The 143684-nt window shown below is 43.0% G+C and overlaps 2 protein-coding genes and 1 pseudogene across 5 annotated transcripts; 1 reads left to right on the forward strand and 2 right to left on the reverse strand.

The window, feature by feature from the left end:
- Positions 1 to 9160: 9160 nt before the first annotated feature.
- On the forward strand, positions 9161 to 105831 carry SGPL1 (sphingosine-1-phosphate lyase 1). Of its 4 annotated transcripts, XM_007478193.3 has the most exons (17): positions 9161 to 9313; positions 9848 to 9968; positions 17678 to 17742; positions 41360 to 41525; positions 63717 to 63784; positions 83338 to 83445; positions 84441 to 84588; positions 85360 to 85439; positions 86137 to 86265; positions 93524 to 93612; positions 95409 to 95514; positions 96476 to 96574; positions 99215 to 99364; positions 100833 to 101071; positions 102913 to 103059; positions 103802 to 103922; positions 104141 to 105831. In XM_007478193.3, exons 3-17 carry the CDS (start codon positions 17716 to 17718, stop codon positions 104276 to 104278), a joined length of 1815 nt encoding a protein of 604 aa, XP_007478255.1. In that variant the 5' UTR covers positions 9161 to 9313; positions 9848 to 9968; positions 17678 to 17715; the 3' UTR covers positions 104279 to 105831. The 4 variants fall into 4 exon arrangements, with proteins under 4 accessions (XP_007478255.1, XP_056655230.1, XP_007478256.1 ...); XM_056799252.1 differs by lacking the exon at positions 83338 to 83445; XM_007478192.3 differs by lacking the exons at positions 9161 to 9313; positions 9848 to 9968 and adding an exon at positions 16403 to 16548.
- LOC130454559 (60 kDa heat shock protein, mitochondrial-like) lies at positions 37156 to 38973 on the reverse strand (annotated as a pseudogene).
- Positions 105832 to 109398: 3567 nt separating the features above from the next.
- On the reverse strand, positions 109399 to 118540 carry PCBD1 (pterin-4 alpha-carbinolamine dehydratase 1). Its single transcript, XM_007478195.3, has 4 exons — positions 118008 to 118540; positions 112983 to 113114; positions 111680 to 111760; positions 109399 to 109956 (listed from the first exon to the last, which is right to left on the reverse strand). Exons 1-4 carry the CDS (start codon positions 118008 to 118010, stop codon positions 109858 to 109860), a joined length of 315 nt encoding a protein of 104 aa, XP_007478257.1. The 5' UTR covers positions 118011 to 118540; the 3' UTR covers positions 109399 to 109857.
- Between the last annotated feature and the right edge of the window lie 25144 nt (positions 118541 to 143684).

Below are 143684 nucleotides of genomic sequence, written 5' to 3' on the forward strand. Positions count from 1 at the left end.
TATATTACAAAGCAGCAGTCATCAAAACAATTTGGTACTGGCTAAGAGACAGAAAGGAAGATCAGTGGAATAGACTGGGGGAAAGCGACCTCAGCAAGAAAGTATACGATAAACCCAAAGATCCCAGCTTTTGGGACAAAAATCCACTATTTGATAAAAACTGCTGGGAAAACTGGAAGACAGTGTGGGAGAGATTAAGTTTGGATCAACACTTCACACCCTACACCAAGATAAATTCAAAATGGGTGAATGACTTAAACATAAAGAAGGAAACCATAAGTAAATTGGGTAAATACAGAATAGTATACATGTCAGACCTTTGGGAGGGCAAAGACTTTAAAACCAAACAAGACATAGAAAGAATCACAAAATGTAAAATAAATAATTTTGACTACATCAAATTAAAAAGCTTTAGTACAAACAAAACCAATGTAACTAAAATCAGAAGGAAAACAACAAATTGGGAAAAAAATCTTCATAGAAACCTCTGACAAAGGTTTAATTACTCAAATTTATAAAGAGCTAAATCAATTGTACAAAAAATCAAGCCATTCTCCAATTGATAAATGGGCAAGGGACATGGATAGGCAGTTCTCAGATAAAGAAATCAAAACTATTAATAAGCACATGAAGAAGTGTTCTAAATCTCTTATAATCAGAGAGACGCAAATCAAAACAACTCTGAGGTATCACCTCACACCTAGCAGATTGGCCAACATAACAACAAAGGAAAGTAATGAATGCTGGAGGGGATGTGGCAAAGTAGGGACATTGATTCATTGCTGGTGGAGTTGTGAACTGATCCAACCATTCTGGAGGGCAATTTGGAACTATGCCCAAAGGGCACTAGAAGACTGTCTGTCCTTTGATCCAGCCATAGCACTGCTGGGTTTGTACCCCAAAGAGATAATAAGGAAAAAGACTTGTATAAGAATATTCATAGCTGCACTCTTTGTGGTGGCTAAAAATTGGAAAATGAGGGGATGCCCTTCAATTGGGGAATGGCTGAGCAAATTGTGGTATATGTTGGTGATGGAATACTATTGTGCTAAAAGGAATAATAAAGTGGAAGAATTCCATGGAGACTGGAACGACCTCCAGGAAGTGATGCAGAGCGAGAGGAGCAGAACCAGGAGAACATTGTACACAGAAACTAATACACTGTGTTATAATCGAACGTAATGGACGTCTCCATTAATGGCGGTGTAATGTCCCTGAACAATCTGCAGGGATCCAGCAGAAAAAACACCATTCATAAGCAGAGGATAAACTGTGGGAGTAGAAACACTGAGGAAAAGCAACTGCCTGACTACAGTGGTTGAGGGGACACGACAGAGGAGAGACTCTAAAGGAAACCCTAATGCAAATATTAACAACATAGTAATGGGTTCGAATCAAGAACACATGTAATACCCAGTGGAATCACGTGTCGGCTACGGGGGGGTGGGGGGGAGGAAAAGGAAATGATCTTTGTCTTTAATGAATAATACTTGGAAATGATCAAATAAAATATAAAATTAAAAAAAAAGAGCCTTGGCTAGTATTATTAGGGTAGTATAAGACTCTCAACAATCTTTACTTGTTTCTCAGGCAGCCAAGAAGGTGTTTCTGTTTCTAGCAGCATAGATACTCTCAAGAAACTCCATGAGAGAGAAGGAAGGAAAGGAGAAAGATTTCAGCACCTGTGAAGAACCATCACACCCCTGCTGTCTAACAGTCAAAGTCTGGGGAAATGGAGACTGCAAAGCAGCCCCCAGAAAATAAGGCATCCACTGAACTCCCTTCTGTGTGACTTCTCCCTCTAACTTCCCCTACTAATGGAATTGTTATAATTATTGTTCTCTTCCCAATACAGGAAAAATAATCAACACACATATATCCCACCTTAATACCCCCAGATTATTACCCCAAAAGCTTACATTCACAGAATTAAAACCTAAAGATTATTACCCATTACCCCCCCCACCCCACCCCTTTCCCTCTTTACAGATTTACCTTTACTCCCATTATAAGCCAGGCAAGCCAAGAACATCAATCACCTTCAAGCCCAGGTCTACAGGACACACTACTGATTTGTTACATAACAACCAAGTAACCTTGCCAGGTGTCTGAATCAAGCACGAGAAATATCCAACTTGGAAATTGAACAAAATCCCAATTCTGGTCTGTCATTAAATTACCCTCTAACCCTGTACCTGGCTATGAAATATTTTGTTACCCATCTCCTAAGTAATTGTGATTGATTGTGAAAGCTGACCAAAAGTAACAATGATTCTCCTAACTGGTCAACCCCTAAATCAGGAGGGATTAACCACCAGACTACCCTACTCATGTCATTTATCTCAATCTTTGTTGTAGTAACACTGCTTTGTTGACCATCTCCTTAGGCTTTGTGTCTGTTGTTAGGTTCTATGGAAATATGTATGTTGAGAAATGATTATGTGCTAAGAAAGTATGTACTCACTGAACATATAAAATAAACCAACTTCTGTGTCAAGCACTGGGTACTTTTCTTTAATGTTTATTGACTTGAATTGTTGAGTAACCAGTAAAAACAAAAAAAGGGTGGTCTCCACAAATTAAAAAATATGTTGCATAAAATGTTCATAAAATTGATGTTGGGAATGTCCAAGGGGAAATGAGTCTAGGATTTTATTTCCCACAATGTGTTGGGTCAAAAAAAAAAAAGCATGGTTTCCTGGGGGAGATTTTCTGGGCTATGTTCTTGCCTACTACTTAGCATATAATTGTACACACTTCCCAAGGTGGATTGGGGGTCATATATTAATCATGGAATCATAGTATCTTAGAGGCCTTCTAGCTAAGTTATATTTAAGTATAAATTTCTTCTACATATTCCTGTAGGGGGCAGCTAGATGGCTTAATGGATTGAGAACCAGGCATAGAGAAGGAGGTCCTGGGTTCAAATCTAATATCAGACACTTCCTAGCTGTGTGACCCTAGGCAAGTCACTTAACTCTCATTTTCTTCCTTAACTCTCATGTTCCTTCCAAACCTAAAATTCAGAGATCTTGTGTTTCTGAAAAAAGACAGTATAATGAATACAGAGATACATGGGAAGACCCTATGTGAATTAATGCAGAAAGAATTAAAGAGAACCAGGAGAGTAGCATACAATGATTGCAATACAATAAATTAAAAGGGCACCAAAACAAATCCAAACTATGAGTAAATGTAATGATGCCTTTTGATTTCATAAGATAGGTAATAACACATACTCTCCCTCAAGATTCTAAGAATAGACTATTGCATGCACTCTCAGTTGGTGTTGCTTCACCAATGGGTTTTGCTTGATCATCTTTCTTGATTCTAAGAGAGGGTTCCATGGAATTGGTAATATTGGGATGTATAGTGACCCCCCACGGGAGTCCTATATTATCTATCTGTGGGTAACAACCTGAGATGGAGAGAGGAGGCTAAGGAAATGGGAGAATAATAATGACTCAAAGGCAAAAGTTGAAACACATGGGGAATAACGCAAACCCCAAGGAAATAAGAGGAATAAGAGAATAGGTGGGGAGTACCAACCCCATGATACTCCTATAGACAAGAGAGTCTGCTTTGGGGGTGACTGCATCGCTAGAAAAGGGGGGAGTCACAACTCCTTGGTACCTCCTATAGACAAGACAGTCTGAGCATGGTAGGAGGCACTGGAGGCACTCCTATAGCAATAAGAGGCACAGTGGTGACCACATCGCTATGAAAGAGATATAGTGAAGCAAGAGAGTAAGAGGAGAGGAGGGGAAGAGAGAGAGAAAGAGTAAGAGTAAGAGAGCTAGTAAGAGCAAGTTTTGAGTTTTGCGCTAGTTCCCCAGAATTTATTGAAGGTTTTAGGAATGTGGATTGGGAGGAGATCAACCAATATGTAACATGACATAGGTCTTAACATTGGTTGAATTGACAATGGCGAGATCAAAGAGGTGGAGATTAATCCAACCTGTGCTTTGCAAATGAATGCACTCTGCGCCAAGGCAGCGGGACACCAAGGCCCAGCTCATGAATTTGCCCATCCTATGCTAGTGCCTAGGACTGAGCCTTTCCATACAATGAATATCAAGAGGTCTGACCACGGGTCTGGTAATACAATATCAATACATCAATCATACTTCCCAGATGCTAACATGCCTGGTATGCTAGAGGATGGGATTGTGGTGTTGAAAATCAAAAACATGAACCAAACAAAAAATGAAAATAAAGGGATTGGGATAGAGGATTGATTTTAAGGTCCTTTTTGACTTTAAAACCAAGATTGTTTAAATTTGTGAGAAGTCCCTCCTCTCCTTTTAGAGGAACATTGTGAAGGAGAGTCAGCTGACATATTTAAAATATTTTGTGATTTTTTAAAAGAAGGGAGTGCATAGAGGCAGCCAGGTAGCTCAGTGGCCTGGAGTCAGGAAGACCTGATTTCAAATCAGGACTCAGACACTTCCTAGCTTGGTGATCCTGGGCAAGCACTAAACCTCAGTTATTTAGCCCTTACTGTTCTTCTGCTTTGGAACCAATACATAGTAATTGATTCTAAGAAAGGAGGTAAGGATTTAAAAAGCAAAGAATGGGCCACATAAAGGAGTTTCTGTGCATGGGAAAGACATTCTGGTTTCTGAAAAATGTATAAAGGCCAAATGAAAGTCAGAGCCTGTTCCCAGAAAAGTCAAAATTTCTAAGGATTGTAGAAAGAGAGCAGTATTTCTAGTCTGGGAACTTGGGCTGTCTACCTTGCTGTCAGAGAAGCTGACCTACTTGAATCAGCCTGGAAGTTGTTGAGAAACCTGTTTCCTTGTGCCTGGTCAAAATAATCTCTGGGCAAATGTAGTAATTACCAACTTTGTTCACTCAAGCCTCATGTTACCATGGGCCTCCTATGTTTCATCTGAACAAACGAGTATTTGAGAAAAGGGTGAGATTCTGCAAAGACTACAGCAGGTACTCTTCCCCTCCCCTTCTCCTCCCTCACTAATACACAGAGTCCTGCAGAGAGGTCATTGAAATAACATCTGGAAAACCTAGGTCAGTGATCCTCACTGGGACCTGGGAACTAGGACAGGCCATTTGGCTCAACTTCAGAAATCTCTTCTAAGTAAATTCTTTTTAACCAAACAGATACACACCATCTTGTTTCTGGTGGCGGCCATCAAGACCCCCAACCCCTCTCCCCCAGCAATCCCTCTGCCCCCAACAATCAATCAATAATCAATCATTTAATATATCTATAACCCAATGAAATTACTTGTAAGCTCTGGGAGGGTGTAGGGAAGAGGGGAGGGAGACAACAAGAAGCCTATAACCATGGAAAAATTAAAATGTGACAAATAAAAACCAGGTAATTTTTTTGGAGGGAAGTAAAGTAGCAGGGAAGACCAGGAAAGGCTTCCTGTGAAAGATAACTTTTTTTTTAAACCTTTACCTTCCACCTTAGAATCAATACTGTGTATTGGTTCCAAGCCAATAGAGTAGTAAGGGCTAGACAATGGGGGTTAAGTGACTTGCCCAGGGCCACACAGCAATGAAGGGTCTGAGGCCAGATTTGAACCCAGAATCTCTCATCTCTAGGCCTACCTCTCAATCCACTGAGCTACCCAGCTGCTCCCTGGAAGATATTTCTTGAAATGTTTTGAAGGATATAAAGAATTCTAAGAGGCAGAGGTAGGGATGGCCTGAATTCTGGCCATGGGTATACTGAGGTACTGCACATGGGGTATATCTATAAGAACAGGAATTACTCAGGGCCAGTTTGGTTGACCCAAAGGTGTGGAGAGGAAAATAAGGTATAATAAGGCTAGAAAGGTAGGTCAAGGCCCATTTATGAAGGACTTTAATATCAAATGGAATTTATACTTTATCTTAGCTGTTCTAGGGAGCTGCTGGAGTTGATTGAGCAGACAGAAGTTTATGAAATAAAGTTAAACTCTGCAGAACTTGGAGAACAGTGTACATAGTAACAGCAATATTGTAAGGATTATCAACTGTGAATGATTTAGCTACTCTACTCAATTCAGTTATATGTGATGGTTCCAAAGGACTTATGATGAGCATCCTGGACACCTCTAAAGAGAGAACTGATGATGTCTGAGTGTGGATTGAAGCAGACTTTCTTTAACTTAATTTATCTTGCTCCTTCTGGCCCTCCTCCACTTTGACTAATGCGGAAATATGTTTTGCATGGCTTCATATATATATAAGAGGTGTCTTAATTTCTTGCCATCTCAATGGAGGAGGTAGGGGCTCAAGACAGGGAGAGAAGGAGCAGCTGGGTAGTTAATGAATTGAGAGCCAGGCCTAGAGAGGGGAGGTCCTAGATTAAAATCTGACCTCAGACACTTCCCAGCTGTGCATCCCTGGGCAAGTTACTTAACCCCCATTGCCTAGTCCTTACCACTCTTCTGCCTGAGAACCAATACACTGATTCTAAGACAAGGTAAGGGTTTAAAGAAAAAAAAAAGAGAGGGAGAGAATTTTGAATTAAAAATCAAAATTTAGAAAATTAGAAAAATAAAGAAGAGTTAAACTCTGCCTATAGCAGGGTAGAATGGAAATTCTTCTAGTGTAGCATCTGGGCTGTTTTGTTTTGTATTCTAGGCACTTAGGACATAGTGGGTACTTAAAATATACCTGCTGAGCAGAATGGGATAAATTAGGTAGAATAGATTAGGTTAAAATAGCATAGCCTAGCATAACTTGGAACAGAAGGGACTCCCCAGGGTCTCTCATTTAACATAGTCCAGGCCATCAAAGTCTTGAAAAGTTAAAACAAATAGTTGCTCCATTTCTGGTCAAACTGGCAGCCTCCTTCAGGTTGGGTCATTTCTCTTTTTTTTTTGTGGGTAGTGTGGTGCAAAAGAAAATTTCTGAGACATAGTCAAGGGTAATGGATTGTTTTACTTGAAATGTAAGAGAGATGTAGAGAGGGAAAGGGAGAGGTGAAGAGAGAGTAAAGAGAGGGAGAGAGGAAGGGAGAGACATAGAGCTCAGTACAGACTTAATTAGATGTGCTCTAAGGTTTCTTTTATATAGTAAAGCAACAAAAATCAAAGGAAATGCTTTCTCTCTTCTGTTTGGCTATACCAACAAGATTCAGGAAAAACACAGAGTGAGGAAAACCAAACTCCTTTAAGAAACACTTGCTTTAAAAAGATAATACTGTATGTTTTAAAATCTTTCTAGCAACTATTTTTGTGGTGGTAAAGAACTGGAAACTGAAGGGATGCCCATCTGTTGGGGAATGGCTAAACAAGATGTGATAGATGATGGTGATGCAATACTACTGTGCTATAAGAAATGACAAACAAGATGATCACAAAAAACCAAACCAAACTTGGAAAGACCTAGATAAAGTGATAAAGTGAAATGAGCAGAACCAGAGAATGTAAACAATAACAACAGTAATGTATGACGATCAACTGTAAATGGCAACTTTTACCAATAAGGCAAGAATCTAGGGACTCATGACAAAAAAGGCTATCCACTGCCTTGGAAGGAACAGAGAGTCTGAATACAGATTGAAACATACCAGTCTTCACTTTATTTCCTCCAGATATTTTTCTATAGTGTAAGCAATAAGTGTTTTGATTCACAACATGATGATTAGGAAAATAAATATATTATATGATAACAGACTGTATCAGAGAGAGGAGGAGTGAGAGGGAGGTCAAGAAAGAAGAATGAGGTAAGTTTTGGATATGATAAATATGAGAATTTGTTTCTCTTGGATAAGTATAATTTATTACATATTTGTAACAAAGCATATGTATACTATTGTTATGTTACATACTATGATATGTTATCGATATATAAAATAAAAATAAATTGTAACCCCCCCAAAAAGATATGTCCTAGCTGTGTGACCCTAGACAAGTCACTTAACCTCAGTTGCTTAACTACTCTTCTATCTTAGAACTGATATTAAGAGAGAAGGTAAGGGTTTAAAAAAAAGTTACAGTTACATGTAATAAAATATCACGATATGGTACATGTTTCTTCACATTGACATTGTTACAGATTGTGCTCACTGAGTAAACTACAGACATCCAGGCTATTACTTAAAACCAAGATGATTTCTTTTTTTTAAACCCTTACCTTCCCTCCTGGAATCAATACTGTGTATTGGCTCCAAGGCAGAAGAGCGGTAAGGGCCAGGCAATGGAGGTCAAGTGCCTTGCCCTGGTCACACAGCTAGGAAGTGTCTGAGGTCAGATTTGAACGCAGGCCCTCCCATTTCTAGGCCTGGCTCTCAATCCACTGAGCAACCCAGCTACCCAGATACCCAGCTGCCCCCTCCCCCCAGATGACTTCTTTAGGGTCATAGTGAAACTCCATTTAAGCGACCCCAGAAGCAAGGGAGTCCAAGTCATCTATCTATTCAGTTCCAGACTTCACTGAGTACCAGCTATGTGCTTCGGCTCCAAGGACAAAGAGAAACAACTCCCTTCAACTTCCGCTTCAAGGAACTTAGATTTTCTTAGGAGGAAATGCCTGAGTAAATACAACAGATATACAAAGTAATTTTCCAGGAACAGGTGCCGGAGGGGTCGCCCAGGACAGATTGCTTTCAGAGGGAGAAAGCTTCTCAAGGGCAGGATTCTACTTCCTGCTTCTTGCTGGGGGACCTTGAAGATGGGCAAGGATGTAGGTGGGATGAGGCTGGCATGGGCGGGGCGAGGTTGCAGGGTATATGGTTAAGGAAGGGCGTTTTGGGCTAGGTAGCCTGCAAAGCAGTCAGGAACAAGGATCTCCCTTCACGACATACCGCAATTTTTCATAGATTTGCCAAAGGGAATTGAAATAATTAGCAAAGACCCAAGAAGTTCAGTTCTTTCTTTTTAAAAAAAGGTTCTGGTCTGGGAAGACATCCCCTTTCACCCCCCACCCCTCTCTCGCAAGTAAAAAAAAATCTTAAAGCCATCCTGGGACCCTGGGAAATAAGAAGGAGAAATCAGCAAAGCCAGAGCTCAGGCTAGGTGTGGTCCACACCTGTTGCTGGTGTCCTAGCAACGAAACCCCAGCTTCTTGGAAAAAACCCACAGGACAGCAGCGCAGCTTCACAAAGGCTGTGGATTCAGCCAAAAGGGGTGGGTGGGTGGGGGAAGACAAGTAAAAGGCACCAATCAATTCGTTGTGACAGACTGAGTTCTAGTGGGCGTTTCTTCTCGGTTCTAGACCAATAAAGTAAGAGGAGATGGGCTGCGTTCAGCCAATCACACATCTCGTGGATTAGGCGTTTAAATGGAAATAACCCGAGATGAAAAGCTCTTAACTTCAAGGCTTGGGTTCTTGGGGTCGCTGTTTGAACTTCAAGGTGATTGTGTCTTCCTTTCCTCTTCTACCCGACCAGTTTGATGCCTGCCTTGGCTTTGATTTCTCTGTAGCTCCTTCCCCCTGAGCTGTTTGTTTTTGTTTATTATTGAAAAACTCTCTCTTTGTTGGCTCTCTTTTGATGTTTACTAGTGGACCTTTTGAAGCAGGGGAGGGAGGAATGAGGGGACTTCCTCTGGAAAAATTCTGTTCTCTGCGATTTCTGTGGTTGAAGCAGTGAATATCGCTGTGCATCCCCAAGACTCCCTTGCCAAGTCATTAGAATCCCAGGAAGCTTTGGATCCTATTGTAGTGGGGGTGGGGTGGGGTGGGAGGCGGAGGCAGCCTTCTTCCATGCCTACCTCCCCCCATCTCCTTCGTACCTACCATCTCCACCTCCAGAGACAAGTCCTTTCCATTTGCCCCAGGGACAGTAGTGTTGTCATCTTTTCTGTTGGTAGCTTCTACTTTTTTGCTTGCTTTCTGGCTCCCCCAGGGAACAGGAACTTTCTCACCAATTTGTCTCTTTGTGAAATAGTCACTCTAGGGACACATCCTGCGTGGTAACGAGTACCAGAAACAAGCCACAAGTGGGAGAGCTTCAACAGGGACAGCATATCCTTGTTCTCCAACCTTAGATGATCTTCCTGATCCTCCAGGTGAGTTGGCCCTCTCCATCCTTCTGCTGTGTGTGTGTGTGTATGTTGGGAGTGGGGTGGGAAACTTGCCCTCTTTTCTGTATTTTCTGTAGAGATTTTCTTGGGATAGAGCCACAGGAGATTCTCTTCAGTTGGGTCGTTTGCCTTTAAGAATGAAACCAAAGTAAATCTGAATTTTTGAGTCTGAGTAGCAGCTCAGAGAGGTGAGAGATCCTTGGGAAAGGATACATTCCTTATTCTTCCTTATCTCCCAGATTACAAAAAAATAAAAACAAACAAAAATGATTTGAGAAGATACCTAGGAGTAAATAGCCACTGCTATGGCTTTCTCTGAGAGGATTAACTGTAGAGCACAGATACTGTGGAACAGTGGAAAGCACCTTGTACCTTTCCAAGATGAGGAGACCTGGGATTGAATCCCAGCTTTCCTGTAGCGAGCTGGGTCACTGTTGAAGGAGCTATATTAGATCCCAATGGTACCTTCCAATTCTTATTACCCCCCCCCCCACCTAATAGAATTAAAAAAAATACATAGAATTGATAGCGATTTGATTAAAAAATTGATAAGGGCTAGGCAATTGGGGTTAAGTGACGTGCACAGGGTCACACAGCCAGGAAATGTCTGAGGTCAAATTTGAACTCAGGTCCTCCCTACTCCAGGCCTGGTACTCTATCCACTATGCTACCTAGCTACCTCTTACACTATAATTTTTAAAAAGAAAATACAACCCAATAGATATGTAAACTCTTTGAGGGCTGGAACTGTTTCATTTCTTGCCTTTGCATCCACAGTGCCTGGGGAGAATTGATTGAATGAAGTGGATCCCACTTCATGTTGACCACCTTTGTTGGTGATCTATTCCATAGTAACTTTTGAGAAAGATCACTTACCAAACTTGGTACACTAATAAATACAGTTTTTTTAAAAGACCAAAATAGTAGTTTCAGTTAGGACCTTCCCATTGGGGAAATTCCCTATTCCAAAGCAGATATGCAAATTCCAGTCTTAGAATTTCTTGGGGCATCGAGAGGTTAAGTGACTTGCCCTGGGTCACAAAGGCAAGACTTCTTTGGAGGTACTGGAATAAAATATAGAAAGATATCTAAGTTAAAAGCCTTTTCTTATTGGCCAGTCTGTTGTCCTTATTCAACGAGTATCTATTTGTTAGATGCTGGGTGCTAGGGATACCAAGGTAAAAGCAAAACATTTCTGGTCCTCAAGGAGTTATTCTACTGGGGAGAAACATGGTGTTTACAGCTAAGTAAATACAAGGTAATTTGGAGGGGGGAGGAATGATAACGATTGGGGTAGATTAGGTAAACTGGAGGAAACAGCAAGATAGGTAAGGAGAGAGACTGAGATAGAAAGACAGACAGAGAGAGATACAGACAAAGAGGAGAGAGAGACAGACAGACAGACAGAGGAGACAGAGGAGATGGGGAGGGAGAGACAGACAGACAGAGAGAGAGAGAGACACACACACAGACAGACAGACAGAGAGACAGAGATTGAGAAGATGAGGAGGGAGAACATTCTAGCCATGGAGAGGATTAATCTGTTCAAAGCCTTAGAGACTGATCATGGAATACCATGTTTGGAGAACAGCAGCAAAATGGCAGCTGAGATAAAGTTCTATAACTTCTGTCCCAAAGTTCACTGATCTGGGTCTCTTTCCTTGTTGGTGGAGATAAAGATCCTGCCCTACTGGAGAGGCAAGAGAGCTTTTGGGCCATTACCTTGGGTAATTGTCCTTAGAATCATAGATTGGAGGTTGGAAGAGACCTTAGGGATCATCTATTCAAGCTTTTCATTTTTTAAAAAAACATACCTTCTGTCTTAGAATATAGACACTGTTTATTGGTTCTAAGGCATCAGGCTAGTACGGATTAGGCAATGGGGATGAAGTGACTTGCTTAGGATCACACAGGTAGGAAGTGTCTGAGGTCGTATTTTAACCCAATACCCACTCCCTGTCTCTATGCTTCTCTCTCTAGTCACTCAGCCATCTAGCTGCCCCTTAAGCCTTTCATTTTATAGATGAGGAAATTGAAGCCCAGAGTGACTTAAAATAACACAGGTTGTTGAGCCAAGGTTTTAATCCAGATTCTCTTAATTTCCAATACAACTCCCTTTCTACTGTATAACACTGTCTTTCTAGTACTGACCCTGTCCCAGAATTTGTAAGGACGATAGAGCCTTTTGAGTCAGGTAGAATGTAGGTAGATTCTTGCTTTCCCAGGCAAAATTTCTAACCTTTTATCTGCTCCACTTGCTATCAACCAATCATTGTACAGGCATTTGTTAAGTGACTATTATATGCTAGGAATATAAAGGCAGGAAGGAGAAAAAGACAGATAACTATCCAAAGACAGAAATGATTATAGTGTATAGTTTTCAGGGGGGAGGTAATACATATAGTATGTCCAATATATGCATAGTAGTATATAAACAATAAATACAAGGTACTTTCGGGAATGCTATTGAGTTGGAGTTTTTCACCCTTTTTTATGTCCTGGACTCCTTTAGCAGTCTGATGAAACTTGTGGATCCCTTCTCAGAATCCTGCTGCTTAAATGCCTAAAATCAAACACTTAAGATTATGAAGGAAATCATGAGTTAATAAAAATAAAGATGTAATTTTTTGCCCCATTCCAGTTTAAGGATTCTGCCTTAAAATCCGGAGTTGAGGGGCAGCAGCAGGTAGCTCAGTGGATTGAGAGGTAGGCCTAGAGATGGGAAGTCCTGGGTTCAAATTTGGCCTTAGACACCTCCTAGCTGTGTGACTCTGGGCAAGTCACTAAACCACCATTGCCTAGTCTTTACCTGTCTTCTGCCTTGGAGTAAAAACATAGTATTGCTTCTAAGATGGAAAATAAAGGTTAAAAAATAAAATCTGGGATTTGTGATCAGAAAAGGTATCAGATAGGTGAGCTTTGAAGGCTACTATGGCTTCTAAGAGACCCAGTTGAGGAAGGAATAAGAAGAAATGAGAAAAGATAACTATCTTCAAATAAAAGGGATTTCAGAATTCTTGATAGTGGAGGTAGAACACTTATGGGTGGATATGTGGTGGCAAGATCAAGGGTATGATTCTCCTTGTACATGGCTGAAATGGAATGAGTTTGGGGCACAAGAAGAATGGAGAAGTGGTAAGGGTTGGCAATAACAAACATTGATTTTGTGTCCAGCTCTTGAAATAGAAAAAACATTCACCTTATCTTCATGGGGTTCATGATCCAGGGAATCTGTGGCACTTGGTTACTCCTAGGGCTAAGGAACAAGAGTGGGGCTTGCAATAATCCAGAGACATAGCAGGACAGCTGGTTACCTCCTCACTGCCAGAGCTGTGGGATTATCTGTTTTTGGGCAAAGTGAGGCGAGTAAAATTGATTGATTATAGTGCCTTCAGTTGCAAGGACTGGAAACATAGATGATAGCAAACTGGAAGGGCAGAACACCTGGGATAATAAACTAATTTAGGTAAGTAAGATCTGAACTAAGATCTCAAAGGTCTGGGGGAAAGGGAAGATTGATAAGCAGCCAGAGCTAGCTTGTTGAAAGCTGAATAAACAACAATTATAAAAATAATCATCATAAATTAAATTACTGTTCCATAATCTAAAACATTTTTATAATGGAATCCAATTATTTCCTGGGTTCTGTTATTTAAATGCAACTTAACAAGCATATTTTCTATGCAAGGCACTGTCCTAGGTGCTAGGGACACAAAACAAAAAATGAAAAGATGATTGCTGCCCTTAGGGAATTTATAGTCAATTTGAGGAATAAAATGTAGGCCCAGATTTTTCTTGTCCAGTCATTTCAGTCATGTTTGACTCTCCATGACTCTCCATTTTCTTGGCAAAGATACTAGAATGGTTTGACTTTTTTTTTTCTCCAGTTTATTTTACAGATTAGGAAAATGAGGCAAACAAGGGTTAAGTAACTTGCCCAGATTCACACAGCTAGTAAGTGTGTGAGGTCAGATTTGATTTCAGGTATACCTCAATAAATAAATACAATGAGGAGGAGGTGGAAGAGGACAGTCGCACCTGGTTTAGGGTATGTTTGTATTTGTGTCAGGAGTAGGGACCGATTGGGAAAGAGCTGTGTGGATGTCTCATGAGCTGAGCCTTGAAGGAAACTAGGAATCACAACAGGTGGGAAGTAAAAGGGAGTTCATTCCAGGCATGAGGGATTATCTACAGAAAGGCATGAAGTGGGAGTAGGAATGCTGAATTGAGTTTAATAGCAACCGGGCCAGTTTGATTGGAGTGTGAATCTCACAAAGGAGTATGTAACATGCTTAGAAAGATCCACAGGAACTTGTGAAGGGCTTTCGAAGCCAAGATGAAGAATTTGTATTTTATCTCAGAGCCCCGAGGGAGTCACTGTCATGAGTGGACTTGTGTGTGGAGGATGGATTAGAGAAGGAAGATGCTAGAAGAAGGGAGATCAGTTAGGAAGACACAATAATTGTAAGGGGGAGGTCAGATGAGTGGGGAGAAGAGGACAGATAGATGTTGTGGAGTTAGAAGCTACAAAACTTTGCAATTGATGCGAAGTAGGGGAGAGTCATGTCTTGAGTGTTTCTGAGGTGAACCTGGATGTCTGGAAGGATAATGTGCTATTTAAGAAAAATTATTTCCCTGGGAGCTCCATAACAAAAAGCCATTTCCTTAGAAATGTATGATATACAGGTACAATCACGATGTCTTCTGATGTAAGAGTTCTCTTTTTGAACAATTAGAATAATTTTCTTTGTCTTTTCTTTTTTTCTGATTCAATCAAAGCATATGGGGCTGACACTGGCAGTAGGGTAGGCAGGTCAGGAGACTCAAGTATTAGTCTGTTTATAACTAGTTACACTAATGCAATTTATACAATATACAATATAGGATCATAGATTTAGATCTGGAAGGGACCTCAGAGGCCCATCAATCACTATTTGCCAGACACTGGAGCCTGGGACACAAATTTAAAAAACAATCAAACCAACTAACCCATTTTATTATAGGCATTTGAATTCTGTCAGATAACCTTGGCTAAGTTCTTAACCTTCTCTGGCCATCAGTTTCTTCATCTGTCCAATGATTGAACTGAATGGTCATTAAGACCTCTCCCAATTCTCAAGTTTTATATTAAGCAGGAAAATATAACTGCATTTTTAATGTCTTTTCTTTCCCTCCCTCCCTCCTTTTCTCTCTCTCTCCCTCCCTCCTCTCCTCTCTCTCTCCTTCTCTCTCTGTCTCTCTTTCTCCTCTCAGTCTCTCTCTGTCTCATATCCTTTCTCTCTCTCTCTCTCCCTCTCTCTCTCTCTCTCTCTCTCTCTCTCTCTCTCTCTCTCTCTCTCTCTCTCTCTCTCTCTCTCTCTCTCTCTCTCTCTCCCTCTTTCTTTCTCTCTTTTTCCTTTACCTTCCATCTTAGAATCAATACCGTGCATAGGTTCCAAGGCAGAGAAGAGATAATAAGGCTTAGTCAATGGGAGTTAAGTGTCTGGGCCCAGTTATATAGCTAGGAAATGTTTGAGACCAGATTTGAACCCAGGACCTCCCATCTCCAGGCCTGGTTCTCAATGCCTTGAGCCACTTAACTTTCCATATTTATGGAAATTATACAAATTAGTTTGTATGGTTATTAGCCATAGCTTCCCTATCATGACTGTCCCTTCATCTTGGGATCCTCACATTTGGTTCAGTCTCCTGATTGCCCCTGCAGATACGGGCCAAGGATCACTCTGACAAGGGTGGGGTGGTTTAGTCCCTCAGACATTTATTTATGATGTACCCACTCTTATGCAGCCTGGTACAGTAGAAAGGACGCTGGCTTCGTAGCCAGGGGACCTGGATTCGAATCCCACCTGTGATGAGGAGGTTGGCCTGGATGGCTTTTGAGGACGCTTGCATCTCTAGCTGTAGGATACTTTGATTATTATCATTATTATCTTCATGCCCATCAGAGAGCCTGGCACAGAAACGTTTAATAAATGTTTGATGATGGAGCGAATTCGACTTGAATCTTTCCTTTTCCTCTTCCTCAGAGGATGTCCCCAGTAGGCGGAGTGTGCAATTCCTCCTCTTGGTCACGAGATGGAGACCGTCGCGCTTTCTCGATTCTCGGGAAGGTGGTGGGGGCGCTCTGCTTCTGGTCTCCCTGCTCGGTCTTCGGTGTCGCTTACCGAGCATGCGCAGTGATGGTAGCTCTGGGCCTGAGTGATAAGGTTGATGGAGCCACTTCCGGGCGGGGAGCTGCGTGAGCGGCGGAGGGGGAGGGGCTGTAAGGAGTAGGAGAGGGGGAGAAGAAGGGGGAGGGGGAGGGGAGGAGGCGGAGCAGTCTCGGCTTCAATCTCTGCGGGCAGTCCGGGTCCGGGTTGGGCCTTAGACTGAGAGAAGAGGGATCCTGTTGCGGGGTGATAAGAGGGGAGAGGAGGGAGGGAGGGAGGGAGGGAGGGATCGCTTGGGAGGAGGGGTCCTTTGGGCTTAGGGGTTCCTCCTGAAGGTTGAAGGACCCAGCTCTCACGGATTGCGGGGGTCCCTCTGAAGGATCGAGGTCCCTCTGGTTTGGAGGTCCATCTGGGAGGTAAGAGGTTCTAGCTCTCCGGTGTCCCTCTGGTTTGGGGGACCCATCTGAAGGATCAGGAGTTCTGCTTTGGGAATCACTGGCAGATCCGAGGTCCCAGCTCTGATGGGTTGCTGGGGTTCCCCTGAGGGGCCAGAGTCCCTTGGGTTTGGGAGTTCATCTGGGGGTACCAGTCTCAGGATTTGGGGGCCCTTTGTTTTGGGAGTCTCACTGAGGAGTTGGGGGTCTCTAATTTGGGGGTTCCTCCGAGAGCTTTATGGGGGATCCTTTGAGAGATTGGGGAGTCTATCTGGTTTGGAGGTCCTTCTGAGGGTTTGGGGCTCCCTCTGGGAGGTCGGAGGTCCCACCTTTTGAGGAGTTGGGGGGGTCACTGGTTTGGGGTTTTCTCTAAGGTGTCGGTACTGCCCTCAGTGGTATTAAGGGTCCTTGAGTTGGGGATCCCGCCAAGGATTGGGGCTCTTTCTGGATAGGGTCCCTCTGAATGGTTATGGGGAGTGGTCTCTGAGGAAGATTGGTTCCGAATCGTCTCTAGCCTCTTGGTGGGAGAGTCTTGAGGGATCAGGGATACCATCTCCGAAGAGTCGGGAGGAGCTTTGAGGGGGAGGTTCGAAAAGGGGTGAGGTTTCTCTGAGGGTACTGGAGGGTGGTACAGTGGGACCCGGATTCAAGGTCCTCAGCAAGGACCGCGGTGGAGGTGCAGAACCCAGGTGTATGGGGTGTAGGTAGAGTTGTTCAGAGATGGGTTGGAAACGGGTTTGAATCCGAGCACAGTAAAGGTTGGGGTTTTGTGGGAGAAAGTCTAATTGAGGGTGACCTCCCCCCCCCCCCCCCCCCCCCCACCTCGGCGCCTGGGAGAGTCTTGGTAAATAAAGGAAAGAAACTGATCCTTGAAATTGACCTGGGGCAGGTACTGGGATGTTCAGTTTGGGAAGGATCTTCTGGGTGGAGCCTGAGGAAGTCCGCTTCTGATTCGCTCAATCAGATGGAGGGGCGGGACCTGACCCTGAGTCCTAAGAGTGAAACCTGAGCTTTCAAAGAAGGAAGCGAAATCTTTTGGACAACTCGGGTAGAGACCTGCTGCGATGTGAAACCGCCTTGGAATTAAATCTCTGTATTCTTTTTTTTACAGCAAGAAGGCACAGAAGGAAAAACAGGAGGAGGAGGGAGATGTTTGACTGGGATTTCCTAAAAATGGTGAGTCTTTTCCGGAGGCAGTTTTTGTGTGTAGCTGAAATGGAAAAAGTCCAGCACAATTACAGTATGAATCAGGGCACTTGGATGTGTAGATGCCACCCTTTTTTTCAGGGACAGGAGAGTATTTTGTCTACCTTTCCAAATGGCTTAAAGCTGCATCTGGAGAATGGGGGGAGGGAGGGAGGGAGGGAGAGAACATTTTGGCTTTAGATTTTTTTTTCTTTGTCCCTGGCTTAAGTGTAGGGAAGGTTTAGTCTCTTCTACTTTTGGTTTTGCTAAATAATTCTCTTCTTCAATTCTTCTTTATTTGAACCTATGGGTGGTTCCCCCCCCCCCCCCCCTTACTGGCACCATAGAATTGGTTGTCATCCTTGGGAAATAGGCAGGATCTAGTCCAGAAAATTTCCCTCTGGGAATTATATTTCTTCTCAGCATCAAAACAAGTATATGTATAACAAATATGTGTAAAGGTAAAGTGGTATTGAGATCTGGATTGTATTTGGGAATGTGGGTGATTTTAGTAATGTTGTGATTCATGTTTGGACTTGGCCCCTTCACAGAACATATTTACAACTTTGGGCACCAGTGATGGTAAAATTTTGGGTATTTTCAGTATATCTTGTCAATAGTTAAAACCCTTACTGAAATACATGTATGTATATCTATCTACATGTAGATATGTATATATAAATACATGTACATATGTACACATATCTATTTACAAATGTATCTGTACACATACACACATTTATATATACAGATGTGTGTATGTGTGTAGACACCCCTCATATATGTTTGTGGTAGGCTTGGGAAAGTATTTTTTAAAGTATATATTATAGAAACTATTTTTTTCTATTTTGTGACCAAATTCCTAGAGAAGATCTGATTTAACACTGTCTCCTCCCTACTTGATTTCATGCCTCCCCTGACTCCCAAGAGTGTAAGGTATTATTGAGAGCCATGTGCATGAATGATCTTATTACTTCATGGATTCTTAGGTTAATCAGCATGAGCTACTTTGTGAATACTGACTGTTTAGTAGGACTGTTGGCCAGTCCTGGTTTGGAGTTGGTGATTGCCCATATTTCTTCAGCACTTTGATGTGTTTTGGTAGTGGAGATAATTTACTTGTCTTGGTGAGGATTCACAGAGGTGTAGCTAAAAGACAGCACATTCACTATGTACATGGTGATATTGTTAGAAAGAAGCAGCTCTTTTTTTCTTGAATTCTTTGAGGTAGAATCATAGGAAATCTATGGCCAATTGTTGAGGGAGAGAATTCACCCTGAAACTTTCCTTTTCCTGTTCTCTGGAGGATGTCCCCAGCAGGTGGAGATGGAGGGTGTTTTTGGATGGCACAGTTGTCAGAGCTTAGGGCTTAGTTTACTTTAACAGTTTACATTAACCTGGGCAGCTAGGCAGCAACACAATGCATAGAGTGTCAGGCTTGGAGATGGGGGGTCCTGGGTTCAAATACAGCCTCAAACATTTCCTTGCTGTTTGAACTTGGGCAAGTCACTTGACCCCAATTAGCAACTAGCTTTTACTATTCTTCTGTCTTAGAACTGATACTTATTAGTATTAGTAATATTAGTAATTAGTAATATTAGTATTGAAGGTAGAAGGTAAGGTTTCAAAAGAAAAGAATGTGATTACCTACTGAGTATGTAGTCCTGCACACTTAGGAGTTTTGTGGGCGAAAAGAGGTCTGAGACATAATTCTTACCCTCAAGGTATGTATGGCCTACTGTATGTTAGATAATGTTTGTGAAAAAAATAGACTATCAGGCAATATATTATGAATGAGGCAGACAGGTGTTGTGGGCAGTCATGGAGGGCTTCATGGAGATGAAGGCCAGTTTGGGTCCTGAGAACATGGCCTTTGACCTCAGATAACTTAGACTCTGTAGGAGCAGGGAAACTTGTATGCAGATAACACTGCAATTAGGAGAATGCTAAGTGTATGAGAAGAGCGGAGAAAGTGCTATGAGTTCACTAGAGGAGAAACCTCACTCCTTGATGGAGGGGGAGAGGCTTCACGAAGCCTGGAGCACCTGAGAAGACCTTAAAGAAGGGAGGTTTTAAAGGGCTGGTTGTGGTACACCTTTGCTTAGGGCTAGGTCCAGGGATGGGAAAGGAAGGGATGGCTTTAGGGGTGGCATGTGGCGAGGGTCTAGTTTGACTGCAAGGTAAAACTAGTCAGGAAAAGTAGTTTGGAGCCCGATTGCGAAGGTTCTTGATAGCTGAGCCAAAGACATTCCACTTTATGTGGGAGGCCACAAGGAGCCAAGATCTGAGGCAGGGGTACAGTGGAAAGAATTCCTGGCTCTGGAGTCCAACATTATCTGTGTGACCTGGGACAGGGCCCCGACTCCCCCCCCAGGCTGCATGTTCCTCATCCATAAAAGAAGTTTGGGCACGATGGCCTCAGAGAAGGGCCCTTCCACCTTTCTATCTATCTACGTGGGCGTCTCAAGTGCTGTATGCCCATCAATATGATCTCATTTAGTGACAGCTAGCAAGGGTCAGAGGCAGGGTTGAATCTCTGTCTCAGCTGCCTCTGATCTGAACTGTGCACTAGGAAGGTTCTGATGGGATCTGGAGGGGAGCCAAGGGTGGGGGGTGTTTGAGATTCTAGGTGAGGAGAGGAGTTAGGAAGATCGCAGTAGAACGAGGTACATACTTTTGGACACTGACCATAGGAAACATTGTCTTGCTTGAATATGCGTAAGCATTACAAGAGTTTTGTTTATCCTTTTTTCCTCCCTCAGCAGGAGGGGGAAGTAGAAGGGAGAGAAAGAAATGAAAAAGAAGTGTACTTAGCAAAACCATATTTAATAATATTGGAAATCCAATAGCCTCTAGCACTTGCTTGTATCACGTATAATGTACTGCCGTATTATTGCAGCTGCTGTTTTTTTCCCCATAAACTTATGTTTTCTCTCTCCCACTAGACCATAAGCTCCTGTAGGGCAGGAAGCATGTCTTACACTTCTTTGTAGTTCTCAAAGCATCTAGCCCAGGACTGGACCCAGAAAGGTAACTAGGAGGGTGGTGGGAACGGGAGTGATAAGAACAGAAATGATCCAGATGGAACCATTGCTAGTAACGCCTGTAAGAATGTTGCTCTCTTACCCTCGCTTTCATTAGAGGAGGGCAGAGCAATCCATTTTCTAGCATTCTTCCTGTGGATTGGTCATCTTCCTCTTCATTCCCTCATCTACTAACTCTGAAGACCAGAAATGTGCACCGCATTGATGATTGGAAAGCACTTTCAGCATTGAAAGAGAAAGGTGCCTTATAAATATATTCATTTATTGAGATTTCTTTCTTCCCAACCAGCAATCAGAGGAGTCATCAGCTGAATCAGGATGAACAGATTTAGACTGTAGAGGAAAGATTGCCTTAAATGAGGGCAGTAGTTCTTTAAGCAGGGTCCTTAAAGTCAAAACTATTTTCAAAATGATACTACGACATTTGCCTATTACAATTTTCTGACTGTATATTTTTGTGAGGTCAGATTTTTTTTTTCCAATCACAATATTGCAATAAAGAGCCAGCACTTACATTTGAGTGCTTCATAAATTTTATCTTATTTTATTTTCACAACTCGGTGAGGTAGGTGCTATTATCCCATTTTGTAGTTGAGGAAACTGAGACAAGTAGAAGTTAAGTGACTTGCCTAGAGTCACATAGCTTGTAAATGTCTGAGGTCAGTTTTGAATTCAGCTCTTCCTGACGGACTACAGATTGAATTCAAAGGCAGGAATGAGAATCTAGCTATCTTCTGCTAAGGCAGAAGTTAAAGAAATTTGGAAAAATGTGTAAAACAATATCACTGTTCTTGCTAAATTTTTTTGTTTAGGAAAATAGAATTATTTTTCATAAAAATGTGTTATTTCTGTTAACATGTAGTAAGTTAAAAATTTATCAGTTTAAATTTCCAATATGGTAATACTGATAAAACCAGGATTGTGCTGGAGCAAATTCTAACCCAAGCAAAAGCTACAAATCAGGGCTTTGTTGTTTTGCTGATTGATTTAAGAAGGTGATGATAACAAAGCAAATTGAACTCCAAAATGTATTTTCATACATTCTTTTTTTTCCCTGAGAGCCCAATTGTTAACCCATCTTGCTCTATAAACATGCTTGAACTCTGCAGGAAGTTCTGGGAATGAAGTTATCACTAGACTCAGGGGCCTGGGGACCCTAGGCTAATAAGGATAACGATAATAATAATAACAATAATTGACAATGCTTGAAGATTTCCAAAGAGCTTTGCATCTCTTTTTTCTTTTAAATCTCACGATACTCACAGAAACAAAAGAAGAAGAATGGAAAGAGGTTCTGGATTTAAAAGTTTGAGAACTGTCGAACTCAGGATTCCCAACTTTTCTTGGGGAAGGTTATTTTTCTGGGAGTCTTGGGGTCGTGGGTAGTGGTGCTTTGATTAGGACATTTGGAGGAGTCCAGAGGACTATAGGGGCCCTCTGGCAGTGGCTATGTCTTTTGCTGCTAGAAATGGTCTCAAGTCTCAGAGAAAGTGATTCTATCCTCTAATTCCACAGCTCAGACCTGGACATTTGAGATTGGCTGTTTGGGGCCTTCTGCTCTAGACAGAACAATTGTGGACTATAGATGGGAAAAACTCATTTGTTTCTAGAATTGAGATTTATACAGTTAGCCAGATAGAAGATTTGGAAACTCGGGTGACCAGATTTCCAATCATTTTCTGATGGAACCTCTAATAACAACAGTTTCTGACATTATGATGCCGAAGTAGGGCCTGAGGTGAGGAAAGAGGGTGGGGGTGGGGGGGTTTGAATCAAAATTAATGCAATAATGTAATAAATGTAAATGTAATAGGGGAAAAGAGTACCAATTCTTTCGTTCTGATAATTTTCTATATACGAAATGACCCAAGTTATTTGTCCCGTTATACAAGTAACAAATATTAGAGCTAAAATTTTAGCTGAGGTCTCAGACTCCAGATCCAGTGCTTGATTCCCACTGGCTTTATGAAAGAGTTTACTGATCTCATAAGATGAAAGATGGCTATTATTTAGAATTAGATTATCATTAGATTAGACCTTTTAGACTGTGGTTAACATGCTATTCAGGGGATAATGCACTGCAGGGCTTTCTTCAGAAGAATGAGGATGCCTTTCCTGATCTAGAATAATCACTGTATAGGCTTTTCAGATCTTGATTTTTGGGCTCAAAGTTTCTCTTTTAAAGCCCAAGTTTTGTTGATTTTTTAAAAAGGAATCCCCTCTTCCACAGGTCTTCTATGGGGTAGTTAAGCAAAGGTCCCAGACAGCAGGCCCTGGAGTGGTAGGTGACAGGTGGGCAGAGATGTGGATTTAGGTTCTAGGCAAAAAAAAACCACATTTGAATGATGAAGACTAGCCAAGAGTAGAATGAATGGCCCTGCTTTCACTAGTGGGTCTCCCTCGCAGGAGATGACTTCAGGTAAAGACTGGTTAACCACTGCCCTTTGTTTGGTATGTTGTAGTGGGGATTTGTTTTCAGCTATGGGTTAAGCCAGGTGGCCCCTGAGACTCCAGAGTTTCTTTTGTTTTCAATACTGTACACCTAGTCATCTCCCTCTGTTGCCTCTCCTCTTGGCCTGGAAGACCGAAGAGCTGGAAGGTAGAGCAGTAAATTCCTCCTAAGAGGCTCTGAACTTCAGGACTTTCCATATAGCTCTCTGTTCTCCCTTGGCAGCTTAGTTTGGTTTTGACTCCATGGAACAGCATCCTCCTCCCTCCTTCCTTCTGCCCTTTGTGTGTTATCTTACCCCCATTAGATTGTAGGCTCCTTGAGGGCAGAGTGGCTTTCTTTTCTTTTAGCACCATATTTGACACCTAGTAGGTACTTAATAAATAAATGTTTTTTGAATTGAATATATATACACTGAAAAACCAGATTTGTGGTTATTTCATTCTTAAGACTTGTCTCCTTTTTTGGATGAGACTTATTCAAGTTAGTGGGACCGGAAGGTAGAGGGACTCTTAATATTTGAATGTATATTCTAGGCAGAGAACTGTACTCGATATTATTGTTCCAATCTAATGGGACCATCAAGAAGAAAATCAGTCCATTTTCCTAAGAGTTTTGATAATGAATGGAAGCAGTGGTGTATTCCCCAAACAAAATGATCTGTAAATAACATAAATCAGTAGTGTATTCCCAAAACAAAGTATTTTCGGCTTTGTAATATACTGGGAGTTTTCTGTTACATTTCCCTGCCTAATTACGTTTTGTTTAGTCTTATGTTATATATAGTTTGTACTCCCTCAGAATATACTAACTGAAAGTGGGCGGGGCAGGCAGGGATTAAACATTTGCTCCAGGGAGTTAATTTTCATGTATATAAGTCCAAATGCTGAAATATGTAAACATATAAATTAGAATTATAGCAGTATGCATGGAACTTTATGGTGGAGTGGAATAAAGTGATAAAATATGGCAATAAGTGAGAGAGAACAGAAGGTGGATATAACGATAATTTGTTGGAATTAATGTCGCAAATATTTATTAAATCCTCTTCTGTGTGGAAGATACTATGCTGGGCCTAGGGAATCTGTCAGCTTATATTTATGTTCAGGGTAGTGTGCATTTAATTTCAGAGAAGTGACTGGATGGGGGGATTGTTAGTTTGGAAAGCCCATAGGGAGGAGGCCATCTTGGAGGATGATACTGAAGGAGAGAGAGGAAGGTAACACACCAAAGGCAGATGCAAGGGGTGTGGAGGGGGGATTTGGTTCAGAATTAAGCCGAGCTGCTGGTGGAGAATAATTGTTCGGATCAATAAAGGTCACTACAGTCCCGATACTCTACCATGATATGGAAATGGTCCTGGGTTCTTAAAGCCAGTGGAGTGTAAGGGCTCCCAGGTCCTGTGGCTCTGCCTTACAGGTCTGGAAAGCCTGGGTGTCTCATGATGACTATTTTTGGTCCTAGTCACTTGTGAAAAGTGGCTCATTCCTAGGAAATGCCATCCATCATATGCCTTGCCACCAGAATCCTTGAAGTATGGAAGTCATTACCTCAGTCATTGCCCAACCTTAGGTCAGATCCTCTCCCAGGTCACAAAGAGACCGTTCACTGGGAAACTGAGGGTCCAAATTGGGACAGGTATTTAACAAATCTCACCTTCTGTCTTAGTATAAATTCCAAGACAGAAAATTAACAAGGGCTAGGCATTTGATGTTAAGTGACCTATCCAGGTTCCCACAGCTAGGAAGTATTTGGGACCACATTTGAACCTAGGACTTTCCATCTCCAGGCCTGATGCTCTACCCTCTGTACCTATTTGAGCTTGTTTTTTTGCTTCTCTCTCATTACAAATAATTTTGGCAAAGTAACTTAAAAGGAATAGATTCATCACTTTTTGAGAAAGCAGTTAGCTCTTTTGGTAGCACGAGATCTGTGAGAAGGTTAAAGCAAAAGGAACTATTTTACATTTAATTTAGAATATTTTCCCATGGTTACATGATTCATGAGCCCCCACCCCCCACCTCCCCTTACCTCTCTGCTCCCAGAGCAATTCCACTGGGTTATACATGCATTATTGCTCAAAACCCATTTTCATGTTATTCATTTTTCTAATAGAGTGATCTTTTAAAATCAAAACCTCCAATCAAATACCCTTTGGACCACGTGATAAATTCTTTGTTTTTCTTCTGCGTTTTTGCTCCCACAGTTCTTTCTCTGAATGTAAATAGCATCTTTCTCACAAGTCCCTCACAATTGACCTGGGTCATTGCATTGCTACTAGTAGAGAAGTCCATTACTCTGGATCGTTCACTTTCTGTGTACGATGTTTGCTTAGTTCTGCTTGTTTCCCTGCATCAGATTTGGTCCTGAGATTTGTCCCTTTCTTTATCTGTGTGGAGGGGAATGGGAACTCTGGCTCTCTTCTTGTTTATGGTCTGTAAACATTCTGGGCTTGATTCATTACTTTTAACTGCTCTGAAGTAGGGAAGAGGGTACAGTACTTGGAACGTTGATAAAGTCACCACAGTTACAGAAAGCGTAGGCAAGGCTTGTCCTCCGAGGTACAGTTTTCTCAGTGCTTTGCAGAAACGACCTTAAGTAACTCATTGCTTAGAACTAGGATCTGGATAGCTTCAGGACCCCCATCCCCAGCTCCACCATTAGATGGCCTTTTAAGTTGTCAGCCTTCGAAGTCACCTCTCCTTTGTGTCTCTCTGTCTTTTCTTCCTTCTCCATTTCTGTAGGGTAGGACGCAGGAGCAGAGGCAGAATTAAGCTTAACGTAGGGATTCGTTTCTTAACCATCTGAGCGCTCCCAAAGCTGCTTCTGGAGGTTGGTGAGGGATGTTGTCGAGAGGAACAAGTGTTCGAGGACAGCTTTAGCTAGATGACTTCTAATGCCCCTTCCAGCTCTGATGTTCTGTGAAATCCATTGCAGCCCTTTTGTAGAGCCCCACCAGTCTGTGAAAGGTGGACCAGCTCCAAGGAAACATGGTGGACATTTTCTATAGCATCGCTTCAGATCCTTCTCAGAGCAAAGGATTGGGCTTCTTTGGTTTCTGCTCAGTATTTCAGGCCAGTTTAGCCCAATCTCTGAAATGGGGAGGGAGTTCTTGTGCATGGGGGGGGGGGGTTGCCTTGATGACCTCCATCCCAGAGGTTCCTTTCCACTGTGAGGCTGGGATCTCGTTTTTATACTCCACTGGGGAAGCGCCCCTGCTCTGCTCTGAGGGAGCCCAAGTTGAGAAATGGCACGAGCATTCCTGTTCCAGTTCACTCTGAATGACAATGTTAAAGTTATTGGATGGGCTAGGATGCCGTGACTGTGCACCTATTTCCTGATATTTGAGGGCTGCTTATTTAGCTCTACCATGACCTGGTCACCACTTTCTTGTTCTGCACTCACATAGGAGCAGTGGGGAGATTTGTTGGCTCGTCTGTGAAGATAACGGTAAAAATCACTGAGAAAGGCAAAGGGATAGAGCCTTTTTTAGGAATGGCTTCTTTAATCAATAGCTCTTTTTGTAGACTATCAAGGTAGATAATTCCAAATCTCTTGGCAAATTGTCAACCATTGTTTGTGTTTTTTCTCAGAACTTCTTGTATTCTGCCTCATCTTGCAATCTTTGTGTGAGAAGCTTTTATCTCTAAAAGACTTCGAGTCAGCCAGATTTTAGGAGATGTGACTTGACTAAGACCTTTGTTCTTGATACTGCGGAGCTTTATCTGTGGGGTTATAGGTGAAGTAGATCTAAACTAGTGATTGAATTCTTTGCCCTTATTCTTCTCCATTGATCACCACTCGCACCTTTTCCCTAGCAAACGTGAACTTGTTTTGATGCACTTGAAGAGAGAACTAACTCCTACTTTGAAGGCCGTGACAGAATAGCACAGAATAGTAGTGTGGTATTTTTTATCCGAATAGGAACCTGGCATCTACTCAAAGAGAAAGCCTGTTTTTTCATTTAAAGATGACCTATAGATGAGTAGATGATGAATAGAGTTATTTTCTAAAGGTTATAACTTTGGATTTGGAAGTCAAGGTACTTAATTGGAGTCTATCTTCTTTAGGATCAGATTGTTCTCAAACCATGTTTTTTCATTAAAAATCATTGGAAATGGGGGCAGCTGGGTGGTTCAGTGAATTGAGAGCCAGACTTAGAGATGGGAAGTCCTGAGTTCAAATCTGGCCTCAAATACTTCCTAGCTGTGTGATCCTGGGCAAGTCACTGAACCCCCATTGCCTAGCCCTTATCATTCTTCTGCCTTGAAACCAATACACAGTATTGCTTCCAAGATAGAAGGTAAGGGTTTTTAAAAAAATTGGAAATGTGAACGTTATAGCTTTCTTTGGCAACATTTTTTAGGATGTCTTTAATCTTGTCATCTTTAAAAACAGCAAAACTTTTGAGGGAAATTTTGCAAAAGGTTTCAGGGTTTAGAAAAACTAATTCATTTTCAGGGTTAGAAATATCTGCTCCTGTCTAGGATCAGAGCCTGGGGAAAAGAGGAGCCCAGATCATTTCTTCCCCACAAGGGACATGTTGGGGTTCTTTCCACTATTATTTCTTTTCTTTAAGTGGGAGGGGCCTGTGAAACGCAGGTAATTAAAATAATTGCTTTACCCCCGATCTCTTAAAAGGGTTTCAGATAACCCTTATATTTTTTTATAAAATTTATTTCACCTTGATTGATTTTTTTTTTTTGGCCAATTGGTCAAAAATATAAGTACTTGTACCTTTATTAGTTTGCACTATGTCTGCTTTTTAGCTTTGCACTTTTTCATTCAGATAACAAATGTGTTAATTGAGTTTCTTTTTTTACAAAGCCTAGTGGTTTTGGAGGCTTCCTTTCCTGAGGAGTATCTGGGTGTCTACTTCCCAACCTTCATTCTGATCATCCTTTGTTAGTGTTTTCAAAGGAAACACGTTTAATATTCTCTCCTGGTCAATAACTTGGTAATATAGGCAGAATATAGAGTTATAGTTGTGACAATGGGGCTGAAGTGAGAACTGCAGCATTGCTGGGTTAAAGGGATCTGATATCCAGAGAGAAAACAGGGGAGCATTGGAAGGCCACCGGCCTGGTATTACCTCCTGGCTAATGGGGAAATAAATGGCTGAGGACTAGACCAGGACACTTAGAAGCAAACGCCTCCTTCTCCCCCTTTTCCATTATTGCTTCTCCGATTTCTAAACCGCAGCAGGTCCTGAAGATCTCATCCCTAGCCTTGCCTGCCTTCTCTTTCTGAGAGAAAGTGAGGTCCTTTGGGAGAATCTGTTTTTCTGTTTCTTTTTTTGTTCATCTTTGCCAGGAAAATAATCATTTGGCTGTAGGTGCGGTATCCAGGGCCATTAGCTTTTAAGAGCTCAAATGCTTTGATTTTCTTCTGTTTCAAGGGTGTGTGTGTGTGTGTGTGTGTGTGTGTGTGTGTGTGTGTGTGTGTTGGCTTGGGAAAAGAGATCTAATTGTATAATATAGGATGATTTTTATTTTGGGGACTTTTCATATTGCTTTATGAACATGGAAATGGGTTTCTATATTGTCACAATGTTGACACAGTGAAGAGACTTACTTAAATATCATAGTTCTCAGCACACAACAGCCACTTAATAAAGATTCCCCTGGTCATCACTGACAAAAAAAATAAGTCTTCATATTGCCCAAGATTAGTAGCTTGTGATTGAGGAAAGGCACAGATTGACAGATTGGCTCCATTATTTTTTTTAATCCTTACTTTCTATTTTAGAATCAATACTAGGTATTGGGTAGAAGGGAGATGAACAGTAAGGGATAGGTAACTGGAATTAAGTGACTTGCCCAGGGTCACACTGTTAAGAAGTATCTGAGACCAAATTTGAACCCAGGAACCTCCCATCTCTAGAGCTGTCTCTCAATCCACTAAACCACCTACCTGCTCCTCAGACAGGCTCTTCCACACTCCTGTTCGTAAGATTTGGTTCCTCTCCTGGTCATTTTAATCTGGTACTTTTTGAGGTGCCCAAGAAAGTGATTTATTTTCTGACCAGTTTTATATTTTGAAGTTACAAAGTTTTATGATCTGATAAAAAAAAAGATGAAATCTCCTTCTTTTGGTTCCTTTGTCTCTTCTTGTTTGGTTACAGTAGAGAAAGACTGATCCTTAGCTCCCTGACTGTTTTCCTGAGAAATTACTTCCTTATGTAACCTTATTCCTTAGCCTGACATTTAATTCTTATTATTGAGGTTTTCATCAGCCCATCTTGGTCAAAATCTTGCAGTCCATTTGTCAGAGCTGCCCATGAGAAGCCGAATGGAACATGCTTATCTTTCAGGGTATTCTAGGCTTCAGAGCCCTTCTTGAAGAGGGCTGGGACTTGTATTGTGCAATAGCGATAGAGAAGGAAATGAGAAGTGGAGGAGAGCAAACCTATTCCCTGATACTCGATTTCAGGGTGGGAAGTTTTGGTATCAGGTAATATCTTTTTAACATCCGTTAGTGATTGTAGGCTATCAGTGAACTTTTGTGCTGATATGATCAGTGGACTTTTATGCTTTAATGTTGATAAATCAGGATTGATGCTGACTTTTGTATTTCTCAGGAGGGCAGGGATAGTGTTTTTTTTCAATTTCCCCCTATAAAATCAGTAGATTTGGTGCCCCACCTAAATGGCAGGCCAATCCGTGCCTTGCTAGATTCAAAGGGTCACAGAAAAACTGGATTAATCATCTACTGTTGAAGTAAGACAACTCTGATATCTTTGAACCTCATGTCACCGTAGATAACCATCCCCTTTTGGAGCTCAGCAGCAGCACGAGACATGCAGTTAAGTTGGAGTATCATGTTCCCTTTTCAGACAATAGCAAATCAATATAGGACTTGGGCAGGCAGTTCATTTGCAATCAGACACGAAAAGGGTTCAGCCTTCTGGCCATTGTTCGGTTCACCACCTTCCCTAGGTCTGAAAGAAAAGTCCATAGTCTTTTTTTAGGGCACCTGGAATGAATTAAGCAAATGGACCATTTTCTGTTAAGAGCTTCTTGGTGTGAACTTGGCTCTGAGCATATCAGCTCCGTACAAGGGCATGTTCTGACTTCCTCTGTGAGGGGAGGAGAGTGAGGCCATAAGAGAAGTTCACAGTACAATGGATGTGGCGTGTCCCCTCCACCCAGCCTTTATCCAGTCAGTGCTAGTTATTGGACACTTGTTATCTTCAGTGCATCATGGATGATAAAAAGCTGTTTGCTTTCTTTTTATTTCTTTCTTGGCTCCTGCTTCAGAGTGACATTGATGCCATACAGGATCATTTAGAAAAAATGGAGACGTGAGGTAAACCTAGTTTATCGTCACTTTCCAAAGGCTAGAAATCTCTTGTGCTGGTGGGCCGCAGGCTCACCGGCAGGCTTTTTGCAAGACAGAGTAGCATTTTCAAGCTCCTGAATCTGTGGAGTCCGAAGCACTGATCAGGGTCAATTACGCTGGGGTTGTTTTTTCATCCCTTTTGTGGCCAACCACCTAGTCAGGTAAGCAGGCCAAAGGCAGGAGGAGAGGCTGTGGTCAGAAAGCAGAAGGAAGCGGCTGGGAACCTTTGCTCTTGAGCCTGCCATCTTGTCTTCACTGACACCATGCCCAGATCATGGGAGGTAAAGAATTTACTTTGTCAGTGTGTGGAGTTGGAAGAAAGAATGCCGCAGGGGTCCGTCTTGCCAGCAGCCTGTGTCATCTTCGCTTTGCTTTAGAGGCCAGTTGAGTGTGGCGTGACGTGTGCTCAAATTTTTACCAGGAAAGCAAGGTTTGAATCTTAGCTCTGATTTCTGTTGGCTCTGTGACTCTGGGCAAATTACGTCACCTCTCCATCCCTCACCTATTGAGGGAGTTACGTTCCAGAGACCCCCACAGTAGGTGAAAATCCACGAGGCCGTGGCGTTATATTTATATATGTTTTAAGGCTTTATAGGCCTTTCTCACTCCCCGATAAACCTTTTCCACATTCTTATTAACCTACAGTCACTACTGAGCCAATCAGCGCCCAGGATACAGAACACAGCACTGTGGTTGGTCCCCTTTCATTCCATCAGCCAATAGTGTGCTGTGAGAAGTGTAACTCCATGATACAGAATTAGATATATTTAAAAAACCCCACAATACAGTGAACTGCAATATAGTGAGTTACAGCTGCAATATTAGCAGTTTGTAGGATTATTTGAGAGCAAAGTGTTTCATAAACTGTGAAGAGATATAAGTGAGTTATGAGCATAATTATCATAATAAAAACATCATAATAATAGCCTTGGGGTTTTTTCCTTCCTCTTCCCATTTCTAGCCAACCTCCTCCAATGAATTCACCAAATTACAAGTTTTTAATGTTAGAAGGGACCTCCGAGGCCATGTAGTATGACTTGGGCCCAAGTGGGAATCCCCGCTGCACACTTGACCCTGGCAGATTCCAGAGCTGGGAACTCACTGTCGCATGAGGCAGCCCATTCCAAGTTTGGACAGCTCGAGTTAGTGAAAGCTCACCTGAGATCAAGCTGAAATCTGCCACAGCGACTTGTATCCATCCATTCTAGTTCTGCCCTTTGGAGCCGCTCAGAATAAATGTTAGGCTGTGGCCCATCCCTTCAAGGACTTCCAAACAGTCCTCCTGGGATTGTCCTCTTTCCCACCCTCTCCAGCTTTCCTTCTTCAGATGAAGCACTCTCTGTTCATTCACTTGATATGTAGTCTTCCGGGCCTCCCGTCATCTGGTTCACTTTCCTTTGGATATACTCTAGTTTGTTTTACAACTTTTTTTTTTACAACTTTTGGTTGACAAAAGTATTACTACTATCTTTGGCTTTTGATTCACTCACATTTCCCAGTACATCCCTTTTCACTTTTTCTCCCAGAAAATGATCTTTTGAAACAAAGAATAAAAGAGAGGGGGAACAAACCAACCAGTTCCGCAAAATTCACCAACATTCCAAAAAATCTGACCTATTGAATCCAGCAGCAGCAGCAGCATTCCTAGTCCTCCTCCTGACCCAACGAGCAGAGAAGGTGCCTTCTCGGGGCACTTCTTTGGGGCCAACGTTGTTTTGGGGTGGTTTTTCCATCATCGAAGCCCCCGTGTATGTTGTTCTCTTTGGTTGGCTTTCTTCATTATATACCAGTTCATCTGAGTCTTCCTAGTCTTTTCTGCATTGCCTTACACTGTTCCACAGTTTATGTAACTCTTCCCTAACCTAAGGACATTGACTTTGTTTGAGTTCTTCGATGCTAGAGTGCTACAGTAAATCTTTTGTTGCCTTTGAGTCCTTCCTTTCTAACTCGGACTCTCTTCCGGCACATGCCTTGACTGGGTCAAAGAGCACAAACATTTCAGTCATTTTTACAGCGTGATTGCAAATGGCTTTTCAGAATGGTTCATTGATTCTCAGCTCGAGCTCTAGTGTGCGTGTCTTCCTGTGTCTCTTGCAGCATTTTCATCACCCTTAAATTAGGAGCTGAACACGGTACAATGTACTTTGTCAGAGCCCACCATTGTTACATAGCAGAGTGAGCTTCGATTGTTAGCTGTTTGGGCTGGCTTTCCACACTGTTAAATCCTATGAGTTTGTGGTTCACTAAACTCTCAAGGTCTTTGTCACATAAACTCTTGTCCTCATTATTGTGGTCTGGTGGTTACTTTCCTGACGTCCACGACTTTCACACATTTCGCAGTGGAGAAGCAGGAGGAGGGAAATAGACATAAAGAGGCCCTTAGTAAGGGAAAGAGAATTATATTATCCTTTGGATAGCCTCGTGCACTTATGTTCCAAGGGTGGGTTGGGGAAGGTTCACCCAAGACACATGATGTATCTCTTGAAATAGTCATTTTCAAAATGTGGTAATGTTTGCACTTTAGTTTTTGGAATAGATCATTAATTTTAAAGTTTAATTTTTAAAAAGCAAGTCCCTAGTTGATGTTTTGCCAGAAGCAGGTTTATTGCCCCCCGATTATGGTGGCATCTTTTTGGTTGGGAACTGAAATGTCCCTTAACTTTGGCAAGGGCCCTGGTATAGTTAGGCCACCCGGACATTAGTGCCAACTCATGGGGCTGCCTCTAGGTCTCTCTTTTTCCCCACCATCATGGTTCTGACTCTTTACACAGGGAAACTGATGACAAATTTCTCTTGCATCACAGAAGTGCACTTTGTGGATTGTTACCATTTTGCACTCATGCAATTGTATCTATCGTTTTTTTAACCAACTAGAGTACTCAGCTTTGCTACTTTATGTACTTAATTCCATAAACTGGTTAGCTTCTGGCATCTGACAGAATTGTACCATTGTCCACAGTCACTGTTGCTCTCATTTTCTAACAAGAACATCAGCCTTTAATTGTCTTTTCTCTCCCTCAGCTTTGTAGGAAATAGGATGGTGAGGTCAGGCAAAAATCTACTGGTTGGTTGATTTATTGACCAGAATCTTCCCAAAACACTTAACATTTTGAGTATTGTTGTTTTTCTCTTAAAAAATATTTTTTGGTTGTTTTTCTCTGAATATTATTTTCTGTGTTTTTGGGTTGGCAGAGAGAGAGGCTGCAGCGCCATGAAGGCTTAGGACATCCTCAGAGAATATATGATAGTTGGGTGCTGCCTGGAGTCCAGTGCCCCATCTGTATCAGTTGGGGATCTTTGCTCCTGATCACATTGTTGCAAAGTTGCCATTCTAGTACTTTATTTCTCAGCTGAAGAAGATGAAGTCATCTGCAGAAATTGTATACCATGGACAGGTCTTTGAGAAGTTTCTTCTTAGGGTGAAAACCAAGAGAGGGATCCATGTCATATATAGGGAGTGTAGGGACCTGGCTACTGCTGGTGCTGCCATTAGGTGCTGCTGAGATCTGAGGGTCCATCACTGAATTTGGGTCAACACCACTGAGATAATGAAAGTGGAAGAAATTCCTGCTTGTAAACAGAACTAGTCTCAAGTCAAAAAGTTTCATGCCACCCCTCTGCTCCATGGAAAATGGCATTGCCGGCACAAATCATGTTTTACTATCAAGATGCCCAAGATGTTCTTCTAAATGCAGTCAGGGCATATTTTATTTGATGTATTCAAAGAAATTTCTCAGTTGAAAAGTAATGTCATTTCCCTTTCAAATATATCTATGTAACTGTACCTGATCCCGGCAATGACCTCCATTATAGTTCACATTGTGTATGTTTTTTAAAAAAAATTATTTAGAACATTTTTCCATGGTAACATGATTCATGATTTCTTCCCTCCCCCCCCCCTTCCCTCCCCTGCTCCTGGAGCTGACATACAGCTCCACTGGGTTATCCATGTATTATTGTTCAAAACCTATTTCCATGTTGGGCATATTTGCAGTAGAGTGATCTTTTAACATCAAAACCCCAATCATATCCCCATCGAATCATGTGATCAATCATATGTTTTGCTTCTGGGTTTCTGCTCCCACAGTTCTTTTTCTAGATGCACATAGCATCTTTCTCATGAGTCCCTCAGAATTGTCCTGGATCATTACATTGCTGCCATTAGAGAAGTCCGTTACATTTGATTGTATCCACATTGTGTATGTTTTTATACCTCTATCTAATTCACTTGTATAATATTATATATTATGGTTTTCTGAATTTGTGTCTTATCCCATCTGTAAATGCAGAGACTATTTTCTCAACACTTTTTTATCTGGCAACACCTAACAGTGCTTCCCTTGCCCTTCCCTTGCCCCCAACTTCATATTCTTTCCTCTCCTGCCTCCATGCTTTTGTATAGCTCACCCTTGTGCCTGGAACATGCTTTATGGTCTTCATTCTCCCAGTAGCCTTTTAGAATCTAACTTCTTTCAGAGCAAGCTCAGGGTCCCCCCTCTTATTCCAAACTCTTTCTTGCTTTCTCCCTCTTCTAATTATCTCATATGCATTTATCTGTGTTCATGTTGTGTCTGCTTTCTGGCCCTACCCCCTGATAATCCTTGAGGGCAGGGACATTTTTGTTTTTTGTCTTTGTATCCCCTGGGCATAGGGTTTTTTCTTGTTTGTTGGGTTGATTTGGATTGTGGGTTCTGCTTCTGCCCGTTGGCAAGGACTAGTCCTATGTCTCTCATTACCCAGAAGAAAAGGGAGATCCTTAGAAGAGGGATGACTCGTAGTTGCTTGGCCATGGCAGGATAAACATTGAATGTTTACTCTTATGGGGATACTAAGTTGGAGTCACTTTAGGTCATAAAGGTTTGGATGTGTTCATACATAGAATGGATTGCTTTAAGGTAGGAGATAGGACAAAAAAGGTAATTCTTATCAGATGAAGTTCTTTTGTCTCTTGCTCTCATTATCCACATCCCTTTCTGTGTCATTTAAGCTTGTCATAAGAACAGTAAAACCTAGTCCTCAAATTCATTATCACACCAAGTACCCCTTTGTGCATGTATTTTGCTAGTTAAGGTGAAAACATTCAGGAACTTGAAAGTGGAGAGGTGACTCACTCTTGGGGTGCCTGTGGTTTGTAAGGGGTTAAAAGATTCCTTAAGGCTGGGTTACATCAGAACTTTCCCAGGGGGTCATGCACCAAAGAACAGCCTCTTCAGTCTTCCCAAAGAGACTGTCCTACATGGCCCAGAGAGCCCAATAATGTGTAAGGAAGCTGAGCAGTGCTGCAACACTCTTCATCCTCCAAGGACTAAGGCTGTTTGTTTCTGCTAAATTGGCACCAGCAGTGATAGGCACTATCAAAAAGCCCAGGATTTGGGCCGAAGTGTGTGAAAAGGGGGGACGTTGTAGTCACTGACCTGTTGTGTGACCATGGGAAGATCACATCTTTTCAGTCTGAATTCCCTCTGAAAAGTGAGGGGTTTAGCCTGGATGAACTATATAGTTCCCTTAAGAATCTATGGATAAGTGGAATCATGCGTCGGCTATGGGAGAGGGAAGGGGGGAGGGGGGAGGGGAGGAAAAGAAAATGATCTTTGTTTCCAGTGAATAATGTATGAAAACGACCAAATAAAATAATGTTTAAAAAAAAAAGAATCTATGGATAATAGGAGACACAGCCTCTTGGATTAGCTTTTTGCCAAGTTATATTACATTTTGAATTTTTAGAATGAGGGCTGTTAGTTTATTTTCCCATCAAATTTATTTTCTGTCTCTTGTCTTGGACTGTGAGGAGTTAGAGGGTATCTGTAGGATGCAGTAGAAAGAAAATAGGATTTGGATTCCAGAATTGGGTATAAGGACCAGCATTCACTCTGTGACTGGGTTTATCACTTAACTTCTCTCAAGATATTTTATCGATGTCTTCCTGTACCTGTGGGACATTTTTTTTTTAACTTTAAACAATTTTATTACACAAAGGTCATCACATAATTGGATATTTCTCTACTTTGTACACAATTTTAATTATTCTTCATCTGCCCCTAAAGGCTGCTTCTGAACTTTCTTTCTAGTGATGGCAAATACTAAAATTCTGATTTAACAGAATAGTAGTAAAAATGCCTCAGCTGGTTTAAGTTGAAAGCAGAACATTGGTACATGGATCTTGCACCCAATATTAGGAATGTACAAATGTCTTTATTTATTTATTTTTTCCTTTTAAACATTATTTTATTTGGTCATTTTCAAACATTATTCATGAGAAACAAAGATCATTTTCTTTTCCTTCCCCCCCCCCCCATTGGCGATGTGTGATTCCTCTGGGTATCACATGTGTCCTCGATCCGAACTCATTTCCATGTTATTGGTTTTTGCATTAGGGTGTTCATTTAGAGTCTTTCCTCAATCATATCCCCGCCACCCCTGTAGTCAAGCTGTTGCCTTTCGTCGGTGTTTTTATACAAATGTCTTTATTAAAAAAATATACAAACTAAATTATCTGTAGGCATGGCTAATGACAGCAGTAAACATTACATATTTTGTCAACTGAAACCAGTAACTGATGGCTTATAGTGATTTTTTAAAACATCAGCCTTTACTTCAGTCTTCTCTCCAACGGACTTCTCTGAAGTTAGTGAAGAACACTGCCTTGAGTCTTGCTTGCATTACAGATCATAATGATTTTAGAAAGCATTATTCTAGGAAATTAGAACATGCCACCTCCCATGCCTCCACCCATCCCACCCATCCCTCCCATGTCAGGTTCTTTCTCTTCTTTAGGAATTTCAGTAACAACAACTTCTGCTGTAGTTAATAAAGAAGCTACACCAGCAGCATCCAACAGAGCAGTTCTTACAATCTTAGTTGGGTCAATTATTCCTTTTTCAACCATATTCACAAAATCTCCAATCATGGCATCATAACCTATCTCTGAAGAGCTTTGTAAAATCTTCTCAACTATCAATGAGCCCTCCACAGCAGCATTCTTAGCAATGGTCATTGCAGGGATTTTCAATGTCTTCTTACTTATGTCTATTCCAATTTTTGGATCTTTAGTATTTGGAGTTAATGCTTCTAAGGCTGGAATGCATCAAAGCAATGCACAGCCACCTCCCAGAACTATGCCCTCTTCAACGGCAGCACGTGTAGCATTAAGTGTATCAGTAACTCGCTCTTTCTTTTCATTCACTTCTATGTCACTTGTTCCACCAACCTTTATTACAGCAACTCATTTAACTTTTCTTTTTCATAGTCATTAGTAGTAATCTTTAACTGTTCAGTGATTTTCTGAACAAATTTTTCAATTTGGGATCTGTCACCCCTTCCCTTCAAAAGCATCATCTTTTGTCACAATAACCTCCCCGACTTTTCCAAAATCATGAGCCAGAGTCAACCCTTCTTCTCCCAATACTGTACCACCAGTAGCAATAGCCATATCCTTAAGCTGGTTCTTCCTGTTATCACCCAAACCGGAGCTTTCACTGCAACAACCTGCAGTCCAACTTTTAACCTGTTCAAAACAAGAGTATTTAATACTACTCTGTCAACATCCTCAGCAATTATTACCAAAGGCTTACGGTGGGCATTTGCAGTTTCAAGTGCAGTACAATAGACTGGACACTGGGGGTTTTTTTTTCACTTAGGAACATAGGCATCTTGGAATTCACATTTCTGACCTTTAGCTGTATTAATAAAATAAGGAGAGATATAACCTCTGTCAAATTTCATGCCTTCAATAATTTCTAATTCATCATTTGATGTTTTTCCATCCTTTACTGTGATGACACCTTTTCGTCCAACTTTTTTCATTGCGTCAGATATTATGTTGCCAATTTCTCCATCTCCATTTGCAGAAATTGTAGCAACCTGAGCAATTTCTTCAGGGGTTGTGACAGGTTTAGACTGGTTCTTAAGCTCACTAATGATAGGTCAACAGCCAACATCACACCTCTCCTGATCTCCACTGGATTTGCTCCTTTGCTGATCTTCTCAAAACCTTCCTTAGCAATGGAGCGTGAAAGGACTGTCTGTGGCAGTGGTAGTGCCACCCCCAGCCTCTTCATTTGTGTTATTGGCAACATCCTGAACTAGTCGGGCAGCAATATTTTTATATTTGTCCTTCAAGTCAATTGCTTTTGCAACAGACACTCCATCTTTTGTTACATTGGGACTTCCCCAACTCTGTTCAATGATCACAGTTCTCCCCTTTGGCCCCATAGTAACAGCAACAGTGTCAGCTAAAAGACCTACACCTTGAAGCACTGAGGCTCTGGCATCTGCTCCAAATTTGACATCTTTAGCATAAACTCGTGTCAAGTGAGGGGCCAGTGCCCTAGACACTGGCCTTATCTGCTGAAGGACTGTGGATAACCGGAGCATTTCCTCGTGTACCTACGGGGGCAGGCAGACAAGCGCGCAGTGCAGATTGTCAGCAATGAATCTGTGGGACATGTTTTAATGGGAAAAAATGATAAATTTTGGATTTTGAATTCTTTCTATCTTGGGGCACCCAAGCATGTGATTGATTCCTCTCCAGCTGAAAGGCTTATGTTCACAGCTATCTTTCCTGACTGCCAGCAAACTATGGCTGGTGACAAGTTAGAAACTGTTGTCTTTGCAACTGATTCTCTCTGAATGATTTTCTTTCTCTCATCTTGGTCACAAATTTGACTTCTTAGACCTAGACTTTCCCACCAGAAGCCTCCTTTTTTAACTGTTTGAACCTGCCAGCCATTTTCGTGGAGGATGTCCTCTTAGAGCCTCGCAGAGCATGAATCCTGGCAACAGCCACTGCTGGACTTGGTTGGGTTTGTTGGCAGCAATGGTGTGGCCCAGGGGAATGGCCCAGGATAGACATCAGTCCCCAGAGGTGCTGTTTCCGAGATGTCCTCTAGAGAATGCCTCCTTCTTTTTCCTGCTAATTGTGCCATCCTTTGCTAGAGCTCTCAAAAACCCCTTCACAAACCAAAGCTATTGAAAGTGATTCTCAATACTCCAGATCTTCTCCCCTCCCCAGTCCCCTTTTGAGGAAAACTGCTGAGGCTGTCCAGAAATGCTGCCATCGCAGCTGTGGCACCAGCATTTATATGATCTCAATATACTCTTTGCTGTGATGCCTATGGTTGGGGGAGAGGGATTTGACTTGTTCTGCTTGGTCCTGGAGGGAAAACCTCAGGCCTAGGAGAATGCTTACATGTCCTGAGAGTAGGGGATTGCAAAGAGGGAAATTGCAATTGCTTAAAGAAAAGCTTTTAATTTATAGGATCTTAGGTTCTGGAGCTGGAATGGGCTCAGAAGTTATCAGTTCTGACACTCACATATGTAGGATTTAAATTAATGTCCAATACTCCAAGTATTATATTTTACAAAGTTTACTAATAATCACTTGAAGTAAAGGGATAAAACGGAAATAGAAGTAAAAAATAAACCTAATTATCTAATAAAACAAAGACCACATGAGCAATAGTCCCTTGGCTCTCACCTCATGATACCTCTACCAAACCTGATCACAGGAAGAGAGAGTGAGAGATGGGGCCACACCAAATTTATCAGTGTGTAACATGAGAAAGAAAGTGGGATGCTGGGAATTGTAGTTCTGGAGTTCAGATTCCAATTACACAATCCCCCTTGTGATTCTCATGGAAAACTAGCATGTAGAAATCTCCCAGATTTACATGCCTAGTTTTCCCATGGAATCAGTGCACATAACCAACTTATGTCTCTAAAGATCTTCAACCAGAGGTACATACAATATTGCACTTTCTAAGGGGAAATTACAATAATTTGGGGATAAAAGGGAAATAAAAAGAGAAAGAGAACAAACTAATGATAGCTAGGTACATTGACAAAAAGCCAATTGGGGGCAGTCCCCTTTGGCATAAGAGTGTACATTCAAAATAATGCGTTCAAACCCCCCTAGTTCAATTTCACTACATCCCAAAGTTCATTCTGGATCCTTTGGTGCAGTGTGAGATTTCTGCAGGCATCTCCATGGTGCCTTCTCCAAACAGTTCACTTTGTTGATTAGGGGAGGTAGCAAGTTTCTTATCCTAAAATTACTCTCAAATAAGAACAATTTTATAAATGTAGAATTATATTCCAATTATATACATACTGCCTCAAAAGATGGTGCATTTTCCATAAGAAGACTGAATGGAGACCATTTATTGAGTATGTTGTAGAGAAAATTCTCTTTCAAGTTCCAGCTAAATGGCTTTCAGAACTTTTTCCAATTCAGTCATTAAGGAATTATGATTCTGGTCCTTTTCCATCAGTAACTTGTAGGCTGGTTAGGCAACTAAGACAGTCTCATGACATGATAACTGACAGCAGGGCTAAGACTAGTGAGCCTCTAGGCAGCCTCCTTTGAGTCTGAATTGTTCTCCTCCAGCCTCTCTGAAGTTTCCTCTTCCTTTGAGGCTCCACCCAGGGGCTCAGGGGGCCTTCTTTAACTTCTCAACTGTTAGTGTACCTTCTCCCTAAGTTACCTTCTTATTTATTTGCTTACACGTTTAGTTCTCCCTTTTGGGGACATCCATTCTCCAATCTAAAAATGTGAGCAAAAGAGCTAAGAGAGGATGCTAGTCTGTCTAGAATGGTTTTGTTGGAGTGGAAATAATTAAGTATTCTGGGGTAAGAGTGAGGAGTGTTTTAATTGTAAAAGAAAATGGCATTTGGGCAATGAAGTAAACTGATAATATTTCAAGTAAATACTTTGATAAAAGACCAAATTCTTTCTTCCTTTCTCATGACCTTTCTTTTTCTTGTATTTTATTTCTAGAAGTCCTTCGAGCCCTATCAGGAAATCATGGAAGAATATTTGGTCAAAACCAAGAACTATGTAAATGGACATTGCACCAAATACGAGCCCTGGCAGCTGATTGCATGGAGCGTCCTCTGGACCTTGCTGATCGTGTGGCTTTATGGCTTTCTCTTCCAGGCTGAGAGTAAGTGTGTCTCTCTGGGGGCAGATCCAGGAGGTGGAAAGACTGTCCTGCCAGGCAGGAATCTAGCACACACGTGGAGGCTGTCAGGGAGTTTGGTGGCCTGCCTCTTTGGGTGCTGATTTCTTTAACTCTTCAGAAATCAAAGGAAGGTTCAAGAATTTTGGAGATTCGAGTTTGAGGAATAACTTAGGCTGTTAAGAAAGTCCCCCAAATTGCATTTCCTATACAGCCTTAATTAGTCTTCCTTGGAATATGGCTGTTCCTTTAGGTGACAAAGTGCATAGAGTGCTAGCCCCTGCAGTCAGAAGTTCAAATCTGGCCTCAGATACTTAGTTGCTGGATGACCCTGAACAAGCCTTCTAGCCTCTATTTATCTCAGTTTCTTCAGCAGTAGAATGGGAATAATAATAGCACCCATAACCCAAGTTGTTGTGAGGATCAAATGAGATAGTATTTGTAAAGGGATTTGTAAACCTTAAAGAGGGGCAGCTAGGTTGCACAGTGGATAGAGTGCCAGCCTAGAGTCAGGAAGACCTGAGTTCAAATCTGCCTTCAGCCAGTGACTAGCTTTGTGATCCTAGGCATTTGGGCACTTAATTCTGTTGACCTCAGTTTCCTTATCTGTAAAATGAGCTGGAGAAGGCGAAACCAGTCTAGTATCTTTGCCAAGAAAACCCCAAATAGGGTCATGGAGAGTCAGACATGATAGAAAAGACTGAACAACAGCACCAAACCTCAAAGAATGATTTAAATGCTAGTGATTGTCATAATTTCCCTTTTCTGTAGAGGGCTAGTGGTAGGATTTGTGATTTCATTGGTTGACCAATGTCGGTTGGCTTCTCCTCTGCACTCCCACTTCAGGTCTTCTTGGCCTTGAGGCCGGCTTTCTGTCCACCATAGGCCACTCACTGCCTTTTCTTCTGTGAGAATGAGGTGAACTTCGAGCCCTGAGAGTGGTTTAGGTGCCTGATAGTGATTTAGGGAAGCGCAGAAGAGAAGGCGGCGGCAGGCTCCTGTCGTCCCAGGAGTGCCCTGGGAGGACCGGAAGCTCCTCTTCTAGGGCCAGTGTCAGCCTCCCCACCGCTGGCTGGAGAGAGAAGCACATGGACAGGGGAAGGGCTGGCTGGAAGGCCGGCAGAGTGTGTCCTCGGCCTGGGAGGCGTCATCCTAACTCTGCCATGGGTCGCCCCGTCTCCGAGCTGAGGCAGGCGCTGAGCAGCCTGGATTTCTGAGGCTCCCTTTTGCCTAAAATGCTATGCCGCCCTTCCAGTCACAGCCCGTCCCCTGTCCGTGTGCTTCTCTCTTGTATCATGTAGTTCTGGAGGTTGTGTCCTGGGCTCCCTTCTGTCCTGCTCGGTCCTCCTCCCCTCGTCCTGCTTCTTTCCCAGCGGCTGTTCCTTGCCTCAGCGTCGCCCCGCCTTCGCCTTCCACCCATGGTCAGACATCACAGCGGCTCTGGCAGTAGACTCAGAACCTGTTGCCCCCTCTCCACCCTCCCGCCTTCCCCAGTCTTTAGCTCCTTGTTCCTCCGGCTCTGGGGGTGACTTCTTGTGGCCACCCCATGTGAGCTGTCCGGGCCATGCGAGCCCCATTGGACCAGCTTCCTTCCAAGCCCATCCCCCTTCTGAACATAGCCCACCATTCTGTGGGCAGCATTCTGTGCCTCCTGTATAAGCTCCGCCCCCTCTCTCTTCCCATGGTGCCTTCCGGCCCGTACAGCTCCTCCTCCTGGGCCACTTCCTAACTTCCTTCCTCTCCGGTCACATTTGTTGTCCTATTAATCTTCTTCGTTTCCTGACCCGGTGACCTGGCCGTTGAGGAAAGGTGAGGGCTGCCCGGTCACTTCTGGGGTCAAAAAGACAGTCTGGCCCTTGGTTGGGCCTTCAGAGCCCTTCACAAGCCGGTCCCTCCTGTCTTTGGGGTCTTCCTGCACATTATCCCCCACGGAGGCTGTGGCCAGCGGGCGGCCTCTTCGCTGCTCCTCTTGGCTCTGCTGGTCCAGGGGCCTAAAAGCTTCTCCTTCCTTCCTCATCTCACCTCTTGGCTTCCGGGAGAGCACCTTCCCTGCAGTGCTTCTCTCCAGGCTATCCCTTCCCCGGACATAACCGTCTTCAAGCTGACTTTCTTGTAGTCCCAGCACTCCGCTCTGAGTGGCACGTGGTTGGTGCTTCCTAAATGCTGGTTGAGGATTGGAGGAACAGGCAGGACTCCATCTCCCACCTCCATACCTGCCCACAGCCGGCCCCTCTGCCTGGGAAGGCTCCTTATCTCAGCCTCCCAGTCCCTCCCTTGCTTTACTGCCTCTGATTAAGGACTCTGTAGATTACTGGCGTTTCTTCCACTTACTCTGTGCTTGACCTCCCTGAGAATGGCAGCTTCTTGAGAGGCCTGGTTCCATGCTTGTTTTTAGCCCTGGCATCCATCCTGAGACAGAAGCGCAGGGAAGGCGAGGCTGTAGGGCTCAATGACTTGCCCGGGTCACCCCGCTAGAAAGCATTTCATTTTTCTCATTTGTGTATTCAGTGGCTAATGCAGAGACTGGCCTATGTTGTAGGCACTTGTAGTCAGTGCTTGTGGACTGACCAGTTCTCTTCATTTGAATATACTTTCACTTCTGCAGAGACTGGGGCCAGGCCTGAGGGGCCTCTTGTTGTACCCTGCTTCTCCTTTCATGGAAGTGTAAATAGTCACTGAATTCCTTTGGGTAAGAGGCCAGTTAGCCTAACACCAGTCCCTCTTTCCCTTTCCTTGGCTGGGCCATCATCTCCATTTCCTTCCCTTTACCGTGTGCTGTGACTGCTGGTCATCCCTTTGTCTTAGGCCCTGCTTAAGGGCTTCTTGTTCCCTCCTCTCCCCTCCCCTCTCTGTGGTGGCTCACAGACCCAGTGCAACTCCTGAGCTCTGTTCTGTGTGGCTAACTTCCTTCTGGGCCCCTTCACATCTCTGGAGCACCCCAAACACTGCTTGTCTAACATGGAACTCGGTAGCTTTCCCCTGGAGCCCTTCCTTCCCTCCCCAGTCCTCTCTCTGCGCAGCCTCTCTGGAGCCCATCTGGCTTCTTTCCTCCCACACAGATGTCCCCTTGGTGCAGGCCTTTTGGGCCTCTTGCTTGGATTTATTGCCTTCTTCCATTCTCTCTCCTCACCGGGCCCTCTTCTTTCTGGAAGCACAGGTCTGACCCCATGCATGAGGACTTTCCCTAGGATATCAGGTTTTTTTTTTAAAGCACTTACCTTAAATCTCAAAATCAATCCAAGCATAAGATTCCAAGGCAGAAGAGCCATGACGGCCAGGCAATTGAGATGTGACTTGCCCAGGGTCACCTACTAGAAGGTGTCTAAAGTCGATTGGAACCCTGGACCTCCTGCCTCCAGATCTGGCTCTCTTTCCACTGAGCCATGTAGCTACACTTTCCTAGGATCTTTAGGCTAATATGCAGACTCCTCAGCTCGGCGTTTAAAGCCCTTTATAGGCCTCCTCCAGCCTTACTTCTTTGACTTACTGCCCATGACTCAGGCAATCCCCATTTCAGCCACACCTGTCTCTCTTGTGTTCCCTAAACTCTGTGTTCTGGCATCTCCAGGCTATCATCAATGCCATGTTGAATGGATGAGAAAGAGGCCTCATTTTTCTTTTGTTTAAAGCTGTCAACAATAGTCAGCTTCTCGATGGGGGGGGACAAAGAAGGAAGAGAAGACGTTGGCTCATCCTAATGTTGGCTCTGGCATGTGCCTGAGAGCCCTTGGACAGATCCTTCCAAAGATTGTGCTTTTAAGTCCATGAAATCCAAGGCAGTCGAAAGGGACACCAGACCGAGGGAAATGCCATCATCCCAAAGTAACACAGCAGGTTTATGGACCATGGGTGGAAACCTGCTCTATTTTGGGGCTGCGTCAACCTGCCTTTGGGGCAGTCGGGGCTGGTTTCAGTTTCTCTGGCCATGTTTCTTCTGATAAATGAGAAGATCTCAGGTTTAGCATGTCCAGGAGAGAAATCTGCCAAGCCTCTTTTCTATGCCTGTGGCATAAATATACTCCAGAAGGTCAATGACTGTCTGCAAAGTAGCTTCAATTTTTCCCCTTCCCTTCCTTTCAGTGTTTGCCAGCTACTAAGGTCTTCTGTGTCAGCTCCATCTTTGTTTGGGTCCCCCTCGGCTCAGACTTCCCTTCTGGAAATGCTCCCCAAAGGCCCCTCCATGGTGGGTGACCTCTCATTTCAGGCTTTTGTCTGACTGCTGCCTCATGGTCTGAATGACCAGCTGCCCTGTGGCCCCCATTCGAGTGGGTGAGAGCCTTCTTCAGAGTCACCAGCCACACTGGGAGGGCTTTGACATCTGGCAGAGCTTCTCCTAGCTGTGCACCCTTGGACAGAGCAAAATGTCTCATCTCCTTCCAAAGGAGCCAAAGCTCCTCGCTTCCCTGGAGCTGCCTTTCCATGCTAAATATCTCCAGTTTCCTCCTGAGTTGTCAGATGGCCCAAACATATCTTGTTGGTCATTCAGCAGCGGATCTGCCCTCTGGAGTGCAGCAGACTCTCTGACTCCTCTGCTGCCCTGGAGAGCATGGCGATTTGTTTTGTTCCTATAGAGCTCTTTGTTTATGAAAGCCTCCAGAGTTCTTTCATATGGACTTAAAAAATCCAACCCCCAAACCCTTACTTGTCTTAGAATTGATACGGGGTATCGGTTTCAAGGCAGAAGAGCAGTAAAAGCTAGGCTATGGGGGTTAAGTGACTTGTCTAGGGTCACAAGCTAGGAAGTATCTGAGTTCAGATTTGAACTCAGAACTTTCTGTCTCTAGGCCTGGCTCTCAATCCACTGAACCAACCGGCTGCCCCTTCACATAAAATCTTTATCCTTCCCTCTAGTCCTGTACTTTTACATGGAATTATTATAAAAACTCCAATCAAACCTTTATTAAGTTGTATATGATTCGATAAGGTTCATTCTAGTTTTAGCTGCTATCAATCCTTCATGTGCTAGTCGTTCCAAATTTGCTGAGCTTCTGGAATGGGGGATGTGAGAGGGACTTTCAAGGCACCAGGAGGCTATGGATGTGACCTACGACGAACTCTTTAATATTCTAGGATCTTCAACATCTTGCACCCTATATTCCTGTATTCAGATGGATGCATGATGTAGAGAGAAAAGGTGACATCCTGAGCAGATTGGAGGAAGGAATGGACCTTTCAAATCTTTGGATAAGGAAACAGTTTGTTCATAGGAGGTAAAAGGGATAATTTTTGATTACATAAAATTGAAACTTTTTGTATAAGCAGATCTAACCATTGAAGTTTAGTAGAGAAATAGATAATGGGGAGAACAATCTTTGCGGGATATTCTCTGATAAAATGATATAAAAGGAGCTAATTACAGTTTATAAGACTGAAGAGCCATTCCCCCAATACCTCAGTGGTCAAAGGAGATGAGTAGAAGTTCTCAAGGAAAGAAATCCCACCTGTCAACAATGATATTAAAAAGTGCTCCCAATCACTATTAATTAAAGGAAAAGTTAAAAGCAACCCTGAGGTTCTACCTCTCACCTATAAGTTTGACAAAGATGACAAAAGAAGAAAATTATGTTGGAGAGGCTGCAGTAAAATAGCACATTTTGTGTTTCATTGGAGAAACTGTGAATGTGCCTTGCCATCTGGAAAGCTATTTGGAGGTGGGCCCCCCAAAGGGATTAAAACATATCCTGGGGGGCAGCTCAGCGGATGAAGAGCCAGACATAGAGATAGGAGGTCCCGGGTCCAAATGTGACCACAGACATTTCCTAGCTGTGTGTCCCTGGGTAAGTCACTTGACCCCCCAATGCTTAGCTCTTACTGCTCTTCTGCCTTAGAACCAATACTCAGTACTGATTCTAAGATAATATTTTGTTTGTTTTTTCAAAGTACCAGCTTCGTCTTATTTATTAGTTCAATAGTTCTATCACTTTCAATTTTATTAATTTCTCTCTTAATTTTTAGGATTTCTAATTTGTTTTTCTTCTGTGGTTTTTAATTTGTTCGCTTTCAAGTTTTTTTGATTTGCATGTCCAATTCATTGATCTCTGCCCTCCCTAATTTGTTAATATATTCACTCAGGGATATGAATTTTCCTCTGAGTACTGCTTTGGCTGCATCCCATAGGGTTTGAAAGGATGTCTCACCATTGTCATTTTCTTCAATGAAATTATTAATTGTTTCTATGATTTGTTTTCTAACCGATTTTGGAGCATCATATTATTTAATTTCCAATTGATTTTTGATTTTGCTCTCCGTGTACCCTTACTGATCATTATTTTTATTGCCTTATGATCTGAAAAGGTTGCATTAATTATTTCTGCTTTTCTGCATTTGTATGCCATGTTTTTATGATCTAGTGTATGGTCAATCTTTGTGAATGTGCCATGTGCTGCTGAAAAGAAGGTGTATTCCTTTTTGTCCCTATTTATTTTTCTCCATATATCTATCAACTCTAATTTTTCTAAGATTTCATTCACCTCTTTTACCTCTTATTTATTTATTTTTTGATTTGATTTATCCAAATTTGATAGTGGTTGGTTCAGATTTCCCACAAGTATAGTTTTATTATCTATTTCCTCCTTCAATTCTCCTAGTTTCTCCATTAGAAATTTGGGTGCTATACCATTTGGTGCATACATGTTGATTAGTGATATTTCCTCTGTTGTCTATGTTCCTTTTTATCAGGATGTATTTACCTTCCCTATCTCTTTTAATCAGGTCTATTTTTGCTTTGGCTTTGTCATATATCATAATTGCTATCCCTGCCTTCTTTCTGTCATTTGAGACCCAATAGGTCTTACTCCAACCTTTAATTCTGATCTTGTGAGTATCTACCTGCCTCATGTGTGTTTCCTGAAGACAACATATGATAGGGTTTTGGATTCTAATCCATTCTGCTATTTGTCTACATTTTATGGGTGAGTTCATCCCATTCACATTCAATGTTAGGATTGTCATTTGTGAATTCCCCAGCATTTTGATATCCTCCCCTTATTCTGACCTTTCTTCTTTTGTTATAAACTTTTAAACCAGTGGTTTACTTTAAATCAGTCCCCCTAGTTTCCTCCCTTGTTATGCTATCCTTTCTGGCCCCTCCCTTTTTGTTCCCTTCCCCTCCCCCCTTTCCTTCCTTCCCTTTTTGTGTTCCCTCCTTCCCAGCCCCCCTTAGTTTTACCTTCTCCCTTACCCTGTTGGATAAGAGAATTCAAGATTCCAGTGGATCTAGATGCTCTTCCCTCTCAGAGTTGATTTCACTGAGAATAAGGTTTAAGTAATACCAATTAGCACTCTTTTCCTCTCTTTCTTATAAGAAAATTCCTCCCCTCCCCTTCCCTTGTGTATCTTTGTGTGACAAAGATTGTTCTGTTTAATTTATTTCTATTTCTTCAAGTATATCTTAGTACCATCATTGAATCCCCCCTCCCTTTTTCTTTCTTTTTGTTTTTTTCCCCCCCTCTAAATCATGTTAATTCCCCAATCTTTCCCTATGAGTAATTCTCCGGATTACTCTATTAATGCATATAATTTTTGAAGGTTACACATAACATTTCCCCCATATGTTAGTATATATAATTTGATCTAATTGTGGCCCTTATAGAAGAGACTTTGAATAAAAGAAAAAAAACACTTTTCTCTTTTTCCCTTTCTTTCATATTTACCTTTTCATGTTTCTCTTGCTCTTTGTGTTTGGATGTCAAACTTTCCACTGAGTTCTGGTCTTTTCTTTACAAATATTTGGAAATCTTCTATTTTGTTGAATGCCCATACTTTCCCCTGGAAGTATATAGTCAGTTTTGATGGGTAGCTGATTCTTGGTTGAAGACCCAGTTTTCTTGCCTTTCTGAATATCGTGTTCCAGGCTTTGTGGTCTTATAGCGTGGCCTCTGCTAGGTCTTGTGTGATCCTTGTTGGAGCTCCTCTGTATCTGAAGTTTCTCTTCTTAGCTTCTTGTAAGATTTTCTCCTTAGCTTGGAAGCTCTTGAATTTGGTGATTACATTCCTGGGGGTTGTCTTTTGGGGGTTTAGTATAGAGGGTGTTCTATGAACTCTTTTGATTTCTATTTTGCCCCCTTGTTTGAGAATATCAGGGCAATTCTCTTTGATGATTTCTTGTAGTATGGCATCAATATTTTTGTTAATCTCTAGTTTTTCAGGTAGACCAGCGATTCTCAAATTGTCTCTCCCTCCTCTGTTTTCCTGGTCTGTCACCTTGTCAGTGAGATATTTTATGTTTTCTTCTAATTCATTAATTTTTTTACTTTGCTTTATTAATTCTTGCTGTTTTTCAAGATCAATATCTTCCAGTTGCTTAATTCTGGTCTTTAAGGATTGGTTTTGCTTTTCGGTTTGGTCTGCCTTTCTGTTTGAGGCTTCCAGATGTTTCTCCAATTAGGAGTTCTTGTCTGTCAGGCTGTTGACCACTTTCTGAAAATTTTCCCATTTTTCTTGCCAGAGGGTTTCCATCTTTTGGATAAGCTCCATTTTGAGTTCTTCCAGATCTTGTGGATAATTTCCATTTTTGGGGGCATGTTTTGATTTTGTTTGAATTTCATCCTCTTTTTTCCTCTGTAGCCTGGGTTTTCCTGCCATAGAAGTTTTCAATGGTCACTTTTTTCCCTTTCTTCTTGGAGGATTGATCTTGGGCAGTATGAGCCAACCCTTTGGTTGTTTTCCCTTTCCTTTTTAGTCAGAGGTCTGAGTGAGATGGGCGGGTTTTGATACTTTTGCCTCAGGCTGGTTCTTCCCAGCCTCCACAGTTTGTTAGCATACCTGCCCGCCAGCGTGATCTGTGGTCTCTTCTCTCTCCTGTACGCAGGTGTTTCCTGTGAAACCACCCTGAGGGGTAGTTCCCTGGTAGACCTTATCAGTTCCCAAGGACCCTGGTGTGCCCCCCCCCACTGCATCGAGGAGCGGAGCTTTGGCCTCAGGCAGTTTCTATCGTCTCCACAGTGTTCCTAGTTTGCAAGAGCCCCTGCAGTCTGAGCACTCTCCAGTGTGCAGAGATCTCTTGTGAAACTGCTCTGAGGGATATTTCCCTGGCAGTCTTCTTTAGATCCTAAGGTCCCTTGTGTGCCCCCCCGCCCCAGACAGAGACATTCCTCACTCACTCGCTGTCTTCGGTGAGTGCACTGGTCCCTACTCTGGTTCCGTAGGTGAGGTGGGGGAGGGTAGATCAGCTCACGTTTGTGTGTGAGCTTTCTCTCCCTCTTATAGTGTGGAAATGCTCAAACCCCATGTACCTTCATTGCTGTGGCCTACTGGAGAGTCCCTCCATTCTTCCAAAGATGATTTTTATGCTCTTTTGAGGTAGTCTATTTCGTTCAGTGCTGGGTGAGAGGAGGCAGTTTGCGTCTAGATTGCAGCCATGTTTACCCCTGATTGTAAGATAATAGATGAGGGTTTTAAAAAACAAACCAACCCATATATCCTCTTTGAGCCAACTAGAGTCACGAAACTTAGGGGATGGCTTCCTACTGGGTAAAGGCTAAACAAAAGGGGGCAAATGAATGCAGTGGGATATTATTGTGCCATAAGAAGTGATGAAATGGTAGTTTTCAAGGAAACTGGGAAGACCCCAGGGAGCAGAACCAGGAAGTCTGTGTATAATAACCACAATAACATTCTCAAGAAAAACAGTTTAGATTTTGGACTTGTGGGTTAACATGGTTGCAGTGTAGAAGTAGAATTCTTCCTCTCCTCACCACCTACCGATATAGACTACCTCAAAAAGCCCTAAAAAATCAAATTCAGATGAATGAAGGGACTCCACAGTAGGGTGCAGCATTGAAGGTATGTGGGATTTGGGCATTTCCACTCTATAAGGGGGTGAAATAACTCCCACCAAAACACGAAATAACTCCCACCAAAACAATCCTCCCCCATCCCATCTATGGAGCCAGAGTCAAAGATAGCACACTAGAATCAGTGAGCAAGCAAGGGGCAATCTCTAGGGCCTTGGCAGCTGACTAACCACCTGGGACCTACCTAGACTTGAGACCCCAGCGGGTTGAAGAGCATGGACCTTGGACTCGAAGATAGGGCAGAGAGGGTTGGCATACAATAGATGCCATGGAGACTCGAGAGGTGGCCTCAGGCAAAAATCATGCTCCTTAGCTCCATACACAGAGAGTCTGCCCTCCTCACTCAGACTTATAATTGGAAAGGGAAGGAAAAACCAGCATAGTGATACAAGCAGTGCTCAGAAAATACAACTTCTAACCACCAAGAAGAATAATAAGAAGGCATTGACCCTCAATAATTTTTATGGAGGAAAAAAATCCAGACTACAGAGGAAACAGCAGAGGACAACAAACAAGTAAATGCATCCAAACCTTCAAAAAAAATGGAAATTGGCCACAAGTTCTTAAAGAATCAAGAAAAACAGGTTTGAAAGACTTTAGAACTCTGATTAATGCAATAATCAACCACTAATCCAGATGACTAAATTAAGATTAGTTATGCCACAGAGGTGATGGAGTTAATATGCAGAATTAATTATGAATTTTGGCACATGGCCCTAATGTGGAAATTATTTTGCTGCTTTGGACTATGCATAGTATGAGGATGATTTTCTTTCTTATTTGTTTACTGTGCAGGGTTAGTAGGAGGGAAGGATGACTAAATTAATATAAAATCAGAAAAGGAAAAGAAATGAAAGGCATTTCAGGGCCTCTGGGGAGATGGGAAATTGTATTATAATCCTATCACAGTGTCTTCCCACTAGTGGATGGGCCCCGGCCTTGGAATTGGGAAGCCCAGACAATTTACTAGCCTTGTGACCCTCAAACATTACTTCACTGCCCCGTGACTCAGTTTTCTTATCTTTAAAATGAGAGACTTGAGCTTGATGACACCTCTAGAGTCCCTTTTAAGAATAATTCTTTCACCCCCTGATTCTTCTCTGGACCTCACTCACTTCCTCTGTGAAATGAGACAGTTAAACCAAATTAGGGCATCCTAATTTTGAGTAGGGAGGGTAAGTGGTATCCCATGAATATTTGTGTTTTAATTACTATTCATTTTTAGTGATAATTACTAATTGACCCAGGCCTATTCTTATGATGTTTACACAATGGAAGCAGGATCAGTACTACTGGACTCCCCCCTTCATGTGTGCTAGCTAAGGAAAAAACATATTTTGGTTAAAAAATTTCTCTTGGAGTTACACTTGGGAACAGACAGGTATTATTCAGGACTAGAATATTGAAGGGACTTTCCAGCTGACATTCTTTGCTTTTCACAATGTAATCTAACCTGCTCTTTTTCATTCTTACCCTTCCTTTCTTTTCTCATTTTCATCTGTAAACATTATTTGCTCCCATTTCCACCCTCTTTTTATTTCTGTTCTTTTGGGGATACCTAATCCTATATCCCTAGTTTGAAAGTCTCTTCGACTTGTAATGCATTCTGGATAGGCAGTTTGCTTGTCTAGTAAAATTGGAAACTTTGAGTAGATACAGCTTTAATATTCTATGATGCCAATTAATTTCCCCTTTCTCAGATATTCTTGTTTTTAGTGTTTATTGCAACAATATAGCTATATCTAGTACCATAAATTTAAAAAAAAGGGGAAGGTAGCCAGTGAAAAAAGCAACTTTCTGCTCTTATACAGTATAGTAAACAATTTATAGAATTGAATGAATTATGACACCTGGTTAAACAGCAGGTTTTATGCTCCCTAAAGTAAGTAATCAATAAAATATTCCAGAGCACTGATATGTTCTGGAGGTGGTAGTGGGGGGATAGTGCTGGTGGGCAAGTGATCAAAGTCAGTTTGTAGTCATAGGGCATATTCAATAACTAATACCAACAGCAGGAAGTATGTAGTAAGTGCCAGGAACCACAAGTTTGATGAGAATTGAGAAGGAAGAGATCTTTGTGAGTTGAGGTGAACAGGGCAGCTAATAGTTGTTATTAGAATGATTGTCTCCTAAGGATGCAACAGAAAACATCACACTTGGATCATATCCTAAGCTAAACGTGGTTCTGTTCTTCTCCTGTGATCAGCTAACTAGGTTATCACTGTTTGGGAGGTGCCTTATCTTGGGCCAGCCAGAATTTCTTGTTATTCATTAGAGACCATCAAACGCAATGGAAAGAATGCTACTTGAAATCCCAGTGCTGGGACAAGGTGTAGCAGCAGCTTTGGGAGCTCTCAAGTCAGAGGCACTCAGGGGCCCTAGCAACTGGTCAGAAAGAGAGATGGGAGCCCTGAGGAGCAGTATCATTTTTGGTCACCAGCATTCAGGGATCCTAAGGACTCACTTGGGACCCAAGGGCATAGGGACCCCGAGTGGGTGAGGTTCAGAGTGCAGACCAGTAAACAGGGACTCTACTTTTCTCCATATCATACCACCTTGGAAAGTACCAAAAATTTCCAAATCTCCAGAACTAGCTCTGAAAATAGCAGTGTAAAAAACCCTGAAACTTGAGACAGTACTTTCCACCTCTTACCTCCATTTCCCTGCACCCACTCTGGGAATAGAGCCCAACTTTAATATAATTTAAAAATCAAGAAATAGCATGGAAAAATGGGCAAACAACAACAAAAAAACTGGACTACAACTCAGAAGAAAATGAAGTCAAAACATCCACAAGCAAAGTCTCCATGAAGATGTGAATTGGATACAAGTTCAACAAGAATTCCTGAAAGAGGTAACCAGTGATTTAAAAAATCAAATAAGAACAGTAGAGGAAAAATCAGGTAAAGTAATGAGAATAAATGAAGAAGACTAAAAAAACAACTTGGCAAACCAGTCACAAAAAATACTAAAGAAAATAATACTTAAAAAAAACAGAATTGACTGTATGGAAAAAGATGTACAAAACCTCAATGATGAAAATAACTTCTTGAAAAATAGAATTGGCAAGTATAAAAAGAAAAGTTATGAAAGCTTATTGAAGAAAATAATTCCTTAAAAATTAGAATTGTCACGTGAAGGCTAATGACCATGAAACATCAAGAAAAAAAATAAAACAGTGTCAAAAGAATGAAAAAATAGAAGAAAATGTGAAACATGGCACCAGAAAAATAGTTGAGTGGGAAAATAAATGAAAGAGATATAATTTAAGAATTATAGAGCTACCTGAAAGCCTTGATCAAAGAAAGAGTCTAGATACCATATTTCAAGAAATCATCAAGGAAAACTCCCCCCAAATCCCAGTACCAGAGAATAAATTAGAAAATGAAAGAATACATCTATCATAACCTGAAAGAAATCCCTAAATGAAAATGCCCAGGAATATTTTGCCAAATTTCAGAGTTCCCATGTCAGGGAGAGAATATAAGCAGCCAAAAAGAATTCATATATCATGGAGTAAACATAAAATTACAAAACACTTTTCACACAAATAAAGACAGATCTGAACAGTTAAGGAAGTATTTATTGCACATGGGTGGCCTGAGTCAGTGTAATAAAGATGATAATTCTATCCAAATTGATTTGCGTATTCAGTGCCATGCCAACCTAACTACTATAGAGTTATTTTGTAGCACTAAAAAAATAACAAAATTCATTTGGAAAAACAGGAGGTCAGGAATATCAAGGGAATTAATGAATGAAAAAAATATGAATGAGGGCAGCCTGACAATACTAGATTTCAACTATATTGTTGTTCAGTAATTTCATTTGTGATCCTATTTTGGGTTTTCTTGACAAAGATACTCAAGTTGTTTGCCATTTCCCTCTCTAGCAGTTCATTTTACAGGAAACCAAGGCAAACAGGGTTAAGTGACTTGCCCAAGGTCACATAGCTACTAAGTGTCAGAGGCCAGATTTGAATTGAGGAAGATAAATCTGTTATCCTGACTCCAGGCCTAGCACTCTATCCACAAAACCACCTGCTGGTAATCCTAAAAATAATCTGGTACTGACTAAGAAAAAGACAGGTGAACCAGTGGAATAGAATACACAAGACACAATAGTAAATGACTATAGTAATATAATGTTTGATAAATCCAAAGATTCAGACTTTGGAGGTAAGAACTCACTATTTTATAAGAATTGCCGAAAATACTGGAAAGCACTTTGGCAGAAAGTAGGCATAGACTAACATCTCACACTGTATACCAAGAGGTCAAAATGGATAAATGATCTAGACATAAAGAGTGATATCACAGATAAATTAGAGGAGTGTGGAAAAATGAATCTGTCAGATCTATGGATAAGAAAAGAGTTCATGACCAAACAAGAGATGGTGAGGATGAATAATTTAGATTACATGAATTTTTTTTTCAAAAAGCTTTTGCACAAAGAAAACCAAATGCAGCCAAAATTAGAAGTAAAGCTAGAGTCTAGGGAAAATTTTTTCCAACAAATTTCTCAGATCAAGGCCTCATTTCTCAAATATGTAGGGAACTGAGCCAAATTAATAAAAATAAAAGCTATTCCCTAGTTGAGAAATGATGAAAGGATATGAATAGTTTTCAAAAGAGGAAATTAAGACTATGAGTGGTCATATGAAAAAAAACGCTTTAAATCAATACTGATTGGAGAAATGCAAATTGGAAAAACTGAGGAACCACCTCATGCCTATCAGATTGGCAGACATGATAGAAAAGAAAAATGACAAATGTGAAAGGGACATGGGAAAATTAGGGCAATAATACATTGTTGGTGGAGCTGGACAACAACAAGTTTCAGGGTTTTTTACCAACCATTCTGGAGAATAATTTTGAATTATGCTCAGTGGGCTCTAAAATTATATATAACCTTTGACCCAGTAGTGCCATTACTAGGTCTGTATCCCACAGAGGTCAGAAGAGATAGAGAAAGGATCTATATGAGAAAAAATATTCATAGCAGCCCTTTTTTGTGGTGGCAAAGATTTTGAATTTGAGGGGACACCCATCAATTGGGGAATGTTTGAACTAGTTGTGTGGTATATGATTGTGATAGAATACAGTTGTGCTATAGGAAATGACAAGCAGGATGCTTTCAGAAAAATCTGGGAAGACTTATATGAACTCATGCAGAGTGAATTGAACAGAACTAGGAGATCATTGTCCATAGTAATAGCAATATTGTAGGTATAATTAACTGTGAAAGACGTAGTTACTCTGATCAAGGCAATACTCCTAGATAATTCCAAAGGACCAGTGATAAAAAATGTTATCTATCTCCAGAGAGAGAACTGCTGAACTCTGGATTCAGAACAAAGAATACTTTTATTTATTTAATTAAAAAAAAGATAACCCTTTCTCTCAGAAAATAGGCAAGGGCTAGGCAACTGAGTTTAAGTGACTTACCAAAAGTAAAACAGCTAGGAAGTGTCTAAGGCACCCTGGGACTACTGCAGAAAAACAATAAGTCCATTGGCCTGTCTACTAAAATAAAAAAAAGAGCAAGCAAAGGTGAAATAATCTAATTATTGGTATCTATTATGGGAACAGAGAAGATATTGGTTCAAACTCAGAGGACAGTGAGGTAGAAATACCTACTTCAAAATCAGCAAAGAAATATATTAAATTGCCACAGTCTCAAAAAAGGCTTTTGGAAAATCTTTTAAAAGATCTTAAAATGGGGCAGTTGGGTAGCTCAGTGGATTGAGAGTCAGGCCTAGAGATGGGAGGTCCTAGGTTCAAATCTGGCCTCAGACACTTCCCAGTTGTGTGACCCTGGGCAAGTCCCTTGACCCCTATTGCCTAGCCCTTACTACTCTTCTGCCTTGGAACCAATACACAGTATTGATTCCAAGATGGAAGGTAAGGGTTTAAAAAAAATAAAAGACCTCAAAAACTAAATGAGAGATTGAGGAAAAATTAGAAAAAAAAAAAGAACAATGCAAGAAAAATATGAAAGAAAGGTTGCCCAAATGGAAAAGTAGATCCAGAAACTCATAGAATAAAATAACCTATTAAGAACTAGAATTGGACAAAGGGAATTTATTAATTTCATAAGACAACAAGAAATAAAACCAAAAAAATGAAATAACAGAAGAGAATGTGAACCATCTTATCACAAAGACAACTGATGTGGAAAATAGTTCAAGGAGAGACAATTTAAGAATAGTTGGATCCTTGGGATGTTAAGAACAAAAAAAGAGCGTATTCCATATTCCATACATATTCCAAAAAATCATTAAGGAAAGCTGCCCAGAAATTCTAGAATCAGAGAGTAGAATAGAAATGGAAAGAATCCACTGATCACCACTTCAAAGAGACCCAAAGATCAAAATGCACAGGAATATCATTACTAAGTTCTATAGCTCCCAGGTTAAGGAGAAAATACATTAAGTAACAAGAAAAAAGCAATTTAAATACTGTGGAGTTGCAGTCAGAATAACACAATATTTAGCACCTTGGACATTAAAAGAATGCAAAGCATGGAACACAATATTTTGTAAAGCAAAAGAACTGGATGTACAACCAAGAATAAAATCCAATAAAGATGAGTATAATTAAAAAAGGTAAAAAATGGAGGTTTAATGAACTAAAGCAGTTTTAGCTATTCCTAGAGAAAAACCTAATCTATAAGAAGAACACAAAGATAATGATGAAAGACTAATCATAAGCAACCCAGAAGATCAAATTGTTTGATTCCTTTTTGGGGAAATGTCATCTATGGCTCCTGGGAATGAAGGAGTGTGTATGGATGAAAGATTTGAGGTTGAAATGAATGTAATGGAATGAGCTGAAATGGAGCAGACCAGGAGGAGGTAGGTGGAATGGCTATGGAGGAGGAATGAATGGAGGAACTGCCATGGAGAAACCAAATTGAGGGTGGAAGATTGAAAGTACTAGAACCCTATGCTTATTAGATCTGGGATTAAAGAACAACATACACAGATAGAAGAATAAAAGTATTAACATTCAGAGAAATAGGAGGGAAGCGGGGGATAGGATAAGGGAATGGGAATCCCTTGGGGGACTGAGAGACTAAGAGAAGAAGTAGTTTAAGAGAAAGGAGGGCCAAGGCATAAGAAAAGGGAGGGATACCTAAGGGATAGTACATATCAAGGGGTAGGGAGTTAATTAAGATGAGGGGAAAAGGGAAGGGACTCATGATAAGATGAGGAGGAATTTTTAGAGTTGAAGTCATCTCAAGAAATAGGGCACGGTTTGGGAATAAGGGATTTTTGGAAATGTGGATAGAATAAGAATGAAAAGATAAAGGGGAAGGGACAAAGGACAAGGGACAAGGACCTTTGTAAGGTGGGGCAATTTGGAATTAGGAGGACAAGGGGAGAAGATAGGGACTTTTGGTAAGGAATATGAATTGGAGAAGTACTGATCAAAGGAAATTGGACATCTGAGGGAAGGATACCCTATTAAGAAAGAAAAAAAGAGAGGGACAAACAGTGAGGAGAAATGGAGTGGATGGTAATGCCATGGCTAGCAACTATGACATTGAGTGAAAATGGGACAAATTCACCGATGGGAAGAAAACAGCAGAACGAATCAAAAACTGGAACCCAACAATATGTTGTTTAGAAGAAACACAATGAAAAGGAGAGACACATATAGAGTGAAGGCGAGGGGCTGGAGCAAAATATACTATGCCTTAGCTTATCTAGAGAAGGCAGGGCTAGCAGTCATGATCTCTGAGACAGTGGGGCTAAAATGGATAAATCAGAAGGTATGAACAGGATAAATATATTGTTTGGGGGTGGGATACTGTGGATGATGAAGCATCATCAGTATTGGAGCTAGTTTATATAGCACCTAAATTTTTAAAGGAAAAATGAGTTATAGTTGGAAGTAGAGAACAAAATAATAATAATAGTGGAGGACTTTAATTTTCCCTTCTTAAAACTAGATAAATACAACCAAAAAATAAGAAAGAAGTTAAGGAGTAGAATTGAGTAGAATCTTTGATAAGTTACATGTGATAGATATCTAGGGAGTCCCTATATACCTGCTTGAGGCTAGCAGTAGATTTAATTAAGCCTTAGCATGCACATAATCCAAAAATATTGTTTCTGGTGGGAAAGCAATGGTTTAGAGAGGATAAATGTTCTGCAAAATGCCTTACTTTTATCATTTATCATACTATGGAGGCAATCCTGAATTTTTGAAGGGTTGTGACATTGAACAAAAATATCACTAAGAATGGGCAAGCTAAAAAGCCTTGATTTTGGAAAGAATATCTGCTGCCTAAGGACCGATCTAACTAAATATGGTCCTGGTGTAATGTATGTTATCTGAGAACTAGACTGGTTAACTTGATCAAACATGGAGAAACAAGCCTAATAATTGCTAGAGCAATCTTGAATTGTTTTTTAGACAACAAGATGAAAGAGCTATAAAACTTCATGCTCATTAACCTAGGGATCTCATTACTAGGATTAGTCCCTAAGGGGATCACTGAGAGGGTACAAAGCATTGTGTATGAAAATTTTCATGGAAGCTTTATAGTGACAAAATGAGTGGAAATAACACAAATGCAATGATTTGGTGGAAATGGCTGAACAGATTGTGATATTTGAATGCATTGGATTGTACTATGTTATTAGAATGACAAATATTGTAAATATAAAGAAAATAAGGGAAATATGTGAAAGGATGAAAAGAAAATAAGAATAATACACACTATAATCCTATAAAAATAGCCACAAAATCAAGGGAAAAATACTAAAGTATAACAATTCCAAAGGGAACTCAAAAAGCAGAGGATGTTTATATTAGCATATATTATATAATAATTTTGAAACAAATTGTAAACATTGTGGAGTTTGTAGTTTTGCAAGTAATATTTTTTTTGCATCTGTTTGAATGTTTTTTGTTGATGGGTACTAAGTACATAATTTAAAAAAAGGAAAAAAAGGCATAAATGGATAGCCCACAGGGAAATTGCACTCTAATGAGGCAGATTGGATTATAAATTGAGCAGGGTAGTAAGATGATAAAGCCTATATTTTTCATCTGGATTGAAGATGAAGAAGGGGAGAGGGAAGACATTAGAGATATTGCATCTTATTAGGAAGTCATGCAATGGTACTGCCAAAAAGTGATAGATAGCTTGATTAGTGTGGTGGATGGAGAAGTGGAACAAAGTAGAGATGTGGAGATAGAATCAACAAGTTCTGATAATGAATTACATACCTGGAGTATGAACAGTTTATTATTTAAGGGAAAAGAGGCTCATTTTTTTTTTGAGATTGTGCCATTGGAACAAAGAAAAGGGAAGAAGCTCAAGAAGTATAATTTGTTATCTGTTATGTTGCAGCCTGCACAATCAGGCCCAGGTAGGGCTCTTTGACTGGAAGGAACAACTTGACATGGCAAAGAAAGAAAGAAATGGGTTGAAAAGGTGCTTTAGCTTGAGGTATTTATTTATTAGGAAAACCATTACCCATTGATACATGATGGATATCAGTGGCAGAGAGGGGGAAACAATACAGATAGTTACTTCAAAGGAATGTTTTTAAGATACAAAGTCTGGTTTAAATACAGGTTAGCCAAATTCTTTTATTACAGGTAAATCTCATACATTTATGGCTATGTGGCAGAAGAGGGGAGAATGCTGGAGGCCTTTGAATCTGGGCAAAATCCACAGATGTTTGAAATGCTGATTGGGAATGTTAATGTGAATGCCTTAAGAAGAGGCTGAGAGGGTCAATTATTCTTTCAACCTGTAAAATGAAAAATGGACTTTTTAGAAATTTGGAATGCCTGCCAATTCTTTCTTATGTAGAGGGTCAGGATTCCTTAACTCTGGAAGTTTTTGATACTGTCACAACAAGAAAAATGCTTTTGCAGTAATATTTTTTTTACTGAATTCTTTCTTTTGCCATAAGATCGAGTGTGGCAACCACTTTTTTTTATCATGGTATTTTATTCCTTGTAATCCCTTTACTGTTACATCAAAAATAACTGTTTCCTTTTAAAAAAATACATTTTCTGCATCTACACATTGAAAAATTCCCTCCCAAACAATTTCAGTTCTCAAGAGGCTTATATTTTACTGGAAAGATATAACATTTAAACCATTGAGTAAAGAACGTGATTTGAGGGGAGAGAGGGGAGAGAGAGGGTGAGGGAGGGAAGGAGGGTGAGGGAGAGGGAGAGAGAGAAGGAGAAGGAGAGAGAGAGGGAGGGGGAGAGGGAGGGAGAGGGAACTAGCTAACAATGAAAAGATTAGGAAACATCTGAGCTGATTCTTGAAGGAATTTATGAGTTCTAGAAGGTAGAGGTGAGGAAGGAGTATATTCTAGGCAGTGGATAACTTGTGCAAGAGTGTGAGATCAAATGATGAATTTGTGGAACAGCAAATGGACCAGTTTTCCTGGAGTAGATATGAAGGGAAGAAAGTCAAAAGTAATTTGGAAAGGTGGGCTGTTGTGATGGCTTTAAATGTCCAGGCTAATGAATTTGTATTTTCTCCTAAAAACAAGTGAAAATTCTTGGTCTGGGGACAGACAAAGATTCAAATCTATTTTGGTAGATGTGTGGAAGAGAGTTGGGAAAGGGGAGAAATTAGCAGCAGGGAGACTAATGAGAAAAAAAGAAGAGTCAAAGATAACATCAAGGTTTCAGAAGTAGTGAAGTCAAAAGAAGACAAGTTTTGGGAGCATCAAGGTAAATGTGATTAGGCAACATGTGATGATAGTTGGAGCTATAGGAATGAATGAATGAATGAATGAATGAATGAATGAATGAATTTAATAAGGATGAGTATGCAGGGAAGGGAAGCTGCTAAGGAGAGAAATGTGAACACTCATCTAAAAGAGTTAGGAAGGGGATGAGGAGCCAACAAAGAAAAGAAAGAAGTAGTTGGAGTTAGGAAGAGAGAAATAACAGTGGTATTATTGAATCTAAGAAATAGAGATAGAATGGAGGAATTTGGTCAACAGCATTCAGTGCTGCAGAGGGGAGGTCAAGAAGGTTGACCAAAAAAGACCCACATTATTTGGTGATTTGGAGGATGTTGATCTATGAGAAAGCAGATAGACACTTTGGTCTTACACGTTTGTAACATCTTCTATAGGATTTGACCATCCTCTGTGATTATTGAATACTCAGGGCTAGAAAATGCTGCCAACTTTGTTGTTTAAGAAGTTCAGGCATACGCACTCTTTGTGGTGGCAAAAAATTGGAAAATGAGGGGATGCCCTCCGATTGGGGAATGGCTGACCAAATTGTGGTATCTGATGGTGATGGAATACTATTGTGCTGTAAGGACCGATGATCTGGAGGATTTCTATATAAACCGGGAGAACCTCAATGAATGGCTGCAGAGTGAAATGAGCAGAACCAGGAAAACACTGTACACAGAAAGTAAAACACTGTAAACAATCCAATGTAATGGACTTTACCACTAGTAGCAGTGCAACATGCCAGGACACTCCTGAAGGACTTATGGGGAGAGAATGCTGTCTACACTGAGGGAGAGAAGACTATGGGAGTAGAAATGCAAAAGCAAAATATATGACATCACTTATCACATGTATATATGGGTGTATGATTTGGGATTTAGCTTTAAAAGATGGCTTTATAGCAAAAATGAATAATATGGAAATAGGTATCAAGTGGCCACATTGGTACAACCCAGTGGAATTGCTTATCAGCTCTGGGAGGGGGGAGGGAAAGAAAATGAAGCATGTAACCATGGGAAAATATTTAAAAATAAAAAAAAAAGAAGTGCAGGCATAGATTCTGTCCAAAGACATTATGAATCGAAAGTTTCTTCTTGGCCTGGCCAGGGTTGGTGAACTTTTTCCCAGTTTGAGTGCCCAGAGGGCCAATTCAAGGTGTCTGTGAGCCCTTAGATTACCAGAGAGAGTTGAGGGAGAAAGCGCTTGCTTTGGGTGGCTGGACACAGGGGTGGGGCAGTGCTGGGAAGAGGGGGAATGAGCAGCTCCCCAAGTGCTGGCTGTGCATGGCAGCCATGGCTTGGCCACCAAGGGGGTCGGTGGAGAATTATTAGACATTAGGGATACTGGGCAATAAAACTCTGGTAGTATGACTTAAGGACAAGAGAAATCCCAAGAAGCTGCTTGCCATTGGTGTCAAACTATGGGCTGCTTGTGGACCCCAAAAGCCACAAATACATATTATCTAGGCTGTACTGGATCTAAAATATTTTGTTAAAATTTTCCAACTCTATGTTAATCTGGTTCTGCCTCACTTAGGGAGTTGCTAGGGTGTTTTGAGCTATTATGAGTTTTATACCTTGGTTATATACCTGAGTGAAGGAGGTTTGGGAGCTGCTGAATAATAAATTGCCTTTATGCTTCTTTCAGGCTTATTTTCAAGGGTTCAAAAGAAGTTTTTTAGAATCATCAGAAAAGTCCCTATTATTGGTACTAAGGTAAGTGGAATCTTTCACTGTCCTTTTAAAAAAATGAATTCTTATTGCTATCTTTTAAAAAAAGTCACCGTAATTTCCCCTCAGGAGCCTTCCCATGTAATAGATACTATTTTTTAAATACAAAAAAAGAAAAAGAGAGAAAAATCAGCACAACCAATCAATATATTGAAAAAAGTCTGAAAACATGTACACTCTCTTCCTTCCAGCCATATTAATTTTTTTGTTATTTTGAAACACTGAATTTTCCCTTTTTTTTGTAGTTGATCTTTTCATTTACATTGTGGTAGTCACTGTGCATAGTTAATTGTAATTAGTGGGATATACGTGAATTTGTGGTAATAATGTGAAATTGGATTTAGTGCAATTTATAAAATGCCAGTTTGATGTAAAGCAACTCCAAATGCAATTAATGAGATCACATTGAGGGTTCTGATACCCAACTACTGTTAAAATTAAAATTAGTTTCTCTACTAAAAGTATTATATTTTATGAGGTTTATGAAAGATTATTAGAATTAAAAAATAAAGAGAATACAGAATAAGAAAAGCATGTGCAACCTACTCACAACATCCTGCCTGCTAGGTAGAGAGACACGTGTGCTTAGAAGCAGAAACTGAGAGACCAAGTAGGTGGTTGTAAATCTTGAAATTTCTCAGACTTATGAATGTTAAAAATTTCCCCATCGGGGAATTCTCCATTGGAACAATTCCCTACTGGGAACATTCCACATTTGGATGTGAGAACTCTACTTGGATCAGAAATGGGAGGACCTCTGCTCCACCCTTACTTAGAACTGCTTTAGGGGAGAAAACTCCTTGCTAAACAATGAGGGTACTTTGGCCCATACTTATAGTGAGGCAAAAAGTTCTTTAAGCCATGCCTATTTTTAGAAGTAATACCCAGGGGTGCTAAGTACCTATTAAAGGTCAGGCAACTTGTAAACTTGCCAGGAGCAAAGAGGTGAAAACTTATTCAGAAGTTTTTCTGGTTCAAAAGTACTAAAGGGATTAGTCGACCCAGCAGTGAATTCAGAATGCGTTGTCCTTTGGAAAATGTCTACTGTGATTGGTAGATGGAAGAACTTAGGGGAGGTGACATAGGAGAAAACCCCCTATATAAGAAAAAGCAGAATCTCTTCAAGGAGAATCCTTTTGGAAAAAGCCTTTTGAGGAAGATCTCTAAGGAGGCTCTGGAGAAGGGAAGCTCTTGGAGGACATCTCTAAGGAGGTCTCGCTGGAGCTCCTCTGAGGGGACTCTGTCCCTCTGGAGGCTCTTGAGAGAGGCCCTTTGAAACAGTCTCTGGCTGGAAGGCTCTTTGAGGAGGACTCTGGCTGTAACTCTCTCTGAGGAGACTGTCACTAGAATCCTTGCTTAGACAGACCTTGTGGTGAGTGATAAAAGACTGACTGATCTCTCTCTCTCTTAAGGCTCAGGTCTAGGCCATGTTGGCTTAAGGCCCTTCATACTTATTTCCTTTTTCTCTCTTGCTCTCTTTTCTTTAATCCCTCATTGTATTATTAATTAAATTCTCTATAAAACCCAGTTGGCTTGGGTATATTCATAATTGGGAAAATTTCCCTGGCGACCACCTTATATTTGATTTAAAACCAAGACACTGTAGTGAAACATTTTCTGTGGTCACACATTTACTCACCCACTCTTATATCTACTATAATTTATATCTTTCACTATTTTACTCACTACAGTTTACAAACTCAACTATTTTAACTCTTAACTCTTTTAACTGCCACAGTTTATGGCTTCACTATTTTAATTATAACATGGTACAGTCAGTTTAAATACCCATTTTGTTCTTGGCCCAGGTGGGTATCTCCTGTGAGATTATAGGGAATTCTGGGAACTACCAAGGACTTCTAGGAATTGAAGTCTGAGGTTCAAATCTCCTTTTTACATACCCTCATTTGATTCTTATTGGGAAAGGTTTCTCCAAAAAGAATCATTAAAACATAATCAACTTAAAGATTATAATAATTTGAGGATAAGAGGAAAAGAACAAAGCCAATAATTGCTAGACACATTGACAAAAAGCCAGTTAGGGGGCAGTCCCCTTTGGCATAAAAGTATACATACAAATAAATGTTCAATCAACCACAACCAAAGTTCATTCTTGATCTTCTTGTGCAGCTTGTGGTCTGGAGGCATCTTCATGGTGTCTTTTCCAACCAGTTCAGTTTCTGGATTCGGAGAGGTATCATGTTTCTTAACCTAAAATTCTTCTCAAAAGGAATTTAAACTTTGCAATTTAAAATAATAATATTTTAACATTCCCCCCCCCCCCTTGAAGAGGGTGATTGAAAAAACACAGGGATCATTTAGGGATTCATGGCTGAGTTATGAGGTATATGAATCAATTGGCAAGAGAAATTAAAAAGACATCAGAAAAATCCAAATAAAAAAAGATAATTTCTGGATGAAATATATAGACTATCAAAGTCTTATGTGTAAAAATTCTAAGTAAAGGAAAAATAAATCTATAACAGGTCCTTGAATCAGGGCCCAATTAAAATGATCTAAGCAATGATGCATTTACCCAGTCAGTGGCCAGGACTACAGAAAGTTTGCCACATTATGAAAGACAGAAAAGGGACTAGATTATAGAAGCCAAGTAGGAAGCAAGTTAGGGATACTCATCTGTAAGTATTTTCAGAGTGAGTGTGGATACAAGGAAGGCCTACACCTTAAAGTATGTTAAGCGTCGCAACCTTGAGTCTTCACACTAGGTTCAGGTCTTTTGTATTGATTTAGAAGTACATCAATCTATCCTGGATTGGTTTCTTTTGCCCTGTGCAATGGCTCTTTTGTATATCTTGTCCTGGAATCAGACAGAATCATTAAGCAAAGTCCTATAATTTTTTTTAAGCAATTAGTGGCATCATTTTTACAGTCTCAAGCTTTTGGGGCATGCATTGACATTATAGCAAATGTATTTTAAACTTATATTCCTGAAAAGTAAAAAAGTTAAAGAAAATTCTTAATACTGGTGACATGTGCTTCAAATATAAAAAGGAGAGAAAAAAAGCTGAAATATTATATTGCACATGTAAGAAAAACATAATAAAAAGTTTTAAAAATAAAAATATAGCTTATAATCATCGACACACTAAGAAAATATAGAATACAAGGCTTTCTTACCAAAAATGAAATCCATTTCCTCTTCATATCTGGCCATGATCCACTGTGAGTACAAGCAAATGAATTTTACAAGGTAACATTTTTTTTAATAAAGAACAGTATTACAAATATGTAGGTATCAGTATCCCCCAAATTCTCAATAGCCCAGTTAATTACAATAGCAAACAAACACACTATCATTTTTTACACATGAATTGCTGTATGGCATTTTTAAAAGCCTATGAACTGATGGATATTTGTCACAAGTTTTTACAGACGTAGCAAATCTTTCAACCTTGGTAAACATATTTTTAAACAAAGTAAAACTTATTTGGCTCTAGAACATCATCAAGAAATCTAGCTATCATTCTGGTGGAAGTAAAGTGATGAGGTGAAGAGTTATAAATGAGAGGTGCTCCTTTTTTGGGAGTCTTCTAGGGGTACAGTGCCCTGGGATTAACTTCTCAGCTTCCATTCACATTTTTATAAATGTGGGAGTTGGGATTATAATTGTATTTCACTTCAGCTACTAAAATGGGCCTTACCTCCTGTTAGGGGCAGGCAAAATGACCAGAGTTTGTTAAAAAAAAATTCTAAAAAGCATGTCTAAAAAACCCTTAAAATCAATTTGAGATATTTAGCTCATTAAAATTTCCAAAGGTTGTTGTAGCAATTTTCTGATGGAGTCCATCTATCCTCTATATGAAAGTTTGATAGAATTCATTTGTGAATCCATCTGGACCTGGGGATTTTTTCTTAGGGAATTCTTTGATGGCTTGTTCAATTTATTTTTCTGATATGGGGTTGTTTAGGTAATTTATTTCTTCCTCTTCCAATTAATTTTTGATTTACCTCTCCATGTACCCTTACTAATTATTATTTTCATTTGTAACCACGAAAATGTGGGTTTCCAAGACTGTGAATTGCCAAACTGTAAAGGTTTTGGCCAACCTATAAAGATAATTTTTAGTGTCTTGATTTATATTAAAAATAAATGATTGCCATGGAAAAATTCCCAAATATGAAAATGCCTAAGTCAGCTGGGTTTTATGGAGATTTTAATTAATACAAATGAAGGAGAGAGAGAGAGAAAAAAATAGTAGAAAGGGCCATTTGGCCTAGGCCTGAGCCTTAAGGGAGAGAGAGTCAGTCTTTATCACTCACCACAAAATTGTCCCAAGCAAGCTCCAGTCCTTCACTGAAATCCTGAACTACTGAACTGAGTTCAGAGACCCTCCTCTGAACTTCTGAACTCCTGAACTGAGTTCAGAGAGCTCCTTTTAAAGAGAATTTTCTCTTATGTCACCTCCCCTAAATTTTCACATCTACCCATCATAGTAGACGCTTTTTCCCAGGACTGTCCATTCTTAGTTCTCATCACTCTTTAGTTCTCACCTTCTCTGGGCATATTATATCTTCTTAGTATTTCACATCTTTTTTGCTAAGCTTGCCTTTTGTAAGTTGCTTGACCTTTTAATGATTAATTTAACCTTTCTAGGTACTTAGCACCCTTTTGTATTAGATCTAAAAATAGACCACCTAGCTTAGGGTTTTTGCTTCACTATACCTATGAGTTGGAGAGTTTTCATTGTTCAATCAGGAATTTGCAACTTTATCTTCCCCTAAGGCACTGTCTGAGCAGGGTAGAGTAATTTTAAAGTTCTCAATACATTTCTGACCAAGTATCTCCATTGTTACAATAGGGGAATAGCTTAACTAAATCTTCTAAGGTATAGTCTGAGTAGTTTTAAGATTCACACATTGCATTGTGGTCTGAGAAGGTTGCATTTATCATTTCTGCTCTTTTGCACTTGTTTGCAATGTTTTTATGCCCTAATGCATGGTCAATTTTTCTGAATGTGTCATGTGCTGCTGAAAAGGTGTTTCCCTTTTTGTCCCTATTTATTTTTCTCTGCATGTCTACTAACTCTAATTTTTGTAAGAGTTCATTCACTTCTCTTACCTCTTTCTTATTTATTTTTTGGTTTGATTTATCTAGTTGGGATAGAGGAAGGTTTGGGTCTCCCACTAGTATAGTTTTTCTAGGTATTTCATCCTTGAGCTCCTCTAGTGTCTCCTTTAGAAATTTGGATGCTATGCCATTTGGTGCATACATATTGAGTACAGATATTTCCTCATTGTCTATACTGCCTTTTATCAGGATGTAATTACCTTCCCTATCTCTTTTAACTAGATTTATTTTTACTTTGGCTTTGTCAGATATCATGATTGCGACTCCTGCCTTCTTTTTATCAGTTGATGCCCAATAGATTTGGCTCCATCTTCTTACTTTCACCCTATGCGTATCTACCTTACTCATGTGTGTTTCCTGCAGACAGCATATCGTAGGGTTTTAGATTTTAATCCACTCTGCTATTTGCCTGCGTTTTATGGGTGAGTTCATTCCATTCACATTCAGAGTTATGATTACTAGCTGTGTATTTCCCAGCATTTTGATTTCTACTCCTGGTCCTGCCTTTTCTTCTTTCACTATTTCCTTCTACACCAATGTTTGTTTTTAATCAGTCCCCCTAGTTCCCACCCTTATTTTACTTCCCTTTCTACCCCCCTCCCTTCTTATTCCCCCCTTATTTTCCCTGTAGTCTTCCTAAAATTACCCCCCCCCCAAGCTCTCCCTTCCTTGTACTGCTTCCCTTACCACCAGTCCATTTGTTATGCTTCTACTCCCCTATAGGGCGCAAATCTGTTCTCTGCCCCAATGGATTGGCTTGTTCTTCCCTCTTTGGGTAAAGTTCAGAGTTGAATATTTCCTATCTCCAACCTCTTTACCCTCCCAGTGTATTGATGTTCTCCCCCGTCCTACCATGAGCTTCTTTGTGATGTATAAATTTACCCCATTTGTTTCTTTTACCATTTCTTTTAGTATTAACCTCTTTTTTTTCTCTTGTGTATATATATATATATATATAATATATATATTGTGTGTATAATATATATATTGTGTGTATAATATATATATTGTGTGTGTATATATATATGTAATATATATATACACACCCATTTTTGTATGCATACATCTATATACCTATTTATGCCTTATCCTTTCATCCTATACAATTTGTCACTGTTCCCTCTAAGTGTAATTCTTCTAGCTACCTAGGTGATAACAACAGTTTTTTAAAGTTACCAATGACTTTTCTTACAGGGATACATATTTTAACTTATTGAGTCTCTTAAAAATTTTTGTGTGTGTTGTTTTTCCTTTTTCCTTCTTTTAAAATTACCTTTTGATGATTCTCTTGAGTTCTGTGCTTGGAAATCAAATTTTCTTTTCAGGTCTGGTCTTTTCTTTACAAATTCTTGGAATTCTTCTATTTTGTTGAATGATCATACTTTCCCCTGCAAGAATATAGTCAGTTTTGCTGGGTAGTAGATTCTTGGTTGTAGACCTAGTTCCCTTGCTTTCTGGAATATCATATTCCATCTCTTTTGGTCCTTCAGTGTGAATGCAGCCAAATCCTGCGTTATCCTCACTGTGGTTTCATGGTATCTGAATGACTTCTTCTTGGCAGCTTGCAATATCTTTTCTTTGGTCTGATAGTTCTTGAAATTTGGCTATAACATTCCTGGGTGTTGTCAGTTGGGGATTAAGTACAGGAGGTGATCTGTGGACTCTTTCAATCTCCACTTTTCCCTCTTGTTCTAGGATATCGGGGCAATTTTCTTGAATAATTTCCTGTAGTATTATGTCCAGGCTTTTTCTTTTGTCATGGTCTTCTGGTAGACCAATTATTCTTAAATTGTCTCTCCTCGAATGATTTAATAAATCTTCTGTTTTGTGAATGAGATGCTTCATATTTTCCTCAATTTTTCAATTCTTTTGGTTTTGTTTTATAGTGTCCTGCTGCCTTGTGTGGTCACTTAATTCCAGTTGTTGTATTCTGGTTCTTAAAGACTGGGTTCCATCCTTGGCTTTTCGGTCATCCTTTTCATCCTCTTTACCTCGTCTTTCAACTCCTTTATCTCATCTTTCATCTTCTTTGCCTCATCTTTCATCTCCTTTGCCTCATTTTCCATCTGGTTGATTTTGGCTTTCAAGACACTATTTTCTCGTTTTATTTCAAGTGCCTCTATTTCAAGATGACTTATGTTAGTTTTTTAAGTTCTTTTCGCAATTGTCTTCAGCCTCTCTTAATTGTGTTTTGAGTTCTTCCACAGCCTGTATCTAATTTGCTGGGATTTCTGATTTATCGTTCGCTGATCCCTCTGTTCCGGTGGCTATGTATAAGGTGTCTATTGTAATTTCTTTCTTCTTTTTCTGCTGTTTGCTCATATTTGCCCCTTCTTTGCTCCCCATATTTTTCTGTGTTCTTTCTCCCCTCATTTTTTTTTTTGGTTATGGGACTTTCTGCCAGTTTCCCTTCTTGGAGCGTTGTCAGATCTCTCAGTGCAGACTCTGGGGGAGGAGTTTGAGCTTCCCTGTCCTCTGGAGGCTTTTGATGTGATTAAGTTCAGCTGCTTTGGACCCTAAGTGCTCTGAGGCCAAAACCTTCTGGAAGGCTGGAGCCAAATGGAAGGTCTCAGCTACCCAGGCTCTCTCCAGTTCTCTCCAGCTGCTTCCTCACCACCTGTGTTTGATGCTCTGAGCCTGGCACAGCCTTGCCCACACGGTATACTCTCTAGTCCAGTGCCTTTGCCCGCCCAGAGGTTCCTGTCCTTGATGGAGGCCGATCACTCTGGGAGGGGTCCTGGCCTCCCTGAGCTCTGATTACTCCTGATGGGATAAAGTTCAACTGGTTTGGGCTAGATGTTTCCTGAGGCAACAACCTCCGGTATGGCTGGAGCCAAATGGAAGGACCCAGCCACCCAGGCTTCCAGCTCTTCGATCTCTCTCCGGCTGCTTCCCTGCTGCCTGTGTTGGACTCTCTGAGCCTGGCACAGCCCTGCCCACAAGGTACACCCTCTAGACCAGCACCTTTGCCTGCTCAGAGGTTCTTGCTGCCACTGGGGGCTCAGAGCTCTGGGTTGTGGGGGAGGGGTCCTGTGACCTTCCTTCTGCCTTTCCCTTAAACCTGAGTGTTCTCAGATTCCGGCTTTTGCGGGGGCATACCTTTTGGATTGAGTCCATAGGATTGAATTCCTTGCCTCTGTTTTGTTGTTAGGTTTGATTTTCAGTCCCCTAGGAGCATTCAATTTGTGATCGGTAAGGAAGGGTATTCAGAGGTCTGAACTATTGCTGCTCCTAAGCCACCATCTTGATTCTGCCTCTGTAGTAACTTTAAAATAAGTCCTGGAATGCCCGGGTATATGGTATGGAATGTCATCAAGTGCAGTAGCAAAACAAGAGTAAAAGGCCTAGTGGCATCAGCCTTGTGAACAGATGTGTTACACTGATAGAAACAGAGAGTCTTTAGCTGTATTGATTAAAGATTGTAATAAAATGCATTCCTCTTAGCAGAGCAGCCATTTAAACAAAAGCTTAAGCAGTGAAAGAAGATAGAAATGAAGTAGAGAGTGAAGTGACTTTTCTTGTGAGCATTGGTTTGTTTGATGGTTTTAAGAATCAAATTCACTTGGAGAACAGAGACATGATGGCAGAGAAGATACAGAGACCCACCTGATCTTAACCACATGACCCTCCCAAAAGCTATAATAAATTCTGGAGCAGCACAATCCATAAAAGAATGAAGTGAAGTCATTTTCCTGCCTAAAACAACTTAGAAGGCTGGTACGAGGGATGCAGTGCACTTGGGTGGACCTGATCGAGTGCAGTGTGCCAGGACAGGCCCCACCATGCCTACAGGCCAAGGGTGCAGCTGAAGCAGGGAAAGGCTTCCAGAGCTCTGGGCTGCCAATGGTGAGCAGCTTTAGACAACTTCTTAGAAGAAAATTGCAGGGAGAAAGACTCTTGTCACATTGCCCATACACAGAACCAGGTCACTGTCCCATGGCATGATCTCAGGATGAGGAGATGCAGCAGCACACACCAGCACTTGTGTCACAGCGGGGCAGGGGACCCTAGTCACAGTTCCAAGGGTTACCCAAAGACCAGAGCCCAGGCCAGGAGAATATAAAGCACAGCACTCCTTACATGATAGCACCTTGGAAGAACTGAAAGCACATTGATCCCCAGAGCCAGCTCTGAAGCCAGCTGCACAAAGAACTTGAAGTTCATAACAGTGCTCTCTTCACCACAGATCTAGAACCCAACATTAACAGTTATTTTTTTAAGAAAATAAAAAGGCTGGAAAATGAGCAAACAACAAAAAGAAACTCAACATAGGAAGGTATTTTGGTGATAGGGCAGATCAAATTGCGAACTTAGAAGACAACAAATTTAATATTGCTGCATCCAAAGCCTCCAAGAAAAATATGAACTGCTCTTAAGCTCAAAAAAAAATTAATGGAGGAGCTCAAACAAGATTTTAAAGATCAAATAAGAGTGGTAGAAGAAAAATTGGGTAAAGAAATGAAAGTGATACAGGAAAATCACAACATCCTGAAAAAAAGAGTCAACAGGTTGGTAAAAACTATTGAAGAAAATAATACTTTTAAAAAAGAGAATAGGCCATTTGGTAAGAGGGGCACAAAAACTCAATGAAGAAAACTCTTTCAAAAGCAGAACTGGCCAAATGGAAAAAAGATATACAAAAATGCACTTAAGAGAACTTCTTGAGAGACAGAATTGGCCCTCTGGGAAAAGAGATAGAAAAATTCACTGAGGAGGATAACTTTACAAAGTAAAATTGACTACATGAAAAAGGAGGTACCGAAGTCCATTCAAGAAAATCATGTCTTAAAAATCAGAATTGGGCAAGTGTAAGCTAATAACTCCACAAGACATCAAGAAACAAAGTCAAAAGGATGAAAAAATAGAAGAAAATGTGAAATGTTTTGTTGTAAAAACAACTGACTTGGAAAAATAAGTCTTTGAGAAATAATCTAAGAATTATTGGACTACCTGAAAACCATGATCAAAAAAAGAGCTTAGACATTATTTTTCAAGAAATTATCAAGGAAAACTGCCCAGATATTTTAGAACCGGAGAACAGAATAGAAATTGAAAGACTCCATCAATCTCCTCCTGAAAGAGTTCCCAAAAAGGATAACTCCTGGAAATATTATAGCCAAATTTCAAAACTCTCAGGTCAAGGAGAAAATATTGCAAGCAGCCAAAAAGAAACAATTCAAATATTGTGGAGCCATAGTCAGGACAACACAAAATTTAGCAATTTTTACATTAAAGGATCAGAGGACTAGGAATATGATATTCCAGAGGGCAAAGAAGCTAGGGCTTCAACCAAGACTCACTTAACCCAGCAAAACTGAGCATAGTCCTTCAGGGAAAAAATGAATATTCAATGACAGAGCATTTTCAAACATTTCTGATAAAAAGACCAGAGCTGAATGGAAAAATCTGACTCTCAAATACAGGACTATAGAGAATCATAAAACAGAAAACAGAAAAAGAAATCAAACAACATTCAATAAGGTTAAACTGTATACATCCCTACATGAAGAGATGATTCTTGTAACTCCAAAGAGCTTTGTTATTATTAGGGCATTTAGAAGTAGTATATCTACACAGAGGACAAGAGTGTGAGTTGAATATGATGGTATGATATTAAAAAAAAATTAAGGCATGAGAGAGAGGAATGCATTGGGAGGAGGAGGAAGGGAAAAACAGAATGGGTAAATTTTGGAGAGCAATTTGGACCTATGCCCAAAGGGCTATAAAATGGTACATACCCTATGACCCAGCAATGCCATTAATGAATTTGTCCTAAAGAGATAAAAAACCAAAAAGGGGAAGGACTTTATATATACAAAAATATTTAAAGCAGCTCTTAAAGGGCAATGAATTGGATAGTGAAGATACCCATCATCTGGGGGATGACTGAGTAAGTTATAGTATATAATTGTAATAGAATACTATTGTGCTATAAGAAATGACAAGCAGGAGGCACTCAGAATAACCTGGAAAGACTTACTTGAAACAGAGTGAAGTAAGCAGAAATAAGGAAAGAACTTACATGAAGTAGAGCGAAATAATAAAAAACCAAGTGTACATTAATGGATATCCAACACCACAGAAGTCCAAGTGCAAATTGAAACATATCATTCTTTATTTCCTCCATGAATTTTTCTCTAGTGTTAGAAATATGTCTTCTTCCATAACATAACATAACAATGAGCTTGGAAATGCATATTGTATGATAATATAGATACAACCTATATCACATTATCTGCCTTCTTGTACATTATACACAGTGATAGGAATATGGTACAACAAACAATTGTGCATAGCAGCTATTTTCAGCAATACAAAGATCTAAAAAAGACTCATGATAAAGCGTTATTGATTTTTAGATAATGCCCCAAATCATCCAGTTATATTGGGTGCTTAGTGTGAGAATGTGAGCATGCATGCATGCCCATGGGATGAGATGTGATCAAAGAAGATTTAAGAAAAGAGAAGACAGTTTAATCTATGCTGCTAAGATATTCTCAGTGATAATATTGCTTTTGTCATATCAGTGTAGGTCTATCTTTAGATATGATATTTGCTAAGCTTCTAATTTAAAATTTTTTGCTTGCTAAAATTACTCTATTACTATATAATAAACATGAATCTGAAATATATTTTCTTATCCTTTCCTGTTCTCTTTTATTGGGGTGAACAAAATTACCTTATTTTACATATAATTATAACTTAAAACAGTAAAATAAACCTTCTACTGGATTTATTATACACTAATCAGTATGAATATGTATGTGTGTGTGTTATTTTCTTGGCTCTTTCTTGGCTCCTGCGTATTGCCAGGAATGTCAGAATCCCCATATTAACACCTTGATAATAATGCCTCTCACTTTCCTGGGTGGTCACAATCCTCAGGCCCGGAGCTGGCAGTTGGGCAAATCTCACCCAATCAAGGTATGCTCTGAGCTTGGCATAAGAACAGGCCTTGGTGTGTGTACACTGGAGGTCAACTCTGCTGTTTATCACTCCAGTAGTGTCAAAACCACTGACCCAGCTCCAGCCAACCAGCTGGAATCAGCTGCAGGAGCCACATCCAGGTCTTGGAGCCCCGATAAAAATAGACTCCTTCGTGCTGGGCAAACTCTTGTCACTGAGCAAATGTTACCATTACAGCTAAGCCCTCTCTTCTTTTTGGTCTTGTCACGACTTTATATCGAGGTTTTCCCTCATTGCCTTGGGCTTGGTTTGAGCCCAAGTCCTGGAATAGCCGTGCCTAGCTTTCCCTCCTCTAAAGGAATTAAAGAAGTGTTTTGCTTATAACCCTTTGTGAGTTCTCTTTTATTTTCTAGAGTTTAACAGTTGGTGTCAGAGGTGGGATTGGAAAGGAGCCCCTCCTGCCTTTCCCAGAACAGCTTCAGGTTTGGTACTGTGGGGGTGCCCTGCTTGTGCCCTGCTTGCTTCCAGGGTCTGAGATGGGCATTGAGTGATTTCTTCCTTCTCTGACCCCTGAGCTCCCATCCTTTGGTTCTAGCTCTGCCCCCTTGGAGGACTGAAAACTGGTTGTCTTGACTGAAGGGAGGACTTTGCCCCATCCCTTCAGGGTGAAGGCTTTTGACTTCAAGAAATAAGTACCTTTTGGCTATTTTCCCTTTTGATTAAAATATGACAATCTAAGAATGAGTTGCCAAAGAATCTGGCTGCAGAGTATATGCATTGAGTCCATGGACCAGATACTTGCACATTTCCCAACATTTGGCATAATCTAAGTAAGTAAATTTCTGAAATTGTTGGCCAACATGGGGGACTGTGAGAAAATGAACTTCCTAATAAAATCACTAGATCAAGCAGAAAAGAAAATTAAGTTTCCTGTGTGAACAGTTTTAATAAGTGGTGACTTGAAACAGCTAAACTGGGAAAGCAAAAGCAATCTGGCTTTGGTTAAAGAATGCTTACGTAGAATGAAAGTAAAAAGCCTTGAGGCAGAGGATGGCTTTACCCCTTACAGTCAGACTTAATTAAGGAGCTAGTTTAGTTTCCTTTAAGTTTTTTTTCTTTTTACATGTCAATATAATTTTAAAATATTCACTTTCTGACATTTTATAATCCAAGTTCTTTCTCCCTCCCATATCTGCCCTCCACCCCAAGAAGGCAGATAATGTGATATAGGTTGTATATATATTATCATAAAATATGCATTTCCATGTTCTTTATGTTATGGAAGAAGACATATTGCTTACACTAGAGAAAAATTCATGGAGGAAATAAAGTAAAGAATGCTATGTTTCAATTTGCATTTGGACTTCTGTGGTGTTGGATATCCATTTTTTGACACAAGTCTCATAATTGGCCTGGCTCCTTGGCTTGTTGATAATAGTTAAGTTATTCACAGTTGATCATCGTACAATATTGTTACATTATCCAATGTTCTTCTTATTCTGCTCACTTCACTTTGTTTCACGTCATATAAATCTTTCCAGGTTTTTATCTGGTTTGTCATTTTTGATGGCAACAATAATATTCCATTACAAATATAACCATAACTTGTTCAGCCATTCCCCAATTGTTGGACTTCCTTCTACTTCCAGTTCTTTGCCACCATAAAAACAGTTGCTAGAAATATTTTTGTGCAATAGGTTCTTTTGTTAAATCTCTCTGGAATACAGCCCTTGCTGGGTCAAACGGTATGCATAGTTTGATGGTCCTTTGAGTATGGTCTCATATTGCTTTCTAGAATGGTCGTATCAGTTCGCAGTTCTACCAGCAGTGTATAATTGATCCGATTTTTCTACATCCCCTCCAACATATATCATTTTCCTTATTTGTTCTGTTAGCCAGTGCAATGTGTATGAGGTGGTACCTCAGAGTTGTTTTAGTTTGCATTTCCCTAATCAGTAGTGATTCGGAGTATTTTTTCATACTACTAAAGATAGCTTTAATTTCTTCTTCTGAGAATTGTCTGTTCATATCCTTTGATCATTTGTCAATTAGGAAGTGATTGGCATTCCTATGAATTGGACTCATTTCTCTATATATTAGAGAAATAAAGCCTTTGTCAGACTTGCTATGAAGATTGCTGCCCTGGTTTCTTTGTAAAATAGATTTTTATACCTAACTGAGTATGAATGTATGAATGTGCCAATTCTAATGAGAGAGGCATTGTCTGCCCCCTGTTCCCATCATGCTTTTCCTGCAAATGTATTGATTCTTATATGCCTCTTCATGTGAGATTATTTACCATCAATTTTCTCTCTTATTCCATTTTCCCAGACTCTTCCTCTTATCTCTTGATTTTTTTGAATATCATCCTATCATATTCAACTTACTCCTTGTTCTCTGTCTATATATGCTCCTATTTATTGATAAAATTATTGATATATCCACTATCCTAGTTACTTCCAATATCATAGCTATCTTAAGTATCTTGGTTATCACCATCTTTCTAATTATGTAATCAGTTTAATCCCATTATTTCCCCTCAATGTATTTTAATACTTTAATATATTAATATAAAATATTTAAATATATTTATATTTATATATAATATATAAATCTATAACATAATATAATTTCATATGTAAATATATGTATTTATGTATAATATATGTATAATATGTATATTTATGTATAATATATGTATAATAATATGTATAATATAATTTCATATGTAAATATAAAATAAAGTATTCCATTTATTATCTTAAAATATCTCTTGCACCATACATATCTTAAGTATTCTAGTTATTACTTTTTCTCATACAGGGATGTAAGTAGTTTAACCCCATTGGTTCCTTTGAATTTATTCTGTTTACCTTTTTATTATTCTTCCTTTGAGTGTCAAATTTGATCATAATATTTTCTTTTTAGCACCGGTTGTTTTGTCAGGAATGCCTGGAATTTTTCCAGTTTATTAAATATCCATTTCTTCTCCTGCTCGGTTTCCTGGGTAGTTGTTATTTGGAGGTTGGCCTAGATTTGCCTTACAGAATATCATATTCCATGTTTTCCAATCCTTTAATGGAGAAGTTTCTAGGTCCTGTGTAATCTTGATTGTGGTTCCACAGTATTTGAATTTCTGGCTGCTTCTAGTGTTTTCTTTTTGGATTGGGAGTTCTGGAATTTGGGTATAATTGTCTTGGGATTTTTAAATTTGGATTTCTTTCAGGAGGTAATTGTTAAATTCTTTTAATTTCTATTTTCTCCTCTTGTTCAAGAATATTAGGGAAGTTTTCCCTGATCATTTCTTTCAATATGATATCCAGGTTTGTTTTTGATCATGACTTTTAGATGATCCATTACTTCTTAGATGATCTCTCATGGATCTATTTTCCAGGTCATTTGTTTTTCCTCCCATTTGTCTTGAATTTCTTTCCTTGGGTATAAGCTCTTTACTCTTTTGAGTGTCATTTGCCCCCATGAACTCTGCTCCCCTTCTCTTGAGCCAAGATGAGTGGACTCACTCAACACCAAATCTTTTCAGATTATATCCATTGTATAGTCCCTGTCTGATTCCCCTCTCATTTCAGTCCCCCCTTATGCTTCCTTCCCCGGTGTCCTAGAGGCTTTCATCTTTCCGAGAGACTGTATACATTATTTCCCTCCCATTAGACTCAATCAGGTTAGATAGTATATTCCCCTCTGTCCTCCTCCTTTAGATGCCCTCTTTGTTCATGGCATAGCCCCACAAAAGCATTGACTCCCCTTTAAGCAGGCTCTAGTCTAGGCTAGTTCCTGCCTATTTCTCCACTCTAACTTTTGTTTGCGTTCTGCTTTCATCCTTTATCCTGGGATACTTTAAAAAAACTCTTAATGGTCTTTCTGTTGTTATTTCATTGTATTTGTCCTTGTTTATCCTTTTTGTATTTCTACATCTGTGATGTTTGAGAAGTAAATAATTTGTTCAGGTTGGCTTTTATTTTTAGAAATGCTTTGACCATTTTATAATGAAAATCATTTTTAATTGATGTCATCATAGTTACTCATTATATTCACTTATGAGAAGGCCCAGACCTGTCTACATTTCTCTCCATTTTCCATCAGTGGTTCTGCTTGGTTTTCCTTCTAGGGAACATTGTACCTCCCTTAGAAAAAGCTGATCCCATGAAATCTCTCCACTATGCAAGTAAACTCAGCTTTCAATACTCATCACCTTCTCTCCTCTGATTGGAGAGTTAGAGGGTGGAGCAATAAACTCTGCCCAAAGCCTTCAGGGGTGCTAAGTAGTGCAAGGGATAGAGCACTGATCCTGGCGTCAAATCTAGCCTTTAGACACTTAATAGCTTATGACTCTGGACAAGTCACTTAGCCCTATTTTAGTTTCCTCATCTTTAAGTGAGCTAGAGAAAGAAATCATTCTAGCATTTTTTCCAAGAAAACCCTGATAGAATCACGAAGAGTCTGCCATGATTGAATAATAATAAAAATCTTTAATCATTCTCTCTCTCTCTCTTTTTTTTTTTTGGTGAGACTTGACACTGAATTAATATTTTTTTTGTCAATTATTTCCACTCTCTAGGCCATAAATTCTGTTTTCACAGTTCTTATTTCTTTTTTTAATGAATTAGGAACATAATGTTGTGGTTCCATGGAATCCTTTTATTCCTTTGCTATATCTGATACTGATTCATTTTCCTTGTTCTTGCAATATTTATTCATAGATATCTGGACTTTTAGCTCATTTGGAGACCATATTCCCTTTTGGCATTAATCTCTTATCTGTTGGTCTATATGCGTTCACTCAAGGTTTTTTGTCCTCATTTTTCTCTATTGCTCACTTTCTGACTCTTTCCCTTTTCAGTTTGGTTTCTCTGAATCTCAAGGTTCTAATCCTGTACCTTAAATCTGTCTCAAGTTCCTTCTACACTAGACAATTGAGAGTTTCACTGGCCTTAGTCTCTGTCCCAAGGTGACTTCTTGGAGGACAGAAATAGGCCCCACTGGATACTAGGCTCTTTCCCTCAGATTTCCCTCAGCAATATACATGTGTTCTGTTTCAATGCCCTCTGTTCTGTGCTGCTAGCCCAGCCTGAGCAAGCATCTGCTTTTTGGTTTTCTCCAGCCCTGGATGAAGGGAGTAGTAAATTCATGCTCTATTTCAAGCTCATGGATTGGGCTACAGAAGTGCTGGCTAGTGGGGGAAATGTTGCTGAGTGAATTAAGAGCTAGGGATGAGCTTTTTCTGCTTAATATTATTAGTTCATTGACTTGTTACCTCCTTAGTGTTCTTGGCATTTTAGATCATGGAGACAACTGAATTTTCTTTCTCTCTTGTGCATAATTTTTATTTTGAAGAAATTTTAGATATCAAGAGATCAGAGAGAGTATCTAGTTCTTCATCATGTTCACTAGACCTAGAGGTACATGTCCTTTTTTCTAAACCATGTTTCCTTCTCTCCATTTTTTTCTCTTTAGCTTTTGCTCTTAAAAAAAAGTTGGAAAACTTGGTGGGAATTAGATCATGATTTGGCCCCCGTAGTTTTAGCCACTTATATTTGCCCAGTTTGGATATGTCGAAGCTACTTACTTGGATTTCTTTGCAGAAGAGTTGAATGGCCCAGTCAATACTAAAAGCAATAAGATCTTCCCCCCAAGCTATTTAAAGAAAGGCCATGTGGCTTATGTAGACACCTCCAAGGGAGTGTGTGGGGGGCCAAGAGTTTTATAGCTAGTAGGTATCTGAGACTGGATTTAAACTCAGACTTTCCTAACTCCTGACTCTGACCCCCAATTCTAAAGCTCAGTGCTTTATCCACTGCATCACCTAACTACCTCAAAGCTCTCCTGGCAACATGCTTGGCAGTGTCACTTGTTTTCTCTAACCTTGTCTGTTCCACTTTGGAGGTGTCAGTCCGTCCCTCCCTCCCTTCTTCCTTCCTACCTGCTTGCAGGCTTTTCAAGGATTCTGAATAACTCAGGTGTTTAATGGCAGGATGTGGGCAAGATTCTGATCAGAAGGGTCTGAATCATTTCTTCCATTTGAAGTCATAGCAAGAAAGTTCAAGCTGTCTAGGAAACTGGATATTTTTAACTTGGGGAGGTTCCAAACAAAGTAGTAACAGCTATGAAAGGTTCTAGAGAAGAAGCAAGGCAGCAGGTAAGGGGATGTATCCGGAAGAAAGGAGTAGGAATGAAGAAGGGCTAACTAGTGCACAGATTGCTTTTTGGATCCAGAGATCAGTCCTAAAAATGTTTTTCTGATCTGCAATAGGATGCTTACTTGGTTTAGATAGTGAATAAGATAAGAAATGGTGCTCTTTGCACTCTTGTCCACAGTTCTACAGGGGATTTGCCAGTACTTCACGGAGAAGCCTACCTTTGAACCTTTTGTACTCATTTCTTTTTATAGGTAAAGATAAACAGGATCAACCATAGGGAAGAAATGGAAACAGACCAGTTTGTGTTCTGTTTGCAGCCTTCCCCTTTTCTCCTCTCCTCAGAGATATCACTTGACCTGTATACCCAGTGCTCTCTTACCCCCTAACCCCTTCTTCCCCAGTCATTAAAATGGGTCTAGCTTGACAAATTCTGTGGCTTCTTTTAGCTCCAACCTTCTATGATTCCAATTTAAAAATTCACCAGTTGGCCTTAGGAAGACCCCAGTGGACCAAAGAAGTGCATAGTATGGAGGACCCTGAGATCACACAACAGGAATTCCACAGAACTCGTGGATTTGGAGGCAGAGTAGAGACTGTCTCCAGCATGAGAAGTGAATCTTGGGCAAGCCAGGCATGTTAGACTCCATCAAAGAAGATGTAGACTAGTAGGAGCCACTTAGAATTTCCCAAAGATTTGGGTAGAATGCCTTGGCCAGGGGCTGCCAGGCTGCAGCTAGGCCAGATGTGGCTCTGCCCTCTTGCCTCTTCTCTCCTACCATTCTCTGTAACTTCTCCCACCTTTACTGCACTCAGATGGTGCCCACTCCAGTTCAGACCCTCATTGCCTCTTGTGTTAGCTCCCTCATTGGTGCCCCTGTATAGGTCTGTCCCCTTTCCATTCCATTCACCACCCACCTGCAAGTGATATTCCAAAAGTGTGTGCCACTCCCCTGCTCAATAAACTCCACTGGCTCCCTGATATCTTCCGGAAGGAACTCCTTTGCTCGGCATTTCAGTCCCTTTGGGCCTTGATACCACCCTGTCTTTCCGGACTAAATTTCCCTTTGTTTTTGCCCCTGCAGGCCCACACAAGTTTTTCTTGTAGAACCTGACTCCTGACAGCCCCCCTGCCTGGGGGTCTTTGCCTAGGCCGTCTCCTGAGCCAGAATTGGGCTCAGTTCCTCAGTCTTGCCTCTTAGAATCCCTCATTTGCTTCAAATGCCACCTCTTCTGAGAAACCCCAGAATTTCTCCCGCAGCGGGCACCGTTCATCTCACCAAGATTGCCTTCTATTTTGTGCGTGAGCTTCTGGGGCATGTGTCTGCCCTCTTGGTGCCTGGCACCCATCTTGCTGATGGATCGGGCCTCCCTTTCCGCATCTTTAACAGGAGGAAATTGGATTAGGTGATCTCTCGGTTCCCTACTGCCTCCAGGTACACCCACAGCTGTCATACAGGACAGAGAGGAAGGGAAGCTCGAGAAGGGAACCAGGGCTGGTGAGTGGGTGCACAGGGAAGGGGAGGATGGCCAGAGGCCGTGGGGAGAAGGGACTTTCTTGGCAGCTGCTGACTGTGAGTCAGGGACTGAGAAATGGGGTTGTGAGAGCTGTTAGTCCTGTGATAGGAAAGCACCGTCTGACTGGGATTTCCCCTTTAAGCCGTCCTGCATGATGCGGGCCAGTGGGGCAAACACCAGAGAAGAAGCCGTGGGGGGACAGTTCAAGGTCTGGCTTGGCTGCTTACGTGCCGGGTGGCCTTCGACATAGCTCTTGACATCCTGGATCCCTGGAAGGGGTTTGGAGCAGATGCCCTTCGTTCCTGAGGCCGCAGCGAGCTGCGCGTTGGATCCCAGGGAGCCAGAGCTCTCTGGCTTAGTGCGTGCCTTGGGCCCAGGGGTCTTGGGGCCTGACGCCCTGAATGGGCCGCGCTTTGGGCCGGAGCCGTCTCGTCTAGCAAACAGAGGGCCTGATGCCGGCGTGCCTCAGCCTAGCGATGCCTCCTTAAGTGAGAGGAGATTCGGGCTGGGCAGAAGACCCGCAGCCTGGGGCAGCGGAGGTGGGGGTGGGGGTGGGGCAGGAGCCTTCCCTTGTGGGGAAACAACCTCCAGAGTGGCCCCAGGATGGAGCCAAAGGATGCGGATGCTCCCGTGGAAGGCTGTCTCCACGGTCATGGAAGGAAAATCGTTGCCTAAGTGGACACCTTCCCGGCGCCATTTACACCTGTTTCCCGGATGTTCCTCCTCCTTGGCTCCCTGAGGTCGTGGCAGCTCCCCTCTGAGCAGGGCTGACCTCGGCCAGTGAGCGAGCGGAGCTTGAACAAATGCTCGTGCGCCGACAGAGCCCCTTAGTGCCGAGGTTGTTGCCCACACCGGGGGGCGCCCCGGGACGGGCCTCCTCGGGAAGGGGGGCCTGGCGGGGGAGGGTTTGCCTCCTGGCGCGGCAGCGCCCCTCTCGGTCCTGCCAGCCCCTGACCGTGTCCTTCCTTCTTGGCAGATCCAGGAGAGGCTCAACAAGGTGAAGGAAGACATCCTCAAGAACCTGACCTTCCTCAAGGTGGAGCACGAGTACGTGAAGAACCTGCCCAGCGAAGGCTTGAGCACAGCCGACATCCTGGAGCGGCTCCAGGATTACCGGTCCCTGGGTACGTGCGCGCCGCCCCGGTCTGCTCTCCCCCGTCCAGGATGCGCTTCTCTCTGAGTGCATTTGAAGGCAGATCGGAGCTGACAGTCTCGGCCTGAGCGGTCACGGGGGCAGAAGGTAGACTTTCTTAAACTGAACACGTGGAAGGTTCTGAGAGGGCTCGGCAGCCCATCTAGGCTCAGGCATAAAACTAGACGCGGCCCCCTTCGCGTGCTTCACTCGGATCTGACGTGGGCTTTGCTGACCTCAAAAGGAAGGGACTTTCCGGGGAGAATCTGGACATTTCTCCTCACCTGCCCTCTCAGAATCAGCCCTGTCGATGGGCTCCGAGGCAGAAGAGTGGTAAGGGCTGGGCGACGGGGGGAAGTGGCGTGTCCAGGGTCACCCCGCTGGGCAGTGTCTGAGGCCAGATTTGCGCCTCCTGCCTCCGGGCCTGGCTCTCTCCATACCGAGCCACCTACCTGCCCTGCGGAAGTCTTTCTTCCTGTCTCTCAGCTCCAATGACCCCGTCTCCATTTGATGTATGTTTTGTCTACGTGTGTACGTGTTGACTCCTCTGTGCGTGGCACCCCCAGAGGGCAGGGACGGTCTCACCTTTGACCTCTGGCCTGGCACAGGGACAGGGCTGACTTCAGACTGATTGGGTTTCTGTTTAAGTTCACAACTGTTCTTTCCCTACACTAGGCTAGAGAGCATCCTTTTCACCTTGCCCATCGTATCCATGTCTGAGCAGGCTCCCAATGACATGAACTTGTGCTGTTTTTTTTCCCAGAAAATTCCCATTGGGAAGATGGGAAAGTCTCGGGGACAGTGTACAGTGGGGATGAGAAACTCACCCAGCTTCTGGTCAAGGTAAATGTGAAACGTCACCATGTCGAATGTAGTATGCTATATATCCCGCTGCAAAGAGAACAGAATTTTGGAAATGTTCAGCATTGAGCATCTCAATCCTGGGGCTCGTTTGTCAGAATTGCCAATGATCGGGTTGGAGATAAGTGACTTCTAAAGAAGGAGGGGGTTAATTATGTGATGGCAGAGATGGACATTAGGGATTACGGGATTGTGTTTCATGTTAATGGTGAGCTTGAAAGTGAGTGGTATAGACCAAATTGCTTGCCATCTCCAAGAGTGGGGAGGGAAAGGACGGAGGGAGATAATTTGGATCTTATAATTTCAGAAAACATATGTTGAAAATAGTCATTACGTGTAATTGGGAAAACAAAATATGCTCAAATAAAAGTTAATAAATAAAAATAATTCCAGAAAAAAGAAAGAACACATTAAATTAAAAAAGGAAGTGAGTGTGGTATGAAGACCACTGAAAAGGTATGAAAGCTCCATTATAGTTTCTTCAAATTCTGTTTTGCATGAGTTGGAAAGAAATGATCCAAAATGAGTTCCCCACCTCCTCCTTTGCACAGTAGCTTTGGAGTCTTCGCATAGAGGGATTGCAGTTAGGCGTCTTTACCCAACCTTCCTTTGGCGTGGGTCAGTGCCTTTCCTGAAATGGACATTTTTGCCTTATGCACTGAGTTGCATTTCTTTGCAGGTTTATGGAGATTTTGCATGGAGTAATTCATTACACCCAGATGTCTTTCCAGGGATTCGGAAGATGGAGGCAGAGGTTGTGAGGATAGTTTGCAACCTTTTCAATGGTGGACCAGATTCCTGTGGTTGTGTAAGTCACTGCCTTTCTTGGTATGTTTCCCATTTCTTAGACTGAAAATTCTTTTTAGGATTTTCTCAGAGGAGCTCCTTAGGCTAAGTCAGGGTATGGAGGGGAGGGTATCCTTTCCCCAAGGGACACTTGGGGATTGCTTGTTTGAGCCGTCTGTGCAGGCAGAAAGCAGCATGGCATCATGGAGAGCGTGCTGCTCTTGCTATCAGGAGCCTGGGATGGATTCCTGGCTCAGTCACTAACCATGTGGACCTAGATGTGCCCTTTAACCCCTTTGTCTAAGTATCTTTGTCTTTCAGATGTGGGGTGTGAGGCTTCATAAGTCATGGTGAAGACAGTTCTCAGGAAGCCTGAAACACCAGATGAGCATTGGCTCTTCTTACTCCCTTTCTCACCTGCTCATTTAGGGAGCAAGCGATTGCTCAGGCTCCCTGTAGGCCATGCCTCTTACAGTGAGACTTAGAGACCTTTCTGAGCACCCACACTGAATGGTAATGACTGCAAGAATGGCTCTTTCCCCCAGTGCTCATGCTTTCTTGGGGACAAAAGGAGGGAGCTGTGAATTTCTTGCATTCAGAGCCCTCAGGCTGGGCAAGGGAAGGGAGGGCAGAATAAGCTTCTCCAGGGCAGGATTTTTTTTTCACTTTAAACATTATTTTATTTAGTCATTATTCATTGAAAACAAAGATCATTTTCTTTTCCTCCCCCCCACCCCTTCCCACTACCTTTCCCATAGCTGATGCACGATTCCACTGGGTATCACATGTGTTCTTGGTTCAAACCCATTTCCATGTTGTTGGTATTTGCATTATAGTGTTCATTTAGAGTCTCTCCTCAGTCATATCCCCTTCCCCCCTGTAGTCAAGCAGTTGCTTTTCCTCGGTGTTTTTACTCCCATAGTTTATCCTCTGCTTGTGGATAGTGATTTTTAGATCCCTGCAGATTGTTCAGGGACATTGCATTGACCCTAATGGAGAAGCCCATTACATTCGATTGTACCACAGTGTATTAGTCTCTGTGTACAATGTTCTCCTGGTTCTTCTCCTTTCGCTCTGCATCACTTCTTGGAGGTTGTTCCAGTCCCCATGGAATTCCTCCACTTTATTATTCCTTTTAGCACAATAGTATTCCATCACCGACATATACACAATTTGTTCAGCCATTCCCCAATTGATGGGCATCCCCTCGTTTTCCAGTTTTTGGCCACCACAAAGAGCGCAGCTATGAATATTCCTGTACTTTTTCCTTATCATCTCTTTGGGGTACAAACCCAGCAGTGCTATGGCTGGATCAAAAGGCAGACAGTCTTTTATCACCCTTTGGGCATAGTTCCAAATTGCCCTCCAGAATGGTTGGATCAATTCACAATTCCACCAGCAATGACTTAATGTCCCTACTTTGCAGGGCAGGATTTTTGGGGGAATCTCTAACTCCTAGTACAGTGTCCTGTCCCTAGGAGGCACTGAAGAAATAAGTATTTGTTGGGTTGGATTGCGTTCCTTCTGCTTCATCTGTTTGTCACATAGCCCTGGGACTTGAATTCTTTTCTTCACAGAATTATTTTAAAATGATGTATAGGCTTGTAATGGGGAGGAGAACAAACATGCTGGATTAAAAGCTTTCTCATGAGGAATCCTGATTTTGGTCTTGACATGAATTTCAGAGCCCAGACGAGGATGTCCCCAAATTGTGACTTCTTGGTAAAGAAAGTGTTTTTTCCTCTCTTACCCCCTCCACTGTGGGCTTAGGAAAGATCATCCTCTCTCAGCATCCAGGGCTTTCCAGGCTTGGGCGGAGTCCTGGGGGAATCAAATGTCTTTTCCTAATGGGCTCTTTAGCGCAGCCTTGGGTACTCAAACTCCTTCGCACTTCCTTCAGCCTCCCCCTTTCCCCTCTGACTGGTGGGATGGGGGATACACTCAGCATCTCCCCAAGCTTTCCTTCATGGTGGGTTGGATCTGGCCCCTACAGTGCTCCCTCTGCTTTCTGTCTGCACCTCCGTTTGGCTTCAAGCTGGGCATCCTTGCCCTGATGATCTCTCTCTCTCCCGAGGCCCCAGCTTTCCAGCTTCCTTTGGTGGGTTGTCTTGATGCTTTATATTGTAAGTTCCTGGAGGGCAGGGGCTGCCTTTTTCTTAAGTGCATCTCCAGTGCCAGGGCATGTGCCCGGCCCGAATAAGGTGCTTAATGCTTCTTGTATGGAGCTGAAATTTCCAGCCTTGTTGATTATTGATATTGTTGTTGTTGTTAAAGCCTGAATGTGTGAATTGGAGATGGGAGAACATTTCTGGCTTGATTTTGTTTGGCTGGGATGAGCAGTCACTGTCTTCGTGCAGAGGTGAAATCCGTAAAGCTGTCAGAAGTGTGCCTCTATGATCGATTGTCAGGAATGAAGGCAAATAGAAGCATTTTCAGAGGATTTGATTGTAGAAATAGGAACAAGAATTTTCCACTTTACAGGGTTGAAACTGTGACTATTCTGTGTTTAGAATCAGTAATGAAGGGATAGACTCACAGACACACACACACACACAAACACACATGCTGTAGGAAGGAAACAAACATTGGTTAAATGCCACCTATGTGCCAGGCCCTGTGCTATTCACTCTACAAATATTCTCTCATCTGATCCTCACTACAGTCCTCACTACCGGAGATGCTCTTATTATTCCCATTTTATAGGAGGAAACTAAGGCAGACAGAGATTAAGTGACTTGCTTAGGATCATACAGCTATTAAGTGTCTTAGCCTGCATCTGAATTCAGGTCTTCTTGACTTCTATACACCTGAACCACCTAGCTGCCTTTGTAGGTAAATAATATTTTTTTGGGGAAAAAAATGGTCCTTTGTCTTATTAACTCCATAAGAGTTTTCTTACATCTAGGAATCACTTAAGGACTTTAAAGTACATCCAAGGGGCAAATTAAAGTAATGTTTTTTGTTCAGTTAGAGCTACTGTGACAAGCATGGTATGTTACTTAAAATTAAAAAAAATGTCTTATGAACAAGATTACACACCACACATCTTAATGATTTTCTGCAGCCTTCTCATATCTATTATCTCTTCAGCGCTCTGTGAGTGACCCGCCATTTTAATCTTTTGGAGATTGTGGTACACTGAGATTGGCAGCCATATAACAGCACCAGAAGAATATTGGTGTTCAAAATCTAAGTTTTTGTTTCAAGGAGAAGCTTGTTCTCTTAAAAGCATTCCACGGTTTCCCAAGGGATGGGTCCCCTCTAAGGGCTGTCCATCCAGCTTAAGTGTATCATGGCCTCTCCTATGGACATTCTTTATCCTGTTATTTTTTTCCTGAGTCAATGGTTAGGCCTACACTTTTGGGTGATCTTGAGTCTCATTTAAGGGCCTTTTTGCCATGTTCAGGCAATGGGCATGATGCCATTCACAGACAAGAACATCTTGTTTTTAGTGCCTTTACCTCTACATGGAGTTCTTGATCCATTTGGAATCTGGATGTCCTCCATGATGGTGTCAAAGACCATGAATGGGCATGTCTCTCTGTCAGATGCCTTGCTTAATATTAATAATCAGAGTTGTTTCATCTTTTATTTCATTCATCTTATCATTATGTTCACTTTCTGGACCACAGTATCCTTTCCTGGTCACTGGTCCCCCTCTCCGTGTTCGCTCCCTCATTAGCTCACTGAGGGCAGGGATGGTCTTTGCTTTTGTATTTGTTTCCACGGTACTTAATACATGTTTTTTGGTTCATTCACCTGGCAAAGAATCTTCCATAATTTTATCTGTTCCATCAAGATTGACTTGGAGGAGAGCCTAGAAGGCGTTTTGCTTTGTAGAATCAAATCTGTTTGTATAGTTAAGTAAACAGAGTGAAGGCCTGGTATTGTTGGAACCTTTCAGTGAACTGTGCCATATGAAGATGGGGAGGTCTACTGGAGAATAACGTTGGTGAAAGCCTGCCTTTCTCTTTCTTACACTTTGATTTTACAGAGAAGATAATTTTCATAAGGATTTTGTAGAGAAGAGTAAATAGGTTGGTAGTAGTTTTTGATGTGGTTCAATTGCCCTTTTTTCTGGTAGAATAAATAATATCTGTGATTTTTTCCCAAGAGTCTGAAATTTCTCTTTTCATCTTTTCCATGCCTCCTGTGCCCCATGCAGTAATCCTTCAGTGCCCACATAACTTTTGCCTTAAGTACAACCCTCTCTTATGTACATTTGCTCTGGCCTCACTGTCCCTGCCTTGAGTGCAATTTTTGTTTCCTCATTTAATGATATGATCCAAGTATGGTGGGTCCACTGTCATTGTTGGAGAATATAACTTTTTGTGTGAACTTTACAGACATATTTCATTCATCATTCATTTCCTGTTCTCCTTATTTCATCCATAAATATGCTCAAGATCACTGGGTTACTGGCCATGCTTTATTCTAGACTTGTTTCCCCCTTTATTGTTTTTCACCATTTAATGAGCTATTAATATAGATAGTTTCTTATGATCTTCCTTCTCCAGATAATTTTACAAATGATTTCATATTAAAAACTAGAATTTGTATTCTAAATTTATATTCTAAAAAGTATAGTCTAAAATCTGAGTCTACTTCATTTCATATTCTAAATTCTAGATGATGCCTTAAAGTTTTTAAATGATCCCTAGAGGCAAGAAAATTCTTGATGAATCAATAAATTCTAAATTTATATTCTAAATTCAATATTCAAATTTCCCTTAGTTGTGCTATTTTTTTGCTGGGCCAGGGAATAGTATTTACTGGAGGAAGTGGTTTCTACACTTAGTTTCCTGGTTATGATGAAATTGGTTTAATTTTCTAAAGACTTCTCAAATTTCTTCTGGCTGATTCTGTGGTTTTAGGAACTGGCGACAGCGATGTTTTCTTTCATTTCCCATTTTTCATAGATACCGCTGCTTATTTTTTGAAACTGTTTTGGGTTACCATGGTAAGAAATAAACTAGAACTTCGGGTAGATTGTGTCTGATGGCCAATAATTGTCGCTGGTTCTTCAGGCTCTAGGAATGCCAGACTTCTCTGAAAGGCATCGAGGGCCCATTGCTGATGTACCTATTAGCCTTACTTGTAGAATTAGTGTAGCGTACAACATTCCTTTCTCTCCGCTGGCCTGGCGGCGGTGCAATTTCTGCCTGATGAGCTTCAGGACTAGCTGTACCCACTTGTAGGAATTTCTGAAGCTACTTGTCTTCCGTTCCTTTGCCAGGATCTGGAGCATGCCAGCCCCAGACAGATCGTGCGATTAGGACCCGTCAAGAAGAAAAGATGTCTCAGATTAGGGAGCAAAACGTAGCCGGCTCTCAGCTTTGGCAGTTGTGCGCTCCAGGTGACGCGTCGGTCTGAGACTTTGCTTCCGCTGGCTTTTTCCCTTACAAACACAAGAAAATACCTGCTTGGTAGACGTGCCGGGCAGGTGCTGGTGCTGGGGCCTCTCCCTCATCGCGCTGCGGTGTTCGCTGGACTCGGACGCTTGTTTCTGTTTTTTTCTGCTGGCTTCTATCTGTGGAGGGTAGGTGGGAGCCAGAGGGCTGGTTTCCAGGGAGCAGCCTTTAGCCTGACAGCACTCTCAGTGTGTGTGTGTGCGTGCGGAGAAGGCTCCGTCTGCTTCTTGGAGGCTGAAAGCAGCCCAGTGAGTTGGACAAACCTGACAGTGAGCGCCGCCTCCTCCACGTCCCAGCGTGGCCAGCCCCTCGTTATCAGGGCGTCCCAATGGCTGACTCAGGGGCCTGGGGTCACACTGTTCAGATGAGACCACGGCCGATTTGTGCTCGGATCACAGTGGGCCAGGAGAGAGGGGGAGGGCTCAGAGCGGCAGAGCAGGACCCCGGAGGACGGGCATGCGGTGCCGAGGCTCTGGCGGGGGGAGAGGGCGGGGCATGAGGGCCCCTTTTACTCAGGACTCTGGATTCCCTCGTGAGCGCGCTGCAGGGGCTCTTCCAGACTTTCTTCTCTTCTTGGGTCGCTGCAGTCGCTTCCCCTTTTTCTCGTTCCGCAGATGGCTTGTGTCCGTCGGTGACTCGCCTTTCTCTTGCTCCCTTCCTCTCTCCCTGCCCACTTCTTCTTCGTCTCCTTTGCTCCCCTCTCCCGTCACGCCTCTGAACAAGATTCAGTTCAAGCCCCACTTGCTGCCTGAAATCTTTCTTGGCTCCCCAACTTCTAGGGTCCTCCCTTCCCCAGCTCCCCGGTGTTTATTCTGCGCGTCCACATTTTCTCTCCTGAGAGGATGTACAGTTTTTGAGTGAGGATCGTTTCCTTTTCTCAGATCTTCAGAAGAGCCCCAACCACAGACGCTTTAGGGTCCGGGGAAGCTTGTCTTTGTAGGGCCACCTCCTCCGGGAAGCCCGCCGGGACCCCCCTTCGGCACCGTGTCACATCCCGTCTCACCGAAGCCACGCAGATGGCGTTTAGCATCAGTGTAGGAAAGAGGCTACTTCTGTAAACATGTAATATGTGTGTACGGCATGGAGCATGTATGTAATACGTGTCCCATGTGCATGCGTGACATGCGATCCTCATGAGAGGGTCTCTTTAGACGTTATCCGCCAATGAATGGGACACCATTAAAGCAGGGTCCTGCACGCGTGAACCTTCCTGGGCCTGCTTTACCGATGGTGGGGGACACCAGGGGTGGGTGGTGGCGCGGTCCTTTCCAGGCTCCCCGGGGGAGAATCACAGACGTATCTGGAGCCCTTTTCCCCCGGCGATTCCGACGTTCCTGTTTTAGATGAACGGCGTCCAGAGCCCTCCCGGCCGAGCCAGGCTTTCTGGAGCGTCTGCGACACCCACGGCGGAGGGGCTCTTCCTCTTATCATATTGACCCCCAATTTAATATTTCCCACCCGGGCTGGTGGGCTTCCTGGAGCAAGCGGCTTTGTGTGTGAGCGGGGCCTTGTGAGTTGTAAATGGGTAAGACAGGTGGGTTTCCACCGCAGAACGCACACGCATCCCTCTATGCGGCTCATCTGTGCAGATGAGGAAACTGAGGCTGCCGGAGGGACAGCCTCGAGAGCCTGCTCCTGCTGCAGAACTGGCAGGGCTCTGAGTCAGGGTTTTCACCTGAGCCTCCCCGTGCCTGGGCTGTCAGAAAACAAAAGGAGGCGGCGCTACCCCATTTGCCTCGGCCTCTTTCTTGCAGGAAGGTTTGCTTTGGCTGATAAACCCAACCCAGTAGTCCCGGGCCTGGAACATCCCGTGCATTCTGGGAGCTCCTCTCGGCTCCCTCCCCAGCTCACGCCTCTTCTTCCTCTTAGGTGACATCAGGCGGGACGGAGAGCATCCTGATGGCCTGCAAAGCCTATCGAGACATGGCTTATGAAAAGGGCATCAAATTCCCAGAAATGTATGTATTTGCTCCCCAGTGTTGGTGTATTTCCCTGGGGAGAGGGCCAGGTGGTGAGAATCCCACAATGGGCCCGGTGGTCTCTTCTGGTAGCCGGGACCCTTCTCATCCTTGAGCCTTCGTACCGAACAGGCTAGCCTGGGGTCTGACCTGATGCTTGATTACTTTGGAATTTAAGAACTTCTTGTCATCTTATGCCTTAGACTCTTTTTTTTTTAAACCCTTCCCTTCTCTCTTGGAATCAATACTGTGTATTGGCTCCAAGGTAGAAGAGGGGTAAAGGCTGGGCAATGGAGGCCAAGTGACTTGCCCAGGGTCACACAGCTGGGAAGTGTCTGAGGTCAGATTTGAACCCAGGACCTCCCATCCACTGAGCCACCCAGCTGCCCCTGCCTCAGACTCTTAAAGGCCCTGGGTTTCACAAGTGAAATGGCAAAGTATGTTCTTTGGGATGCTTTTGACTTCTTCCTGTTGGGTTATAAGCTTCCAACCAATTAAGGAAAACCTCTTTTTCCTTCTCACTTTGCCTCAGGACAGACTATACCAGTCACAAGCTGCCCCTCATTTGCCTAGAACAATCCATCTCTTTTGTTCTCTGGTCTTTCTTTAGAGCCTGGAGCTGCTGCCACCCAGTGGACTGACTTTTTTTTGGCTTTTGATTTTATGGGGCATCTTCTGGCTGTGTCACTATTTTGCAGGACTAGAGACCAAGAACTAGGATTTCACATGATTGACTGCCTAAGTGATGCTTGAGAGTTAGCTGGAACTATCCCTCCCTTCATTGGGTACACATGCATCTTTTGGACTTGGATGCTTAAGAAGCATAGTTTGGTGGCTTGTATTGAGGGAGACTCCTCGTTGTTTCTAAGATAGGGGATGCCAAGAGTTAATTCAGATAAGTCTGAAAAAGAAGACCAGAACTTGTTCAATTTCCTCTGTCAATACTGTTTGAAATGTTGATCCCATTTGATTGAGAGATTTTTAAAAAAATAACTTTATTTATTTAATTAATTGATTTAGAATATTTTTCCATGATTCCATGATTCATGTTCTTCCTGTCCCCCCCCCCCCCATATAGCCAATGCTCAGTTCCACTGGGTTTTACATGTGTAATTGATCAAGACCTATTTCCATATTATTGATATTTGCACTAGGGTTATCGTCTACATCTCTGATCATATCCTCATCGAACCATGTGATCAAGCAGTTGTTTTTCTTCTGGGTTTCTGCTCCCACAGTTCTTTTTCTGGATGCGGATAGCATCTTTCTCATAAGTCCCTTAGAATTGTCCTGGATCATTTCATTGCTGCTAGTAGAGAAGTCCATCACATTTGATTGTGCCACGGTGTATCAGTGAGAGATTTTTTTTTAAAGCAAAAGGAGACTCTAATTTCTCATTTTACTTCTTTATTAGACTCATGTTCTTGGATCTCCTATGATGGGTTTACTTTCTAGTTCTTATAATAGTGTCACCAATGTGTTATTCCCAGAATGATGAGGAAGGGGACTAAAAAAAGTTATTGTTCAAGTTGGTTATTAGTTCTGCTGGTAATATACTCTTTCTTTTGCCTTGTGTTGACCCGATTCTTCTCCTCCTTTGATAAGTGGATAGAGTTCTGGACTTGGAGTCAAGAAAACCTGGGTTTTAAATTCAGCTTTAGACATTTATTAGTTGTATGGCTCTGGGCAAATCATAGAGCAACCATTCTGGGCCTGAGGTGCTTCATCTATAAATGAGGGGTCTGACCTGGACCGCAAGGCCCTGCCAGTTTTGAACTCATGATTCTGTCTTGCAGCGTGGCTCCTGTCAGTGTCCATGCCGCATTTGAGAAGGCAGCCCATTATTTTGGGATGCGGCTGATACGCGTCGCACTGAAAAAGAATATGGAGGTGGATGTCAAGGTAGGTTTCCTTGTCATCCTCTTGTCTACCATCTTGCCTTGTAAGAAGGTGGAGATTGCAACCATGTGGCTTGTTTCATCTAGTGTCACACTCCAGTGAGAAGTGGTATGTCCTAGGGGATAGACAACTGGCCCAGAGGCAAGGAAGGACCTGAGTTCAAGTCCTGCCTCTAGTACATACTGGCTTTGTGACCCTGGTTAAGTCAGTCAACCTCTCCGTGTTTTAGTCAACCCTAAGTTGAAGAGGAGGGTAGCTTCTTGGGTTTGGAGTTAGGAAGATCTGAATTCAAATCCAACTTTACCTTCTTTGTAGCTGTGTGACCCTGGGCAAGTGACTTAATCATTGCCTGCCTTAGTTTCCTCACCTATAAACCGGGAACAATAATATTTCCTATTTCAGAAGGTTGTTGTAAGGATCATACGAGATAATAACTGTAAAATATTTGCACAGTGCCTGGCACATCGTAGGTGTTTAATAAATGTTTGTTCCCTTCTCCTATCTGGGTTACTGGAGGAGATTTCTTACCAATAAAATCTCAGGTCTTTTCCTTTTCCTTCCTCTCTTCAAATAAGCATTTAATAAAATCTTCAGTAATCGTAGTTAGAATATTGAAAACCCTGGCCACCGAATTATCCTAGTCTCTTCATGGACTGAACTCAGAATGAGTTCAGAGAGGTGAGTCCTGTGCCCAGTAGTGCCAGGCCCCGAGATGTAGATGCTCGTCTTCCCCTCACGGGGCTGAAAGCCACCAGGAAGGGCTCGTTTCCTTCCTTTTCTCACCTCGGTCTTCTCCTCCTGCTTGTATTCTGGCAGAGTCTAGGAGTCCTTCCTTCCCAGGCAGGGGAGCTGGAGCCGGGAGCTCGGAACGTTGACCTGGTGGCTCGGAGCCTTCTTGGCTGTGAGGAAAACAATGACACGTTGTCGCTATTCTCATCTTCCTCACTTCTCTTTAAATCTCCAGGCCATGAGAAGAGCCATTTCCAGGAACACTGCGATGCTCGTCTGCTCCACGCCTCAGTTCCCCCATGGGGTAATTGATCCCGTTCCCGAAGTGGCCAAGGTACTCATGGGGATCGTGGACTGTTAGAAGTGACAGGAAGGGTCTTCACTGGGACTATAAGAGAACATTGGTTGCTTGGACAAGGTGGATAGCAGCAGGCACCGGTGGGGCTCAGCCAGACCAGTACCAGAGGGCTCTAGTCGTGCGCTTCGGATGGGTGATGGAGGGGTTGATGGCTGTGGATGGGTGTAAGATTCTACCATCGTCACACAAAAATGGGAAGCCTCAACTCTCCAAGACGTCAGGACCTTTGTTTCCACACTGGATCGAGGCTGCTCTTTTCCTCCCAAATCCTGTTGCAGGGACGTGCTCATACGGTGCTTATTTAAAGAATTCAACAACTTGCATGTCAGACAGGGATAGAGTATCAGGAAGAAATACAGCCTGGCTGCAAACCTTCCCACAAAGAGAAGGAAAGCACATCTAACTAAATTCTGATTAGGAAATCCAGGAAAAAAATCCCAGGGAAACATTTTTCCAGCCCAGGGTGGTTTAGGAAGACAGAATGGTCTAATGGCCTTCGGGACAAGGTCTGGCCAGGAATGTGCTATGAGAGGATCATTCCAATGTCCAAGGATTGAGAGAGAGCCAAGACTGGGCACCAGGCAGAAAGAAATCACTGAACTGGTTAGAAACTGTTTCTCTCTGGAACTCACTCACTGCCCAGTGGTAGGCCACAGATCCTGCCTGAAGAGGAGCCCACAGAGGAGTGTCACACTCGGGCTGTATCCTGAGGAAGGAACAAGTTCTGAAGCAAGCAGGAGCCAGGTGGTTCTGATCCCAGGAGCAGAGCAGGGACTCGGGCCTAGCCCCAGCCCAGAACAGAAGTGGCAGTAATCAGACCAACATGGGGCCTGCCATTCATTCGTTCAGGATCTACAGAGACTGAGTCTGGCAGCAGTCTAAGGAAACTCTTGACTGGAACAAGTCAACAGAACCAGTTCTGGGTTAGGAACTAGGAAAGCCCAGATCAGGAGAGCAGTGAGCAGACTTTACCCTGATCACATCATTTTGGGGGCACTGAAAGCTTGCAGGCAGGTGAAAGCAGCAGAAGGAAAGAAGGGAACCGATGTTTCTCTGAGAAGTACATAGAGACCAGCACTGGATAAAGTCTAAATAAAGTCAAGAAGCAGGTTGAAAGAACGAGGAAACAGTAAAAGAATTCTACCATAAAGAGCTGCTAGGAAGACAGGGAATCTCAAAATACAACCCTGAAGAAGACAATGACTCCAAAACAATGAAAAACAAAACCTTAAAGAAAATGCAACTTGAACACAAGTCCAAATTAGCATTCTCAGAAGAGTTTAAAAAAGAGCTCAAAATAATTTTTGAAACCACGTGAGAGTGGTAGAGGGAAAAAATGGGAATAGGAATGAGAGCTATGGAAAAAAAGGTATAGAAAGGGAATTAACCGCTTGGAAAAAAGAGGTACAAAAACCACACTCCCAAAAAGAACTCCTGGAAAATGAGAACAAACCAAATAGAAGCTAATGACTAATCAAGAAATATTAAAAATTAATTAATTAAAAAGAAGTTCAAATGACAAAAAATAGAAGAAAATCTTTGGTATTTTATAGCAAAAACAACTAACCTGGGAAACAGATCAAAGAGAGCCAATTTAAGAATTATTAGACTATCTGAAACAGAGGACAAAGCAGAAATGGAAAGAATACACTAGTCATTTTCTTAAAGAAACTCCAAAATTAAAACTCTCGGATATATCATACCTCAAATTTGGAGTTCCTAGGCCAAAAAATTTTACTCTAAGTAGATAGAAAATATTTAAGCAAAGAGGAGCCAGTGTTAGGATCACACAAGATTTAGTAACCACCACTATGAAGGAGTGGAGAAATTAGAATATATTTTAGAAGGGAAAAGAATGAGCCTTGCAACCAAAACAGTGTATAATACAGGAGGGGGTAAAAATGGATCTTTCATGAAATAGAGGATTTCCCAGTATTCTCAATAAAAAAACCAAAATGAGTAGAACCAAGAGAACACTAATACAGCAACAGGAATATTGTTTGAAGATTAAGTATGAATGTCTACCTCCACATATATGTGTCTCTCTCTTTATAAATATATTCATAAAAATATGTATGTATTCAAATGATGCCTTCTCTAGAGTGGGGAGGGAGATACCTGGGAACCATAATGTAACAAACAAATTAATTAAAAAAATTCTATCATCAAGGGTCATAGAGGGAGTTTAATTAGAGGACATGGGAATAATTATGTTATATTTGATGGTATTAAAAGAAGAATGGAAAGGATGGGTAAGAGGAATACATTGGAGGAGCAGGGAGAGGAAGAATGGGGAAAATTCAATCACAAAATGGAGTGGATAAGCAGAAGTCTGTACCGCAAAGGAGAGGGAGTTGGAAAAAGAATGGGAAACATGAATAAAATTAAAGGATGAATGAGGTGTAATAAAAAGGAAGATTTTGTTTTACAAAATACTATGCCTTTGTGTGAACCGCTGGAGAGATCCTGGGGCATTTCCCATGTTCATTTCTTTTTTGCACAAGACATGAATTCAGAATAACTTTGTGTCAGGTCCACCTTTCCTGCTCTGCTCCATCATTGGGTTTGTCTTGGCATCAGTAATGATTTCCTTTGTTCTTTGTTCTCTCGGTACAGCTGGCTCTCAGGTATAAAGTCCCTCTCCATGTAGATGCCTGTTTGGGGGGCTTCCTCATTGTCTTCATGCAGAAAGCTGGATACCCACTAGATCTTCTATTTGATTTCCGGGTAAATGGAGTGACCAGCATTTCAGCAGATACGCATAAGGTAAGACAACATGGAGAGAAAAAATGACTGCTAAGATAGCGGTCACTATGTGACTGCTGTGACTAGAAGCAAATGTCATCTACTCTACGTCTAGCCAATATTTCCCAGCTCTAAGCCGTCTCCTGTTCTGGAAATGTGACTTGGTTCTTAGCTCCCACCAAGGCAATGTGTCCGGGTGGTCCAGAGGTCATTGCATGGTTCAATGAAATGGCCCAAAGTAGCCAATCAGAATCCATTACCCTGCTGATTTTTCTTTGCCTCTGTAACTGTAGGAATCTTTTTTTTTAAATTCTATTTATTTTAATTTTATTAAATTGATTAATTAAGAAAATTTTTCTAACTGTAGGAATCTTGATCTATGTTATGATCTATGAGTTCTATCATAGGAGGAGTGTCCAGGCTTTTTATAGGAAAAAAGCTATTTCTTATTTCCCTGAAAATGATTGAGATTATGGGGATCTGTGTATGAAGATGTGGATGGTAGCCGGAAGTGGCATGATCCACCCCTTGGGCATCCTTGGGCCACATATTTTAGCAGGACCAAAGGTGGGATCCCCTTTTTGTCTTGCTGGTATTTCACTAGCTTGGGCTGCATTTTCAGAATGTCAGCTAAAGTAGCGTACAGAGGACTGCAGGTTTTTGGTGTGTAAATGCTCAACAGTGGTTGGTTTTTTTTTTTTGATCCTCGTCTGCTGCTTTCTCACCACTTAGAAAAACTTCCATAGATTTCTCCACCACCCAGCCGGGGTCTGCTCAAAGAATGGATTAAACTAGGAAGGCAGATTTGCTCTAAGGAAATCATATAGATTCTTAGCCAAACAAAAGCGATTATTGGACTTTTTGCTCTGTGACGTTCCTTTCTCCAGTGATTGAGATCATTGTCATATTCCTTCACAGTTGAAATACCAAACAAAAAAGTAAACTTCTTGGCAGGAAGAGAGCTGTGCATGGAGCAAGCTATGAGCTTTTGCTCCTGGCATTTGAACTCCACACTTTCCCATGGGAATTTCTCATAATTTAAATTTTATATTTAAAAACCCCTAACCTGCCTTAGAATTAATACTAAGTATTGGTTCCAAGGCAGAAGAGTGGTAAAGGCTTGGCAATGGGGGTCAAGTGATTCCTCCAGGGTCATCCAGCTGGAAAGTGTTGGTAGGTGGCAGGGATTCATCTACAAGACTTCTGACTCCAGGCCCTTTGCTTTTTCCATTTTGACCTTATAGCCTATTATTTTGAATACATGTTGATGAAATTAAAAAGACTAAACAAAGAAAAACCATCTCTGCAGTCTGGCTGGATTTTAATTGAATGTGGATTGCAGTTAAGCCAACATGAAATGCCTAAAGTTGTTATTAAATGGAGCATTTGGTTGGGGCAATGAAAGGGAGTTCAGAGAAGAGCGAGATGCGGGGCTCCCGACTTGGATTTGCACATGTTCATGCCCTTCTCTCCGCTGTCTCTCCTCCAGTACGGATATGCACCCAAAGGCTCGTCGGTGCTGATGTACAAGAACAAGGAATACCGGCACTACCAGTTCTTCGTGAGCCCTGACTGGCCGGGGGGGATCTACGCGTCCCCCAGCATGGCAGGATCGCGGCCTGGAGGCATCATCGCAGCCTGCTGGGCCACCCTGATGCACGTGGGCCTCAACGGCTACGTGGAGGCCACCAAGAGCATCATCAGGACCGCCCGCTTCCTCAAGTCCGAGTACGTGGTCCTGCGCCTGCCCGCAGCTCTCTGCTCTTCCTCTCCTTCCTCGCCCCAGGGACCTGCTTCCCCCCAGAACAGCTGGCTCTGCCCTTGGGGCTTTTCCCGGCCTTCCCTCAGAGGGAGCCATGGGCTGGGGAGGAGTCCTCTCCGGCCCAGGCTGCTCTGGGCCCATCTGAGGGCAGCTTCTAGTGCACACGTAGCCAGAGGGCTGAGGCGCGTGGGGCGACGGGCAGAGGCAGGAGCCGGCTAAGGGGCGACACACTCCTTGTTTGTTAGGCCTGTCCCTCAGAAGGAACCTTGACTTACCCCGCCAATTCCTCCTCCGGGGCCTTCCGTGTACACCGCTTTAGATGGCGGCTTTTTTCTCCGTAGGGATGCTTGACAACATACTGCCGACACTGGGTAGTGGGGCCGGCCTCGGCTTAGCCTCAGAGCGTCACCGACGGAGAGCCGGGAGGACTTTGGAGGGGGTCTAGTCCAGTCCTCTCATTTGTCACTTGGGGACACGGAGACCGCTGGAGAGCCGGCAGCTTGTCCAGGGCATCCGGGTCAGTGGGTGGCAGAGCTGGGGCTCTGACTGGGTCTTCCGACTTGTGTGACCCCGAGCAAGTTTCTCTTATGTTTGGTGTTTATTAGTTATTTTTGAATGAGCAGAAGTTGATATTTTTCTTTGAACACCCCGCCCCAAGGGGAAAAATACAAAGAAAGACGGATTCCACCTCACAAATAGACAGTCAAGCGAAAAACGTTCCCTCAGTGGCTGTGTTCAGAGACTAGATAGTTCCTTCTGCACCCTGAATACGGCGCCTCTCTGGCAGGAGGTGGAGAACGTGCTTCATCCTCATTTCCCTGGAACCACGGAACCACGGCGCCGAGGATAGGTCTTAGCGCTTTCCCAGCGGTCTGCTTGTGCATTTCTCCATATAGAAAAGCCTGGAAAAGAGAGTCAGCTCTTTCGTTATTTGAGGGTGGCATTTGTGCTCTGTGCTTTAAAGGTGGACGCTGATGTCTGTGTGTCAGCACTCAGCGTAGGCTCTCCACCGCCCCCTCGGCCCCCCGTCAGACAGCCAGGTCCTGGCGGACGGGGGATTTCAGCCCCTCTCTAGCCCCCGTCCTCACTCTCCAGCAGCAGCAGCAGCAGCAGCATTCCTAGCAGATACGTGATTTTTGTCTTGGGACACCCTGTGCGGTTTCTTTTGGTGATTTGAGGTGCTTTCTTCATTCTCTTCCACCCCGGAATCTCCAGTGGCTCTCCTGTTTCCCTCTTTCCATTTGCAATTCCTGTAAAGTGGGGGGTCAGAACGATAACTGAGGAAAGTGAACGAGAGGGCCCCAGGGGCTAGAGCAAGCGACCCGCAGTGAGGGAGGGGCATCCAAGGCAGACATTAGAGTGGCTCCTGCCGCCAGGCCTCGGGGCAGGGAGACTAGGGAGACTGGCCCTTTGGAACCCCGTCCTCCCTTGGGCTGAGCCGTTGGCCCCGCTGCCCGTGAAGTCTGATGCAGGCTGAGGCTTTTGAATGCTCTGGGCTCCATAGGGAGGTCTGTCTGTTCATTGCCGAAACCTGCTAGAAGAGGATGGAGGCCTGGGACTCATGAGCGGCTTGTAGGCTGCAGAGCTCGGCCAGAAGCCACCCGCCTTATCAAGTACGTTCACTCTGCGGGTCGCCGCTTATAGCCGATGACAGGAGGGGCCAATGTGACCCCCCACTTCTCTCTCTCTTTTTAGAAGGCGTTTATTTATTTCTCTAGACATTTCCCATGGTTCCTCCCCCTCCCGGAGCTGACCAGCCACTCCGCTGGGTTATACATGGATCCTTGTTCTCTCTTCTTTTTCTAAGGCTGGAAAAAATCAAAGGCATCTTTGTCTTCGGCAACCCCCAGCTGTCCGTCATCGCCCTCGGGTCTCGGGACTTCGACATTTTTCGTCTTTCTAATCTCATGACTGCCAAGGGTTGGAACTTGAATATTTTGCAATTCCCATCCAGGTAAGTCCACGACTGGTCTGGCTTCCTCTCCTCATCCAAGGGCTCCGGCACAGCCTCTGTGGCCTGGCAAGTGGGGGTCTGATTGGGCCCTAAAATAGGCCTAAAATAGATGTCAGCATCGTCACGTACAGTATCGTGGTCTTTGAGTACCTGCAGTGCACCCTGGGAAATAAGTCCAAAGAGCAAATGTGCTGAAAGCACACGGAGGCCAGCCGCCGACAGCCCGAGGCTGGAAAGGTGAACCCTGGCTCCGTGGAGCCCCGCATAGAAGAAAGCGAGCTCAGACCTCTTGTCTGGTGCCAAGGGGAGGCCAGACACCGACCTTCCAGAGCCTGCAGCCATGTGGAGGGGGGCTGTGTGGGAGTGTAGGCAGAGGTGGATGTGTAGGTGCTGGCACACACTCGCTAAACTTAAGATGGGGGCAGCCAGGGGCTCAGGGCATAGACTTGGGCCTAGAGATGGGAGCTCCTCAGCCCTCTCTCCTCAGGCCTCTCTCCTCCTCCCTCTCTGTGCTGACCCGGCCTGGCCTCAGGCCTCTGGCCTCTCTCCTCCTCCCTCTCTGGCCCGGCCTCTGGCCTCTCTCCTCTTCCCTCTCTGGCCGGGCCTCAGGCCTCAGGCCTCTCTCCTCCTCCCTCTCTCTCCTCCTCCCTCTCTGTGCTGACCCGGCCTGGCCTCAGGCCTCTGGCCTCTCTCCTCCTCTCTCTCTGGCCCGGCCTCAGGCCTCTCTCCTCCTCGCCCTCAGCATCCACATCTGCATCACGATGCTCCACACGCGCCCCAAGGTCTCCATGCAGTTTCTGAAGGATGTCCGGGAGTCCGTCACGCAGATCATGAAGAACCCCAAGGCCAGGACCACAGGCCTGGTATGAGCCCTTCCTTCCTTCTCAGGGAGCTGGTGGGGGGCGGGGGCCAACGGGGTCCTGGGTTCAGGGGGCCTCGTTTGGGATGGAGGACCCCCAGTGGACTTGGTGGCGCTGGTCGTGGGAGCAGTGAGCGTGGCGGGCCCAGGGAGGGCCCCTGGGGCTGGCCCGGGGCACAGGCGAGGGCGCTCTGCAGCATCTCCCCTTGCTTGGGTTCGCAGGGCGCCATCTATGGCATGTCCCAGACCGTGTCTGACAGGAAGATGGTAGCGGAACTGACAGAAGCCTTCTTGGACAGTCTCTACGTCACCGACGCCCCTCCGGGCAGTCCCAAGAACGGCTCCCCCAAGCCCCACTGATCCCGGCCGGGGTGGCCTTGCCAGGCGCAGGCCTGGGCCGATCTCGCGAGGGAACAGGCCACTCTGACCCGGAGCAGCGGCGCACATTGCACTGGAAGAGCGACGCCCAGGCATCTGGATTGGGGGGCTCCCCTCCTTTTACCCTCCTCCGGGCCCCAGGGTTGCTTTTAATTTGAAGATAACGGAAGGATTTCCTCCTTTGATGATCGCGTCCCCATTTTCCTCCATTCCTAGGCCTTTCACTGGGTACCCCTTCACCTCCTCCAATCAGCGTGTGGCTGGCACCCCGTCTGCCCTCCCTGGGGCGGCCTCACGCGCCGCTTTCTTTCTCCTCCTCAGCAGAGTGTGGAGGTTTTGTTTGGCCGTCTTCCTCCTCCTTCCTCAGGGCTGATGGCGGCTTCTGTTTCCAACTAGCACGAAGGCCGTCCCGCCAAGGGGAGAGCGGCCTGACTTCTCTCTCCGCCTGGGCCCCAGAGGCCCCCTCGCGGTCCCCGGCCTGCTGATCAGGGAGGGGGATCGCGACGGGGAAGAGGCCAAGCCCTGACCTCTGTTCTCCCCCCAAACCCTTGTCCCTTCGCTTCAAGGGACGCGGCCTCAAACTGGTACGAGTTAGGATCCTGACGACTTGAAGGCACCTTCTAAAGGGCATTCACCCATTTGCCTTGACTTCTTCCAGCTGTTCTGCAGGAGGAGGTGGGATCCCATCCCGGGCCTAGTTCATGCCCCAGACCTTGCTCTGCTCCCCGGGGGGCTCCTGGCAGCTGCGCCTCCGGCTGTGAGTTAGGCTCTCTCTTTCACCCCTGGCTAAAAGGGCTCCCAGGGATGGGGGGCCGTCCTGGGGCTCGGGCGGCGCGGCGCCAGCACAGCCACCCTGCGTCTGTCCCGCTCTCCCGGAGCCGTCCCGCTTTCTCATTTCTCAGCCACGTGCCTTTCTGGGATACGGAGCAGCCGCTCCAGAGCCCGGGCCCTCGACAAGTGGATCTCCTGATTTCTTTTCCTATCCTTCGGGCCTGGGAACCGTTAGGACCAAGCTAGATGGCCCTTCCCGTGGGCCTCTCCGGTGGGGATCCCGGAGTGTCCGGCCTATCCTCGGACATAACCTCCCCGGGCTGCCAGTGGGGAAGGAGAGCGCGTGCACCTCCCACGCCACGGAGTTCTGAGATGGTGTTTGCCGTCTCCTGTACCTCCCGCCCGGGGATGGAGCCCCTCCGAGCTGAGCTCCACGGCGGCCGCCAGCTCTGAGCCCTGCTCCGCCCCGGGGGCACAGTTTTCCACACGGATGCCGTCCCCATTCCAGGCTGGTTCTCCAGGCCCCCCTTGTCCTTCCACGCACTGTGGCTGAACCGTGGGGGTGAGAGGCGGCCGCTCGGTGGCTCTGCTTTTGGTTCTGTCTTGTGTCTTCTTTCTCTTGCCAGTAGAGAAGTAGCCATGGGAGCGCGGTGCTGCCGACTGGCTCCCCCTCCTCTCCTCTGGCTGTCCTCAGAAAAGGGACGGTACTCCCCCTGCCAAGTGGCGGCCCTAACCTTGAGAAACCATTAAACTTCTAGAACTTCCACCGTGCAAGAGTGCTTTGTGCCCCGGTGCCGCGGGAGGGAGCCTGGGCGGGGCTGTTGGGAAGGGGCCCTCTCTAGGGATTGGCATGCACGTTCACCCCCTGCAACAGGAAGGAAGGACTGAGGTGACAGACGAGTCCTAGAGGGACTAGAGGACCTAGCCCTAGAGGACCATCGACGGCCCACATCCGAGGGTCTGGAATGGCTCCAGTCTAAGGCTGTGGGACAGCGCCGTCTCCATTGGGCTCTCTGTTTCCCTCTGCGCCGGGTAGGGGTGGGGGGTGGGGATGGGGGCTTTGAGCAGGGCCTTGTGGCATCCTGAAAACTGGGCACCCCTCGGGCCAACCATCTTTTTAGTTGGGCTTCAACCCCTCCAGATGCCCCTTGTGTTGGCTTCAGAATAGCTTTGACTCCCGCCATGAACCCTTCCTTGTTTGGGGATGGCACCCTGAGGAAGAAGATCCAGGAGATCCTCGCCTGAGGCAGAGGCAGCCGGGGCCCAGGGGAGGACTGGCACGTCGGGGGTGTCAGAAGGGAAGCGCTTCCTGGAGGGGGAACGAGGCCCTGTGGAAGCCTTTATCTGACCGTAAAGCAGTCCCCTGGCAGACAGTCAGCACCTCCTGTGGGCCAGGCACCGGGCTAGGCGCTTGCTGGGTCTGCTCGAGAGCGCTGATAGCTCTGTGCAGAGAAGCCATACCGCGCAGCCAGGAGAGGGAAGGCACTAGCGGTGACCACCATTCAAAGGGAACCACAAAAGGTTCCTTGAAGGAGGCAGGTTTTAGCCGGAGCCCGACTGCCAAGCAGAGATAAGGAGGGAGGGAACTCCAGCCCTAGAGGACCATCGAGGGAACATGTCTGAGTCCAGGAGAGCCGGAACTCTCGGGTGAAAGAAGGGGAAAGCCGTCTGGTGTGTCACTGTTCTGTGAAGTGTAAGAGGATCGTAGAGGTGGGGAGGGCCTTGAATGCCAAATACTTGATGGAGGAGGTGATGGGGAAACAGCGCAGTTAATATTGGGAGGAGGAGTGACAGGATCCGACCTACGCTGGAGGAAGATGACTTGGACAGCTGGGTAGGGAGAGATGCAAGGCGGAGTCGAGGGGAGAGGTTAACATGGCCAGGCCAGGCCAACACTGAATATGTGGGGTTGGGAGAGGATAATGGGACCTGGATTGTGAGCTTGGGAACCTCAGAGGACTTTTACCTTGCTAGGAAGAAGGAATTTAGAAATGTGGGGAGGGGAGAGAAGAGAAGAATCTCAGGTTTGTCTTCTGGAATCCAGTTTGAGATATCAGAGAGGGGAGATTGGGGGTTGGCAGAGAGGTCGGGGCAGGAAAAGAAGACTTGAGAATCCTCAGCCTAGAGATGGTCATTGAATCCGTGGCCCAGGGGCATTGTATGGAGGGAGAAAAGAAGAGGAACAGAGGTGTGGGGGATGCCTTTTGGCCTCATCACCCAGGCCTAGGCTCAGACTACACTGACTTCCTCTTGAGACTCAACAGGAAACACTTTTCCTCTCTCTCCAGGCCCATCCTTCTTATTTAGGTTCATTGTAGAATAGCCTTGTTTATTTTTAAGTCCTGTTACCTCACTAGAAGAATCTAATGCCACCATCTGCCCCACGTGCTCACATGCCCTCCCACTGGGCATTTCCCATCGCCCTTCTCAGTATCCTGGGACTCCTATCCCAGGAAAACGGGCTTCAGGTGGAGTTGGGGGGAAGAAGGCACAATCCAGGCCAGAATTGGGAAGGTGAACACAAAATCTGAAGTGAGATCAGGGAACACCATGGTTTTTCCTTGCTCGCGGATGTTGGAATTTTGTTGTTCATTCATTTGTATCTTGTCTCTTCGTGATTCCATTCAGGGTTTTCTTGACAAAGACACTAGAGGGGTTTACTATTCCTTCTCCAGCTCATTTTATAGATGAAGAAACAGAGCCTCACAGGGTGAAGTGACCTGCCCAGGGTCACACAGCTACTGAGTGTCTGAGGCTGGATTTAGACTCAGGAAGATGAGTCTAACTGGCCCCACCAGGAATATTTTCCAAGTAACGCAGCTGGGGGGTGGGGTGTGGGCAGGATGGAACCTGTGGATGCAGAGTCTGGAAGCTCCCTTCCCCTTATTCTTTTGTGCCATCTTTCCCTTCCCTCCTTCAGCCCTGGAAGGGAAAACTCCTACTTGGGTGCTTGGCATCTCTGGGAGTCCAGCTAGTGGAAAAGGCTAGTGTTCTAGGGAGTGGTGTATGAATAGCATTCTCTAGAAAAGGTGCCCTGTCCAGAGAAAGGAACCAAAGAAGCCACCAGGACTGACTGCTCAGGTCGAAGAAGTGATAGCCCAGCCTTTTGCCTCTCCTTTATTGTGGTATCCCCCCTGACCCGAGTCCCCTCTCCCACTCCATCATTGCAAGGCAGGACTACAGAGAAGCTGTACCCTGGGCCAGAGCCCACACTGGAAGGGGTCATGCCAGGAGCCATCAAAGACCATGCTGTTTGACACGGTCCACATGGAAATCGGGGACTGCAAAGCAGCCCCCAGGAAGGATGGAAACACCCACTGAAACCCCCCTAAGTGACTTTCCTTTTTAACATCTCCTTATTATTGGAATTGCTATGATTATTATTCTTACTTAGCCCCAGGAAAAATAGATGAGAGCAACATGTTTGCAGGGTTAATACAGATGTCTCACTCTATCCCCCCAGGATATTACCAGGGGAGCCCACTTACAAAATTAAACCTAAGGATTCTTATATACTCACTTAGATAGGACCCTCTTTTCTAGACATAAAAACTTATGGCAAATCTGTGCTCTGAATTCCCTAACCAATATCTGGGTCATGTTGATTCTACCCACTGATCCTGCCCTTAGGAATAGTATTTCATTGACTATCTCCCTAGGCTTCCTGTCTGTTGTTAGGTTCCAGGGAAACATGTATGTTGAGAATGAAACTGTGTGCCAAGTAGATGTGTGATCATAAGGGTATAAAATAAAGCCAGACCTCAGCCAAGGCGGAGCAGTTTGCCCTGTGAAACCTATGCTGCGAGTTGAATGTGAAAGCTGTGTCCCATCCATCATTTCGATGACAGTGCCCCACCACCAAGACCCCTTCCACTGTGGGAGGCTGGCCCCTCAGCAGTCAGTCCTCAACTAGCCCACATGAGGAATCTGGGACTCAGTGGTGTCCAGGGAGTTGTCTCGGGTCCCCCACTTAGTGGTAGAGGAGAGATTCAGCCAGGGCTCTTAGTGGGATGCACTTTCTCTTAGACCTCATGGCCTGACCAATCTCCCTGTCTGCCCCACAGAGGGCAAGTCAAATTGGGCCAGCTGGGCCCAAGGACTGGCTCTTGGGAGCCGTTACAGCCTGGGGAAGCCATCTGAGATGACCTGTGCCCAAGATCACAGGATTTCCTGGCACCCCCTGGCACAGAGTAGATTCATGGAGCCTCTTCCCAAAGGCCCTGCTTCCAAAGTGATGACTTTGAAAGCTCACTGTCTGCTTCTGCTCATGGACAGAATTGAGTTGAGTCCTGAGGAGATACTCCATGGGGGTTGGGAGCCCCCTCCAGAAAGGCGGGTTACACAGCTTTATTTGAGGGGGAGCTCACAGTTGTCCATCACAATTGGGCTCTTCTTTAAGGGTTTCCAGGGACAGGGGAGAGGACCCTGTTGGCTGACTCCAAGGGATCTTTCAATAGCTCATGGCGAAACGTTAAAGAGGCCAGCAGGAGCAAACCACTATGGGAAACCATCCCTTCATGGTGGTGTTCCCAGGCCTTTAGAAGGGGAAAAGACTTGGCTGCTCTGGACTTGGCACAGCTTCTGCACACAGCCCAGGGGAGGTTAGAAATGGGCAATGATGGTGGGGTCTGGTGCCGAGAGCAAGGGGACCTTTCGCATCACAAGTGTTGTCCATTCCCCACCAACCCTCTCTATAACTGGGTTCTGATCCATTGGGTAAGGCTTCCTGGGTTTTTCTCCCCACATGGCCCCCATCTTCCTCCTGAGGGAGTGAGGGAACGGGTGAAGGTCTATGCCAGAGACACAGCCACCTGTTCAATGAAACTGGCCAGGTTAATGTCCCTCTCGGACAGGCCTGCACACTCGTGGGTACTCAGCGTGATGTGGACCTGGGGAAAAAAAGAGATCAAAGGCCAACTTATTCTGGATTGGAGTAACAGGCACACAGCTTCTCTGGAAAGGGAAGACGTGTATGTGCCCAGGATTCCTTGTAAAAGGTGGTAGCCCACCAACCGTCTGCTGGAGCCCAGGAACACCTGCTACTCTTGACAGATTTGCTTTAGGCAGCTGTTCTCAAGTCTGTTAAAAAATAGAACTAGAATTATGCTCCTATCTTACTTTGATTTACCCTTTTTCTATTCTTCTCCCTACTTCCTATAACATTTTATTGTTGGGTTTTGTTTCAGAAATGGATTTGTGAAAAGGTGGTTCAATTAAAAAACTTTTAATAATAAAAAACAAACAGACAAACAAATAGAACTAGAGGCAGCTAGGTAGCAGGGCAGATAGAAGTGCCAGGCTTGGAGTCCAGAGGACCAGGGTTTAAATCTGGCCTCAGATACTTCCTAGCTATGTGACCCTGGGCCAGTCACTCAGCCCCAGTTGCCTAGGCTTTGTGTCTCTTCTATCTTAGAATTCATTCCGAGGTAGAAGGTGAGGATTTTTAAAATAAGAGAAGTCAACAAATCCTTTGCTGAATCTTCTCTCTGATTTTTAATGGACCCAGGGCTTACTATTTTTAACATTCTCACTATGATGAACGCACCTGAGGGCTCCTTAGGTGTTGGGTACCCTGTGCCACCACAGTTAGCATTGAACCCATGCCCAGGTGCCAGACAGAGACCCACACCTTTTCCCTAACTTTCCTGCTAATTGGCCACAGGAAGCTCACATCTAAATAAGGAGCGAGTGCAAAAAGAATGGGTTATATTAGAGAACTCGAGGGAGAGGAAAGAGATCAGAATTGAAAAATAGCAGCCAACTCCGGTGACATCCAAACGGTGCTCCATCAAGCGTCTTGGGAAGGAGACTTACACCTGGGCTGAATTCCATATCCACTGCTTACTTCCTAGGGGCACTTTGGATCTCATTTTGTCAGTCAACCAGTATTGAGGGAAATACAACCTGGGATGCTAGCTTTGAAATTGAGGCCTGGGTTTGAGTCAATAAGTATATATTTTTTAAACTTTTGCCATCTGTTTTAGAATCAATAATAAGTATCAGTTCCAAGGCGAAAGAGCAGCAGAGGTCAATGATTTGCCCAGGGTCACACAGCTAGGAAGTGTTTGAGGCCATATTTGAACCCAGGACCTCCCATCTCCAGATCTGGCTTTCTATCCACTGAGCCACCAAGATACCCCACAAGTCCATTAATATGAAGCATCTATTCTCTCCCAGGCACTGTGCTGGATGCTGGGAGTACAAGAATGCCAAGGATGAGCCCTCTTTGCTTTTGGGTAGCTCTGCGATGATAAGTTTCTGATCTCCATTAGTGGAAGGCATTTCCACACCTGAAGTTTCCCATATTCCTTTGAAATCAGACCCAGATGTAAAAAAAAGTCTTGAGCACCTACTGTGTGCCCAGCAGACTTGGGCTATCCAGAATCAATTTTTAAAGATAACCGTGGGACAACCCTGCTTTAACAGAGTTCAATTTAGTGGGGCAGAAAAGACCTGGGGAAGAATACAAAAGCCGTTCCCAGTGACATAGCCTGCCAGGGAGGACAGAGAGGGTCAAGGTAGGTTCTAAGGAGTCAGGGCTTCAAAGTGACCCGGGCATTGGCTGGGAGAGCAGAGGGGGGAGCGAGGGAGGGATGGAGGAGCACGGCTCACCTTGTTGTAGACGTTAAACCATTCCGGGTGGTGGTCCAGTTTTTCAGCCTGCAGGGCGACTCTTGTCATGAACCCAAAAGCCTAGGGGAGGGAGAAACAAGAGCCCAGCTAGCCTTCTCCCAGGGCCATGGGAACAAACAGACGTCTCTCTAGCCTGGATCATTTTAAGGGGTACCTCCTCAGAGGCAGGGAGATGGGCTGAAAAACCTTCAAAACGGCCACAAAACTCAAGTTTGAAGTATCAGCTTTTCTCTGACACACTGAGGAGGAAACACCACCAACCCTGTTCACCTGAGGTGGAAAGCCCCGGAAGACCACGACAGAATGATGGGGGAAAGTCCTCTGGCTAAAGGAGACAGACTGGGCAGGGCGATCCCCTCTGAGATGGGCAGTTAAATGATGCAGTAGATAGAATATTGGGCTTGGAATCAGGAAGATGAGTTGGAATTAGAATTTGGACATTTACTAGCATCATGATCCTAGGTGAGTCACTTAACCTCTGCCTGCCTCAGTTTCCTCATCTGTTAAATGGTTAATAATAGAACTGACCTCCCAAGGTTATCATGAGGATCCGCTAAGAGAACAGAGTGTTTGGTAAACCTTAAAGTGCTATCTACACATTGTTTAGTTTTTCAGTTGTGTTTAACTCTTTATGACCTTTTTTGGGCTTTTCTTCACAAAAATACTGGTGTTTGCCATTTCCAGCTCCATCTCATTTGACAAATGGGGAAACTGAGGCAAACAGGGTTAGATGACTCCCAGATTTGTTCCACTAAGTAAGCATCTGAGGCTAGATTTACTCGGGGAGAGAAGTCTTCCTGACTTCAGGTCCAGCACTCTATTCATTGTACCATCTAGCGGCTCGTTTGGTTCAGTTATTTTCAGGCATGTCTGAGTTTTTATGACCCCATTTTCTTGGCTGAAATGGTTTGCCATTTCCTTCTCCAGCTCATTTTGCAGATGAGAAAACTAAGGCAAACATGGTTAAATGACTTGCTCAGGGTTCCATAACTCTTATGTGCCTGAGGATGGATTGAACTCGGGAAGATGAGTCTTCCTCATCCCACACGCAGTGCTCTCTTCACTGCACTACCCAATTCCCCCATCTGAATGTCAACTGCTATTATAATTGAAGACGAGGGGATTTCCCAGTCTCCTCTGAGTCACCTGTATGGGCTCAGCTCTTTGGGTCAGGCCATGCAGACCCTGTTTTTTCCCTGTGAGGGGAGAGCATTTCTGGGATTGGGCAGCTCCTTAGCTTCCTGACAAACTCTCCTCTAAAGGGATTCTGGGGGATCTGTACCCGGTTGAAGTCCTTAAAGTGGAACTGTTTGAAGATGGCGTCTCGGCCTTCCACTTCATTCCAGCCCACGGCACGCAGGTTGGGCAGCAGCTGCTCTCTCTCCTCCGCACTCAGTCTGTGAGCTTTTCCTGCCTGGGAGAAAAATCCAGAGCGATAAGTATTGTCGGTGCACCGTGGTAGAAAGAGAGCAGACCTCGGAGATCAGGGAGCCTCTGGCAACTATGGCTTCTCGAGGGCTAAGTGTTGGGAATGCCCATTCGGGCCAAAAGAAAGATGGCCCTGCTGGCAAGGCTCTTATGATCCAGTGGTGGAGGACAACCTGAAACAGGGGGCTGAGAAATGGGGATGCAGAGAGGGAGGTACGTGCCTGAGCAGTCAGGAGGAGAATGAAACATGGCTGCTGGGCCAGTTCCCAAAATGGCGGCCCCTTAGAAGGAGCTCACCATTGGGAGCAGGGAGCTGGCCCAATGAAGAGATGTTCCAGAGGGAAAAGGCAACAGAATCTTTTGTTTTTTTAAAAACCCTTACCTTCCATCTTAGAACCCATACTATGTATTGGTTCCAAGGCAGAGAGTGGTAAGGGCTAGGCAATGGGGGCTAAGTGACTTGCTCAGGGTCACACAGCTAGGAAGTGTCTGAAGTCAAATTTGAACCACGACCTGTCATCTCTAAGTCTGGCTTTCAATCCACTGAGTCACCCATCTGCCCCCAAGGCAACTGAATCTTAGTGATAAAGTCCAGAGAATCAAAAGCACAGCCAGAAGGAGAAAAAAGCCCCAAATGGAACATACTGTTTGGGGGAATCCTGAGGCAAGATAGAGCCTCTCTGTAGCCTATGCAGCTCTCTACCACTCATGTGACAAAAAAAAAGTGCCAACCTGCATTGGTGGAGGGTGCTTCCTCTCTTGGGAGTTCCTTGCACCATCAAAACCACAAGGACAAGTTTCTAGATCACTTCAGGAATTTCCAAAACTGGAAGGGCATTGGAGAGCTAGGTGACTTAATGAATAAAGAGCCTGATCTGGAGACAGGGGTCCTGGATTCAAATCTGGCCTCAGCCTCTTCCTAGTTGAGTGACCCTAGGCAAGTCACTTAACTCCGATTGCCTAGCCCATAATGCTCTTCTGCCTTGGAAATGATACTTAACATTACATTCTAAGACAGAAGGTAAGGGTTTAAACAACAACAACAACAACAACAAAACTAGAAGGGACAAGGTTGATGGAACATGGGGTTGAAGGGCTAGAGGACCTGGATTCTTCTTCTAGTCCATCTCCTGATTGACTTTGGTACCTTTTGTTTTTGTATAGCCATTTCAGTTTTTTTTTTTACTCTTTATGACCCCCATGGGTAGACATACTGGAATGGTTCACCATTTCCTTCTCCAGTTCATTTTACAGAGGCAAACAGGGTGAGGTGACTTGCCCAGGCTCACACAGCTAGTCGGCGTCTGAGGTCACATTTGAACTCAGGTCTTCCTTACTGCAGACCCAATACGCTATCCACTGTACCATCTACTTCCTTTGGGACTTTAGCAGGTCCTTTAAGGCTATGGAGTCTAATCCTGAACAGAAATCCCCTCTACAATGCTGCCTCCTAACAGGTATTCCTGGGAAGTGATGGTAAGCTCACTAGCTCATTCTTCTTCCAGATAACTCTAATTTTTAAAAAAATTTTTTTCACATTGAGCTGAAATCTGACTCTTTCCAGCTTCCACCTCTTGCTTCTCCTGCAGCCTTCTGGAGTCAAGCAGGATGAGTCTGCCCATATCTGGCAGCCCTCCATAGAGCCTCGGGGCAGCTATCATGCCATCTTCAATTGGATCCTCTTATGGCCCAACTCGAAGTCCCTTTACCAGCTGGGTCCCCTTAGGCAAGCCACCTTCCTGCTTCAGGTCTGTCTTTGATTCCTTCTCAGGAAAGGAGCCAAAATCTGGTGAAGTTAGAACTTTTGTTGCAATGGACCCTTCACCCAAAGTCAGCCCAAGCCAGCCCAAGCCAAGCGAAAGGGCTCTTATTCTAAGAAGCCAGGAAAGCAGGATACAAACTAGAGACAACACACACATTTAAGGAAGGAGGGAGCTCCGGATGGTCAGCCATGGTGGTAATCTGCCCTGCTCCAATTCATTCTTTTCTTTTCTTTTCTTTTCTTTTTTAAACCATTACCTTCTGTCAGAATTGATGCAGAGTATTGTTTCTAAGGCAACAGAGTGGTAAGAACTAGGAAATGGGGAGTAAGTGACTTGCCCAGGGTCATACAGCTAGGGATCATCTAGGGTCATATTTGAATCTAGGACCTCCTGTCTTTAGGTCTGGATCTTAATCCACTGATCCACCTAGCTCTCCTTCCAGTTCATTCTTTCCCTCATTTCCTAGAACCATAGGCTAAGGAGGATCTTGGGGGCCATTTAGTCTCCCTTCACTTAGTATAGATGGAGAAACTGAGGCTAAGAGAAATCAAGTGAGGAAAGTGACTTATTTATGATCAGAACTCCTCTCACTGATCATTAATGCAGATCAGTTCCATTAGTGATTCTTAGATCATAGGATCATAGGTTTAAACCTTAGAGATCATCTTAGTTCTACCTCCCCATATATACCCTTTCAACCAGTTTTCTAGATAAGGAAACTTGAGGCTCACAGAGGTTAAGACTTGCCTAAGGAAGCTAGATGCATCAGTGGCCCAGGGGATAGAGCCCTGGAGCTGGAGCAAATCCAGGCTCAGATTGTATGACCCTAGGTAAGTCATTGCTCCTTTGCCTCAGTTTTACTCAACTACAAAATGGAGATTATAATAGCACCTATCTCCCAAGACTGCTGTGAGATTCAATGGGATAGTAATTGTAAAGCACTTAGCACAGTGCCTGGCACATAGTAGATGTTTAATAAATATTTTTGTCCTTTCTGGCTGATCTCTATTCAGTGAGTATCAGAGCCAGGTTCTCTGAGTCCTAGCCCAGAGTTCTTTCCAGGTACCATGGGGACTCCCTAGTTACTGGCATCATGTAGGAGGCAAAGAAAATATAAGAGATGCTCCCAGCCCTCAAGAAGCTAATAATATTATTGGACGCTGGACACAGAGATCAATATGCTCATGAAGGACTGGATTAAACAGGCTAGAATAATGGACCAAGATGTTTCCTGTAGACACAAAGAGCCAAGAGGGCTTTCGGAAGAGGAGGGATCAGTGATGGCTGAAGTTTGTTGTTTTTTTTTTTATCAGGGAAGACTTCCTCAAGGAGGCAGGACGTGAGATGAACCTTGTGGGGTGTGAGTGGCCAGAAGTCTTGGCACATCCACTAGGTTATAACATTATTACAACAGGTATGTGCCTTGCCAGTCTCTGTATCCCCCACAGTGCCTTGCACATAGTTGGGGATAAGTAAATGTTTGTTGAATTGAATTATCCTTCTGTCCCCTACCCACCTCCTTTTCCTATTGGATAGCTGCTGAGGTGGTAGAACATTACGGTGGGAGGAAAGACTCAGAGTAAACAGAAATCTAGAAAGCATCACTCCTGCCCTTTCTGGCTGCCTGATAAGCTCCATCCAAGTATCTTGGCAACCAGACATCATTGTCAGGCTGAGCTTTAATATCTACTGTCTGGTCCTTTAGCAGCTGGAGGGTGAGGATGGGAGTGGAGGTGGGGAGACAGGACTTGGGGATGGCCTTGGAGTGGGTGTGATGGCTTCTCTTCAGAAAGGGTCTCTCTCCCACCAGATGCCCAGATGCTGTGGCCTCAACAACACCTACACCTTTCTGATCTGCAGGTTAAAGGAGGGGGAGTGATGACATTGGCAAGGAGAATTCCTGTCAATTGTCCCCTAGTCTAGCATCCTGGACTGAAAAGCTGGAGGGAAAAAATGTTCTCCCCCTGCCATCCTTCATGCCACCCTATTTCTCCCAATAGGACATACACTCTTAGTCAGTAGGGACCACCCTCTCACTCCCTGTCGATGTCTGATCCCTTCTCCCCTCCCATTTTAAGGCTTTGCTAAATTATCTCTAGGGTTCCTTTTAGTTAAAAAGTTCTGATTAAACCTTCTAAGTAAGCAAATGCCTGTTTCGAGGCAGTTTCCTGCAGATGTGACTTCCTATATCCATTCATCTCCTCCCCACTCCCCTTTTACTCCACCAGTCTCTGAACTCCATAGAACATGGCATGGATGAAGATGAGATTGATCCCGGCTGGTGTGACTGGACCACTGCAAACCCATGCAGGAAAATATCTCCCAGCTGCCTCTTAGTGTCCCGAAGGCACTTTCATCAGGTTCACAGAGACCCTGGCCGCTCCCTCCTTAAGAGCCAGGATCTGCCGCTTCTCTCAACTTCCCCAAACATATCCTTAGGGATCTCAGATTTAAGGTTGGAAAGGATCTCAGGCTAGTTGAATCTACCCTTTACAGATGAGGAAACTGGGACCCAGCAGAGAGGGGTGGAATTACTTAAGATCATACAAGTACTAAGTAGCAGAGCTGAGATTTGAACTCGGGACCTCTGCCTCCAAGGGATAGGCTTTGCCTATTTTCCTCTCTCGTCTTGCCTTTTTCTTTTTTCCTCCCGATTGTCAGTACCACCCTGCACCTGCATGGTCATGTAACCACCTCTTCCCTACTGATCTCGGGTACACGGTCATTCCGCAGGGAGTCAGGTGGGGATCCTGGTGGCACGATTTACCCTTGGACCACGCCACGAGAGAGGAAACCAGCCTTAAGTCCCAGGGCGCTCTACCCCTCTCAGCACGCCTAGCCAGGGTCCCCGCCCCCCAAGACTGTCGTTCTCCGCCTGGGCTCCACGAGGAGACCTCCAGGATTTCAGGAACTCTGTGGGCCCCGCTGCTCCCCCTCCCCCTTCCCAGGAGCTATCTGCAGGAAGGAAGCAAGCTGTTGATTAACTGATGGATTGGACTGTTCTGCCTTGTCTCCCAGCCCTCCGAGGCTCTGGCCCAGCAGGACATGAATCCTGCGTCTTAATTCGTCTGGCCCCTTCCCCGAGGCTCCCCGCTCCCCGGCACAGCGGCTCTTACCATGGCAGAAGTGGCTCCACGAGAGAATCTCCCAGCGGGCAACGGGCTATGGCGGAGGCCCAGAAGGGCTGGACTGGCCCAGAGAGGGAGGCTCAACCAGCTAGAGGCCAAAGCTCCCGGGCGGCGGCGGCTCTGATCGGAGGGGGCGTGGCGAAGGGCTTAAATCCACCCAGCCTCGGCCAACAGCTGTTTGGCTCCTCTCCTGTCCTAGCCAGCCAAGTCCAGCTCTCAGGGGAGGGAGAGAGGGAGGGATGTCGATCGACCGAGGGGTGGGGAGAAGGCCCGGGTGGGTAAGGGGGCAAAGCCATTCCGCCTTTCCAGCTCAGCCTAGACTCTTTCCCATTTACATGACTAGTGTCAAGATGGACTCTCCTGTCCCTATCACAACTCCTTGAGGGACCTCCGCTATTTTCTAAGTAAGAAAAAAGACCCTCCTTTCCTGATCAAAGTTTCCAGAACCCGCACTTCCCCCCCTCCCCACCTAAGGGGAGAAACAAGGAACTCGGCTAGAAATCAGAGCGGGCCCATTGCCCTCTCCTGAGTTAATGTTTAACAGAGGAGGGCTCAGCCTGCATTTACAGCCCCTACTCTTTCCCAGAGATAATGATCACAGAGCGTTAGAGCAAGGCGGTGCCTCAAGCCATTTCATCCAAACTCTAATCTTTCACCGAGGAGAAAATTGGGTCCAGAGAGGGGAAGCAACTTGGCCAAAGTCACACAGCAAACTAGCCTGGTTCTTTACCATTAAAAAATCAGGTCCCTCTGACTTTTGGCTCATTGCCTTTTCTAGGGATGTCACATTTCTTCCTGGATTTGCATCCTAGGCCAGCTACTTAATACCTGTGTGACTCTGGACAAGTCACTTCATCCTGTAGGCTTGGGATAATCCTACTTCCTCCCCTTTCTCATAGGTCATTGTGAGGAAAATGACACAACTATGTAAAACACGGGTCTTCTTTTTCCCTTCTAGCATGGTGAGGATCAAATGAAGTGGGGCACTTGAATGTGTTCTGTCAACTGTGACGTGCTTTGCAAATATCAGCTATTTTTAATTTCTCCTCCATTGATCCATGACTGGAGCTAAGCCTCTTGGGAGGGTGCAGGTGTGGAGAATGCTACCACACTCCCCAGGCTCTATTGAATGGGAACTGGAACCCAGAACCACAGAAATCTCTGAGGCACGAGGTTCTGCACCCCAAAGGAATCTCTGTTGTAACAGACCTGACAAGTGGCTCTTTAGTCACCTGACTTAATGTGGTGGAGAGTCCACTGCCTGCCATGGCAGCCCTTTCCAACATGGACAGCTCTAATCCTTTTTCTGATCAGCACTTAATTGGCCTCTTTCCTTTTTCCACCATCGATCTTGAGGCTATCTTGAGGACCCAGGAGATCAAGCCCAGCATTTCCCCCTTGTTCCTATTGCACATGACTGTCCTTCAAAGATAGCTGCCATGTTCTATCCTCTCTGCAATACTTTCTGGGAGAAAGAGCCTCATTTCCTTCACTGGCATGGTCTTGACGTCCTTCACTTCTCCTAGTTGCCCTCTTTTCTCTTGATGGTGATAAGAAGAGTAATAATCCTAGCTGGCATTTACATAGTACTTTAGGGTTTTCAAAATGCTTTGCAAATATTATCTCATTTGGCTCTCACAACTGTTCCCAGGAGGTAGGGGCTATTAGTATCCTCATGTCTGAGATAGAGGTTAAATGATTTGTCCAAGATCACAAAGGATCTGAGGTTGGATTTGAATTCAGATCTTTCTGACTCTTGGTTTAGCACTCTAGCTGTCAGGATTATCACCCCCCCCCCACCTCATTTCACTTGTGCCTAGAATCCTGAGCTCTAGGAACTGGCCTTCTTCCTTTGCTTGCAATCTTATAACTAGGGTACCATAGAGAGCCAAGGCACAGTGCTTCCCAGGGCCAGGAGCAGGGATTAAGGGTAGGCAAGGTAGGCAGCTGTAGAGTATAGCACTGACATGGAGTTGGGAAAGTATACAGGAAAGAAGATATTGTCATGCAACTTTTAATAAATTGTACATATTTTGGTCATCAGAGAATTCTACCCCTGTGACTGCTTAGATTTTTATCTGATGAAATATAAACCTCTGGGGGCCAAGAGCCCTTTTTTTTAAACCTTAGAATGGGTGGGCATGTCTCCTGTCTCATCTTTTGGGGTGGGAATCCAGATCTGCCTGAGCTTTGCTAGCCCAGATCTTAGAACATGGTGCTATGAGTATTTTTTAGCAATGTTATATATTCTCTAAGTTGTAGAGCTGAAGAGGATCTTGTTGTTCTTGTTTAGTCATTTTGGTTATATCTGATTCTTCATAAGCTCATTGGGGTTTTCTTGGCAAAGATACTGAAGTGGTTTGTCTTTCCTTCTCTGGCTCATTTTACAAATTCAGAAACTGAAGTAAACAGGGTTAAGTGACTTGCCCAGGGTCACACAGCTAATAAGAGTTTCAGGTCTTCCTGACTTCAAGTCCAGTGCTCTGAGCATTATATTACCTAGCTGTCCTCCCAATTCAACCAACTAAATGAAACTCTCACAAATAGGTTAACTATTGAGTTTAACTTACCTCCCAAAACTTCTGATTTTCTAAATAGAATTTTCCCCTGAGTGGGAGTAAGACATTAAAACTGTTATCCTGGGGCCATTTTGGATTTATACCCCTTCCAAAACTTACCTCCTTCAAGAAATCTACCTAGAATGACACCACTTGTGGGAAATTATTCCTTTATTCTGTTTTTCCCCTTAAGACCTGATTTGTCTAACTTTATCCTGTGTAGTAGGTCCCTGAGTTCAAATCCAGCCTACCTATGTCACTCAGAATACTATCTCTGAGCTTCATCTGTAAATGTAGATAACATATTGTAGAACCTAATCCAGAGTTTTCATGAAGTAGCTAATGAGATAATCTATAAAATAAAGTGTTTTGTATGAATTCAGGCACATCACATGAATGTTGATGAAGAAGATGATACCAGTATATGAAAAAGATCTTGGGGTTTTAGCAGACTACAAGTTCTATTAGAATAAACAGTGTGACACAACAGCCAAAAAAAGATTGATTTTTTTATTTTTTGGTCTCTGAGGTAGTCAGTGGTTAAGTGACTTGGCCAGGGTCAGACAGCTAATAAGTATGTCAAGTGGGATTTGAACTCAGGTCTTCAGGACTTCTAGGACTGTGTAAATTGTGGCACTATCTAGCTCTGCTCAGAGATAATGCAGGGTTATATGGGATAGAGTGGGGAGTGGAGAAGACCAAGAATATTAGAATTTTGAAATTAAAAGTGTCTTCCAAGGTGAACTAGTACAACCTCCTATCCAGTACAAGAATCTTCTCTACTTTAATGCAGGGTACATGAATCCTTTTTTAAAAAAACTATTATCTTCTGTTTTTTTTTCTCGCAAAGTACCAGCTCCTAGTCTTATTAATTCAATAGTTCTTTTACTTTCAATTTTGTCAATTTCTCCTTTAATTTTTAGGATTTCCAATTTAGTTTTTATTTGGCGATTTCTAATTTATTCTCTTTCTAGTTTTTTAATTTACATGCCCAATTCATTGACCTCTTCCCTCTCTGATTTGTTGATATATGCACTCAGGGTTATAAAATTTCCCCTGAGTATTGCTTTGGCTGTATCACATAGATTTTGATATGATGTCTCCTCATTGTCATTCTCTTCAATAAGAATCATATTATTTAATTTCCAGTGAATTTTTATATACATCTCCATGTACCCTTACTAATTATTATTTTTATTGCAGTATGAGCTGAAAAGGTTGCATTGATTATTTCTACTTTTTTGCATTTGTTTGCAATTTATGCCCTAGTACATGGTCAATCTTTGTGAATGTACCATGTACTGCTTAAAAGAATGTTTATTCCTTTTTGTTCCCATTTATTTTTCTCCATATATCTATTAACTCTCATTTTTCCAAGATTCAATTCACATCTCTTACCTCTTTCTTATTTATTTTTTGTTTTGATTTATCTAGATCTGATAGAGGAAGGTTCAGGTCTCCCACTAGTATAGTTTTACTATCTATTTCCTCCTTCAATTCTACAAGTTTCTTCTTTAGAAATTTGGATGCTATACCATTTGGTGCATGCATATTGATTAGTGATACTTCCTCATTGTCTATATTCCCTTTTATCAGGATGTATTTACCTTCCCTATCCCTTTTAATGACATCTATTTTTACTTTGGCTTTGTCAAATATCATGATTGTGATTTTTGCTTTCTTTTTCTCAGTAGATGCCCATTAGATTGATTTTGCTCAAGCCTTTTACCGTTACCCCATGTGTGTCTATCTGCTTCATGTGTGTTTCTTGTAGACAATATATGGTAGGATTTTGGTTTCTAATCCACTCTACTATTTGCTTACATTTTGTGGGTGAGTTCATCCCATTCACATTAAAAGTTATGATTACCACCTGTGTTTTCCCCATCATTTTGATTTCCTCTTTTAGTCCTGCCCTTTCTTCTTTTACTATTTCCTTCTACACCAGTGTTTTGCTTTTAATCAGTCCCCCTATTCCCCACCCTTATTTGACTTCCTTTCCCATCTCCTCCATTCTTATTCCCCTCTTATTATTCTTTAAGGTCTATTGTTCCCTCCCCCCTCTCTTTCCCTCCCTTTTGGTGGTCCTCATCCCTCTACCTCCCTTGGTTTTTCTCTTTCAACTTTCCTTTAGGGTAAGATAGAATTCTATATCCCAATGGATCTAGATGCTCTTCCCTCTCAGAATTTATTCCAATGAGAGTGAGGTTTAAGTGTTACCTATTACCACTCTCTTCTCCTTCTTACAATAGTATTCTTCCCCTCTCCCTCCCAAGCACCTCTTTATGTGGTATAATTTATCCTATTTTTCTTTTTCCTTTAAGTTTCTCTTGGTGCCATCTTTTATTTCCCCCTTTTTACATATCATCTTAAACCAATTAGTACCCCAGCCTCTACCTATGAATAATTCTATCTACTATGATAGTGAAAACAATTTTTGAGAGTTATAAATATCATTTTTCCATATAGGAATATAAACAATCTGACTTTACAGAAGTCTGTAAATTTTTTTTTTACCTTTTCATGTTTCTCTTGAATTTTGTATTTGGATATCAAATTTTGGTTTAGTTCTGGTCTTTTCTTTAGGAATACTTGGAAATCTTCTATTTTGTTAAATTCCCATACTTTCCCCTGGAAATATATAGTCAATTTTGATGGGTAAATGATCCTTGGTTGTAGACCCAATTCTCTTGCCTTTTTGAATATCATATTCCAAGCTTTGTGTTTATTTAGTGTGGAGGCTGCCAGATCCTGTGTAATCCTGTCTGGTGCTCCTTGATAGCTGAATTTTCTCTTTCTGGCTCCTTGAAATAGTTTCTCCTTGGCTTGGAATCTTTCAAATTTGGCAATTACTTTCCTGGGGTTTGTCTTTTGAGGATTTAATGTAGAGGGTGATCTATGGACTCTTTTAATGTCTATTTTGCCCTCTTGTTCAAGAATATCAGGGCAGTTTTTTTGGATAATTTTTCCATTCTCTTCTCCCCCCCCCCCCAGGTTTTCAGATAGGCCAATGATGATTCTCAAATTGTCTCTCCTGGACTTGCTTTTCAGGTCAGTTGTCTTTTCAATGAGATATTTCATGTTTCTTTCTATTTTTCAATTCTTTTGATTTATTAATTCTTGCTGTCTTGTGAGATCATTAGCTTCTACTTACTCAATTCTAATCTTTAAAGACTTGTTTTCAGCTATGATCTTTTGATTTTCATTTTTGGTTTGGTCCAGCCTGCTTTTCATGGCTTCCAATAGGTCAATTCTGGTCTTTAATTTGCTTATTACTTCATGTGATTTCTGTGTTTCTTTTTCCAAATGGGAGATTCTGTCTTTTAAACTGTTATTTTTGACTTCTAGGTTAAGATGGCTGCTGCATAGAAGCAAGACTCTTCCTCTCTTCACTATCAACTGATAAAGATGACCTCAAAAGGCCAAAAAAACCCAAGTTCAGATGAATGAAGGGACTCCACAGTAGGGCACAGCATTGAAGGGACATGGAATTTGGGCATTTCCACAATATAAGGGGGTGAAATACCTCCCAGAAAAACTTGAGCTTATCAACCCTTCCCCACCCCACTTATGGAGCCAGAATCAGAGTGAGTGAAGGGAAATCTCTAGGTCCTTGACAGCTGACTAAGAACACCAGGGATTTACCCCTGAGAATAGTTAGATTTGAGACCTCAGGAAGCTGAAGAGTGAGGACCTTGGGTGAGAAGATAGAACAGAGAGGGGAATCACACAGTAGAAACCACAGAGACTTGAAAGGTGGCCTCAGGAAAAAACCACACTTCTTAGCTGTGAATTTCAAAACTACTCAACCCTGTTCAAACCATTCTTTACAGGATGGGATTTGGCTATTTCCTGATCAATAACAATAGAGATACTTGGAATGACAGAATCAGGTCTTGGAAACTACAATCTCCACCCTACTCAAGGTAACAGGATTTAGAAAGGGCTGCAGCAAAGTTCAAGATTTAATTATTTGAGAATATGACCTTCAACAGACATGTGCAAAGGGGACAGACCTCTGGGCGGTCCTGGGTGAAGCTAGAGCCACCATTGGCACAGGTGAGACACAGGAAGTGAGGCAGAGGACAGCTGAGGAGTCTGGGGACTTCCTGGGTGAAGGAGAGTGTGGTGGTTGCTGCCTGGTGCTTGGAGTGGAGGCCCTCAGACTGTTTTTCCTTTTTGGTCATGTGAGTGATAGGAACTGATCTCTTTTCTTTGCCTCGGCTATCCAAGGCCTTGGGCCTTTGGCCCAGCCTAAGCAGAGTGGGTATTTAAGACCTATTCCCTTCTCTCCCCTTTCTCTCTCTCTCTCTCTCTCTCTCTCTCTCTCTCTCTCTCTCTCTCTCTCTCTCTCTCTCTCTCTCTCACCTTTCTTCCTACTGTTGGTAATTAAAAACTCCATAAAAGGTTGACTGCTGACTTGAGTTTTCATTTAGGAATTACATAGCTGAATTCCTTGGTGACCTTAAATTAATATATATCAGTCTTTTAAAGTAATTTCCATATCACATAGCTCTTTCCACAGAGAGCCTGCCCTTCTCACTCAGACTTCTGACTGGAAAGGGAAGGAAAAACCAGCATAGTGATGGCCAGAAATGCCCAGGAAATACAACCTTCAACCACCAAGAAGAACAAGTTTTTTGTACAATTGATTTAGCTCTTTGTAAATTTGAGTAATTAGACTTTTGTCAGAGGTTTTTGTTATGAAGATTGTTTCCCAGTTTGTTATTTCCCTTCTGATTTTGGTTACATTGGTTTTGTTTGTACAAAACCTTTTTAATTTGATGTAATCAAAATTATTTATTTTATATTTTGTGACTCTTTCTAAATCTTGCTTGGTTTTAAAATCTTTCCCTTCCCAAAGGTCACCTAATTTACTTATAGTTTCCTTCTTAATATTAAAGTCATTCAACCATTCTGAGTTTATCTTGGTGTAGGGTGTGAGGTGTTGATCCAAGCCTAATCTCTCCAACACTGTCTTCCAATTTTCCCAGCAATGTTTATCAAATAGTGGATTTTGTCCCAAAAGCTGGGATCTTGGGGTTGCCATAGACTCTCTTGCTGAGGTCACTTACCCCAAGTCTATTCCACTGATCCTGCTCTCTGTTTCTTAGCCAGTACCAAATTGTTTTGATGACCACTGCTTTATAGTATAGTTTGAGATCTGGTATTGCCAGGCCACCTGCCTTTGTATTTTTTTCATGATTTCCCTGGATATCCTTGACCTTTTGTTCTTCCAAATGAATTTTATTATGGTTTTTTTTCTAATTCAGTAAAAAAAATTTGTGGAAGTTTGATGGGTATGGCACTAAATAAATAGATAAGTTTGGGTAGGATGGTCATTTTTATTATGTTAGCTCATCCTACCCTTGAGCAGTTAATGCTTTCCCAATTGCTCAGATCTAGTTTTAATTGTGTGGAAAGTGTTTTTTAGTTGTGTTCATATAGTTCCTGTGTTTGTCTTGGCAGATAGATTCCTAAGTACTTTTTATTGTCTAGGGTTATTTTGAATGGAATTTCTCTTTCTAATTCCTGCTGCTGAGATGTGTTGGAGATATATAGAAATGCTGATTACTTATGTGGGTTTATTTTGTATCCTGCAACTTTGCTAAAGTTGTTGATTATTTCCACTAGCTTTTTAGTTGATTCTCTAGGATTCTTTAATTAGACCATCATATCATCTGCAAAGAGTGATAGCTCTTTATTATTTAATATATATAATTGTATTACTTAATATATAATATATGAATATATGAGTGATAGCTTATATATTATTTAATTTCCAATTAATTTTTGATATGGCTCTCCATATACCCTTACTGATCATTATTTTTATTGCCTTATGATCTGAGAAGGTTGCATTTATTATTTCTGCTTTTCTGAATTTGTTTGCCATATTTTTATGACCTAGTATATGGTCAATCTTTGTGAATGTACCATGTGCTGCTGAAAAGAATGTGTATTCCTTTTTGTTCCCATTTATTTTTTCCATATATCTATTAACTTTAATTTTTCTAAGATTTCATTCACATCTTTTACCTCTTATTTATTTTTTGATTTGATTTATCTAAATTTGATAGAGGTAGGTTCAGGTCTCCCACTAGTATAGTTTTACTATCTATTTCCTCCTTCAATTCTACTAGTTTCTTCTTTAGAAATTTGGATGCTATACCATTTGGTGCATGCATATTGATTAGGGATATTTCCTCATTGTCTATACTCCCTTTTATCAGGATGTATTTACCTTCCCTATCCCTTTTAATCAGGTATATTTTTACTTTGGTTTTGTCAGATATCATGATTGCAACTCCTGCCTTCTTTCTATCAGCTGAGGCCCAATAGGTCTTGTTCCAACCTTTAATTCTGACCTTGTGAGTATCTATCCACCTCATGTGTTCTTGTAGACAACATATGGTAGGATTTTGGATTCTAATCCACTCTCCTATTCATCTACATTTTATGGGTGAGTTCATTCCATTCACGTTCAAAGTTATGATTGTCACTTGTGAATTCCCTAGCATTTTGATATCCTCTCCTAGTTCTGTTCTTTCTTCTTTTGCTATATCCTTTTAAAACAGTGGTTTACTTTTAATCAACCCCCCTAATCCCCTTCCTTGATATGCTTCCCTTTCTGGTCCCTCCCTTTTTGTTCCCTTCTTGTTTTTTTCTTCAGGGTCTGTTAAGTTCCCTCCCCCCTCTCCTTCCCTCCCTTTTTTTTTATTCCCCCCCCTTAGTTTTCCCTTCTCACTTACCCTGTAGGATAAGATAGACTTCATTATCCCAATGGATCTAGATGCTCTTCCCTCTCAGAATTGATTTCACTGAAAGTTCTAAGTATTACTTATTAGCACTCTCTTCCTCTCCTTCTTATAATTCTTCCTCTCCCCTTCCCATGTGTATCTTTGTGTGAAAAAGCTTATCCTATTATTTCTTCAAGTTACTCTTGGTACCATCTTCTATTCCCCCCTCCCTTTTTATTTTTTACATATATGTATGTATGTATGTGTATATATCTATATCTATATATCTTATAGCCCTTAATGCCCCAATCTTTTCCTATGAGTCATTCTTCTAATTACTATAATAATAATAATGAATAAAATTTTTGAGTTACAAATAACATTTTCCCCATATATTAATATATATATAATTTGATTTAATTGTAGCCCTTAAAGAAGAGATTTTGAATAAAAAACATTTCCCCTGGAAGTATATAGTCAGTTTTGATGGATAGGTAATTCTTGGTTGAAGACCCAGTTCTCTTGCCTTTCTGAATATCATGTTCCAGGCCTTGAGGACCTTTAGTGTGGAAGCTGCCAGGTCTTGTATGTTCCTGATTGGTGCTCCTTGGTACCTGAATTTTCTCTTTTTGGCTTCTTGTAGAATTTTTCACCTTTGCTTGAAAGCTCTTGAATTTGGCAATTACATTCCTGGGAGTAATCTTTTGAGGATTTCGTGTAGAGGGTATTCTATGAACTCTTTCAATGTCTATTCTCTGCCCCCCCCCCCCCCTTGTTCAAGAACATCAGGGCAGTTTTCTTGGATGATTTCTTGTAGTATGATGGCAAGATTTCTGTTCATTTCTGGCTCTTCAGGTAGACCAATGATTCTCAAATTGTCTCTCCTTCCTCTGTTTTCCTGATCTGTCCCCTTGTCAGTGAGATATTTTATGTTTTCTTCTATTTTGTCAGTCTTTTGACTTTGCTTTATTATTTCTTGCTGTTTTGCAAGATCTTTGGTTTCCAGTTGCTCAATTCTGGTTCTTAAGGCCTGGTTTTCTGCTTTAATCTTTTGATTTTCTGCTATAATTTTTTTATTTTCTCTTTGAACCATTTCCCACTTCTCCTGCCAGAAGGCTTCTGTCTTTTTTAATAAGCTCCAATTTAAATTCTTCCAGAGCTTGTGGAAAATTTCCATTTTTTAGAAGGTTTTTGTCTTTGTTTGAATTTCCACCTGTGTTTCCTCTGTAGACTGAGCTTTTCCTCCCTAAAAATTTTCAAGGGTCACTGCCTTTTTTTTGTTTGTTTGTTTTTCTTGGAGGGTGTTTGATCCTGTGCACAATTTGCCATTACTCTGTAGGTTTTACCTTCCCTTTTTAGTCAGAAATCTGAGTGAGATGGGCAGGTTCTCTGTGTATGGAGTTAAGAAGCAAGGATTTTGCCTGAAGCAAGCTCTCAAATCTCTGTAGCCTCTGCTGTTCCCGGCTCTTCCTTGTGCTACCTTTCTGGGAGTGCCAACTGTCTGTGCTCCCCTGCCTGCCAGGATTTCAGGTGTAGCTGCTCTCAGGGTAGGTCTTTGGTGGTCTTAGTCAGCTCCCAAGGACCTAGAGGTGCCCCTTGCCTGCTCTAGAGGTGCCCCTTACTCACTCACTGATTCTGGCGCACTGGCTCTGACTCTGACTCTATAGGTGGGGTGGGGGACGGTAGATCAAATCACATTTGGGTGGGAGCTTTTTTACCCCCTTATAGTGTGGAAATGCCCAAATCCCATGTACCTTCAATGCTGTGCCCTACTGTAGAGTCTCTTCATTCTTATGAAAATATTTTTTTGGTCTTTTGGGGTAGTCTATATCAGTGGATGCTGAGGAGAGTAAGCGTCCTGTGTCTAGACTGCAGCCATGCTTACCCAGAAGTCCTTTTTATTTCTTTTGGTACTTGTGGATTGTGGTTCCTTTGGGTTGGTAGCCATTGCTGTGCTTGTTTTTTCTCTGAACTATCTTTGCTTCTCAGCCAGAAGTCTGAGTAAGGTGGGTGGGCAGTTCTTGGTGTAGTGGGATTTAAAGAGTCTTGCTCTGAGGCTATTTTTCCAGTCTCCTTTGCTGCTGCAGGGGTCAATCTGGGTCTGTTTGGCTAGCCTGGTCCTGCCCTATCTTAGTGCCTTCACTCTGTGCTCTGAGCTCTGCCTATTCCTCAATCTTGTGTCCCAAGTCTAGCAGCCAAGGCCCTGTGCTGCCCTCAGGGGTAAGACTGTGGTGCCCTCAGCCAGCACCTGAGAATTTAGAGATTGCTCCAGCCCTCACTCTGACTCCGATGCAGTAGATGGAGTGGGGGAGGGGTGACCAGCTCACCCTTTGGAGGGTGTAATTTTACCCCCTTATAGTGTGGGAATACCCAAATCCTGCCTACCTTTGAGGCTGCGCCCCTTGGCAGAGCCCCTTTCCTCATCTGATCTTGATTTTTCTCCTTTTGAGATACTTTGTTGTGATCGGTAGTAGGAAGAGTCTTAAAGTTTCTTCTACTCTATGGCCATCTTAGCCTGGAAGAACCTAAAGCCCTTACCTTCTGTCTTAGAATTGATATTAACTTTCAGTTCTGAGACAGAAGAAGAGTAATGACTAGATAATTGGGTTTAAGTGATTTGCCCAGGGTCACACAGTAAGTGTCTGAGGCCAAATTTGAACCCAGGACCTCCCTCCTCTAGGTCTAGCTCTCTATCCACTAAGCCACCTAGCTGCCCCTGGAATATTAGTTCTTAGGGTGCATCAAATGAAGTATAGTGTCTAGAACTAGGCAGGTCAAAGGGCTGCTACCCTCTGTTCCGGTCAGACAACATTCTGGTGGTAGCCTTTTGGGAGGGACCCAGACAAGCTGGAGCCTGGCCACAGAAGCATGACCTCCTGAGATGGCAAAGAAACTGGACAACATTTCAGAGGGAGATGAGCTGAAGGCCCCTGGGCTTTTCTCTCTATTGGAGAAAAGAATCCTCAGGGAAGAGGCACATGGAAGAGATGCCAGCTTTGTTCCAGGGAGCACCAGAAAACAGAGGGAGGAACAGGGGGGAAGTTACCAGCCAGGGAGAGAGATGGGATCAATAACAGGAAAGGTTTTCCTTGCTTTGGAAAAGAGGGCAGAGAAAAGGGGCAGGATTTACCCCTCTTGGGTAGCTCTATGTTGGAATCCCAATTTTATTCCCTACCTGAAGGTCCCTTGGGCAAATCACTGGGCAAATCTCAGTTTCCTTGATAGTGAAATGAAGGGGCTGACTGGGCTAGATGACTTCCAAGGTCCCTTCCAAGTTTTAGAAAAGACATATAATAACTAAAATGGTCCCTAAGGTGGGGGGCATCTAGGTGACTCAGTGGATTGAGAACCAATCTGAAGACAAAAGGTCCTGGTTCAAATCTGGCCTCAGACATTTCCTAGCTGTATGACCCTGGGCAAGTCACTTAATCTCCACTGCCTAGCCCTTATCATTCTTCTGCTTTGGAACCAATACACAGTATTGATTCTAAGACAGAAGATAAGGGTTTGTAAAAAATAAAAAAAATTGAAATGGTTCCTAAGGTTCTTTCCAACTCTAAATTCTGTGAATAATATAATTTATTACTATAAAACAATATAATTATGACAGGTAGTGAGCTCTCTGTTCTTAGAAGTGCTCAAAAATGGCTAACCATGTCTGTAATGTAGTAGAGGAAATTCTTGCACTGGGTGGGAATTGGACTAGTTGCCTTTAGTACCCTCTTTTTAATTTAAAATTTCTAATTTATAGAGTTAATTTTTACTTCTTCCACCCCATATAACCCTGCATTGTTTTTCTCATGAGTCCTATGGATAGAGTATTATTGGTCTTGGAGGCAGGAAGAACTGAGTTCAAATCCTTCCTCACACACACTAGTTCTATGACACCAGCCAAATCATTTAAACACTGTCTGCCTTAGTCTCTTCAAAGGTAAAGTGGGGGAGAAGAATAGCACCTGCCCTCCAGGAGATAGAAATGAGATAACATTTGTCTACCACTTAGCATGGTGCCTTGCCAACAGTGGGTGCGTCATGAAGCTGGTTTCCTTCCAGTTGAGAGCTTCTGGGGAGGAGGATCCTTTACTCCATCCCAGATTTGCCCCCTAGCACGCCTGGTTCAGCAGTTTAAATGGGGGTTGCTGAATCAGTGATGCTGACTAATAGAACATCTGGGGAGCCGACCGCTCTTCACTGGCTTACCGCCCCGCAATTCTCCACATAGCCACTAGGGGGCAGGACTGGACAAGGAAACTTAGGAGGATTTCCCTCAGACAGCTTTCAGGGAGCAAAGACTAGGTCTTGTGTCTTCCTTATTAAGAGTCAGAGAAAGGTGATCTATATCCGCGGAAACCCGCATTTTCTTTTCTGCGGTCCATTCTTAGTCACTTAAGGCTGATGGGTTTGTTTAAGGCTCATTACTCCACTGGATTATTGATTTAGAGCTGGAAGGGGATTGGAAGGTCATTTAACTTAATGCTCCCATTTCATAGGTGGGGAAATTGAGGCACAGGTTAAGTATGTTGCCTAGAGTCACACTGGTGATTCAAACTCAGTTTCTCTGATTACAGAGATAATGATTTCCTACTCTATAACCTTGTCTCCTCTAGACTTTCCCTCCTGTTTACTGCCCTGGGTTTGGAGTTGGAGAACCTGGGTTTGGAATCTTGGAATTACACTGGGTAAGACTTCTGTAGTCCTTGTTTTCTCCAGTTGTAAAAAAGAGAGCGAACTGGCCTACATGATCCCTAAAGGCTCTTCTAGTCTGATTCTGATATTTAAAAATTCTATCTTTATTTTATTTTAATAATGAATTTCCACATAAGTTTTCCAAAGTTATATGATTCGTGTTGTCCCCCTCCCTTCTTCTTTCCCCACTCCAGGGGCTGACAAGCAATTCAGTCTGGGTTGTACATTCCAATGATATTTTAGTTGGTACAATACTTAGAGCACTGGACCTGGAGTCAGGAAGACCTCTGAGTCTTACTAGCTGTATGCAAATTACTAAACTGCTGTTTGCCTCAGTTTCCTCATCTGTAAAATGGGGATATTAACAACACACATTTACCTCCCAGGGTTATCGTGAGGATCAAATGAAATGATAATTATAAAGTCCTTAGCACCATGCTGAGCATACAGTAAGTACTATATATGTGTTCATTATTATTATATTTTTAATATTTACTGTATCTCTCTAGGAAGTCATAAATCTAGAGCTGGAAGGGACCTTAGAAGATATTTTCGTTGTTTGGATGAAATAATTAAAGTTTGTGGAAGTTAAATGACTGACTCAGGATCATACAGCTGATAAATGTCTGAAGCAGGATTTGAACCAGGAACTTCATTACCTTATCCAATGTTTCTTCTTCTTTTTCTTGTTCTTGTTCTTCTTCTCTTTTTTCTTCTTGCTCTTCTCTTTTTTCTTCTTGTTCTTCTCTTCCTCCTCCTCCTCCCTCTTCTTCTTCTTCTTCTTCTTCTTCTTCTTCTTCTTCTTCTTCTTCTTCTTCTTCTTCTTCTTCTTCTTCTTCTTCTTCTTCTTCTTCTTCTTCTTCTTCTTCTTCTTCTTCTTCTTCTTCTTCTTCTTCTTCTTCTTCTTCTTCTTCTTCTTCTTCTTCTTCTTCTTCTTCTTCTTCTTCTTCTTCTTCTTCTTCTTCTTCTTCTTCTTCTTCTTCTTCTTCTTCTTCTTCTTCTTCTTCTTCTTCTTCTTCTTCTTCTTCTTCTTCTTCTTCTTCTTCTTCTTCTTCTTCTTCTTCTTCTTCTTCTTCTTCTTCTTCTTCTTCTTCTTCTTCTTCTTCTTCCTCTTCCTCTTCCTCTTCCTCTTCACTTAGTTTCTGTCTTAAGATTGATATTAAGTATTAGTTCTAAGAGAGAAGAGCAAGAATGATAAAACCTAGGCAATGGGGTTAAGTGACTTGACTAGAGTCACACCTAGAAAGTGTCTAAGGCTCGATTTAAACCCAGGATCCCAGGCCTATCTCTCTATCCACTGAGCTACCTCACTGCCCCCCCCCCCCCCATCTCTTTCCATGTAAATACATTTCAAATATAATTTGACCCTGGCTCATCTGCTCATTATATGATTGAGCACCTACTCTGTAAGCACCCAGTACTAAGATCAACACGAGAGACAGGGTTGGTCTTCCTTTTATATTCCTCTCTTTAGAAGTGGTCATGCAGAAGGTGTTTAATAAATATTTTATGATTGATGATGGCCAACAGTGTGCAGGATGGATGTATTGGAGAGACAGACAGACAGACAGACAGAGACAGAGAAGAGAGAGACACACACAGAGACAGAGACACAAAGAGAGACACAGAGAGAGAGACAGAGACAGACACACACATAGAGAAAGAGAGAGACAGAGAGACACACACAGAGAAAGAGAGAGACACGGAGAGAGACAGAGAGAAGGGGAAGGGGGAGAAAGAAGACAGACAATCAGAGATAGACAGACAGAAACAGAGAGGGAGAAAGGGACAGACACACAGAGAGGGAGACATACAGAGAAGGAGAGAGAGGGGAGGAGAGAGACAGACAGAAAGAGAAAGGGAGAAAAAGAGGGAGAGGGAGGGAGGAAGGAAGAAGGAGGGAGAGAAACAGATAGGGGGAGGGGGAGAAAGAAGAGAGACAGACAGAGCCAGAAACAGAGAGGGAGACAGAGGCAGAGAGGGAGAGAGAGAGGCCAATTAGGAGGCTTTTCTGATGGTGGAGGTGAAAGAGGATGGAGCCTCCATTAGGGTGGTGGAAGAGGCAATGTGAATAGGAATGAAGGAGATGCAAAGGTAGGATGTCAGGATTTAGCAGGTGATTGGATGTGGAGGGTGAAGGCGATGGAATCCCAGCCAAAGGATATGAGAATGCTAATGGAGGTAGGGCAGCTGAGAGGAAGAACAGGTTTGGGGCGGAAATGATTAGTTCATTTGGGGACTTGTTGAAGTGGAGAGATGTTGGAGGTAGTTGGAGACAGACACTTGAGAAAGAGGTTGGGGCTGGAGAGTCAGATTGGGAGGCAGAGGCTCTGGGAGCAGAGGAAAGCAAAGGAGAGAAGTAAGCATTTCAGGGCTGGAAGGGACCATCTGTCCCAACTGGTACCTGAAAGAGAACTCTTGACCAGCTGCCTGACCAGTGGGTGGTCAGTCCTTTGGTAAAGAGCTTTCTGGAGGGGCCCCACATCTCTCAGAGCAGCTCATCCCCACCCCCTCTCAAGGCAGCCTGCTCTACTTTTTTTGATAGCTCTAATTATAAGGGAGTTTTTCTTTGCCTCAAGCCTAAACCTGCCCATTGCTCCTAATTTTGGGCTGTGGGGCAGAGCAGAACAAGTCCATTCCTTGTTTGCTATGACACACCTTCTAATGCATTGTCCCCCACCCCCATGAGGCTCTTTTCTAGGCTAACCATTCTCAGTGCTGTCAATCAGTCTTAACATGGTGTGATCTGAAGACCTTTTAACTTGGGAGGTGGAATCCTGAGGATTTGTGTTCTGACTCTTCTGCTGCTACTTAGTAGCTCTATGGCCTTGGACAAGTCACTTTACTTTTGTGATCTCAATTTTGGACTAGATGACTGCTAAGATCCCTTTCCTAAATCTGTGTTCTATGCTTCTGGTCATTGGATAGTTTGTTTTTATTTTTTTAGAAGTCCTTATCTTAGTATCAGTTCTTAGATAGAAGAGTGGTTAGGGCTAGGCAATCAAGGTTAAGTGACTTGTCCAAGGTCACATGACTAGGAATTTTCTGAGGCCAGCTTTGAATCTAGGTCTTCCCAACTTTAGTCCTGGCACCCTATCCACTGTGCTAGTGGATAGATTCAGTCCCTCCCCAACTTATTAATATCTTTTCTTAAATGTGGTACCTGGAGTTAAATACTCTTCTGGAAGTGATTTGCCCAAGGCAGAATATAGTAGCTCTACCACCTCCCTAGTCTGAGACTTGGTGCCTCTCAGTGTTGCTGTGTTACACTGTGGACTCACTGCTGGCCACTAAAGCCCCTAAATCTTTTTCAGGCTATCTGCAGTCTACCTATGCTTCTCATGGCTTGTATCTAGGAATTTGCTCTTTTGAACCCAAGTTTAATACATTGGACAGTTGGGTCCATAATGCACAAACTGCATGGCTTGGAGTCAGGAAGATTCATCTTTCTGGGCTCAAATATGGACTAAAAACACCTTCTTTTCCTCAGTTTCCTCATCTGCAAAATGAATTGGAGAAAGAAATAGCAAACCACTCCAGTATCTTTGCCAAGAAAAGCAACAACAGCAGCAAAATAGATTATATTTTTTCTAATTAAAATTCATCTTAGATTTAGTCTAATGTTCTACCTTATTAAGGGATTAATAACAACATCAACAATAGCTGCTAAGATTTATATAATGTTTACTATATGCCAGGAAATGTGCTAAGTACTTTGTGAATATGACATCATCTTACAATATCTCCATTTTACAGATGAATAAATTGAGGCAAACAAAGGTGAAGTGATTTGCTCAGGGTCACCCAGCTAGTGTCTGAGCCTGAATTTGAACTCAGATCTTCCTGATCCCAGATCCAGTGCTTTATCTACCATACCTCCCAGCTGTCTCATCAAAAGATCCTTTTGTATTCTGACTCTCATTAACTATCCCTCTCAATCTTATGTCATCTTCAAATTTGATGAATATGTCATCGGGGGCTGGTTAATTCCAGTCATTGATGAAATGTGTTAAACAGCACAGGAACAAGGACAGATACTGAAGGCAGGCACCCTCCTCCTCACTCTGCCTGTTCTGTTTTTGAATCTGCCTCATTGTATTGTATTGTATTGTTGTCCAATCTATCGATCACTTAATCAACAAACATTTATTAGGAAAACTTCCTCTGTGCCAGGCACTATACTAAGTGCAAGGGATATAGAAACAAAAGCAAAATAATCCTTCCCTTCCAGAAGCTTATATTGTGGTTCCAAGCTCTGAAGCCTTTATAGATTTTAAGAAAACAGAAACTGAATTTAACAAGTACCAAAATAAAATGAGAATTTCCATATGTAAATGTCCAGATTCTAAGTATGAAAGAGGATTGTATATGAAACTACAAATTTCTGTTCCTAAAAGCTTGATTTTCATAGCTCTTTTGTGGGTCTGTTTCCCTCTGTTCTCTTTTTCCAAATTTAAAAAATGCTTTTTTTGTTACTATATCCCTAGTCGCCTCTCTCCATTCAAATTTCCTTCTTCCCTCCCAATAGGAAAAAGAAAAACAAAATTCTTACAACAAACACACTTATTTAAACAAAAATTTCTTTTTACATTGGCCGTGTCCAAAAAATGTCTTATTCTGCATCTTGATTACATCATCTTGGGATATATTCATTTTTGGTCCTCTGGAATCATGCTCAGTCATTGAACCGATCCTATTTCTTAAGTCTTTTGACTTTTTTTTGTCTTTTCCATGTTGTTATTGTATTAATTGTTCTCTCAGCTTTGTTCACTTTATATCAGTCCATAGAAGTCTTCTCAGGTTTCTCTGAGCCATCCCTTTTGTAATTTCTTATGGCACAATAATCTTCCTATACATTAATATATTTATAATTTGTGTAGCCATTCATTCTCCAGCAAAAGGGACCTACTTTCCTCCTCCCCATTTTCCACTATAAAAAGAGATTCCATAAATACTTTTGTGTAGATTAATTCTCCCTCTCCCTCCCCCCCTCCCCCCGCCCCCCCTCTCTCCTCTCTCTCCCTCCCTCCATTTTAGATTCAGTAGAGATATCATCGGATCAAAGGGGATATACAGATTAGTGACTTTTTAGGCAAAGTAAAGAGTTTATGTTCTAACATGGGAGACAAGAACGTCTATAGCTATTTGTCCATCTTGTCCATAAGAATAGCATAAAAGACTTTGTCAAATGTTTGGCTAAAATTTAGGTAGGCTATATTTGTAGCATTCCTCTTCTCTACCAGGCTACTAATCCTGTGAAAAAGACATTGGGGTTAATGTGACATTATTGTTCCTTGGTGAGTCAAGTCATCTCTTTGGGATCACTACTTTCTTTTATTTTGTTGTTGTTCAGTTATGTCCAACTCTTCATGATCCCATTTGGGGTTTTCTTGGCAAAGATTCTGGAATGGTTTGCTATGTACTTTCCCAGCTCATTTTACAGATGAGGAAACTGAGGCAAATAAGGTAAAGTGGCTTGTTCAGGGTCACATAGCCAGTAAATGTCTGAAGTCAAATTTGAACTCAGGAAGATGAGTCTTCCTGGCTCTAGGTCCATCTCTCTATCCACTATGGTGCCACCTAACTGCTTGCTTTCTTTTACAGACATGCTCTCTCACTCCTTTAATCATAAACTTTTGCCAAGAATTGAAGTATTGTTCATAAAACTGTGGTTTATAGATTCTTTTTCTTTCCCTTTTTTGAAAGTCAGGCCAACATTTGCCCTCTTCTGGGGGGAGTTCTCTATTCCAGTTCTCTACAGGTGCCAGTAAATGAGTTCATTTCCATGTCAGAGGATAGAGTTCTGCATCTGGTGACTTGGACTCATGAAGGGCAGCACAGGGCTCTCTGAATTTCTTCTTGCTTCTTGGAATCAACTCCTTATGAGCCATGCACATTCTATCCTAGGAGTCTCCTAGGAGTTGAGACTCCTTGGCTTCTCTCAAGGCTCAGATCAAAGTCCATCTTCTATAGAAGGGCTTTCTTGGTTTCCTCAACTGTTGTTGGCTCCTCTTTCTCATTGTCTTTCATCTTCTCTGCTTGTATATGCCTATGATGTACTTGTTGTCTCCCCCAGTAGTATGGCAGCTCCATGAGGACAGGGTCTTTTTTTTCTCTTCGTATCCTTGGTGTTTAGGGTAATGCTTGGTACAAGGTTAAATCCTGAATTTTCAATGCTTGTTGATTAACCAACTGACCCTCTTGTGCTATCATCACCCCATTTATCCCAAAGAACAGTCCCTTGACCCTCCTTTCCCCCTCAATCAATCAACTAATTAATCAGGATTTATTAAGAAGATACCATGTTAGGGACAGCTAGGTGGCTAAGTGGATAGAGACTCAATCCTGGAGACAGAAGTCTTGGGTTCAAATGTAGATTCAAACACTTTCTAGCTATGTGACCCTGGGCAAAACACTTAACCTCAATTGCTAAGCCTTTATTGCTCTTCTTTCTTGGATCTGACACTTAGTATTGATTCTAGGTGAGGATTCAAAAATAAAAAGACAGTACCATGTTGGGGCAAGTAAGTGGCTTAGTTAATATAGAACCAAGTCTTGAGATGGGAGATCTGGACTAAAATCTGGCATCAGAAGTGCCCTAAAAAGAAAGGACACCATGTTCCAGCATCTGGGCAAGATGCTGGGAATACAAAGCCCCAAATGCAACAATCTCTGCCCTTACATTCCATTAGATATATACACACATATAAAGACATATGAAATCAATACAAGACAATTTTATTGAGTGGGGCCAGCCCTAGAGTGATGAGGAAGGTGAGGCATTGGAGAAAGGACCCTGGATCATGAATGTATTTCCTCCTTTGCTGCTGCTCAGGTGACCCCTGGAGAGGGGACAGTACCAGTGATTGTTTTAGCTCTCAAGGAGAACGGAATGGCTGGAGAAGCTGTGCAGCCAAGCAGGCAAGAGTCCCAGTTATCTCACCCTTTTCAAGCCAGCCCATGCCATTAACTTCCTCCTCTTGCTAATTAATCACCGCTTCTCTTGATCACTTCTGACCATTAAACAATTTTCATTAGTGCCCAGGATCCCTGGGCTCCCCAGGTCCAAGTTGAGTCCATCCATCTTCATTAGTGGACTCTAGCATTGGGCAAAATGGGCTGAAGGGGTCTGGCTCCCTCCAGCCTGGGCCCTGTCCTCACTTGGTTGGGAAAACTGTCTACACAGGCTCTTCCCATATCCCCCAGGACCCTGATGGGACCTTGGAGACAAGTGCCTTTGTGAAGCAGATGCCTAATGGCCCTCTGTAAGGCCCAGCAAGAGAGCCCAGGAGATCAATATTTATTGATGTCAGAAACCAGTTCCTACAAACTGCAAACACTCTCTGAACAGGGAGGACTGTTCTGCTGTAAGCCACTCCGAACCATAGGATTTCAGAACTGGAAGGGAATTAGAGAACATGCTGAATCCAACCTTCATTTTTGACATGTGGATAAACTGAGTACCAGAGAGGGAAAGTGATATGTTTCTTTTCCTTCCTCCCTCCCTCCCTCCCTCCCTCCCTCCCTCCCTCCCTCCCTTCCTTCCTTCCTTCCTTCCTTCCTTCCTTCCTTCCTTCCTTCCTTCCTTCCTTCCTTCCTTCCTTCCTTCCTTCCTTCCTTCCTTCCTTCCTTCCTTCCTTCCTTCCTTCCTTCCTTCCTTCCTTCCTTCCTTCCTTCCTTCCTTCCTTCCTTCCTTCCTTCCTCCCTCCCTCCCTCCCTCCCTCCCTCCCTCCCTCCCTCCCTCCCTCCCTCCCTCCCTCCCTCCCTCCCTCCCTCCCTTCCTTCCTTCCTTCCTTCCTTCCTTCCTTCCTTCCTTCCTTCCTTCCTTCCTTCCTTCCTTCCTTCCTTCCTTCCTTCCTCCCTTCCTTCCTTCCTTCCTTCCTTCCTTCCTTCCTTCCTTCCTTCCTTCCTTCCTTCCTTCCTTCCTTCCTTCCGCAGGAAGACAAGGACTAGGCAAATGAGGTTAAGTGACTTACCTGGGCTCACACAGCTAGGAAGTATCTAAGACTCGATTTGGACCCAAATCCTCCTGACTCTAGGCCTGGTACTCCATCCACTGTGCCACCTTGCTGCCCCAAAGCGATGCATTTCTAAGACTAGTGCTCAGGATTGCTCTTTCCACTCCCTACATTGCCTGAGCCTCTCTAGGCCAAGTCCAGCCTTGGGGAGAGTGAGCTGCCCCTCTCTTCTTTCTCCCTGCTCGGGAATGTATGTTTGCTTTTCTTTGTATCTTCAGTGGTCAGCACAGTGCCTGGCAACAGTAGAAGATTGTTAAATGCTTGTTGATGATGCTGATGCTGATACTGACTTTAAATCTGGGAGCAGTTGGTTTGGGTCAGCGAAGTAAGTATCATGGTCTGGCAGAAAAAAAAATCTGTAATTGTAGAAACTAGAATCCAGGCTCTGCTATTTACTACTGGGCAGCTAAGTAGCACAGTGGACAGAGCACTGAATTTGGTCAGAAAGACCTGAGTTCAAATTGTGACTTAAACACTCACTAGCTGTGTGACCCTGTGCAAGTCACTGAAAGTCTGTCTGCCTCAGTTTCCTCCTTTGGGCTTCTTCAGCTCCCCCTGCCCCAATAAGAAGGTAAGCTTCATGAGGGCAGGGATAGACTTTCTTCCTGCACCAGCCCTTGGCACTATGCCTGGCATAAGTAAATAAATATTCGATGACCATTGATGGTAAAATGGGTCCAAAAGTATCCCCTACCCTCACAGGGTTGTTGAGGATCAGATGAGATACTAGACAACCTTAAAGCTGGGGTGGGGGTGCTGGGGTGCTCCGGGGACGGAGAGGTCACCTGATGGGAGTCTGGATGGGACCCTTACTGGGGGACTCTGGGCCAATCATTTCTCGTCTTCTGGTGTCCGGTTCCTCCTCTTAAAAACGAGGGAGGCGGCCTTGCTGGCCGGGCCCCCTTCTGGGCGGTGAGAGGGAAGGAGCTGTAAGCAGGGCTCTGAGCCTCTGTCTTCTGGCCTCGGTGCTGAACTGCTCCTCTGCTCCTTGACTTGCCAGATGGATTCAGCTTTCTGGGTGTCGCCGGCTTCAGTGCCTCCTCTTTGGTCCCCCCTTTTCCCTCCCAGAGAGCCAACTCGGGTGTCCCTGGGAATCTCCAGGGGAGAACTTCAAAGCCCTGCCAGAGCCTTGAAGGCAGCATCGGACAGGAACAATAATCCCGGCTCCTGACAGAAATAAAAGCCTCCCAAGCCAGCCCCGAAACCGCCAGTCAGCAGGGCTGGCGCTTGGAGCCGGTCACCCTCCCAGGCTGCTGCTGCTAGACGCCAAGCATTTATGGGGGACTCGGCCCATGCGAAGATGCCTCTAATTAGTTCATTAGAGTGGCTTGCCAGGGGAGGAAACCTGGGCTCCTTTGGGGTGCTTCAGAGGCCCAGAGAAGGGCCCAAACCCTCCGAGGCTGCACAGCGGATTCAGGGTGGAGCTCCTCTGGGAACGGGACGTTTTCCTGGTTCTCAGCTCAGCCCCCGTTGCTTGGCTCTGGGTCTTCTCCGGCTGTCAGTCTCCGGACGTGTCCCAGGATGCCACCTCCTTTCTGAGGCTTCCCCAGGCAGCAAAGAGCTCAGATTTGGAATCAGGGGCTCGGGGTTCTGAACTTGGCTCTGTCTACTCGTTGTGGCCATGTTTGTTGCACATTCAGTTGAATTAAATCTTGGGCAAGTCACTTCTCCTCTACCTAAGATTCTTCCTTTATAAAATTAAGAGTTGGGGGGCAGCTGGGTGGCTCAGTGGATTGACAGCCAGGCACAGAAATGGGAGATCTTGGGTTCAAATCTGGCCTCAGACACTTCCTAGCTGTGTGACCCTGGGCAAGTCACTTGACCCCCATTGCCTAGCCTGGACCACTCTTCTGCCTTGGAACCAATACACAGTAGTGATTCTAAGACGGAAGGCAAGGGTTAAAAAAACAAAGACACACAGGTTGAGGGTGGTTTGAGCTTGGGTCCTCTGACTCTGAATGCAGAGCTCTTCCCACTACACTGCATTGTCTCAACAGTTTTTTCATCTGCTAAAATGGAGGGGAAATCATCCATAACCTTTTTGAGGTGGAGGACTGGACAGGATGGTCTCCTGAGCTTCCTCGAGCTTGGAATTCTCAGACTAGTCTGGACTTCAGCCAGAGGTCTCAGTTTGTGATGGCTGGGCTAGCTCCATAGATTATTAGCAGGTAGGAGCTGAGAGGGACCTTAGAGTTCATTTATTCCAACTTCTTCCATATTACAGAGACCTGATGTGGGAAGGTGACTTGCCCAGGGTCACCAAAGGTCTCACTGATCTAGCTGAGACTCAAACCCAGACCCCTTGACTCCAGGGCCCAGAGTTTCTAGAGTGAGCTTCTCTTGGAGGGTGGGTGTTTGGTCTGGGCTCTGGAGACCTGTGTTAGGTGGCTGGATTAGAAGCTGCTTTGGTGGTAAGGTAAGTGGAGTCAGGTCTATGAATGCTCTTTCTTCCAACTACCTACTCCTCTAGAAGCTTTGGGGCATGTGAAAGGGACCTTCCCCGCTGGTCCTTTTCTGGGGGTGATTCGAACCTCAGAGCTGGCTCTAGGGAGACCATCTCCAGTGTCTGCCCAACACGATCCCTGATAGACCAGATAGATTCAATTTTCTAGCCCTGGGTTGAGGCACCTGAAGATGCATATGGGGCAGCCTAAATTCTCTTGTCATTTTTCATCCTTTGTAACTATTCCGTGTCTCGTTCCTCTGTCTCCATCCCCATTCCTTTCTCTCTTAAGACAACTGCTCCCATTCTGTCTTTCCTTTTCCACAAATCTATTTTTACCTCTCAGCCATGGGATGGGTGGGTGGTTATTTTCTTTCTCCCCCATTTTCATTGTCTTACTTTTATTTCCCAGGTCATCAGAACATTCCCCATTTGTTCTTCTGTTCTTTTCGACTCCAACCTTCTCCCTCCTCCTCTCCCTTCTTTACTTTCCCCCTCCCTTCTCCATTTTTCTAGGTTCCTCCCCTTTTCCTTCCCTACCTCTCTCTCCTCCTCCCTCATCAGGCTCCCGTGACCCTTTCCCATCTTTTCTTCTCTTCTCTCTTCCCTTTGGTTCCTTCTCCTTTGCATCCTGACTTTCTCCTCCCCTCCCCCAGGCAGCTCTTTAAGGAAATGTTGATGAGTGAAGCTTCTCTTTTACATTATTGAGAGATCCCCAGCAAATCACCCTCAGGGGTCCAGTGGGCTGGGCAGGCCTTTTTCCATTAAAGCAATGCTCCTCATTTGCAGTAAATTATCCACAGAGTGGAGGGGCTGACCAGGGCTCGCTCTTGGGCTTTTGTCCAACTCAGCACAAGCTGGGGAAGGAGGGAGTGAGGAGGAAGGTAAGAAAGAAAGAGCAGAGGAAAGGAAGATGAGGAGGAAGAGGGAAAAGGGGAAAGGAGAAAAGAAGAGAAGGAGGGAGAGCAAGTGAGGAGAGGAATAAAGAGGAGGGGATAAGAAAAATGAGGAGAAGGAAGAATAGGAGCAAGGAGGAGAAGAAAGGTTGTTGTGAGAAGAAAGAGGGGAAAGGGGAAGAGGAACAGATAGGAGGAGAAGAAGGGGAAGATGGGGAGGAGGGGAAGGAAGGAGAATGGAGAAGAAAGGAAGGAATGAAGAGGAAGAAACAAGAGAAAGAAGGAGGAGAAAGGGTGCTGAGAAGAAAAAGAGGAGGGGAAGGA

Source organism: Monodelphis domestica, chromosome 1 (genome assembly GCF_027887165.1).
Source record: "Monodelphis domestica isolate mMonDom1 chromosome 1, mMonDom1.pri, whole genome shotgun sequence".
Taxonomy (NCBI): Eukaryota; Metazoa; Chordata; class Mammalia; order Didelphimorphia; family Didelphidae; genus Monodelphis; species Monodelphis domestica.

Bases quoted from the DNA above. Each gene is read 5' to 3' on its own strand.
- PCBD1 (XM_007478195.3), bottom strand. The intron at 111,761-112,982 runs GTACAGATCCCC...TCCCTCCCCTAG, and splicing joins ACTTTAAGGACTTCAACCGG to GCTTTTGGGTTCATGACAAG. The intron at 109,957-111,679 runs GTGAGCCGTGCT...TTTTTTCCCCAG, and splicing joins GGTTTAACGTCTACAACAAG to GTCCACATCACGCTGAGTAC.
- SGPL1 (XM_007478193.3), top strand. From the start codon at position 17,716: ATGTTTGACTGGGATTTCCTAAAAATG. The intron at 41,526-63,716 runs GTAAGTGTGTCT...TGCTTCTTTCAG, and splicing joins CTTTCTCTTCCAGGCTGAGA to GCTTATTTTCAAGGGTTCAA. The intron at 86,266-93,523 runs GTAAGTCACTGC...TCTTCCTCTTAG, and splicing joins GACCAGATTCCTGTGGTTGT to GTGACATCAGGCGGGACGGA.